General features: G+C 33.4%; 6 protein-coding genes and 2 long non-coding RNA genes across 14 annotated transcripts; 4 read left to right on the top strand and 4 right to left on the bottom strand.

Annotated features, from left to right (window-relative positions):
• Positions 1 to 384: 384 nt before the first annotated feature.
• On the bottom strand, positions 385 to 3,974 carry LOC148614913 (ganglioside GM2 activator-like). Its single transcript, XM_088589425.1, has 4 exons — positions 3,814 to 3,974; positions 3,324 to 3,531; positions 1,689 to 1,866; positions 385 to 544 (listed from the first exon to the last, which is right to left on the bottom strand). The coding sequence occupies exons 1-4, from the start codon at positions 3,902 to 3,904 to the stop codon at positions 431 to 433; spliced, it is 591 nt and encodes a 196-aa protein (XP_088445551.1). The 5' UTR covers positions 3,905 to 3,974; the 3' UTR covers positions 385 to 430.
• A 4,932-nt stretch (positions 3,975 to 8,906) lies between these two features.
• Positions 8,907 to 15,734, bottom strand: LOC148614914 (uncharacterized). Its single transcript, XR_015923206.1, has 4 exons — positions 15,533 to 15,734; positions 13,255 to 13,371; positions 11,384 to 11,594; positions 8,907 to 9,061 (listed from the first exon to the last, which is right to left on the bottom strand). It is a non-coding gene; the product is annotated as an uncharacterized LOC148614914 (long non-coding RNA).
• A 5,754-nt stretch (positions 15,735 to 21,488) lies between these two features.
• LOC148614915 (uncharacterized) lies at positions 21,489 to 22,894 on the top strand. The gene is made up of 3 exons (XR_015923795.1): positions 21,489 to 21,548; positions 21,900 to 21,928; positions 22,805 to 22,894. It is a non-coding gene; the product is annotated as an uncharacterized LOC148614915 (long non-coding RNA).
• LOC148614916 (ganglioside GM2 activator-like) lies at positions 21,986 to 27,589 on the bottom strand. The gene is made up of 4 exons (XM_088589429.1): positions 27,430 to 27,589; positions 26,353 to 26,554; positions 22,876 to 23,059; positions 21,986 to 22,138 (listed from the first exon to the last, which is right to left on the bottom strand). Exons 1-4 carry the CDS (start codon positions 27,506 to 27,508, stop codon positions 22,019 to 22,021), a joined length of 585 nt encoding a protein of 194 aa, XP_088445555.1. The 5' UTR covers positions 27,509 to 27,589; the 3' UTR covers positions 21,986 to 22,018.
• A 148-nt stretch (positions 27,590 to 27,737) lies between these two features.
• LOC148614917 (E3 ubiquitin-protein ligase Mdm2-like) lies at positions 27,738 to 57,599 on the bottom strand. 2 transcript variants are annotated; one of them, XM_088589427.1, is made up of 15 exons: positions 57,405 to 57,599; positions 54,166 to 54,207; positions 51,270 to 51,404; positions 50,943 to 51,017; positions 50,292 to 50,425; positions 49,717 to 49,828; positions 48,844 to 48,937; positions 43,621 to 44,135; positions 42,488 to 42,610; positions 41,967 to 42,041; positions 36,710 to 40,303; positions 33,736 to 33,824; positions 32,792 to 32,990; positions 32,203 to 32,377; positions 27,738 to 28,018 (listed from the first exon to the last, which is right to left on the bottom strand). In XM_088589427.1, the coding sequence occupies exons 1-11, from the start codon at positions 57,471 to 57,473 to the stop codon at positions 39,581 to 39,583; spliced, it is 2,097 nt and encodes a 698-aa protein (XP_088445553.1). In that variant the 5' UTR covers positions 57,474 to 57,599; the 3' UTR covers positions 27,738 to 28,018; positions 32,203 to 32,377; positions 32,792 to 32,990; positions 33,736 to 33,824; positions 36,710 to 39,580. The 2 variants fall into 2 exon arrangements, with proteins under 2 accessions (XP_088445553.1, XP_088445554.1); XM_088589428.1 differs by lacking the exon at positions 57,405 to 57,599 and adding an exon at positions 54,810 to 54,907.
• A 6,987-nt stretch (positions 57,600 to 64,586) lies between these two features.
• LOC148614918 (uncharacterized) lies at positions 64,587 to 92,929 on the top strand. Of its 6 annotated transcripts, none has more exons than XM_088589436.1 (9): positions 64,587 to 64,789; positions 70,813 to 70,976; positions 74,024 to 74,139; positions 75,023 to 75,089; positions 75,806 to 75,919; positions 76,374 to 76,473; positions 82,162 to 82,250; positions 91,261 to 91,371; positions 92,501 to 92,929. In XM_088589436.1, exons 2-9 carry the CDS (start codon positions 70,830 to 70,832, stop codon positions 92,672 to 92,674), a joined length of 918 nt encoding a protein of 305 aa, XP_088445562.1. In that variant the 5' UTR covers positions 64,587 to 64,789; positions 70,813 to 70,829; the 3' UTR covers positions 92,675 to 92,929. The 6 variants fall into 6 exon arrangements, 4 of the variants coding, with proteins under 4 accessions (XP_088445562.1, XP_088445564.1, XP_088445563.1 ...); XR_015923796.1 differs by lacking the exon at positions 64,587 to 64,789 and adding an exon at positions 64,792 to 64,848 and having other exon boundaries at positions 91,261 to 91,449; positions 92,501 to 92,638; XM_088589438.1 differs by lacking the exon at positions 64,587 to 64,789 and adding an exon at positions 67,375 to 67,396.
• A 5,922-nt stretch (positions 92,930 to 98,851) lies between these two features.
• On the top strand, positions 98,852 to 108,284 carry LOC148614919 (uncharacterized). Its single transcript, XM_088586210.1, has 5 exons — positions 98,852 to 100,581; positions 100,844 to 100,952; positions 101,444 to 101,543; positions 106,870 to 106,958; positions 107,988 to 108,284. Exons 2-5 carry the CDS (start codon positions 100,929 to 100,931, stop codon positions 108,054 to 108,056), a joined length of 282 nt encoding a protein of 93 aa, XP_088442336.1. The 5' UTR covers positions 98,852 to 100,581; positions 100,844 to 100,928; the 3' UTR covers positions 108,057 to 108,284.
• Positions 108,285 to 112,673: 4,389 nt separating this feature from the next.
• LOC148614920 (adenosine receptor A1-like) lies at positions 112,674 to 117,091 on the top strand. Its single transcript, XM_088586211.1, has 2 exons — positions 112,674 to 113,856; positions 116,613 to 117,091. The coding sequence occupies exons 1-2, from the start codon at positions 113,109 to 113,111 to the stop codon at positions 116,897 to 116,899; spliced, it is 1,035 nt and encodes a 344-aa protein (XP_088442337.1). The 5' UTR covers positions 112,674 to 113,108; the 3' UTR covers positions 116,900 to 117,091.
• Positions 117,092 to 134,289: the final 17,198 nt, after the last annotated feature.

Genomic DNA, 134,289 nt, shown 5'->3' on the forward strand with positions numbered 1-134,289 from the left:
CTGAGAGTAAATGTATAACGAAATGCACGGAACTGGTGAATAATTTATTAGAATCAAGTGTATGCTGTGGCCCACTTACCAATTGTACTGTATATAAGACATCAATTCATATTGATTTCCAATTTCATGTCATAATTTTCTAAAATAACATAAATAAGGGATGTGACCCAAAACAAACAGGCACACAAAAACAAAAAAGCAACAGAAATTCTCACACTAAAACGATTTTTTCAATAATATCTACAATTTGCCTATTAACAACGTTGCCCTAGTGTATAGTATAAAATAGATTTACCTAGATATATAGAGTATAAAATAGATTTACCTAGGCATATAGAGTATAAAATAGATTTACCTAGGCATATAGAGTATAAAATGAACCCATACGTTTAATGTTTTATTAAGATGTAGTCACCCGACCAATAAGTGTTCATCGTCGTCCACATAGAAATCCTGTGCATTTTGTTTTAATAGACAATTCAGCTGTGAAACAGCCAATCATTGCAGCTCCATCAAGTACTTCAACCCTGGCTCTAAAATCGCCCTAAAAGTAAATGAATCGTTATAAACTTTTCCATACCTTCAATTAAAAGAAGACAACACCGTATTGCATAAAACCATTATCAATAGATGATGAAGTTCCATATTTTTTTCCAGATTTTCAGTTTATTATATACTTTTATATTGTATTGAAGTTAACCCAGTAATATGTCAGTATAATACATATTTTCCCTCTGTTTTATTTAATTTGTAACTGTCAGATATTTATAATTGTATGTAAATGTTATGTAGAAGTATGTGGATTTGAATAAAACATATTCTATTGCAGATGGTTTGAAGTGAAATCGAACAACATATCATTCATCGTAATTAAAAGATTTTAACGCCATTGACTTCTTACCGGATTAACGACGATGTTTTTTTTTTTTGGTTATCGTTACATTATAAATAAAGGGATATAATAAGAATTGTTAATAATATGAGTATATATAGGTGGCATGAGGGTTTAACTGACTACCCATATGGGTCTCACATGGACGACTAAAATTTTGTGGGCTTTAAATAGACTACTACAGACATTATATTTATTATATATGGAAATGCGGAAAACAATTTAACGTCCTCAGGTCTCATGGACGGTTGTGTAAATAACGGACAGACGGTCCTTAGCGTCATTGACTACTCTTCAGGTATCGCACAAACGAATGTGGCTACTACTAATGGTTTTTAAACGCCCTTGACTACTCCAACGAGTCTCGCACGCATTGTGTGATATGATGATTGTTTGTTTTTTACGGTCTTGACTATCCTTACGAATCTCGCACGACCACCTCTTAAGGAGGTCCTGTTAGTAAATGTCTGTTAGTAGTTGGAGGTATCTGAGCCCAGCCTTCGGGATACCTGACCGAAGAACTCAGAGTATGTCCTACTAGGCTGCTCTGTTGACGCTCTGGCCTACTCCCAGACCCCACATTGATCAGAGAGCGTTTTCCCACTCTAACTATTTCAGAGTAGGTCAACGTGTGATTGCAACGGAATACACCTTAACACCAATAAAATAGTGATTGTTGAATTCGATGAAGAAACAGTTTAAGTATTTAACAAAGTCATACATTAATTCAACAGTCAATAGAGCCTTGTTTTTTCACAATAGGCCTTTCTATGTGACTGACCAATACAATACTTACAGTAGCCAAGAAACTCCAGGCATCAGGAATGGAATTAACTGTGATGTCAGAGGGTTTAACATTAAGGGACACTGGGTTAAATGGGCATGTACAAGACAGACCATTGTCGGCGAAGGCTTGGGGACAAGTGTGGTTACTGGCAAACTGCTGCAAAAACTCACATGGGTCGTCGTATATACTGTAAAAATAAGTTTTCCTAACTTGCTAATAAGTAATCGACCATATAAATGAATAATGATGCATTCAATTGTCTACGATTGATACATTCCTAGTCTCTTTATTTATTGTTAGAGGAGAAAACAGTAAAACTACGAAGTGGTTAACCTTTTAAAGACCTTTTCAGAATAATAATAGTATTGTTTGGATAATTTTTTTCTATTGTCGATCATGCAGTCCAGCATAAAATAAGGGTGGATCTAACGTAAGTCCCCCCTAAAACTGGAAAGCAATGATCTTTTTCATTGAATCTTGATTTTTCACACATTCTTCCAAAAAATATTGAATCGCCTCGCTTCGCTCGACCTTAGATTCTAAAAACACCCCTATCCTGAAATCCTGGATTCACCTTGTCATGCCTTACCTATACAATAAATAGTTTAATATGTGTTCGAAACATGATATTAAAAAGTGATGAATCAAATATGGAAGCTATCTTGTGTAAATTGCCATTTTTTTCATGTCGAAATCAATTTTAGTAGTCACTCAGGCTTTGTGGTGACCTCGTATGCAAGAATGTTAAGCAAACATGTATGTCTTCTTAATTTACACTAATATACAAACATCGTTTCCTATTAACAGTTATAACAAGTACTATCTTTTAAAAAAGATAGCCGACGCAGTAAAATTTTACTTCTAAGTTTCTACATTTCTTTCAAAAAAATAACACATGGCACGCAATTTCAAATTTTCGATACAGTTCTTTCGGACGAGATTTCCAATTTTCTATACATTTTTTTTAACGCCACTAAGTTATCAGTATTTGGCCAATCGGAAAACAGAATTGCTATCAGGTGACTTGCGTTTCCATAGAAGAGCGTCCTCAAGGTCAAAGGGTAAAAAGCAAAATTATACCGACTGCGTCGGAAAAATTACAAAGCTAATAGAAGACGATTGAGCACAAAACACAAGACCAACAAATTCATCAGTCAAATAGTTATCTATACGTATTCCAGATATCGTTTGGAACCATTACGAATGTTAAACAGTAAATCAAGCACATAGATCATTCTTTAGACCCCTACACTCCATAGAAATACCATACGTAGATTGAAGTTGTAATGACTGAATGAACCGAGTGGGCTTCACTGGTGTTCCAGCTTTGTCGTTTCGTTCACGACTTAAAAAGGATCCCTTATTATATTTTACTATGATAAAAACTAAGATTATAATGATGTGCTGAATCTAAAAATGTATTTATGATACATATCCTCAGAAATTTTAAACGCACTACCATGTAATATAATTTGATTTTTGAACAAATTGTAAATTTGAATGAAATCAGGTATCGTCCTGAATAAGCTTTGAAAAACCCAACACACCTTTACTTAGACCGTAAGTTGTAAAAGCTTTGAAATAGCGAATCTCTCGTAGTTCTGATTGAAGTTAAAAAATAAATACAAGAAAAACTTGAATTACCATGTTCCTACTTTCTTTGCACATGGAACGGCATGCCAATGACCAAGAAGTTTCTTGTCCATTGTGACATTCAATCTATAATGAGAGTTCACGGCCAGTTGATGGGCTATGTTTCCAATAATAGTGACGGTAGCTGTTCCCGGGAGTACCAAAGGTTTTGGAGAAACATCAAAAGTGGTCATTTCGATGACTCTGGTCTTTGGGTCGGCTACAAATTGAAGGTCTATACAGTTTTTTTTAATGAACTTCAAGAAATATAAAGGTTTGAATAAGGACAACTCCATAATCCACGTTACTATCTGTTTCAAGTAACAAAATACTTGAAACAATGAAATTACGATGGTATTTGAGACATGTTAAGATTCATAAAGTGTTAAGATATGATAAAGAATATGGAATCACCGAGAACAGTAAGAATAGAAAATATGAAAACATGTTTCTTAACGTCTCTCAATATAAAAATAGAAACTTTTACTAAAAGTATACATACAACAATCTGACCATTTCCATGTGTGTGCGTTCAAAAAACAGAGGCTAGGAGCTACTAAAGCCAGGCATAGAACGGTACAGAACGACTTCATTTTGGTTGATATGTGACCACGTCGGCTGCCACGAACGAAATAAAGTACTATTGTTATCTATGTCATGCCATAGACCGTACTGATTACACTTGCCAGCTAGAACCACGATGGTCATGCCATAATCGTTCTACATTGTATTCTTACTCCTTAAATCGAATTATAATTAATACTTCTCATTTAAGTAGTTATTTACACGCATTTCATTGAAAGTACTATTCTTAGAAACCACACATGTAAGACATGCACCATTTTAAATTTAGGATATGTCAAATTGGCAGTTATAGTACATTTATGGCTATCTTTCTAAGAATCAGTGGTATATGTTTGTGTAAAGTAGACCTAGTATTGTAAGTCACATCCGAGTATTTTCCTGGCATTCATTGAAATCGGCACGGAATGTGGATTGACATGGATAACCTATACAATTTTTATGGTCATTACAAACAATATACCTACACAATTTTTCCTGAGTTTACTTTGGTTTACAGAATGAATTAAATTATTTTGCGAATAATATTTCGCTCACACACAAAAATATCTGCGAAATTTTATACTATCATAAATAAAAATATAGCACAAGTTAAAAGTTAAACATTGTTAAAGGCTAAAATAGCCCCTCCTGGATCCGTTCCGCCCCTACATGACCACTAATGCAATCAAACGATCTTAGATAGCTTACAAGTGAAGGATCACAGAATGGCGCGACCAATGAAGAAAAAATTCAATGAGTTCAAAAGAGGATCTGCCATGGGATTAAAAAAGGATCTGTAGAGGGATTCAAAAGAGGATCTGTCAATGGATTCAAAAGAGGATCTGCAAAGGGATTCAAAAGAGGATCTGTCAAGGGATTCAAAGAAGGGTCTACCAAGACTTCAACTGAAGAATCTTGAAGAGATTCAAAAGACTATCTATTCAAGGATTATAAAGCGGATCTATCAAAAACCTAAAAGGGAGATAGCGAGGGTTTCTTTAAAAGATCTTCCAAAACAGCTAAGAGAGGATCGATCAAGGGTTTCAAGTGATTCTGAGATTGGTATATCAAAACATGTAAAAGTGAATTTACCTAAGAATAAAAAGAGTATCTATCAAGAGTTCCACTGTAGGATCTATCAATAGATTCAATGAAAAAAAACTTTCAAGTGATTCAAAAGATGATCTATCAAAGGATTCACAAGACGATTTATCGAAATAGTTCTAGCAAATATACATTATATCAAAGTATTCAAAGAGGGATCTATCAAGGAAATTCAAGAATAACCTACCGAAAAATTTAAAGAAGGGTCTATCAAGGCAAATCAAGAGATTTAAACGATGATCAAAAGGATTCAAAGATGCACATCCGTCAACAGCTTAAAAATTATTCATCGAAGTTTTCAAGCATAAATCAATCTAAATATCCAGGGATTTTTTTCGGAACTAAGAGAAGATCTAGTATAAGGAATTCATAGAAGAAACTATTTGGGGTTCTAAAACCTGATATATTAGTAGTACTGACGTCCATCATATGATTCAAACGAGAATATATCAAACGGTCTAAGACAGGATCGATCATGTGATTCAAAGAAGGATCTAGCAAGGCTCTATTATATTTTAAGTAGCAATTTTGTTTTAAATCAGACAAAAGGAGATTTATGCATGTTATAAACCCATCAAAATCAATTATATTTCTTGTTTAGAAACAGTTATAGACCACATTACCAGTCATATTTTTTCATTTGGGTGTTTTTTTCATTCATAAAATTTATATAGATTGTACATAAAATTAGCTTTTTACAACAGTTATCGTTCTTGATTTGATTGATTTTAGTGGGAGGTTAAAGTTTAGTTTTCTCAAAAGTACAGATCTAAATACAGAAAGGATTATTGTCACGTAAAATATAACATTTGAAGATCAAAAAAGCATTGTTTGTTCGATGGGTTTTCTAAACCATAAATCAGCTTACCATAGGCAGTATCTAAATTTTATATGGACTGGTACTTAAAGGATCTAAATGGGGTTCTACCAAAGGCATTTAGAGGATCTTCAATGTTTTTAAACAAGAATGAACATAAGATCTAAGACATGAAATACCAATGGGACTATGAAAGTATGAAAACAGTATGATCTACTAAGGGATTAAAAAAAGTATCAAAGAATTCAAGAACAAATAATATGATATATAATTATACAAAGGGATTGAAGAAAAAACCTACCTAAAGATCTACCAAGGTTTTCAAAGTACTTTATGTACTTTTCAATGGATGCAAATGAATAATCTGTGAAGGGATTAAAAATGGCATCTTTCAAATGATACGAAAGAAGATCTTCCAAAGTATCGGTATTTAAAGAAGGAACTGCCAAAGAACGCAACACAAGAGGATCTATCAAGGATTTATCAAGGGATTCAAATGATCTATCAAATCAGAATCTATTGATGAAATGAATAAATAATCTATCAAGAGGTCTATTGTGGATCTACCAATGGATTTATCAAGGGATTCAAATGATCTATCAAATCAGGATCTATTGATGAAATGAATAAATAATCTATCAAGAGGTCTATTGTGGATCTATCAAGGATTTATCAAGGGATTCAAATGATCTATCAAATCAGGATCTATTGATGAAATGAATAAATAATCTATCAAGAGGTCTATTGTGGATCTACCAATGGATTTATCAAGGGATTCAAATGACCTATCGAATCAGGATATATTGATGAAATGAATAAATAATCTATCAAGAGGTCTATTGTGGATCTACCAATGGATTTATCAAGGGATTCAAATGATCTATCGAATCAGGATCTATTGATGAAATGAATAAATAATCTATCAAGAGGTCTTTTGTGGATCTACCAATGGATTTATCAAGGGATTCAAATGACCTATCGAATCAGGATCTATTGATGAAATGAATAAATAATCTATCAAGAGGTCTTTTGTGGATCTACCAATGGATTTATCTAGGGATTCAAATGACCTATCAAATCAGGATCTATCGATGAAATGAATAAATAATCTATCAAGAGGTCTATTGTGGAACTACCAATGGATTTAAGGGGATTCAGAAGGCGATGAAACATCTACAAATTTAAGGGATCGAAAGAACGAAATACGAAGGGGTTCAAAGAACGATCTTTACATAATTTATCTTGGAAGCTGTAGCAAAGGATTAATATTGAATCTGTAATAGGATGCAGGCAAGAGAAAATATTTTTAGGTTTAAGCATAAATTGTATCCTTCAATAAAGTATTCTATATTAATATTTCATAAATGTTATGTCCAGTAACAAATCATTTGCGTTGAATTTATACATTGAAATTATGCCCTCATCACTTTCAACTTACGATACATTAAATGCCAAAAAAAAAAATCTAATCGGACATTTTTTTTTATCAAATGATATGACATACTATTTTACAGGAAGGAGCTTTTCGATGAATTTTTATCCTACCATTCTAAACCGTGGATGGGAGGATGAGAAAATAGTAAAACAACTTTAAAATAGTATTTCAAATTAGTAGAAGGAATACCCCTTCGGAATTAATAGAGAGAACTGATCTTATGACCTTGCCGTGTGGCCTGGTCATATAAAAGCCAATACCAGTCATTCGTTTATATTCCACTTTGTAGATGGGTCACTGCCGATAACTTTATGACAATTTGAGGAAATAAAGCTATATTGAGACTTAAACAAGTAAATCCAATGACTTTTTTCTGTAAAAAAGTGTATTTTTCAAAACCTTTTATTATGGAGATCCATGAAAAAAGATATATATTCTTTTCTATTTTAACATGAAAATCTGTAGCAATGGGAAAAATACAATAAAAAAAATATATCAGTTTTCATAACAAATTTTGGGTGCCTTCCCAAAATTAATTGTCAAAAAATAGGGTTTCTAAAATATAAATCAATATAAAACTGACAGGAAAATAAGCGGGCATGGTATAAATGTAAAAATAGAACACAAACAAAAAGTGTACCCTTTTGTGCTCATTTAATCATGATTTTAATTCTTAAAGTTCGTGCGAAATTTTGCATTTTTGTAAAACGGCCAGTTGGTGCAGGGAAGAGAACATAATCCGGCGAGGACCTGAATCTTTCCGGATAGATTAAAGCATGCATTTTACACCTCTTTATCTTCACAAGTATTGCATCTATTTATGTACGAATGCTCTACTACCCACAATCAACATTTCCACCAAGTTTCACCTTTTATTTTTAAGTTTAACAAAATTAGACCGGGTTAATTTTGTGCACGAAACAGTGCACCTCAATCCCATCTGTATAGTGCAACCTTACACTCTTCAGTTGGTGTACCTCAAAGACGGTTAAAGTGGGGAAATGCTCCCAAGCCGTTAGTAGGACATACTCTAACCGGGTTCTTTGGTCAGGTATCCCGAAGGCTGTTATCCTCTACCACCAACGACTAAAAACAGGTTTACAACAGAATGCCCATAAAAGGTGGCCATAAGAGACCTGAAAGTGTATTCAAAACCGTGTAAACCCCAATAGTAGTATCATCATCCTCCGAGTAGACAAGGGCGTGGAAAACATGTATTATTCATAAGTGGTGAAACGTTTTAAAGGGTTTTATGGTGTAGACACGTTGATTTTTATTAGTTTAATTATTAGGTTTTTCATTATATTTCATTTCTTTAAATTTGATCTGTTCCCTACAGTGGTCGCAGTTACTATATGCTTCATTGCATTTTGCATTTACTTCGCATTGTGCCTGAAATCTACTCATTCACTTTTATTTGTTAATATAAACGGAAGCCCGTTAGTACCATGTGAAGCTCTTTTTTTATCTTGTTATAACAACTTACTAACTTGTTATATCAACAAGTTATTATAACAACGAGTTTACCGAATGCCATTATTCCGTAAGGGCGAACAGGTCGTCGACCGCTCGATTCGTTCTCTTTATATCGCAATGAGTGTCCCTAGTATACTAACCAATCAATACCAAAAATATATATATATTTCGAAACAGTGTCTGTGATTTGTTACCGAAATTAAATAGCTCCAGATGCCAGATAAATTTATCATTTTGTTGAACTGGCACGTGTGGTCTGGTCTTGACGTAGTTGAAGAATTTCCCGCCAATTTGTCGACTTTATAACAACTGTTTCGAAACTGTTGGCTGAATGCACATACGTCATCGTATAAGCTAAAAAAAATATACGATCAAAAATCTTGCTAATAAATGACATAAATACAATTTAAAATGAATGAAAATGGCATATTAAGGAGTTCCAAACAGCAAATTACACAAATACAAATTGACATCATTTTTAAGTTACTTTGTTTTCTGATGTTGAATGTGATGTGTTGGTCAACTAAGGCAAGCCGTTGTGGAATTTATTCCCCATTTATTGATATTAATGAATATTTAATAACATGTTAATAAATATTTATCAACATGTGCATAAATGATTTATTGGTATCAATAACTAGATTAATTAGTAACATGTTGATAAATATTTATTAACTTGTTGATATATCGTACAATTTATTGATATCAATAAATAATTATTAACATGTTAATAAATATTTATTAACGTGTTGATAAATCATTTATTGAAATCAATATTTATTATTAACTTGTGAATAAATTATTTATTGATATCAATAATTAACCCTTAATATCAATAATTTATTTATTGAGATCAATAAATGATTTATTGATATTAAAAAAAAGGTATAAATTCCACAACGACTTGCCATAGTCAACGCTGTTTTTGAAATGTGCAATGTAATCACAATACGAATAACGTTTTTATTTACAATCATATTAAATGAAAGTGTCCATCGCCAAGGTCTATTGCATGGCGTTGTGGAATTTGATCCATTTTTATTGATAACAATAAGTTAATTATTGATATCGTCATTTATTTATATAATTAAATGTGACATATTTATCAAGACGTTAATAATAATTATTGATATCAATAAATGAATAATTAACACTTGTTAATAATTAATAATTGATATAAAAGAAATAAACAATATAATAATTAATACGATAATAAACTTTTACAATATATATGATAAATCATTTATTGACATCAATAAAAAGATGAATTATAAACGTTTGATAAAGAGGGTACCACAATAGGTGGTTAAATCCTTGTCACAGATACGTTTATACGTCATCATTTTCTTACAAATCAATGGAAAATAATTGATATACCTTAAGTTTTTAAATGTATTAACAAAATGCTTCACATTTAATTTACTAATAACAGTGTAAAGTCAACTGCCTGGTATGGGGTGTAATTTTGATTAACAATAGGGTTACTACCCCGTTGCGTGACGTAGAAGTGACGATGGTCCAAACGGGAGGTCCGTTTGACATCGAAACTGGATAGTGCACAATATTCTTGCTTTAGGCAGCGACCTTTTATTCGGTGGGAAGGGAGGTATTTTTATTGATAGTTCAGCAGCAACCGAAATCAACATTTTTATTTGAAAATCTGCCTTGTTAAGAAATGGGGAAAATATATGATAAACATTTTTATTTATTTCAAAGAATGAGTAAAAATTTTTTATCCCCAAAATTTGGAACAGTACGCCAACATTGGATGTTACCTAGCAACAGTCAAAGAAGTTTGCATTGAAATTCAATGAGTAATGGATATACCATCCTCCCTAGTCAGGGCTTTGAGTCCACCCTCGCTCCCTCAAACCCCTGACATCACTCATTCATATTTAGCGGGTATCGTCCAGCCAATTCCGATTGGTTGCTTCTCCGGCTGCGAAGCACCAATGAAAATCGATTTAACATAAAATGTCTGTGGAAAGGTAAACAATAATACGAGGTAATGGACCGATATAGTAACTGAAAGTTATAAGATGTCACAAATAATGCAATATGAGCAAAAATGATAACTGCAGATTCTGTTTAGAGTCTTTACTGAAAAAAAATGATGTTATGTGTAGCCATTGTGTAGGTTATATCGAAGAGTTTCTATTACGAGTGATTTGATTGGAATTTGGATCCGGGTTAAAGTTAAGTAACTCACTAGATGGCGCTGAACGATACCCGCTAAATATGAATGAGTGATGTCAGGGGTTTGAGTGAGCGAGGGTGGACTCAAAACCCTGACTTGGGAGGATGCGGATATATGGAAAGTGCTATCTTTTTCAACTTCTGTGTTATTTACAAATCAACCTGATAATAAATATTTATTCTCATGTCAGTAGATATCTACTCACTTGTTATTTAATATTGATATCAATAAATGAAGAATAAATTCTCAAACGATTTGTCATAAATTAGGTAATCCACATCACGATGCGTTATAAAGACAATTTACAGAAAGAAAATTCTTTAAAATTCGATTTTAATTATATATCTGATGAGTTAAAGATGACATGTATTTCAATTTTTACATATCTAATTCAGTACATGTAAACCTATCACATGTTTACACATACATGTATTTAAACAAATTTAACGATACATTATTATAAAAATAAATCCAATTACCATGTTCCTAATCCGTTTATACATGGTACTGCGTGCCAATTGCAAAGAAGTTTTTTCTCCATGGTAACATTGAATCTCAAGTGTGAACTACAAGGAGGTATTTGACGTACAACATCCCCGGTCATGTCGATAGTGACATTTTTACCAGTGATGGTGGGTTTAAGAGATATGCCAAGCTTGATCACAGAGAAAACACGCGTCCTTGGGTCGGCTGGAAATAAAATTAGTGGTATTTAAACCCAACTCATAATGAGGAATAATAATAATAAATGAATATAATGACGACATAATTTTTGCGTGATATCTTATTCAATATATTAAAAAAAATATTATTAAGACTGTGTAGAAAAGGGACTTTATATTTTATTGTAAAGGAGCATATTTTCAAAAAGTACCCAAATGTCATCCTCCCAAGTCAGGGTTTTGAGTCCACCCTCGCTCCCTCAAACCCCTGACATTACTCATTCATATTTAGCGGTATCGTTCAGCGCCATCTAGTGAGTTACTTAAATTTAACCCGGATCCAAATTCCAATCAAATCACTCGTAATAGAAACTCTTCGATATAACTTACAAAATGGCTACACATAACGTCATTTTTCAGTAAAGACTCTAAACAGAATCTACAGTTATCATTTATGCTCGTATTGTATCATTTGTGACATCATACAACTTTCAGTTACTATATCGGAATTACCTGGTATTATTGTTTATCTTTCCACTATAATTTTATGTTAAATCGACTTTCATTGGTGCTTCGCAGCCGGAGAAGCAACCAATCGGAATTGGCTGGACGATACCCGCTAAATATGAATGAGTGATGTCAGGGGTTTGAGGGAGCGAGGGTGGACTCAAAAACCGGACTTAGGAGGATGTGAAATGTTAGATTATAAAAAAGTTGGCAAATGTAACAAGAAAATTCGCAAATGTAACGCACCGCCCTGAGGTCATATTTAGACACCCAAATCACAATATTATTTGAAATTAGAAAAAGTGCAAAAGTGATTAAGAAGTGTCAAACAAAAATAATAAAATTGTGTGTTCTATAAGTAAAATAATTTTTTTCTGTTTTTAAAGTGACCAGTTTAAAGGAAAAAAATCATTTGCAATTTGATTTTGTGAATGATGTCTGCTAGACTGTTTAGGAATTTTTTGGTTTATTTGTCATATATTGTGGTTTTTCAAAACAAGAAGGATTGGAAATGTAATTAATTACATTTTCAAAAGTATTTGACAAAAATTCCAAAGTAATTGAAAGTATTTGATTACTTTTAAAAGCATTTGAACCCATCCCTGGTCAGAAAAGCTTCAGAAAAAAGGTTACTACGACAAAGAAATAAGAAAATGGCACTTATTGGGGGGAAATGAACGAAAATAGTTCAGCGTTAATTTTATTTTTGAAAATATCCACTAGTCTTCAACGCATTTTTTCCATTTTTTTCTTCTTCATCATTCAATTCGTGTTTGGTAAGGTTCGTGAAAATTCGGATGTTCTTACACATTTCCACGCGAGCATTTTTCTCCTGTTTAAGAATATGACCGGCCCTTGAAAAAAAAATATAGCTCCGATTGTATTACGCAAACTGATGCTAAGCTGTCATATGCGCCAGTTTGATGTGCATTTGTTTACCTCACATATTCCCGCCATTCCTGTTATATTTTTGGAATTGTACAGATTATGAAATATGACCCCATGGCAACAAAACATGAAAAAAATACTTAACCCTAAAAAGTTATAACCAGATATAGCTAGAGTTGAAATTATTTAAAGTGAGTATACATGTTATATTTGTTCGTCTGCTAACTGGTCGGTGTTTTTTTTATCATATCGTTTGAACCAATCAATTCAAAGAAAAATACTAGTATACTTACAACAATCAGACAAATTCCGTGCTGTATGAATATTCGAAAAGCAGTAGATCTGAACTGTAAAAATTGCCAAGTAGAAAACGTAAATGAACTTCATTTTCATCGGTTTGGATTCCAAAGCTGCGAAAAAATACTGTATGTCATAAAAAATAAGATATTATCGTCAGGCCATTCACTGGCCAAAGTAATAAATCTATAATTTTTTAAGCAAGTTTTATATATTGTGTGTTTCCTGTTTGTATCGATTGGTTGTGAACTTTGTTCCTACCATGGTATTTTGCTGGAAATCTGTTTTTCACAAGCGTCCATACAAATCTGGATATAGACGAACAGTGCAAATAGGCCAAAATTACACTGATGTTTGGTGTACCAGTACAAGTGCTCAGAAAAAAATATGATGTCAAGATATCTGTTCTTTCAACTCTAATGCATAGCAGTGGTATTGTACAATGTGCCACTTTTAAGATTCTTGTGTTTTTGTCTGATTCAAGTATCCAAATAGCAAATAAGCTACTTTTGCCGACGGCCATTATATGGCCGAGTGGTCTAGGGCGCTGGACTTAGTGCAGGCGGTGTTGCCATAGATGTCACAGCGGTATGAGCTCGAGTCCCGCGGAGGGAACGACAAAAATTTGCTTCGCAAATTTGACAGTTCTAACATCGTTGGGAATTTTTCAGACCCTTCTATATAATATACACGTTATATAAGAAAATAGAATGTCAGTAATTTGGTTATTTAAATCTTAGTAAGTTCAAATTTGGCCACAATATCTATAATGAATATCAACACTATTTTTCACTGTATAGAATGTCAGTTTCTTACTTCTGGCTACAGAAAATATTTAACAATGTCAACACATTATTTAACAAAATTGAATTCAGTAAGTATGTTAAAGCTTAAGTAAGCTGTTGTTGTAGAAATATGAAACAGACTTGATACATGTAAGTATATCAGTACATATAACTACAAACATATCTATAGTACAATACTTGTCAACTTTAGGTTCAACCAGGCGCGTAGCTGCCGTTAGGCAAAAAAGCTTTTGCCTGCACTTAATTTTGCCATTTTTTTTATAGATAAAATACATCCAGGAGAGGCATAAATGATGCTCTAAAACGCCATCTCCGCGGAGCTTCGGGGGGGGGGGGGGAGTTAGCCCCCTGGACCTGCTGGGGGTCTTAAGCGGCCCCAGACCCCCTGCCGTAATTTTGCCTACACTTCAATTTGGCCTCAGCTACGCGCCTGTCAACCGTTTGTATCTTCAATAGTTGTTAGACATGGTTGGGGTAATTGAAATAGGTAATTGCAATTAATTACAACTAAATACATTTTTGAAAGTAATTAATTATATACTTTGAAAGTATATATATTGTGGTCGGTCAAAAAATTAAGTATTTGAAAAGTAATTAATTACATTTTCATAAGTATTTGAAAAAAAATAAATACATTTTACCAATCAAAGTGATTGCCATGTAATGTATTTGACAAAAATTCCAAAATAATAGAAAGTATTCAATTACTTTTAAAAGTATTTGAACCCATTCCTGTTGTAGGATTAAGACAATGATACGTATTATGCAAATATTCACCATATATAAACACGAACCAATGTAGAACTGTGAAACCTGTCTAAACTTTAGTTCCCTGTGGACTTTGGATTTTAAATGGGTTCAGTTCAGACAGGTGTTCACCAAAATTCAAAATATAATTGTAAAGGTGTCCGATTTAGACGTGTTTCGGATTCTTCGGGTTTTGTTTTAAATTCTACTAAATACTAAGCCATACATATATTATAAGACGCAACGCCTTAAACGTTATATGAATTAGCTGCATCTTGTAAATACATGCAAATAGGACCCCGTTGCTATATGTCTAATTACTAAAAAAAAATGGCCAAATTACCCATCTTTCCTTTGGTTTTGTCTTCTAAGTTCTTAATTTGTTCATATTGTAATATCTCTTGGTCCAACTTTCACTATAGTAATGATACATTATTGCATGAAACCAAGGTGCTTGACATTTGTTTTATATATTAGCCACCTTATCCAAGGGAAAAGCATACTACATGTTGAAGACCTAACAATGTTATGATATTTACTATCTCGGATTTACATTATATGCCTGTGCATTTATTGCCTTTAACCATATCCGTTCTTTATTTTGTTGTATAAATGTGGTCTAGCTGGGACATTGTGACTTAGGGCACCAAGATACAATCTCAGTATAAAGAGTCCCTTAATTAGTATCTAAAATCGGATATAGGAGTAAAAAAAATCTTACCGTTTTCAATCTTCGGACCAGCACCGCAATTTGAAAGAAAACCGACGATTTTTGATAAAACAATTCACTGATGACGGTTGCTACGTTAGAGACCCTATAAGGAAATCACAGAAAAATGAATAATTATTGACTCAAAGTTGTAGCTATTGTGTATTGGTGTATTGGTGAATCACGTAAGTAGGCGTGTTCATACTTTCTTCTGTCTTCTTTATCAGTTAGTTTACTAGAAAGAACTACAAAATCAAAGTAGTTTCTAAATGTAAAGAATTTTGTGTACACGGAAAGCAAGACAATTACGTCAGATATCAACAATTTATTTGATGCACAAAAAAGACTTTTTGAATTACATAATCTGGGATCGATTTGTCACTCGCAAAAAAAGCATAATCGTTCTTTACTCTTTTTTTTCTCACCATAATAAAAAGAGAAAAACAAGTATAGGCTTTAGCTAAAATTAATTCAAATAACTGATTACTATTTTACTGTAAAACAAAAAAAGCGAAATAAAACAGAATAAAACAATGAACATATTCAAGTGTACACCCCGCCAAGAAATGAACATGAACATATCCATAATAAAAGTCAAGTACTACAGCTTGATCGAGAATGGAGCATGTTAACGATCGTGAACCATTAATTAGAAGCTTTTCGGTTCATTTTTGTAACTTTTTCAACAATTACAGCAAAACTGAAACTTTAACAAACAAAGCAAAGGTGTCTGTAAAAATTATTACCATTTACAAAGGATATGTAGTAATGTTTAATTGATTTTAATAAATAGTTTGTCAGAAAATGTCAAAGGCAACACCTCGCCTTATCCATTTCATCATGGAAGTGAACACATTTTATTAAGTTTCTTCAATTACCTTAAATATTTTCGGTATGTTGACGTCCGTTTCTCTCGCTGGACAATGTGACGGGGTTTTAGTATACGTATACTATCTCAGTCATAGAAAAGAACAGACTTTTACCACACCTATTCCTGGGTATACGTAGATCAGTCATAGAAAAGAACTGACTTTTACCTCACCTATTCCAGGGTATATGTAGATCAGTTATAGAAAAGAACAGATTTTTACCTCACCTATTCCAGGGTATACGTAGATCAATCATAGAAAAGAACTGACTTTACCACACCTATTCCAGGGTATATGTAGATCAGTCATAGAAAAGAACAGACTTTTACCTCACCTATTCCAGGGTATACGTAGATCAATCATAGAAATGAACTGACTTAACCAAACTTATTCCTGGGTATACGTAGATCAGTGTTAGAAAAAAAAAACTTAATTTGCCACGCCTATTCTAGGGTATAAGTAGATCAGTCATAGAAAAGAGCTGACTCTACCACACCTATTCCTGGATATAAGTAGATCAGTCATAGAAAAGAAATGACTTTTACCTCACCTATTCCAGGGTATACGTAGATCAATCATAGAAATGAACTGACTTAACCAAACTTATTCCTGGGTATACGTAGATCAGTGTTAGAAAAAAAAAACTTAATTTGCCACGCCTATTCTAGGGTATAAGTAGATCAGTCATAGAAAAGAGCTGACTCTACCACACCTATTCCTGGATATAAGTAGATCAGTCATAGAAAAGAAATGACTTTACAACTCTTATTTCAGGGTAGGGTATATTTAGATGAAACATATAGAAGAACTGACTTTACCACGCTTATTCCTGGCTGTAAGTAGATCAGTCATAGAAAAGAAATGACTTTACAACTCTTATTTCAGGGTAGGGTATATTTGGATGAAACATATAGAAGAACTGACTTTACCACGCTTATTCCTGGCTATAAGTAGATCAGTTATAGAAAAGAAATGACTTTACAACTCTTATTCCGGGGCAGGTTATATTTAGATAAATTATATAGAAGAACTGACTCTAACACACCTATTCCAGAGTATACTTGATCTGTCATAGAAAAGGACTGACTTTACCACGCTATTCCGGGGTATATTTGGATGAATCATACAGAACTGACTTTACCATTCCTATTCCAGGGTATATAAAGATCAGTCATAGAAAAGAACTGACTTTACCACGCCTATTTCAGGGTATATTTGGATGAATTATACAGAAGAACTGACTTTACCATACCTATTTCTGGGTATACGTAGATCAGTCATAGAAAAGAACTGACTTTACAACTCTTATTCCTGGGTAGGGTATATTTAGATGAAACATATAGAAGAACTGACTTTACTACGCCTATTCTAGGGTAAATGTAGATCAGTCATAGAAAAGAACTGACTTTATTACGCCTATTCTAGGGTAAATGTAGATCAGTCATAGAAAAGAACTGACTTTATTACGCCTATCCCACCGTATATTTAGGTGAATCATATAGAAGAACCGACTTTAACACATTTATTCCGTGGTATACGTAGACCAGTCATAGTGAAATATTGACTTAACACACCGATTCCTGTGTTTTCGTAGATCAGTCATAGAAAAGAAATGATTTCACTATATTTGTCATGGGAATACATAGATAAAAAAACGAACTGACTTTACCACACCTATTTAGGAGTATACGTCAATCAGCCATATAGAAGTACCGACTTCACAGCGCTTATTCCGAGGTATTAGTAGATCAGCCACAAAGAAGAACTGACTTTACTACACTTGTTCAAGGGTGTAAGGAGATCAGACGTAATAACGAACTGACTTAACCACACTTATTTCGGAGAATACGTAGATCAGCCACAGAGAAGAACTGACTTTTGTTTGTCACGTCTACTTATGTGGTTGTTTATGTCTACACATTAAATAAAATGATTCAATGATGACGGTTGCTACGTTAGAGACCCTATAAGGAAATCACAGAAAAATGAATAATCATTGACTCAAAGTTGTAGCTATTGTGTATTGGTGTATTGGTGAATCACGTAAGTAGGCGTGTTCATACTTTTTTCTGTCTTCTTTATCAGTTAGTTTAATAGAAAGAACTATAAAATTAAAGTAGTTTCTAAATGTAAAGAATTTTGTGTACACGGAAAGCAAGAAAACTACGTCAGATATCAACAAAATAATTATTTGATACACAAAAAAGACTTTTTGAATTACATAATCTGGGATCGAAAATCAACAAAGTTTGTCACTCGTAGAAAAAGCATAATCTTTATTTTTTTTTTCTCACCATAATAAAAAGAGAAAAACAAGTATAGGCTTTAGCTAAAATTAATTCAAATAACTGATTACTATTTTATTGTAAAACAAAAAAAAGCGAAATAAAACAGAATAAAACAATGAACATATTCAAGTGTACACCCCGCCAAGAAATGAACATGAACATATCCATAATAAAAGTCAAGTACTACAGCTTGATCGTGAATGGAGCATGTTAACGATCGTGAACCATTAATTAGAAGCTTTTCGGTTCATTTTTGTAACTTTTTCAACAATTACAGCAAAACTGAAACAAACAAAGCATAGGTGTCTGTAAAAATTATTACCATTTACAAAGGATATGTAGTAATGTTTCATTGATTTTAATAAATAGTTTGTCAGAAAATGTCAAAGGCAACACCTCGCCTTATCCATTTCATCATGGAAGTGAACACATTTTATTAAGATTCTTCAATTTTCTTAAATATTTTCGGTATGTTGACGTCCGTTTCTCTCGCTGGACAATGTGACGGGGTTTTAGTATACGTATACTATCTCAGTCATAGAAAAGAACAGACTTTTACCTCACCTATTCCAGGGTATACGTAGATCAATCATAGAATAGAACTGACTTTACCGCACTCTATTCCAGGGTATATGTAGATCAGTCATAGAAAAGAACAGACTTTTATCTCACCTATTCCAGGGTATACGTAGACCAATCATAGAAAAGAACTGACTTTACCACGCCTATTCCAGGGTATATGCAGATCAGTCATAGAAATGAACTGACTTAACCGAACTTATTCCTGTGAATGCGTAGATCAGTGTTAGAAAAAAAAACTTAATTTACCACGCCTATTCTAGGGTATAAGTAGATCAGTCATAGAAAAGAACTGACTTTATTACGCCTATCCCACCGTATATTTAGGTGAATCATATAGAAGAACTGACTTTAACACATTTATTCCGGGGTATACGTAGACCAGTCATAGTGAAATAATGACTTAACACACCGATTCCAGTGTTTTCGTAGATCAGTCATAGAAAAGAAATGATTTCACTATATTTGTCATGTGAATACATAGATAAAAAAAAACGAACTGACTTTACCACACCTATTTAGGAGTATACGTCAATCAGCCATATAGAAGAACCGACTTCACAGCGCTTATTCCGAGGTATTAGTAGATCAGCCACAAAGAAGAACTGACTTTACTACACTTGTTCAAGGGTATAAGTAGATCAGACGTAATAACGAACTGACTTAACCACACTTATTTCGGAGTATACGTAGATCAGCCACAGAGAAGAACTGACTTTACCACGCCTATTCCTGGGTATACGTTTACTCTTAACCTGAACTGATAATCGGAGAATATATTTTATTATTCATTTACCCATATATCATTTGTCGAGTTCGATGGACAGGTTCGTTTCGTTTTGCAGGATTTATTATCCAATTTGCTCCTCATTTTAGGCAGATTGTCTGCGTTCTTTTTCTGTTGAAACAGTATGTATGTTCACCCACGGCAGTTCATATCGATTAATTCCATTGGAGAATAATAATAGGAATGTTTTCCCCAGAAAACAAAGAAACTTCGGGTTCAGTTTATAAAAAAAATCAAAACCTAAAATAAGAAATTATTTACAATCGAATTTCTTTCACAACATCAATTTCTTGGTTCCCGGTCTGTTACACCGATAACAAAACTCACACAGACCCAATATGCCCCACAAAAGAACACTGCAAATAATGACAACACAACTCTGGAACACATTCCTGACATGACAGGTCCATGATGTCTCAAAATATTTGGTGATGATCCTATGTATGATACTGCATGACTACATGTCCAGAAAGATGACGAGGAAGTAAAACAATTTCATTGCTTTAAGCAGAGATAAAATTAGTTCTTTTATAAGTTATTCTCCTTGGGTAGTTTTGGATTGGATACATTTGTATACATAAAGAATAAAGGGAGTGACAATGCGTGGCTAGGGTTATCAAAGCACCAAGGGTACATACAGCTTTATATCAGTTTCATTTTTCAGGCGAATCTTTAGTTCATTGACACTTTTTAGACTTTAAAGACACTATCCAATTGTTATATATCATTATTTTTCTTGTAAGGAATAATGCTATATCAATGATCCTGTTTGATGCATGTACCTTGTTGTAAGAATCAGAGTTCAGGTATACTATACGTTTGGATAAACAAAAACAAAATTCGTTTGTCACGTCTACCTATGCGTATATTTAGGTCTACTGTACGTTTGGATGAACAAAAGCAAAATTCGTTTGTCACGTCTACTTATGTGTATGTTTAGGTCTGCTGTACGTTTGGATGAACAAAAAACAAAATTCGTTTGTCACGTCTACTTATGTGTATGTTTAGGTCTGCTGTACGTTTGGATGAACAAAAAACAAAATTCGTTTGTCACGTCTACTTATGTGTATGTTTAGGTCTGCTGTACGTTTGGATAAACAAAAACAAAATTCGTTTGTCACGTCTACTTATGTGCTTGTTTAGGTCTACTGTGCGTTTGGATAAACAAAAACAAAATTGAGAACGTCTGCTTATGTGTATATTATTAACTTCATTTCCATTTTTGTTAAAGTTTTTAAGTTGTGCAAATTGTTTCCCCCCTTTTTGCTATTTTTTGTCTTCTTTTCGTTATATTTTTTTTTTTATCTTTTTGGTCACGGATTTAGTAGATTAGTTGCATCGTTTATTTTTTGGATAGACAATTCCTTCTGCTATCAACCAATTAAATTGATTGTAACTATTTTTCTTATCGCGCATGGTTTTCTTGTCCTTGTTTTTCCGTATTTCTACGTGGAGTGGCATGATAGAAGATCAATAAACAAGTTATGTGGATGGGTTTTCTTGATGTATGTATTATCTTCCTCGTTCCACTGTCGGACGGAAAGTGTGCTTGTCGTGTTTTTCTCCGTACCTCTTATTCAAGAAATAATTCAGTATATTTGTATTTCACTTGATACCCAGTAATCTATGTACAAGTGTGTAAAGACTAAGAATATCAATATCTAAGTAATATATTCATTAAATTGAATTAAAGTAAAACAATGGTCATATTGTTAGTATTTGCGTTTCATTTCATTTGTGTCGAATTTAAGTCCATATGCCCTAGGCGCCCAAGGGCCGTAAGGTTTATCCCGTAGCGTGGCATACCGCGGATTGTCAGTGGGGCCTAATGTAAATATGTATGTATTTAATTTCAGTTTGGTATATTCACTGAAAGACAAGAACAGTAAGGCTATTAAAAAAATCTGATTAAAACCGGGCAAATAGCAAATAAAAAGCTCAATCCCTTTACATCGTATGTATTTCAGAAAAGTGATTAACCGAATATGCATCCAAATCCACTACACGGATGAGCAAATGTTATTTCTACATGGTAGCAGCCAACTTGTTCCCCTGTAGCCTTGTCTGTCAGTGTAACGTCAACTTTATAGTCACCCTAAAAAACGGATAAATATTAAATAACATATATATATATATTTGTTATTGACATAACGGTTCTAACCAATCGCCAAAAAAATTACATTTATGACAAAAAAAATGAAAATAGAAAAATATGGATAGTTACATCCAACATCTTCAGATGAATTCAAGCAAATAATCACTATTCTAAGTTTTCTGGGAAAGTGGACGAAATGCCAGCTTCTATACATGTACGTGGATAGATCTCCTGTGAAGTGGGTATATTCACACTCAGTGCTTAACACAACCCCTTTATACAAATTAGTACAGTACATCGGAAACAGCTTCGCGGGTGCTCATGTCCTGTGATTTTTTTCACATCCTGTATAGCAGAGCCTATAAATTGCGGAATTATACGTATAGAATCCACGTAAGCGGTTATAGGTCTGTGGAGGTACTAACTGATGATAACCAATCAACGAGGCAAACTACTTTTAAAACATGACAGGAACAATGATAAGTTCTTACTAATATGAAAATGATGTAGCTAGTTGTTTCGAAATTATGTTAATACAACTATAACACGTGGAGAATCTGATCTTTTCCGGAACATTACATGAACAAAAAAAGGTATATCAAACCTAATACACAAAGCTTTTTATGTGATCTTGCAATAAAGCTTGCCATTTCTGACTCATTTCAGATAATAATGAAAAGTCAAGCCATGAATCTTTCCATTTCTGAATCATGTCGGAAAGTAAAAGATATACATACCGAAGACAACCAAGCCATGAAGCTAGCCATTTCTGGGATGTGCCAGCTTGATGCCTGGAGGGTGTAGGGTCCTGCAGCAAACGGGCATGTGCATCCTATGTTTTGTTTGGCCATCTGTGGGGGACAGTTCTCCTGCCCGTTTTTAGCGAAGTTATCTCTCAACAGAGTACAGAGGTCGTAGGTACTAGAAATTAAAACAGATAAAACTAATCGTTTTTTTCTTATACTAATACTGTATTTTTTCTATTTGGTAGGAAGTCTTTATCAGTGACCTTTTATTCAGTAATGCAATTTTAAGCGGCCATGATGTATAAAGGACCTGTGCCATTTTCCCAAGAATTCTCACCACTAGTAGGGCCAATATAAAAAAAAATAATGAAATAGCCCAAATTTTCATATGGATCTATAGAAAAAAAAATAGTTACGAAAAATGCAAATTTGTAAAAAAAAAAAAAAAAAAAGATAGTTGAAAAATAAAAAAAATAGTAACAAAAACCTTTGAAAATGCATTTTCGACATATTTGCTCGAAATTGGACTCTTTAACCCGGGAGTTTTCAAAGAAGCACCTTTAGAACTAAAACAGCGTAAGGTTTTAAGCGTTTTCCTTGGTGTTTTCAACAAAAAAAGTAACATATTCACCCAAAACCACATTATCAACCATCTTACACTATCAGAAGATGTATTCTTCTTTCATGCTAGAAACGACTCAGGAAAAGCCTTTCTTTTTGATTTATGGGAGAGATGCTCGCTTACCAATTGATGTTACTTTATCAGAGCCAACGGTTACTTACAATGATTCTATTGACTACAAAGCAGAGGTTTTACAAAGATTTCAGGAAACTTTTACCTTGGCAAATGATAATATACAGGTTGCACAACAAAAACAGAAAACTTATGCTGATAGGAATGCCAAAGATCCTGATAACCAAATTGTTGAAAAAGTTTGGTTTTATACCCCTGTTACAAGACAGTCTCACAAACTTACACATCCATGGAGCGGGCCACATAAAATTATTTCTCAGACATCTCCAGTGAACTTGAAGATAGAAAGTTGTGATAACAGGAAAAAAAACAGCAGATGATTCATGTTAACAGAATGAAGCTGTTCATTGACCCTGATGATAGACCAGACTACCCAAATTTGTTTCATGCAGAGATTGATAACACACAGTGGCAAAATGGCAGTAACGAAAATTATTATGATAGAGAAGAGGAATAAGAGGGAAATAGACATACAGTTACTGAAAGAGTAATCAAGGGAACAAAGGTTATAGCGGTAATCAAAAGAATGTGATCCAGGGACAAAGACCAGACATGGAAAATAGACATACACAACAAAGAACATAAAGTAACTAAAATCATACTTACAAAATAACAAATGCGAATGAGCAACTCAGACTCCACTAAAAACTGGGAGCATGGACCAGGTGCACCGGTAGGGTAAGCGTCCCCTGCTTTTCTAGAAACATTGCCGAGTTGCTCATAAAAAGTCAAGTCCGGGGTAGACAAACGAGGAAAGGAAAAATATGACCCGTTGAATAAATCAGTTTTCATGGAGCAGATGGATACACCATAACGATCCACGAGTTCATGATGACGACCATAAAGCTTCTGTAGTGATGACTTCATCTTGTAGCAACATAACCCTGTTCCAGAAGCGTATTTGTTGGAGTTCTAGCGCGATACAAAAAGTCTGCGTAGTCTCGGCAAGCTCTGGCATAACGTATGACTTGTGATATGAACACTCCATACGCATGTGCTGACGGGATGTTGCCACAGATGAAAGGAAAGTTGACAATTCTGAGTGAAATGTCACCACGTTTGTCGTAAAGTTTGGTCAATAGTTTTCCTTTACCATCGATTTCTAAGTGTAGGTCAAGATATGAGGCCGACTTCACAGTGTCTGTAGTATCCTTTATCTCAAGTTCTTTGGGGGTAGATTCGATTATCAAATCCCCGAAATTAGGATTGTTTAAAGATAATACGTCATCTATAAAGCAGAAACTGAAATTAAAGGATCTAGCCAAAAGATATTCTTTTTTTTGGATCAGATCGGCTATAAAGTCAGCCTCATAAGAGTTAAGGAATAGGTCAGCAATTAAAGGAGCACAATTTGTTCCCATTGGAATGCCGACCGTTTGTTGAAAAACACTTCCACCACACTGGAAATATGTTGTCGATTAAAAATTCCAGCATTTTGTAAACAACTTTCTCTGTATATTTGGAAGATGATTTTGAATTATTTCTTACAAAGTATGAGGAATATCTACCAAGAACTATATATTTGTATCTAGGTGTACCATCTTCTTTGGAAAAAACAACGATGTATAATGTTTTTTAGTTGGGATTTTAACTGAGTATGGGGAATAGAAGTATACAGTGTTGAAAAATCATAGATTTAATGCTATTATATTCTGAGAATAGTCTTGAACTGATCGTCTCCAAAAGATCTTTCGAATTTTTCAGGATCCGTATTGAATTAATACCACTACGGGAGTAACAAGTGTTGTGGTAGGACTGCAGACCCTCTTTGACAGTTGTGAGTATAGAAGTTAAAAGTTTTGAAAGAGGTTTGGTGGTTCATTTTGCAGATCCAGCTATGAAACCTTGTTTGTATGGATTCTTGTGGAGTTTACGAATCCAGTACATAGACGGTAAATCACAATCATCGTCCTTGGTAGAGAGACCAAAAGAGGATAGCACAGATTTATGGTTTTCCACAATCTCTTCTTTGGAGAGTGTGGTAGCAGTACAGGTCTTATGACTGCTATTATGTTCTACGTCTATCTCTGATAATAAACATTGGATGTAAAACGTTTTGCAGGCAAAAACAATGTTGTTTTGGCCTTTGTCTGCTGGTATGACAACATACTTGTCATGTATAGTAGACAATGTTTTTGCTACATCGGGGTCTTTGAAAACTGATGTAGCCTTGGCACTCATTGACCTACTTAAAACTTTCATTCGTTTCAAAATTAAAGACTTCACGGCCTTTAACCACTCTGACAAAGAATCAATGTCTTCTTGTTCTCGTTTTATCCATTTTCTTGCATAGTCTTGATAAATTGTGAACAAGGAATAATGATGGCAGATTAGAACCATTAGAAGTGCTTTGTGAAGAGCCTAATATTATTGTTTAAAAGTACTTCTCCATACAAGAATTATAAAAATATGTAAAAGGTATGGTCCATATGGGTCACAGATGCGTCAGTATAAATTCAAATACATGTAGCTTTACGGTTGTTTTCTAGATGTACTGAATAAATATTAGACAAAAAATACTAAATGGGGAAAATGATGCGACATCAATTGCCTGATTCTTACAGAGTAGTACTTTACGCGTGAATACATGTACTTTAAATCACGGGAAAATGCTCTAACCAAAGACTCGAGAGTTTATGGTCAGGAGCTCATGGCATAAACCTTGTAATAATTCAGTCCACCTGGTGTTTTTGTTGTCCGAAGCCTTGACTCACCAACTTCCGTAATTAGCTACACATGGTATAGGTGCCCATATAAATCCCAGTGTCTTTTTGTGAATATTGACCTTCAGTGAGTAACTTCCTGTCAAGTTTTTGCCCAATATACCAGAACCACTGACAGTTAGGTCACCTGGGATATTGACAGGATATGGACTAAGGGACACAGTGTTAACATGCATCATCCTTTGATTGGCATCTGAAAAAAAATAACAGTATAAGAATTTAGTTTTTACTGACTTATTTGCATTTATGCCAGTTTTTTCGGCATACTGGCAAAAAAAAAAAACATTTACATAATAATTTGAATAGTTCAGTTTGATACGACCACAGAGGACTAACCAAGCATTTGGATTTTGATTACCTGTTTGACACAGTGAAAGACTCTAACCTACAGAGATGACCACATATTGCATTGCTCCTAATTTCTAAAGGTTCAAGTCACAAGCTAAAAAAAAACAGAACCATAAACGGTTCCAATTACAACCCCAAAATTGGGTCCCCGCGCCTCCGTTTCGTGCTGTGACACTTTTATTAAAGTAATAATTTTACGGCCATCAGAAAAATGTTAGTTTATAGTCTAATTTTAATGTTGCCGAAACACGTGTACAGCGGGTCAAAATTAGCAATATCATATGATTGGTACATTTTTACTTTCAGTATAAACGGTTTAAGCCACAACCCCAAAATCAACCCAAGACTTCTTTTGTGGTATCGTGCATAGAGATCTTATTTTCAAATAATTATTCTGACACTGACATTATAAAACCGATTTTTTCAGATCGTAAGTATGAATCTGAAAGAAATTTTTATAATAGAGTTCTTCACCGAAAAAAAATTTTGTGTACACTATATTGAAAAGTGACATGATGTGACATAAAACTACATAAATTACTGACGTCATGGCGTCTTGTCAATGGCAATATTTAAGACTTTATTGTCTCTTAATGGACAAGCATATGTTTGTTTTCTATCAATATTAAGAGGGACTAAGCGTCAAGGTTTTTGGTCAATGCCTGTATATGATACCAAAAAGATGCCTTTTCTTCAATAAAGAAAGAAATAAGTACTTACTACAGTCGTTGTAAACAACGTGAGTGTTTCCAAAGCAGCCGGAAATCGACAAAAATAGAAAACACACAATTTTCTCCATGTTACTTACTCGACTTTAAATCGTAAGTAAACCTGTACAGCGAGAATGGTGCCATATGAAGATTAGATATACAAGGTCCAGGCACGCATACTATTGGAAGATAACAAGAAAGGTCTCTGCAAATCTGGCCTACAATATTTTGGACAGAAAATGGCTGTACATATTACGGAAGAATAATATGGGCTCACGAATATTTTAATTCGAAAATTGGACTTTAAAAACTCGGTTTTGAGATTAAAAAAATAACGAATTTTTAAAAACTTGACATTTTGCATCTTTTCTAATCTCAATTTTCGATTTTTTTTTAAACTTTGAGGAATAGCATCAGAGAGAAAGAAAACTAATCTATGCACATTTAACACATTTTAACAAAAAAAAAAAAAAAAATCAAAGACAGTCAAAGAATCCAGAACATTGTCTCGTTCTAGATAAGAATAAGTTAACTGTATAGCATCCAAGAACTTTGTCCAAGGTCATGTCACGAAGCTTCAATTCCACTTTGTAATCTCCCTGTGAAAATAATACAATATTTCTTTTCCTTTTTTTTTTTAGAATGGCTACGATATAAAGGTACAATTTTTCTTATATTGAATACTGAATTTTGTTCTAAACATGAGACAAGGTGATCTCTTTTGATGATTATTCTGACCTTTACTTCGAAACTCCTTGAAAAGTACGTAAGCTTATCGCAACGATCAAAATCTTCATAGAATATAGTTTTGACATTTCAACATAGAATGGGTATTTGTTCTTTAATTACACCCCGTCCCACTGTCAAGCGAGAGAAAAGAACGTGACCGATAGTACAATTCAAGTATTGCAGCCTGATCGTGAATATTAATCGATGGGTCACACGGAAGATCAATCATATTTTACTAATATTGTTTTTTTTTAAAGTTATGTTATTAAAAAAAGGAAAATGTCTGTCAAAATGATATTATATACCATTAATTTCCCAATAATAGCCGAAACCGCACAGTTTTTACATATTCGCTAGGTGGTACCCCTGCTAAAACATGAAAACGATGTAAACAAATCACGTATCTTTTAAAAATGCAAGCGAAATGGGCATTTATGGTAAACAGGACGTTACATATCCATTCTCTTGACTGTCATTTCAGTTTTGAAGTTTCAAATGTCCGTTTATTAAATCCAATTTTCATTAAATAACAGTTTTATGATCGTGAAGGAGAAGGCGAAGAAAATTGATCGTGAATGTGATCGTGAAAAAATTTTAAAACATTTTCTCAGTATCAAAAAATACACGTTTTACTTATCGACAAAACCTGATCACATTTAGTAAATGGATATAAAATGAATGTAGAATTCTTACTGATTTAAGTTTTTGAATATTTGATTTTGTATGTTTTAACATCTTTCTGTTTTCCTTTTTTTCACTACGTGTTTATCTCAAACTTGGACTGGTTGTGTTGGACACTCCCTTTGCAATGGGAGCTCCAAAAATCAGTTCCCACGTCTCCATGATTTCGATTTTTGTTGTTTATTAATTTAAAAAATCAACCGATGGCCACCTTGGTATTGCGACCATTTGTCAAATATTCTGATCAAAGGTCTTTTTTTCTATTTTATTATTTTTTTGTCTTCATACGACGGCCATGTTGGATTCTTACAATGACCACGCACAATGGCAAATATTGCCCGATTTATGTGCCAAATGTGGTTTCATTCTATTCAATCGTATCTGAGATCCTTCCCGAAGAAGGTACAATTATAGTAGTAATAATAATCCAAGTACTTGTGTACTGAATGAACTTTTTTCGATCGTTTGAATTTCACGCCTCGAATAATCGTCAAATTGGAAAAATATGGGATAAAAAGAAAGCACGGTGATCGAATTCAAATGCATCTATGCACAAGCTTGTTGTTGTAAATGATGAATATTGAACTCTTTGTTTATTTTTCTTTTAATTCACCCAATCTGATTATGGACATTTAATAAATACAACGAAAACCGTTTACTTTATATTCAGGTTTAATAATAGTGTAATGGAAATAACTATATGAATGAACACAAAACTCACCATTCCTGCATCATTGAACTACAAAGTACTAGTTGGCCTATCTCGGTTTCTAAATATTCAAGTCTAAATTCAATTTGAAGATCTCAAGGTCGAAACTCTCCGTCAAATCATTCAAACTTAAGCCACAATCATTGAAATAAAGTATGTCCTTAGATACACGTCCGTCTGAACAAGTTACATTTTTCAGTTGATATGCTATGTAGCTTAAGTCACATAGGCATCTATGTGTCATGTAAAAGCGCTTAGTTTCTGGGTACCTAGTTCCAGAGACACGTCCATTAACATAAACGCCGAAGTCTTAGAATTAAATTTCAACAATTATGTATGGTGCAGGAAACACTAGCCATCCACTTTTAAGGCCCCGAAGCACCTACAGCTCTATCATTATAACACATGACCAAATAGCAAAATAGAATGATAATTATAAGAAGCAATATCACCAGATCACAGCCTGACACAATTCCAGAGAAATGCATTAATGAAATCCCAATGCCATTTACAAGCCAAGTTTCATTTTTACTTGTCAGCTCCGGGCTTCCGACGCCACAGGGCGGTAACCATAATAGAAATATAAGATACAGTGGGTGATATATCAGAATGGTTTCAGGGGTTATATGCTACCTTTTTGTAAAAAATCAGCGGCAAATAGGAATGTAGTACCTGTCGGGAATCTTTTTCTTTATATACGTTTCTTGATTGGAACCACTGCCCCTTTTCATGGATCCACCAGGGCCTTCATGACATATCTGAAGACAGCTCTTTCAATCAGCATTCCTCTTTACATTTCATTTTTATGAACGACGGCTAATTGTAATCTCGCAGGGTTTCATTTCTAGCTAAACAGCAGATGGGTTTTTAAAGCATTTGTATACAACTTGAATATATCGACGTATTGAATATAATAGAGTGAACGATCGGTGAAGTGAAGAAAGAGTAATCAAGAGAACTAATGTCTAGCGCTAATTAAAATAATGTAATCCATGGACAAAGTCCAGATATGGAAAACAGATATACACAACAAAGAATATAAAGTAAATAAAATAATATATACAAAGTAACAAAAGCAAATGAGCAACCCGGACTCCACTAAAAACTGGGAGTATGGATCAGGTGCACCGGCAAGGTAAGCGTCCTCTGCTTTTCTAGAAACGCCCACCGAGTTGCTCAAAAAAGTCAAGTCCGGGGTAGACGAAAGAGAAAAGGAAAACTATGACACGATGAACAAATCAGTTTTCAGTGCGCCGATGGACACACCGTAACGATCCATGATGGCGACCATAAAACTGTTGTGATGACTTCAATCTTGTAGCAACATAACCCTGTTCCAGACGCCTACTTGTTAGAATTATAGCGCAATACAAGTCAGCGTAGTTTCAGGAAACTCTTGCATAACGTATGCGTTGTGATAATTATGAACACTCCATACGCAGGTGCTGACGGGATGTTGCCACAGATGAAAGGAAAGATGACAATTCTGAATAAGAAGTCATCACGTTTGTCGTAAAGTTTGGTAAATATTTTTCCCTTACCATCAATCTCTAAGTGTAGGTCAAGATATGAGGCTGACTTCGCAGTGTCTGTAGTATCCTTTATTTCAAGTTTTTCGGCGTATCAAATCCCCGAAATTAGGATTGTTTAAAGATAATACGTCATCTATATAGCGGAAATTGAGATTAAAGGATCTAGCTAAACGATATTCTTTCCACAAAAGCAAATGTTTCTTTTGTAGGCACACTAAATCTAGTAAACAGTTCATGATTAAAACATTGTTAGCAGCCTCTATAATCATTGCAGGTATAATTCAGTCATTTTTACACAGATTATCAAAATAAATACCACTACCACTCTCCCAAAAAATGATATTAGATACAATATTTCAAATGTTATTCTTCGATAAGAAATAACACTGTTATTATTTAATTGCCTACAAAATTCAGAGAAATTGTAGAAATCTTAATGAAGTATATTCATGCATATTGCAACGTTTTGTCATTTCAAACTGTTAATCAAAATCAATGAAACATTACTACATATCCTTTAAAAATAGTACTAATTTTTACAGACGTCTTTGCTTGCAGCTTTGCTGTACTTGTTGAAAAAGTAACAAAAATGAACTAAAAAACTCCTAATAAGTGGTCCCCGATCCTCAACTGTAATAACACCCCCCCCATTTATAATCAAGTTATAGTACTTGTACTGTGATTAATTATCGATATGTTCACGTTCATTTCTCTCGCTTGACAGTGTGACGGGGGGATCTAACTGAGATAAAAGTTTAAAGTTGACTTTTAGAGCTTCTTCTAAAAATGTCCTTCTATTACTCGTAGAATATTAATTTCGTTATTGATATATAATAGTTAAAAACGGTACGAGTATCCTTTATACATTTTTTCCCAGCAACTCGGCGGGTGTTTCTAGAAAAAAAACAGAGGACGCTTACATTACCGGTGCACCTGGTCCATGCTCCCAGTTTTTAGTGGAGTCCGAGTTGCTCATTTGCTTTTGTTACTTTGTATGTATGATTTTAGTTACTTTATGTTCTTTGTTATATATGTCTGTTTTCCATGTCTGGTTTTTGTCCTTAGGTTACATTCTTTTGATTACCACTATGACCTTGGTTACAGTATTGGTAAAATATCAGCTTTTACTTACTAGAAGAAATGAATGTAGATCGGGTATATGAAACTTGATCGGGGGAAGATGGTATGTTCCCGTTTTAATAGGACAAGTGCATCCCATGTTCATCATCGTGAATGGTTCCGGGCAGAGTGTTGTGCCGTAATACACAAATGCGTTTTTCAAACGACCACAAATATCATCGTATGAACTAGAAAATACGAAGGGAAGCTGTATAACTTATGAAAGAAATGTTTGTATTCTGAAAGTATCAGACATATATTTAGACAAAAAATAAACTTGAAATATGGTTATGAAATACTTGTAGCTTTATACATTTATCGAATTAAGCACTGAAGTCCACTGCATTGATTAACAATGCAACAGAGCGACGGCAGTGGTTCGAGTTTCAGCACCGGATTGCATTTAATCGAATTACAGCACCGGAGTGCATTTAATTGAATTACAGCACCGGAGTGCAGTGGATCGATTTACAGAGAATCGGAGACGCAGCAGTGGTTTGAGTTTCAGCACCGTAGTGTAGTTGATAGAATTACAGCACGAGAGTACAGTGGATACAATTACAGCACCGGAGTGCAGTGTATTTAATATATGACCAACTTACCAGCTTCCGTAGCTTGCTATACATGGGGCTTTCAACCAAAAAAAGAACATTTTCTTCCTCACAACTAGAGAAACTTGTAGATCGCCTGTTACAACCGTCTTCAGTATAACTTGTCCACTAACTGTCAGGTTTCCAGGGGAAACGATAGGGGATGGGCTAACTGACAGATCTTTGATTTGCACTAATCCAGTAGAATCATCTGTTGAGAAAAAAAACTTAATAACTATTTTCGAAACTTTGGAATATAGAGCGGGACGGAAATTTGGTATTTTGGTATCAACCTGAAACGTAGTTGAGGGCTTGTATCAAGGCGATTTGGAAAATGTCATGTTATATCATATTCATGGTTTTAAATTTGAAATGCATGGTAATCAACAGTTAAAAAAACATAAATATGAACATCAGCAAAACAAGGAAGAAAAATAATGTTGGTTAAACTGGTTGTAAGGGGAGATAATCAAGTAAATGTGAAAATGAGTTCTCTGTATCATCATTAAAACTTTTTCACTTGCAGAGTTACTAGATATAACTATAAGTATTAATTGTCTCATTTCCAACAGAAGCATCTAAGACAATTTGGATTTGAGACATTTGTATTTATGTCATTCTTATCACATGTCTCATCCATGGTAAACTCAAACAGTAGAATTATGCACATGCTTATTCAATAACCGGAACCAAGAAAAAAAAACGGTTATCAGCCACGGCCTGATAACCAGTTATTGGTCCGGACTAACAACTTCTTTAAAAACCGATATTATCATATATGCATAAATGCGGTCTTTATATTCACATTATGGGATATTTTAGACGGACATGGAGATTAATAGTACAGGTATTACAACTTTTATACCAAAACGAGAAAACTGATCTATGTATACGTTCTGGTATTTGCAATGTTTGCTGGAAAGACACATTGCTAGACAAACAAACTGTGAACTTACCACATTCTTTGTAGCTAAATGAATGCGTCGAAAAGACGGATAACAGACAGAATAACAAGACTGTCAATGTCACCATATCTAAAATGTCACTGTGGAAAAATATGAAGAAAAAACCATAAACAATAGAAACACAGGGTGCTAGAGGAAATGCGTGTATGAAACGCGCTTGATAGAATTGGCTTTTGTTTCTTATGTAAACAAATTCATGTATATAAAACACGAAACCCGTACAATGATTGAAGACAAAACTGGGGCGAATCAGATAATAGCGCAAAAAAGTCTAATGAGGACTCAAATGATGAGTTTGAAGCTTTAGTATGTTCCGGCATTTATATCGATTACATAACACTTAGGAGTCTGAATCTTGATGTAAGTTGATTGTAATTCCTTTTAAGTGGAGCATGGAGTAATTAAATGAAAAGAAAGTTAATTAAGTTCAAGTATCCCTAACAGAATTTCAATTGTCACTTTGAAAAAAAAATACATAGCTTTCTACATAAACGCCAGCTAACGCAAAAAAGACGTCAAAATATATTGTTTGTAGACTCGATGCTATCTTACTGTTATGTACCAACATACGAAGAATGTAAATAATGAAATACGAATGAAACATTGGAATTTTGAATATAAATATTACCTGTTAGTTCACCATACAAAATCCTTCATAGTTTATTACATTTATTACCACACATAATATTTCTTACATTTTATATGGAAGAAAAGCTGTTGCCTAAATACCACACCAGGATTAAACCAAATGTCTCTTATGTGTATTATAATTATATTCCAGAAGTTATCCGATATTATACACATTAAATGTGACGACCATTCCATTCTCTTCCAAAGATGGTGAAAGACTTAAAATTCATGAGAATAAAATGTTTCACAGGGCGCAACTTGATACGATCGTCGTAGTTGAACCCTGAACAGCTGAGGCAATTTCACATCATTCAAGCTTGATGCAGTTTTGAGTTTTGATTGTTACAAAAATGGACACATGAAAGAATTTGGCCAGAGTTGTTGTGGCCCCTTTTTTCGTGGTCCCTCATTCCTAAATAGTTCCAGTAACAACGTCAAAAATCAATCAAACCTTCCTTTGCGGTCATGACACCTTGTGAGACACTTCCAAAGAGATCCATTCCGATTTACACATATTATCATCCAGATATTAGGGAGTGATGCTTGTCCGTTTTGATCCCTTATTTCTAAATAAATCAAGTCACGACAAAAAAAAAAGCTTCGCGGAGTGCAACATGATAAGACCGAAGTAGTTAAACTAAACCCAGTTCAGTTGGGGGAAGTGTGGACACAATATTGGTTTTTGACACACTTAAGAATATGGACTTACAATTCATTATGGACACAGCGACTGGTTTGGACACAATATATCTGAAAACTTGAAATTCAAAATCAGACCAAAAATGAAAAAGTTAATTTTTTGGGGTGTGGCCCCTTTGGTCCCTTATAACTCAAAAACCGTATGAGATATCTAAAATCTGATTGAGAAATATAGACAAGGATTTTCATAAAGTATCCAATTCAAAAATGATTTGAAAATTTTTTGAATTTGGACCAAAAGTAAATAATAGTCAAGCTATTGTCTGGACATCAGGAAAATATGTTTATATCTCACTTTTTTGCTTTTAATTCTTGTAAAGTTGAAGTCTTTTCCCAAAAATCAAGCCAAGTCTGACCATATTGTGGTCTAGACTATTGTAGAACTATATCATGAATTAAAACATTCCTAAGCTTTTACTCGTGTTATATAGTTGAATTCTATGAAATGCTTGTACAATGCCCCCTTTCAGATCCCAATTCTGAAACGATTGGGGCTGTCACCCTAAAATTAATACCAACCTTCCTTTTGTAGTTTGTGACTTTGTTATAAAACTTTATATTGATTAACTAGCTAATACTCAAGTAATCGCAAGAAAACCCTAATGACGAAATTTACAACGACGACGGTGCCACGCCAATATACGATCCCAGATTTTTTTTGCAGCTGTATAAAAAAACTGAATAATCAATTTCAATCTTTTTTTTTTTGTGTGTGTTAAAAAAGATCTATATATATATATATGAACAGATGATAGTACTCTCATAAGACATCTGTAGTGATGATAGTTATTAACCTGAAGTGATAGCAAAAATTAATCTGACTACAATATAAGTGCTTTAATAAACATAGGTTGGTGTAATATCTAAATATGCATAAATATTGTCTTCAGGAAGTTTAGTGACAAAAATGTGACGAGATGGAAATCATATGACTGCCTTTATTCCCCAAACAAAACATTACCAAAGGTGGAGAATCCTTTGTTCCCCAAACAAAACATAACCAGAAGTGGAGAATCCTATGTTCCCCAATCAAAATATTACCAGACGTGGAGAATCATTTATTCCCTGAACAAAACATTACCAAAAGTTGATAATCCTTTGTTACACAACAAACATTACCTAAAGTGGGGAATCCTTTCTTTCCCGAAAAAAAACATTACTAGATGTGTAGAATCCTTTTTTGCCCAAACAAAACAGTACCAAAAGTGGAGAATCCTTTGTTGCTTAAACAAAACATTACCAGATGTGGAGAATCCTTTGTTGCCCAAACAAAAAATTGGCGAAAGTGGAGGATACTATTTCCCCCCCCCCCCCAAAAAAAAAAAACATTACCAAAAGTGGATAAATGTTTATTATAGTAATCTGAAGATTAACAGATTTATTCCATGGCATTCAATAAGACAATCTGTTGAACACGGCCTATATAAAAAAAAATGGCCAAAGTGTAGTCAAAATTGTTCAGAAACATTTGTCAGCAATATACATATCAATGTTGTATCAAGTATCTGAAAAGTCTCACTGGTCATTGATTTGTGAAATAAAACAGCCAACACAAATTAGAAATAAAAAATGCTGCCTTTTTATTTCATTTCATAAAGAATATGACAAAAATAAGCAAGTAACAAGATCAACATACCAATAAGCTTGTCATACTACATCTTTTTAACAGTAATGTAATACAAATAATTATTTCGTTACTTGGCGTGATGATTGTTGTTTGACAGCAGGTATTGATTTTAATATAAAACCACTACTCCAAGAAATATTACAGCAAAAATAACATATATACAATTGATATTATTTCTCCTTTGATACAATCATGGACCATTACCAATGAATAAAAACAAGACTGTGTCTACCTTGCAGTGAAGTATGCTTCCAGTAAAATATTGAGAAAATAAAAAAAGAAGTTAAAGAAATAATTTACATTTAATAAAAAAAAAAAAAATTTTTGACCTTATCCTAAATATGATTTGCATGTAGGAAGACAGCAATATTGCTAAATAAAGAACTCTGCTAAACAGCTTGAAACAACCCTAACATGCCTAACTCAATATCAGTTTTTGACACACCTAAATATAAGGGGTTACAGTTGATTATGGAACAACAATTGGTTTGGACACAATATTGCCCAATATTTTGTATTTCAAGTCAAGTTTAAAGATGTAAATCTTTCAAGGTTCTTATCACACCCACTTGCCTTTGACCCCAATATCTAAAAGATCATTCAATTAAAATGTACAATTAAATATTTCCATTGATATAAATTATAAATTAATGAAACAGAGGCAAGAATTTTCATATGAAATCTAATAAAAAAATTTAAATTGGTGTTAATAAATTTATAATTGAGGCATTTATGAATACACAATTCAAGCTTTACACAGCTCTGAATTTCTAGTGTGATTAAACATTTGACACAGAATAAGACTGGCAAAAATCAAAGTGGCCCCTTTTCATGAATGGTTCCAAACTAACTCAAAATAAATCCCGGCCTTTTTGGAGTTTATGACACATGTGACATACTTTCAAAGATATCACTCACTTATAGTTACTGACTGAACATAATGAAAATACTTGTTTCTGGCCCCATTATCTCCCAAACCAGGTCATGTAAAAACCACCAAAACCAACATTCATCTTTTATAAACATTACATATATTTAAAAAAAAAACAAAAAAAACCAAATTCCTCAGCTAGATAAAATTTACATATTAACTGTAATAACAAGTTGTCACTGTATCATACACTGATACAGAATATGGGAAACATTAAAAATGACATATTCATACTCCAACAGAAACTGTTATATGTTTCAGACTAAGGGCAACATGGAAATTGCTTAAAGGCTTTAAAATGGGGACTAGGACATCAATAACAGAATTTTCTTACTGTAGGTTTTGCAGTTGTATGAAGTAATACCTGTACCGATCCAACAAGTAATATGTCCAGCTACTTTACTACTTACCATAAGAAATAAATTACATATATGATATTTACATCAAAACTAAACTTATTTCATCCACTCGTAATAAGTTTATAGAAATACAATGCACTATTTTACATAAAAATGTGATCACGTCCGTTAATGAATACCCCTGTTCCCCACTCCAATAACCTTTGATAAATATATCACAACTCAGAAATTATATGGAAACAAAGTGGTCAAACAGGAAGTAGATGTAACTTGAGTCTGAAATCAAATGCTATAAGGCATACCTATATACTGCCATCAAAATACCATGGGCTGTGATAAGTTTTTGCAGAGAAAACTGGAACAAAATAGATGTGGACTGACAGACACCACGATCACTATATATCTCAAAGCAGGAGATAAATCTTATAAAAAACATTGACATGTTAACTTTAATGCTGATACCTAGACCTCCATGTTGAATATATAGCCCATACAATGATGATGTTGGACTACTCTTGATTAGACCATAATCACCTGATGAAATACAACCTATTTTAACCATGATAATTCAACATACATTGTCATACAAAAGATAGGGATCTGCAGACAAAATGTTTGATTAATTTATTCACTGACCATTTGAACTATACTGGACTACTTGCTGTGATTGGCTAGCTTACCCATGACAGACATGGTTGTGTGCACCTGCCTATTATAGGCTGTCTGTTATAGAAAAAAAAACAACAAACAACCAAAAACGGAATAATCAAACTTTCTATCAGACATATATCTATCACCTAAATGATTATCATATTAATTCTATACCCTGAAAATCATCATTGTATGTGCTCTAATACAAATAACAAATACACATAAATATAGTAAGTGTGTAGCAACTTAAAGGAGGGATGCTGATACACTAGCTGCCTAATATTGCACCACAAAATTTAAGACAAAAATTTGCTGCGTAGATACAATTCAATCAGTATCTTAGGATTTCCATTCCTTAAATGTTATATGACTACAAATAGTTTAATATAAATTCTCCCATTGGAAAACAGTGATAATAGTTTGATTGGTTGCTAGTAAAGCATTTTTTTACATTACTATCATATACAGTACTTGCATATGATTGAAGTGAATATAATTAGACTATTAACTTAAAACAAATAATTCATAATAACATCTGTCAATTAAATGAAATGTAAAATTTTGTAAAAAGTGCAATTATTCAAAGTTTTCTAACAAATACTTTTAGTCAAGCTTAGAGAAGCCATTTGAAAATTGAAAAAAATAATAGTAACACTCAAGACTTAAAATTCAATATCAAAAAGCACCTTTTAAAACAGCTAACAAACAAGAAAATGATATTTTATATCGTAACCACACAAAAGGGATTCAATAATAATAATACATACTCTATAATGCCACTAATTAGTTTTTGCTTATTTAACTTACTTGTTTTAATTCAGAGTATGTTAATAAAAGCATAAGAAATCATCAATATTTTCTATAGTTTAACTGAACAACTAAGTCGTTTCTGTATTAATCTTATATCTTCTATTACAGAAGTTACTGATTTGGTTTAGACTACTGTGCAATAAAGTTCCGAATGATCTTCTGAATAGGTCTCCGACAGATTGGACAAGGCTTACTAAATCTCTTCAATTTCTTGGCACACCTATAACAGCACGCCTGGTGCCCTGTACAACCATGTATAATGCTGGCATTTTTTGGACGATCAAAACATATTATACACTTGCCAACTATCTGCTCCTGAGTTTTTGATTCAGACTTAGATGATATGGAGTAGTTAGGCTTGTTGACATCATGGATTTCAGCAGGTTTTCCCAGATCTTTATCAATTTTAGATTGACACTGACCAAGTTCTATTCCATCTATGGAAATATCTGATTGGTAGTTTAGAAGACTTCTGTACGTTCCTAAATCACCTGATTGGACAGTTAATGGCAAATCTAACCTGGCCTCTGATACAGTTAAATTAGATTTGCTTGTCGCTTTAACAGATTCTTGACTAGATGGTAGAGTGCCTATTCCAGAGTCATCATTATCATGAATGTCTGAATCTATGATGTGTGAAGTCAAATAATTATCTTTACATTGGCGTTTATTTGGTACCTCTAAATCTTCACACTCTGACGATGAAATCAGAGCCCTGTCTCTAGATGACCTTTCTAAACGTCTACGCTTACTACTTTCAGAAAGCCAACCAGGACGTTCTTGAGAACAACCAGAGCATCGTCCGATCAAAGGGAGATTATCTGCCCCACATTCTGTACAAATCCATTTGTCCTGAAAATGAAATAAAAGTTCAGTAATTCTTCATTCACTTTTACACCCTTCTATTCATTATTCATATCTTTTTTTAACTGCTGTATTTTCCGTTAAGCATGCTATGCAACTTCAAGTATGGTTGCATTTTTATTTTACGCAGATGTTTTTATTTAGCTATATACATGTCTCAATATGAAATAATATTTACATGGTTTTCGCCAGAGTTCTTAGTAACACACCTAGATACATCCCTGACACACATTTTTATTCGCAGATGCAAGTGTTTGTTTCAGTGTGCATCCCATAAATGCACACATTATTCTCAGTTGCCTACTATTAATTACACATTCTGATTAACAATCAATGTCAAATATGTCACGGCTTGTTGAGTTTAACAAGATTGGCAGTAATTATCAATTAACAAGCCTGATACTTGCACGAGCTAATACCATGTAAACTGCAGCTTATGGGCCAAAAATGTACAGTTTTTGACTCTGGTACCATGTGGGATATCTACAACATTGACCAAAATATGCTTCAAAGAATTTTGTTTAATAAAAAAAAATATGAAAAAAAAAACACTTCTTTCACATGGAAATTTGAAATTCATAAAAATTGTTTAAATATTTATTTATTAAATGCATTCCACTACAAAAAGACAAATATAAGTTTAAATGCTGTATGGAAGTTTTTGAAATGACATGAGAATGACTACTTTTATTACAATATTTGTGAAAATTTAATCTTAATAGTTCAGATATTTAAAAATCACTAGAGATATATAATTGGACTTTAAAAAAAGAATGTTCATTATGGTATAATTTTGATTAAGATAACATCAGTTTTGCATGAAAAAATATAATTTTCATTGAAATATATCAAAGTGTTTTAGGGGCATTAACGTCATTACCCAATCAAGTTTCAAAATATTGGCACCTGTGGTTTTAGAGAAGTCAATGTTTTAAATTGACCAATCAGAAGCTTAAATTGTCTCTTTCTCTGCCATCTTTTTAAATCAAGCAGAAACACAAATGCATCTTTTGTAGACTCTCCGACATACATCATTACTGCCAAGTTTGGTTGAATTTGGTCAATGAATTTCCAAGTAGTTAAGAAAAATGTGATAAGTTTACCAATGTTGGACAACAGACGATGGATACAAAGTACTGGCAAAAGCTCACTGGGACCTTTGGTCCAGGTGAGCTAAAACTGTAAACAAAGCTCACTTGTTGAAACCCCACTCCTCTACCTAGAGATCATATAGGAATACCCATAAGTCATTCAGATGGAATGAAACAGGAGGTGCTCAAATGAATCATGTGATGAAGAATGTGCAATAGTTTCTTCAAGTTCCATTCAGTGGTTTTACAGGAACTGTGGATTAGAAGATGATCCCCCCCAGTCAACCATGACAAAATCCATTTTTGGCATCAGGAAACTCCAAGTCATACAGATGGAAAACCAAAAAGACTGTGTACAACCACCTCATGTGCTAAAGAATATGTAAAAGTTTCATCAAATTCATATTCAGCAGTTTAAGAGAAGTTGTGTATCAGAACTAGGGAGGGATGAAGGGTAGATGGAAAGCATGATCACTAAGACTTTCTCTATATGTACCAACAAGCCTCTATGTCTTCACTTTTCTGTCTCATTTTCATTCACTGATATATTGATAACTTACTTCCTCAATCATTTCGTTTTCACTAGAATCAGCCCAGAATTCCATATCACTGTCGCCACAAATAATCACAACATTCTGTAAAATAAATCAAGTCATTTTCCATTCAATAATTATAAATCTTCAAAACAGGAAGAAGACATCTGAGAATACAAATATTCTTTACTTTGCAAACCATCAGTCTCATACTTCTTAATTCAATGTCTTTTTTTGCTCCAAATGACCTTCAAAGTAAAAGGAAAAATGCAGCTTTAAATTGTGACCAATATCCTCTTTCTATTTAGGATGACTCTTAATAGGCCTATATGCAATATAAAGGTCAGGCTCCAATTTAAATAATGAAAAGAAATGTTGGACCACAAAAAAAAAAAAGAAAAAAAAAACAAGACTTATTTCGTTAATTGGTTCAAGATAGCCTTTTTTCTTAATGCTTAATGAATATAACTTTATTTACTTATCATCACTTCCCACCATTTATCCACAAGAAGTAAACATATGATATCATTACTTAACTCAATACCTACACTTTCTGAGATTCCTGAGACACTAGCAGTACTGGATATAATATCATCATCATCCGACACTACCTCATATTCCAGCTGGAATCGGTCAGCGTCAACATCAAATGACACCACTTCTTCGTCACCCTAAATATAAATGATCCTTGTAAGACATGCAGGAATTGACAGTTTATAAAAATTTTGCAAGGTTAAAAATGTTGCTGTCAATGTATTTAAAAGAACAATTTTATAACATTATCACAATGCTGTTTTGGGAGTTGATGAAATGTTGAATTTCCAGTTCGCTGAAATAGTTAGCTTTTTGCATATATAAAACATTTTGTAAATCATTAATACTGTTGAATCCATGATACTCATACTTTTTGAAAACAGTAGTAAAACTTTATACCTATGATGTGTATTGGAGGAAGTATAAAAATAATAATCTTTGGTATCTACTTTATTTGAGTGGAACAGGAGAATGCAAAAATGAGACATAAAAAAATTTATACTTCTAAAGCCCTTGGGGGTTTTGTTTGTTTGTTTGTTGGTATTTATCGTCCGAGCAGCAATATTTCAGCTATATTCAGATGATGAACATGAAATGGATGATAAAATGAACATGAAATGAAAAATGGGATGGGACACAAGGATGATAGGGTCAACAAATTTTGATTGCCACAAGTTAAAAGGGAGGGATGGGTAGGGTCTGGCAATTTAGCCTCCCGTGGCAGAGCGCAAAGGTTCCTACTCCTATCGAATACCACAGCAGGGTTCTTTAACGTGCGAGGAACGTGGCATGGCATCTTTCCCAACACGGTGCACCACTATGGTTTGCGGTATTATAGCCTGGCAACCCCAGCATGTAACACGCCAGGGGTACCCCATTCCACCACCTGGGGCACACATCCCAGTTGCTCTGTGGGCAGAGCGCCTAGCCCCCGCCTAGGTTTCTGAGCACTATTTGGTCGCCTTTTACGACAAGCTTAGCGCTGCTGCAGGCCTATTCTTTTGACTTCCAGACCTGCACAGGGCCCCTTGGGGGTTATTTTATCTTGAATTATTTTCTTTAAATTTCACCAATTTAGAACTAAAACAGGGCAGAAAATATGAATTATTTTTTGTCATATCAGACATTAATAAGTCATCAGACTTACATCTTGTTCCTCATCACTGTTAGCTCCCTGTAACTCTAAGCTGACTTGGAATGGCCCATTCTCAGAGTCAGGATAGTTAATACTTAGTGATGCTTGTCTTTGTCTGCGAGGTTCTCTATATCCACCTTGACTTGTGTTCTGTCCTGAATTACTACTTCTGTGGGAACATTGTTCCGGGGGGTTTCTCCTACATCTAGATTGTCTCAAGTTATTTCTATTTTGATTTGATGACCCAAAATTACTTCCCCTTTGTGAAGATTGACCTAAGTTATTTCCAATACCTGATGTGTGCTGATGAATAGCATTTGAATGTGAACCAACTCGATTCTGTGGTCTGGAGTAAACATTTTTTATTTGATGTGAAGCAACTGAAGAGTTTCCTTGTGCGGTATTTGACACTCCTTCAGAAGAAGTCCTATTGGATGTATCTAATACATTTGAAGTGGCCGTTGTTGAGCCTGATGGTCTGGCTATTCTTAGAACACTTTGTCTAGGAGAAGTAGCACTATTAACATCTACAAAATCATTTCACATATCTGATTATAAACCTAGCTCAGTAAATGAAAAGCTGTTGAAACTGTAAATCAAATATCAATTTATATATGTATTCTACTAAACATTTTTAACTACAGTTGTCATAGTTACCACCTGTATTCAGAAGTAATCTGTCTTTCCATTGAAATACTCAGATGTAGTGCATTCTATGTAAAATTGACCTGTCAAATATAAGGTCAAAATATGCAATATATTTGATAGCTATTTTTATATTCAAGGTAGATAATACCTATTACAGAGAGCATTCGTCATCTTGCAAAAACACAGAGACATACACATTTTCAATTAACTACTAGTGTTTTATATGATAAAAAATAATATATTCAAAATATTTCTATGTTAAAATAATAGTATAAACTGTGAAAGCCCTTTTCAAAGAGAGATAATTGGCAAGAAAATTCTTTCAAAGGAGAGATAATTGGCAGGAAAATTCTTTCGAAGGAGAGATCATTGGCAGGAAAATTCTTTCAAAGGAGAGATTATTGGCAGGAAAATCTTCTATAGAAATTTAATGGGAATTTAATTCTTTTAATTAAATAACACTATAACAATTAAGTTGAATATAAGAATGTCAAAATTCCAATGTCCCCTGTGTAAAAAGATGGATTTCAAACTTTAAATTCACCAAAATTTTCTACCTACAAGACCATAACTTCTGTAAAAATCAATCAAGCATAACCAGAGTTGAACTTAATCTGTTACTTCTCATAGTAAGACTAAATACAAAAGATAAAATAAATGGGTAAAAGCATTACAAAAAAAGTGTGAGAAACATTAAATTCATTGAAATTTTCAAAGTTTAAAGGCCATAACTTCTGTAAAAATCAGAGTCAAACTTAATCTGTAACTTCTCATAGTAAGACTACATACAAAATATAAAATCAATTGTAAAAAGCATTACAAAAAAAAAGTGCAGAAAACCTTAAATTCATTGAAATTTTCTAAGTCCAAGTAACTTCTGTAAAAATCATTCAACCATAATCTAAGTTGAGCTTAATCTGTAACTCTTCAATATAAGGCAACATACCAAAACCAAAAATAAACTTAACTGGTAGGAGCAGTACAAAAAAAAGTGTGGAAAACCCGGACAGACGGGTGCCCAGCATTTAAATGTCCCCTAGCGACACGTCACAGTGGACAAAAAGATAGCACATTCCGTATATCAGTTAAAACATTCACTTTGTTTATTATAAAGCTGACAATGCAGCTTCAAGGATATAATTTGACTGTCTTTGTGGATATAAACGACAAAAATTCAAAAAAAAACTTTCGTATTGCAGTGTTAACCAATCAATCGCATGATGTGAAGGAAGCTGACAATAAGCTGACTGTTTCTGTCCATGGTTTAATTGCTGTTTTTGTACTAAAAATATATACTCAATTCTTTGCACTCATATACTAAGGGATTTTGTAACCTCATTGGCTATTATTTGTTCATGAAAATCATTTATGTATTTTAGAACATTTTTATATAATTATCACAGTAGCAACATTTTTAAAGAGTAATCAAAGGAACCAAGATTCTAGCAGAAATCAAAAGAATGCAATCCAGGGACAAAGACCAGACATGGAAAACAGACTAACACAACAAAGAAGATAAAGTAACTAAAATAATACATACAAAGTAACAAAAGTATGTGTGTAACTCAGACTCCACGCAAAACTGGGAGCATAGACCAGATGCACTGGTAGTGTACGCATCCTCTGCTTTTCTAGGAACACCTGCCGAGTTTCTCATAAAAAGTCAAGTCCCGGGGTAGAGTCCCATAACAAATATGGATGAAATGTAGCACCCCCCCCCAAGCAGTACTCTCTCTCTCAATGTTGTAAAGCATGCAGCATTTGGAAGTGAGGTAACTTTGATGGCAAAGTTCTGTTGTTTCCATACCTTAGTCGATAGTGTTCGCATGAAAATCATGTCTGTACTTTAAAAAGTAACCTTACATAATGATCACAGTTGCAATTTAAAAGTATGGATGAAATTTATGTACACCTCTTTGTTGTAGAGCAATATTCAGAAGAGAGTCTATGCAAGTAAATGGGGAATAAAAAGGTGACTTCCATATTTTTTTTATAATTGCACTTCAATACCTGAGTAGAAAATCATTTCGATGCGAATAGATAACTTTTAAGAGTAGTTGACAAGCTTTCAATGTTATACATCTGTGTACTATTTACGACATGTTAGTAAACATTTTTTCTATTAAAAGTTGGGACCTCGCAGTACTCCTGTCCATCTCATCCAGAAGTGGTTAAAACAATTCTGCGGAGGGGTAATTTAGGTTCACATTCTGTGTAAATATTTTTAAAGAAAGTTGAGTATTTATATTAATGTACATATCTTCTTAAATTTTGTGTGATGTACGATTTAAAGAGAGACATTGGATTTGTTAAATATAAATCTAATATAAACCTGCATATTAGAATATTCCAATTTAACATGTTCAGCAGTTGAATGTAGTTTCTCAGCATCAATACAGATGAGTCTAAAACAATTTTAATAGGGTGTATATCATTTCTTACCATCAAACTGATGGTCATTGTGTTTCTTTTCATTTCATCAAATTTAAAAAAAAAATAATTTAAAGATTTAATTAATAATAAAGTGTTCAAAGAAAAGTGCAAATGCAGTTTCGATTCGTAACCATTATAAGTCATCAGCCCCCTATATGTTAATGCGCAGTAAATTAGTATCACCACAGCATGAGAAGAAATACTAGTGAAATTCTTTTCTCCAAAGGAAATTTCAGTTTGAATTGAACCAAAATTACATGTAGGTAAAAAAAAAGCCACACTGAATAACATTCTCATCCCGTGTCAATGCAATCAAAGTTCAAAGCCGTATGATATCAATCTTAAATAATGTGTCTATACTTGCCCCTACTTTTTCAAGGTTCAACGCTGAAGTCATATGAAGCTGTCATACAGGATGTATGAGATTTTATATTTTTTATTTTTTAGAGTACGAAGATTTAACTGTATGACATACACTGTCTAGATGTGTATTTTTTGCAGGGTATTACAGTGTAGTTATCATTGTGTTACCAGATCATTTGAGTAGAAATTAATCCTGACATAGAGCCCTACAGAGGTACATGCATGTTTCTTCTTATACTAAGGCAGTTTTATATTCTCAATCAATTAAATAGAAGTAAATTTTGAACTAAACAAAACCATACAATCCAAATTATATTTTTAATTATATATCATGAATTACTTTCAAAATATTTGTAGCAATATTACTAGTCCTATTGGCACCTAGTCTTAAAATCTTAAAATTACAACATACTGACATTGATTGTGCGGACCCATCGATGGTCCCAATGTTTACACATTCATTTGTTATAAAACAATATGTCATCTTACACTAATTTCATTATTCATTTTGCAGCCACAGAAGAGCCGGTACTGATGAAATGCACAGAAAATTGTCTCTTGAAATAAATTATTGCTTGCAAGAAGTTTCTTTGTGTTCTTCCTCCTAAAGATACAAAATGTCCGGAAAATGGCACCACATTTAATGCTTTGACTTTTTTACAAAAGAACATAAGAGAAGTTATAATACATGTAACTTCATGTAATCTATAACAACTATGAAGCTTCTTTTCAGAGTTATAGGACTTGAAAAAAACTTCAGTACAGAAATATTCTTATTCAATGTAACTGATACATGTAGATACCACACTATTAGTTTCTGTTAAACTAAAAAATCTTAGATTCCAGATTTTGAGCTACAAACATACAGAAAACGATATGGTCAATCCTTAACATGACATAGCAAAGTTCAACACATCCATGCAAGTACACCCTCAGGTATGAAGCAGTGTAATGTAATAATGTAAATAAATATAAAGTGTCTTATAATATATGAATCTAAGCCTTAATTTCTGAGTTCCCATATCTTAATTTTACTCCTCCTATACCACTAAACGGAATTTAATGAAACTTTCATAGAATCTTTTCGTTGCAAAAATTGAATATTTTGCATTTGAATAAGGTGGGGTTAAAAATCACAGTGGCACCACCTATAAAAAAAGTATTGAGTGCCCTGGCATCAGTTGAGGTTTAATACCACAACATTTTGTTTTCTAGCCAATACAAACACATCCAAGACAAAACTAATTTGTTCTTCAAGCAATACCAGTCTGCATCCATACTTGCCCCTCAGGCAATACCAGTATGTGTCCACACTTGTATTACAAGAAAAAGAGTTCAGTGACCCCAAATTTTCTTTTTAAAAATGTGAAAGAGTATCAGTTAATTGTTCTTTATATAAATTTATAAGAAATCTTATCTACCAGTTTTTAATAGTACTCGAAAAAATAAAAATTCCCAATAGAATCCATATAAAATGTAAAAAAATTGTCTTTATCTAGACTCAATTGTCTCAAAATCAAGGTGACCTATGTGTTTAACATTAAAATTCTGAAGTATGTTCATTCAGATCACCTTTAAGAAAACTTGGAAATTCTATCTACTAGAAATATTAGGTGTGATCTACCTTAAGACAGGTGTGACTGTTTCCTTATCATTGTTGTTGTTTTTGAAGTGCATTGTATAGATTACAGCTGTAACATCCTGAAATGCAGCTAGATGCTAATTTGTAGTTCTTACAAGGCAGAGAGTACTCAATACGCTGAAAGCAAGGACTTTATGTTAGATACTTACTTTGGTTTGAAGCATCTGACTGTACTGAAGACCCTAATAGTTCTGGTGAGTACACCTTCATGTCCAGGTATTTAGGACAAGATATAGTTATGAACTACAATGCAAAAGAAAAAATCATTTTAAAATACCATTACACGGAACATTGTTTAAACTTTTTTTCATATTTAAAATTGGAAGTTATTTCATTTTGTAAGTGGCAAGAAATGCATGATCGATTCTCTTCCTACAGAATATATACATGTTTATATTCAAAGCTTAGGCTGACAATAACACAATTTTAGAAACTCAATCATGCCAACCCCCAATAATAAAACCCTAACTCTTCAATTTCAGTATAAGGTCAAAATATAAACCAACCATCAAACGAGATGCCTAAAAATTTTTTTTTATATGACACACCTACCTGTGACATTGTTGACCTTTTTCTTAACTACCTCCTCCTTTTTTATTCAGAAATGTGAGTCATGTTTTTTAAAATTAGGAAATTTCGGAAAAATTGTACAAAACCTTGAATTTAAAGATAATTTAATAGAGGATGTCAAGAAAAAGACCAGATAAAAACATTTAATCAGGGAACAGATACACCATATTCTACCCTTCAAATCCCAATTGGGAAACTGTTCACCTTAGTTAATTTTGAGTCATTTTTTGGGCAAATCAGGAAACTCTGGGATGATTTTACAAGGTCTACAAACAAAGCAGAAATTGGCAAAATCAGAAGTAAATATACAGTAAAAAAAATATCGTAACAGTAAAATCTGGATTTGAAATAGCAGAACTCTGCTAAAAAGCTAAATAAATCATCCCTGGAAACTTTCATCAAGGGAACCAGCCTTATTTCAGAGATAATTTAAGGCAAACAAAATCACTGACCTGCATTATTTTACTGTTTGTGGTTTCCATGGTTTTTGGCCTAGCCACAAGTTGCTGACGTTTAGTGGTTTTGAAATCTGGCAATGGGTAACAATTCATTTCTATCAATTTTCTGAAAGATAAAATCTCTCAATTGAATTGTACTGAATTGTGTAATGCCTTCAACTTTTAATAGATCACTCCATTTATATTTGATTTTCACTACGTTGTTATCAATAACAAGAGAAGTGGGAGCAGGAGACTAATCACATGTACTTCTAAATTTAATTTTGGGTAAAAATTTCACTTCAAGTTTTAAGTAAGCTCTGCTGAAACATTAATTTTACATAATTCTCAAATATATGAGACTAGATTCTTATCATTATGTCCCAACTTTAAAGTAAGAAAATGCATTGGAGAAAAATTGAGGATGCTATGCAGAACTGGATTACTTCTTCATCTTGTACTACCAAAACATTATTGAGAACTGTGTAAGCCTAGGACAATTACTCTATATTTTAAGTCATAAAAAGACTCAAACTATACTGAACAGAAATAGATAATGTCAAGCCTGATCAAATACAAAGGGAACTTACTTAGCATCAAATAGTGTGAACTTTTTGACCCCAAGTGCCTTACTAAGTGGATCTTTATCACAGCTGACTATCCGTGGATCCTCTGGACTGTATAGATTCTGTTTAATGATGTAGTCCTTTAGAAGGCTTGTCACCTTGTTATATACATAAGAATATCATTATACATTGTAATATTTTTTAACTGGAAGAAAACTAAAACTGAAAAGTCAGTTCTCCAAATCTATATGTAAACTGTAAAAGAAAATCATGTTGATCAAGTTGTTACAATATTGGACCATAGTTTTCTTAGATGGAATAATAAAGTCAAACCATTACCTGACCACAAAATGTTTATAAAGTTGTACATAATTTTTTATAAATATATATATACATATAACATATGATAATTAAATATCATATGTTAATATACTCATATCAAGTTACATTTATAAAATGCAAGCAAAAGTTCAAGTACCAGTACGGGGCCTTATTTAGATATCAATGACATCTAACTATATTTGAAAAATAACAATATTGAAATTTTTGTCTATGTAATCTATTACAAAAACTTCTCCCTCTCAAAGACAAATGGGAGAAGTGAACACAAACAAGGAGAAATTTTTGCTAATTTCTCCCTGCAGATAAGATCCTGCCAGTATTTACCATTCTTACCTCCTTCACAGTAAATATCTCCCATTCCGTTCCCATCTCCTTTAATATAGCCAGTAAATCAGGGCTTGGTTTGATCTGGAAATACATATTTAATTCAAAATCACAGTATCAAAATATTAAAATGAATACATTTTCAAAATTTAAAGAGTTATAAATTACTTTCAAAAATAGACTTTTCAAAGTTTAAAACCTATGGTCCTTCGAAAAAAAGTCCTCAATAAGTATAAAGAATTGAAGGTCCAGGACCAAGGTAAATGAAAATAAAGGTCAAAGGTCAGGACCATGAAAAATGTGACATAAGATACATTTTTAATAGTAGCATTTTACCATAGGTACATTAACAGAAACTTCCTCCATAGCTATAATGTGAGACTTTCCAAGCTCATACAGGCTCACAATGTTCCCTGCCAGAAGATTCTGTACATGTGTGTCTAGTGATACTGAATGTTGACCTGTTCCAGCCTGAAAGTATAATGATGTACAATAAAAATGCTAACGAAAATCGTTTACTGACAGTGATCAAAGAATTCTTTTTTAAATTTAGGTTTCAACACGAAAATTCGAAATAAATAATTTTCCTGCAATTGAAGTCTGCTTTTTGAAATTAACAAATACTTATGAAATTCTTCAATTTTTCCACAAATCAAATGGAAAGTGGTGTACCGGTAAAGAAGTATTTTTCACCAGCAAGTCATTCTCACTAACTGATTTTTCCTCCTCTCCTGTGAAACAAGTCCACATAAAAAATTTAATAAAAAAAATGTAAAACAGATTGCTGATTTTTGCTCTCAAAATGAGCTATCATACAATGATTTTCATTGATGAATAAATTATGGATGAGCATATTGGCGAGAATTGCTTCTGTTTTGAAAACGGTGAGATCTACTCTCTGACCAGTATAAAAAATAACTTTCCACACCAAAAATGTACCTGCACAAGATGAAAGGAATGTTGAGCCCTAGAACTCTGACTGACCTTTCGCCAACTCTAGAAAACTACAAATAAATGGATCTGAATAATGCTTGAAGCAATATTAAACCTCAAACTTTAATTTCCTGTCACATAAAATATTTGTTTTTTTTATTCATCCTATTGTAAAAAAAAACCCAAAAACCACTGATGTGCTATGTACTTTTAAAGAAAAATGGGATTACAATTGTGATCATTTAAATTAAGTTTTCCAGTGTTATAATTAAATGCTGTTTTTGTGTTGGGAGTGAAGCATTTTAGTTAAGTTTAATCTCATGCACTTGTAAAGAGTTCAAAAACACTAAAAATTTTGTTCCGCATTTCTTTCAACTTCATCCATCAAGGTAAAATCTGCTAAGGCAAAAACAAAATAATTGTGTTAAATTCTGAATTAAAAAAATAGTGTAAGTAGGTAAGGACTTTCCATTTACATAGAGTCTTTGGGAAACACATTCTGACTTTGACAATGCTTATTGAAAAATAGGGCATTAATGGACATTAAGTGATACCCCGCCACATATTGGTGAAAAAATGTTCAAAATGAACAAAATCAAGAAATGTATTTTGGATTTTGTTGAAAATTAAACTTAACCTGTAAAGGTATGTAAGTCTCGTCATGTGATTTTATGAGAATGGGTCTTCGTCTACCATTCAAATGCATGGAGATACGTCATCAACACATCAATTTTTTTGTGTGTATAATGCTGATAAAAAATGAGAAATATCTATTTCTACATAATAAAAATGTTAAGAAAAGCATAAAATAGAAGATTTTGCATTGTGATTGCAGTGTTTCGATTTCCTGAAAGTAAACAATAAAATGCAGATCGGTCTTCGGATTTCAATACGTTCAACATCAGAAATTCCAGAAGGGAAACTGAAACCAGAACAAGACTTACAAACCCTATTGATTGTGCAAATTAAAAAAAAAATCATTGACCTTTTCTCAAGTTATCATCTTGAGAAATCGTTGGAGAACAGATGAACAGTAGGATAATTGGAAACAGACATCCCCCCCCCTGATACAGTCCGTATAGTTTTGTTTTTTACCCTTAAAAAAAATGTATCAAAAATTTGTAATTGTGTACCATGTGTTATTTTCTTGAAAGAAATGTAGATACTTAGAAATAAAAAAGAAGAAAATTTTACTGTTTCGGCTATCTTTTTTAAAGACAGTACTTATTTTATTTGGCCTAATAAAAATATATAAAGTTATTTTTAAAAAATGGAACTACCATCCAACAGAAACTCAGAGATTCTGAATGTTTAGTACAGGCTTATGTACAATTTTTTTTGCAAGAATTTGCAATTAGACATTAATCTTATGAATGTAATATCCACCAATCAAAATTTAAATTCTGGAGAATATAGAGAAATTTAAAAGTTAATTCATCAATGCTGGTGCATGAACTTTTTTCATTTTTGAAAGAAGAAATTAGTTCTTAATCTAACAACACCACCACCATATTATATTCTGCAGCCTCGTTTAAAAACAAATAAAATATAGTGAACATTTTATATTACAAAGTTTAGTTTATATAAATTTCCATTTTTTTTAAGAAATACATCAAATATTTGCTATGTGATGTAATTTCCTTACAAAATCTCTATAAGTTTCACAAATTCATAATTTACTAAGAATTGCAACAAGACATTATAGTTCAATCTCAAATATAATTTTATTTGTGATATCAGTTATGTTTTAAGGTGAAAGTTTACATAGAATGTCAATGCTAAAATGCTTGGAAGTCATTTATAATTCAACAGAAATTGTCGTATTTTAACCAAAACCCAAACAAGATATATGCTTTTCACCACTAAAATAGTTCATCTTATTTCAATATTTTATTTCAATTTGTTTTTTATTAGAAGTAATATATATATATAGTTATCCTTAACACTTAATATATTTTGTACATTTTGAATGTTACAGGACTTAAAAAGTTTTGCAGCATGCAAATATTTGGATGTTTTTAAGACCACTATTACTATTACTATTAGTAATCATACCTCTATCAGCAAATGTTGCCTTCTGCTTGAAAATAATTCCATTTTAAATCCACTATGCTATTTTGCTGAGGTAAAACTACTATTTTGGCGCAATTTGTGAAATTCGCATGCGTACAACCTGCATTTTGCATTTAATTGTTTACCTGATATTTCATCATAACTATTAATAGGTAGATAACTCTGTCTACAACATATGTCCCTTACCCCATACAAGATTAATCAAGTGTGTAAATATAATAATCACCTGTTCGAATGTACTTGTTCTATCAGGACTGGACATTCTTTCCTGTAAAAAAAAACAAGTCTCACATTACTCACAATCATCATTTTAATATTGACTGTTATGGAGGATTTTGATGTTATTTAATAATAATGATAAAAAACTATAATTGTTTCTTTTCTGTCATAACCAAAATATAACTACAAAAATATATAATACATGTTGCACAGCTATGATCATATTATGAATATAATATTATGAAACAGAAAAAACTTGCAAGCCATGAATACAACAAATTCAAATATGTGAACTGCAAAACACATGACTGGAAAGCTTAACATTCTTGTAATTACTTTATAGTTATCCTCAAAATATTAAAATGTACTTGTTTACTTATCAAAATCAAATAACTAGGCAAATATACTTTTTTCCTTCAAATTTTGACCAACTACGTTACTGAAAATAATAAAGACATCGGAAAGTCGAGGATGTTATAAACACCAATATACACGTCCTGTTAAAAAAAAAAGAAACATGGAAATGACATGTCTGAACAAGTCTGGACGGGGACAGGACGTTGAAATATAATATTAATAATGACCTAAAATTGGACATAAAACAAATAGATAGCCAAACATTTTAACGTGCAAATGTAGCAGAAAACTTGCGGTTTAAAGTTGACACGGAGTTAAGTGGGACAAAACATTTGTCTGGTCAGTACAAGACAAGTCTGAACATGTTTTGATTTTTTCCGACATGTGCTTCCGGTTTAATTATTTTTAGAAGCTTCAAAACGAGGTTTTATTTTCATTTTCCAGTTTCTCTCTAGGGACTCCAAATAAATAGAAAGGGTAGTTCTTTCTGAAACACGTACTCTCTCTGGGGTTTTAACGAGTTCTGTGTCACAGGGCCGATCATCGGCCCAAAGTAGTACTCCTTTCAGTGCCAAAGGGCCGATGCATCGGCCTTTTCAAAAACCTGTCGTTTTATTAGCGTCACAGTAGCAAGGCCTTTGTGTCGCCGGAACGTGACATTGAGAGGCAAAAAGGGGAGGGTCCATAAAGGAAAGTTTTGGTAGTTCACCAGTCATTTTATTTAATCAATTATATATATTTTTAATTACCTTGGCTGGATGACCTGGGGGAGGGGTCTAACGTTTATCATACGAATTAAAACATTTACGGTTACATATTACCTTAATGAAATGCTTATATACAATTTAGTGCTAGACAAGATATTACATGAATTCAATAAACAGTGTACAAGCATTCATTTAAATATATGAGCCTTTGCTAACCTGAACCTCATTTCCCCAATTAATTGTTTGTCTTTTAAGATGGCAATTGAACTGTTTGATATATGTCAGTTGCTAGAAAAAAAATTTTGATTTTTGATTTTTGTTCTATTTTTTCTATTATCACCTTTTTCTATGGATCCGAAGGCCACAAGTCACACCAAATTTTGAAACAAACCCATCCATTTGGAGCCGAGATAATCGGACGGAATGACGTACAAACAAGGTGGTTTCAATGTCGTTTAGTGGGGGGTTAAAGTGATAAAATAAAGTAAAAAATAATACCAAAGAATACACAGATACAGAGGCCGATATCGGCCGCTCTTTTTTATCTTGTATCTTGAATTTTCAACTTATTATCTTGAAGTTTATTTAATTAAAAAAGAGTGGCCGATATAGGTTTTCATACAAAGATCATAATTTACTTCACATAAGTCGATAAAATTAACAACGTAGATAAATTCTATATCCTAAAAAATAACACAAAGTGATAGCAATAGAAATGATAAGTTTTTTAACCATTGTACATTCATTTTTGTCAAACTTAACCGCCTATATTCCAACAATCACACTAACAAAAAAGTGAAGTGTCCCCCGAAAAAAAAAATCACAATCGGTATTGCCTTTGTCCGTATATCAAATGGATTGGAAATTTAATCAATTGTAAAATAGTATGAATTTTAAATCTGTCAAAAGCTTTCTTAATTTGTTAGCTATCCCCCCCCCAAAAAAAGGAGTGATGGGTATGACTCGCCATGCATGTTTCTTGTCTGTCTTCCAATGTTTTGTTTGAATGTATGTACGATGCAGTAAAATTATGACCACGTACGCCTGCGAAAGGGAGATCTTTCGATAAAAGTGTTCATATATTTTGAGGCTCAAAGGTTAAACTCCTCTTGAACTTTTTATTGATTGGAAAGAGAATTGAATGCAAACTAAACAAACTATTATTTTTTACATGTATCGTTTGAATAGCATTTTACATGAAATCATTTTTGTCTGATAGTACTCACTGCCCTTTTTATGTTATTTTTTGCGGGAAAATTTTTTATATGTACAATTTAAGATAAAAGCCTACAAAAAATGTAGGTAAAGTGGGGTAGCATCTTTTTTTTTGCATTTATTTTATTTCCTTCAAAAGGTCATTCCCTGTCGACAGTGTCGTTTGCTTTTTGTTCATTTACGTTCACATTTTGTACTTGTTTTTTAAAGTTTAATGTTTAGCTTAGCTGCCCTGTCAATATTTTCAGACTTTCAATCAAGGAAAAGCATTTTTTTTTAAATGGTAATTGGGAAACAAGTGCGTGGTATTCATTCCACCCACTTGATGCTTCTTGCACGACGAAACGTCACAGAACAACAGCTCGGAAAACATTTTTGAAAATACGTCTGGCACTCTCTTTGAGAAAATTCTGGCAGTCAAAGGGTTAAGTATTTTATGATTGTTAACTGAGCATAGTGTAGGAAATCTGAAAGCAGAAATTCATCTCGACGGGGGCCAGGATTTTTTGTTGCATAAGAAAAACATATTTGTTTTTCCTGCAGCAGCCAAAGCAAAGCTATACATTTTTTGAAAATCTACATTGTTAAATAATGAGGGAATTATTGAATCACATTTTTTGTGTCCATGGCTTATTATAAAAAGTTTTTGGCTCAAATTTGGAATAATTTTTTTTTCAAGATAACCCCTCTTTCAGTATGAAAATGGTAGATGCTTTAAGTGAGGGTCTGGCTATTCCATTTGAAAAGAATAAGTAACAAGTTTGAAATTAAGGGACAAATTCATCAGTGACATTATATTTGGTTTAAGTTTGATAAACATTTTTGTTTCATTTTAAAAAAAAGACATATATATATGTTAATTCCTGATGTAATATGGAGTGGGGATTCATGCCTATATGTAAAAGCGAGCACCATTGAGTTTCACCATACTATTCAGCCTCATCAGCAATATCCATTTTAAGCTCACCTTGCCAAAGGTCATGTGGGCTATTGCCATCACTTGGCGTCTGCTGTTGTTGTCTGCTGTTGTTGTCATTCGTTAACAATTTTTCAAAACTCTCCTCCTCTGTTAATACTTGACCAATTGAAACTAAACTTCGTACGAATGTTCCTTGGGGTATCTTGCAAAGAACTAAACTGCCATTACTAACAGAAAAACATAGGGGTCAGACAGTAGTTCTTCACATGTAACTCCAAAACTGTTAGGTTCAGCAAATTCTGATACGGGATAAAACTGTTCAGCATGATGAGATCTATCTCATGAACCAAGTTTGGTATGAATGTTCCTTTGGGTATCTTGCAAGGAAGTGATGTGGGGATTTTTGATCCGTCAAAAAAAATGGCTGCGGTTACTAAAATTAGAACATAGGGGTCAGACAGTAGTTTTTCTCATATATCTCCAAAACCGTAAGGTTTAGCCAAATTCTGATTCTTTAATTTACACTGCAGATCAAATGTTTTGTAAGAGTTAACAATGAACGTGTCAATTAATTGTCACATCAAATCACTTTTCTTTTCTGTTGTTTGAGTTTTTGTTACTTTGTATGTATGATTTTAGTTACTTTATGTTCTTTGTTGTGTATGTCTGTTTTCCATGTCTGGTCTTTGTCCCTGGATTACATTCTTTTGATTACAGCTATAACCTTGGTTCCCTTGATTACTCTTTTATACTAATGTATTGTCTAGTGCTTTATCATAGGCCACACAGATCCCCCATCAGTTAGACCTTAACTAAAGTAGTTTATCACAAATGATAGGAAAGAGTCTATTTTTTTGTTTGGCTGCAATCAGATTTTGATTTTTTTAGGCGCGTCAGGGCCAGAAAATATGACTCCTCCATTTTCAGTATTTTCAATAGGGGGTTCATAATCGTGTCCAGCTGCCAAGTTAGTTTCTACAATTGCAGTTATATTCTGGTTACCATATAAATATATTTTTTAGGCTTTGAAATAGATGATTTCTTCTGTTTTGGGTCTAGCTTAAAAATGTCATTGGTGGCATTTTCAATTTCAAATTGGACCGCCAGTCCATGCTTTTCTGAAATTATCAAATTATTTTTATTCTTTAAAACAATGTTCATTGTTCTTTCAAACGCGTAATATAAGTGATCAAGAATATGTTATCTAAAAAATCGACAAAGTAGCCGGTCTTCAAATCCTCTCAGAAACGTGGCGATCTAAACATCCGCCCGCAGCTAAAAAAAAATATTGTTAAAAGACACGTTCATGCCTTTTGTACTGTCACAAGTAGTGGACAACACTCCACCATCAATAACTTAATGCGTGCACATGACATGACATGACACAAGTCACTCAATGAGCCATTCTAAGAGGAAATGCGACATACAGCCGAAAAGCGAAGTACCTCCGTGACCCCGAATTCCTTTGATCCGATCTGCACTCAACAATGGGAAGATAACTCCGATTAGGGGCGCTTTAAATACAGCGCGATTTTTTTTTCAGTCTTGTATGCCTCAGAAAAAAGTATTAATTATTAAATAACTTAAACAGTTATTTCAAGTAAAATTCATGAAAAGAATGGTTGATGTTTGTTTACATTCATTTTTGGAGTGAATTCATTGGACCAATGAGAGATGAGATTGAAATAAAATCGCTCTCTCGGAAAACGAGGTTTCCCTTGTTTACTTTATTACCCAATCAAAAAGCTGACAGAATCGCATTTAACACGTCATAATTAAAGATAGAGGGGTTTTCTTTGTAGATTGACCAATGATCTTTGACCATCTAAGGGGATTAACTGTTCCAAAGTCGGGTCTCACTAACCACTTCCGGGTCAAATGGCCATCCCCTCCTATGTAGTACCAAAAACACACTGAACCTAGACCTATGCATTGTAAGTGCATTATTTGTCTGTATTATGATTAAAAGTAGTCAAAATAAAGCTGAGAATGTGTACTTTAAAATCATATATGTAATTAACTACAAAAGTATATGAATATTGTTTACATGTGTGAGTAATATGCCTCCATGCTGTCAGTTAGCAGAACAGGTAAAAATGTGGATTTTCAGTATTATTTATTCAAGTAAATTTTGTGAAGAATTTCTACTATCATCGTACCATTAGCATAATGATTTTGGAAGCCTTATTTTCCAAGCTTCGCAACGGTATGCAGCTTTAAGATGTCATTTGTCCTGGGAATTCACAGTGAGACTTTGAAAATTACTTTTTTAACATGTAAAGTAATGGAAACGTTAGAAGTGGTTAGTGAGACCTCGGGATCACCGTTTATTTGCAAACTTTTGAAACCACCGAAATGGCATGTGCACGTCGCTGTCAGTGACAAAATCAAGGGCTATCTCGCCAAAAATACGTGTCAAAGTCAATAAAATGGCGATGCCTAATCGGAGTTATCTTTCCCTTGTTCAGTGCAGATTGGATCAAAGGAATTCGGGGTCACGGAGGTACTTTGCTGTTCGGCTGTAATATGACCCGATTGAAAGACGAACAGACAGACATTTATTAACTGATGACTTAAAATACAATGCAAATTGCCCCTTTAATACAACAGGAGGTTTTAGCAACCATAATTTATACAGGGCAATTGCCCTGTATTAATTTAATACAGGGCACATGCCCTGTATTAATTCTTGACCAATATGATAGACCTCAAACCTATAACAGAAAGGTATATGTAGGTTTGTACAGATAACTCCTGTTATTTTAAGTCATCAGTTAATAAAGGGATCATAAAATGGTTATTTTCATATTAATCTACTGAAAAACACATTAACACACAAAAAATCAAAACTGTATAATGATCTCCACATTAATAAAATTCGTAAATTCGTGGGAAAAGCTAAAGAATGCATTAAAAACCTAATTTGAGAAGGTATCAGCAAACTTGGTATATTAATATAGATCTATATAGAAAAGAACAGTTGGGGTGAATAAATGCATCAAGAGATCTGGAGTGTTACAGTCTTCACTAGGAAACATGTCATACTGAGCTGTATTTAAAGGTTTGTACAGATAACTCCTGTTATTTTAAGTCATCAGTTAATAAAGGGATCATAAAATGGTTATTTTCATATTAATCCTGTATTATGTCCTCGTACAGTCGTATCGGGTTTCGACCACTTGTATTGGCCCTCGGGCCAATACAAGTGATCTCAACCCAATACGACTGTACTTGGACATAATACAGGATTAATATGAAAATAACCATTTAATAACCCTATATTATAAACTGTATTATTGGGTTATGTTCGAATATTGGCATGCATATGATCGCAATAAGGGATATAGCCACCCAGTATGGGATTTAGCTGTCGAATATGGCCTTTAACCGTCCAATACATCATATTGGACTGGTTAAAATCAGAACTGTCCTAGGGTATTAGACTAGTTAGTCAATAAAGGTATAATTGCATAAGGTCCTTATGCAATTATACCTTTATTGACCAATTAGTCACTTTTGCGTAAAGCACGAACGACATATCATGGGCAGCAGAATTTTGTAAATAGTCAATAGTGTCATAAACTAAAGACATAAACAAACACTCTTAATATATTCATTTTAAGTTTACAGATACAAACATAACAATAAATACAATAAACTGCTGGGTGGTAATTTTTAGTGACCTTTGACCCTGGATCATGATTAGAATTGAAGACGTTCGTAATCATTGTGATTTCGTTGCAAGGAGAAAAGAGAATCGTAAAATAAATATTTATCGTTGATAAATACTTCCTGACTGTTCGTTATTGCGTTAAAATTAATGTAAATCCATGAGATAACCAGTCACACATCAGAGACTTTGTTTTTGTGTGCATTTAAATTTTTAAAAATAGCGGTATCAGCAGAACACTTGTATCAAAGTAGAAAGGCTATATTTCATGAAGAATATGAATTAGATGATATATTAAGAAATGCTCCAACAGCAAATATCGCTAAAAGACTGTCCAAAGACATAAGAACAACAAACACGTGGGAAGAACTGAGACCCATTATCATGGCAGAAAAAATTTTTGCAATGTGAAGAATTTCGAAAGGCACTACAAGAAAGTCAAGGGTTTATACATCACAATGTTAGCGACAGCTTCTGGGGCACCGGTCGTGACGGGAAAGGACTTAATGTGTTCGGCTTATTGTTAGCTGGTTTACGTAATGGTGTGACTCAATAATAAGAACTCTCAGTTATTTTACTTAACGGTTTAATAAACATTTTGTATTTTCAAGATATCCAAAGAATGCTACATGTATATAAAATACGTACTTCATTCTTTTCACGTGTTTGTTTTCTTGTGATGATAATTTGAATGTTTTATTTTTGTTTGTTTTGCTCTTTGTCTCTGGTTATGAAGTAATTTATCCATTTCCTTAGAGAGTAAGGTCTCTGGAATAAATGTACACTTTAATAATAATGTGTCATAATCAGAATCCACCTTCCCATTCTGTAAAGTTGAGGTTTAGTGACAACGTCCTAAAAACGAACAAATAAGAAGAAAAAAAAAAATAAAAATAAAAAAACTAACACACTTTAATTTGGATAAAAAAAACCTACACTAAATAAAGAAAAAATAAACTATAAGACCAGTCATATTTTATCCAAGACACAAATCCAAACAAAGGTAAGAATATTGCAATCTTCTTGTCCGTCCGAAAAAAAACTTTCGTAACAGATATCTCAGCTTCTACTGAAGGAATTGATTTCAAATATGGTATGTACACCTTCATAACGATGAGCTGTACCGTGCCTCCCCTTTCCAGGTTTGTCGGATATCTACTTCCTGTTTCCCGAGCCCACTTGAGTGGGGGTATACTTAGTATGACAACGCATGCAATTTCTTATTTTTTACTTTCACACATTTCCCTGGGTGTGAGAGGTGTAAAAACTTGATTGATTGATTGATTGATTGTTGGTGTTTTACGCCCTATCAACACTATATAGGTTATATCAGGGCGATGAACATGCAAGGGCGATAAAAATAAACATGAAATGATGATGAATGAAATGGGATGGGATTGAATGGGACACATGGAAATATAATTTCGATTGCCACTGGAAAAAGGGGAAGATGGGTAGGGGCGGAAAATTTAGCCTTTGTGGAGCGGTCCACAAAGGGATATTTTACGTGCCTGAATTGTGGCACTCCTCAGACACGTTGGCCCTCTATGGTCTGCGGTCTTATGACCATAGTATTATGACCCGACAACCCCCGCGCACGAGGGCTACCCTATTTAACCACCTAGGGTACACACCTTGACCTATATGGGCGGAGCACTGACACCGCGCCAGAGTCTCAAGTAACTCTAAGTCGCCTTCTACGACAATCTACACCCGGGCCCGCACGGGGATATGTCTGTTAAAAAAGATCACTGCTGTTTTTTTCCTGTAAATTCGTTTACACATCGCCACAGACCTTGCGAGTTTCAGCACCTGCGGTGCTTTGATTTAGATATCGAGAACAAATATGTTCTTATGCACGGACCATTTGATTTTCGTGGGATGTTGGATGTTGAGGTGGGATTTACACCCGAACCGGAAATTTTGTTTAACTAGATTAATTTTATTTCCCGCCCATGTAAGTGGTCGGGAAATATAGTGTTACCCTTGTCCGTCCGTCCGTAACATTTTGGTTAAGTTCTTGGTTATTTAAGGTCCATATCTCAGGTACTACTAGTAGTACATCTATGATATTTGTTCAGTAGATGTATCATTGATAGTAGGTCATAACCCACTATAAATTAGGTCACCGTTAGTACATTTATGCATGCACTACTTTGTTATAATTTCAAATTTCAGGTTTGGAGCTGCTATTGGTCAGGCTCCAAGGGATATCCGTGCAGTTACCCGTTCCGAGTCGTTCTTACTGGAGACGTACCAACAGCTACCGGAGGCTCTTCATGACATCGGTCCTATGGATATTGACAGACCTTTCAAGAGAATTTTAGAGATGTTTCGCCCTGCAATTTTAGCAGACATGTATCCAGCACAAACATACGGAGATGGAAATTGTTTTTACAGAGCCGTTTCCAGAACCCTCACATGATCTGAAGTTTTCCATATATTACTCCGTGTCTTTGCCTTATTGGAAGTACTTACATATCCGATGTTTTACGATTCCACCCACAAGAAATTTACCGATCTAGTGAAGGATAACCGTATTGTCACAGTGAAGTACGACCAGTTATCCAAGGATATAGCCGATTTAGCACGATATGCCGATATGATGCATCTGTATGATCCAAGTGCTGCTATGAAGACCGCCATACGCTCGTACTACCCCCCCCTCAGCTGAACATGGAATTTGTATCCGAACCCTTTTCTAGGAAAGTTTGTGGTCGAGGGGTAAGTGTCTCCTGTTCACCTATTTGTACCGTCATGTGGACCTCTGGTGCTGTCCCAACTGGATCATCATTCATACCGAATCATTTCGTTCCGCTCATTAGAAGACAACCATTAGAAACACCAGATGTGATCGACGTAGACAACAGCACAGACGACCTTATTAAAACCACCGAGGAGAGTACAGATAACATTAAACAAAACGCGAGTATTCAGCCTACCCACGAGACAGAAGAAGACAACACTGTAAAGGAAGGAGATTATTGTCAAAAAATTTTGCATCGCAAATTTGACAGTTCTAACATCGTTGGGAACTTTTCAGACCTTTCTATACGTTTATGTATCTTCCCTGTATCAATTTGATCCGATGGAGCAGCGTAGCGAATAGAGTCGTCACATTCTGAGACGTTTATATAAATATATATATATATATATATATATATATATATGTATAAGGGTCTGAAAAATTCCCAACGATGTTAGAACTGTCAAATTTTTGGTCGTTCCCTCCGCGGGACTCGATCTCGTACCGCTGTGACATCTATGGCAACACCGTCTGCACTTAATCCAGCGCCCTAGACCACTCGGCCAGCTATATATATATATATATATATCGTTAAAACTTTCACTTATGTAGCATTTCTAAGGACATGTGAAAAAATAATTTCCCGCGAAGAAAATAGGGTGAATCCACGAAGATTGGACAGAAAAGTAGTCTTGAACTATAAATAGCCATTTTCCCTACTTTCACTTTCGTTTTGCACTCACCAAACCAACCTTTACAGTGGAACATTTTTATGATATTATGTTAGATTTTCTTTTAAAGTTCTTCATCTTACAGTGTGATGTTTGCTCTATTTTCTAAGTCATTGTTCATATCTTTTGACAAAATATTAGTTTGTAGAGCGGCAAAAAGAAAATGCACTATATTTTTATAGCATCCCTGTTTTGACGTACACCCGCTCAGGGATATGCAATACGATACTGGTACCTATTACGTCAGCTGTCATTGGAACTACTTTCAGAAATCTTCTATGTAGAGGTATTTAATGTTCATTTAAAGATGGATGCGCCCAAAATATGGATTTGAAATTGGAAAATGTGTGCTTATAAATATAAACATGTCGTTTTCTAAGATAATTAACTTAACTTTTTTAATTCTATTTTACGGATATGTACGTCTTATTGATAGAGCGTATCGTACACCCTATGGCTAGGTCAAGCGAGCCATATTTCTAATGGTCATAAGTGACAGGGTCAACTTCCGGCGAATAAATGTAGCGCGTAGATTTAGGTTACAGACCACCAATTCAACCAATGAGCATTTGGAACGTACGCAAAAATAGTCCTACGCAGAAATTACCCCTGTTCCTCATAGTGCTGTGAAAAAAGTTCTCATCTTATTTAAAAAAATTAAACAGTTTCTGACAGGAAAAACATTTCTGTACATTTTATAGGTGCATTTTGCTTCTTGTGATGTGAAGCCTAATCTCCATAATGATTTTTAAATATACCCTTATCTTGTGAAAACACTGGGATTTCACTTCCGGTGACCAGTACTGCACTGCAAGTCTGCTAACCCCACATGCCATTCTGAGGATTGTGAGCTGACATATGTAGAATCATGCTGATATATAGTCCTCTGCAGGTTAAAGTTAAGGTAGAGTCCAGAGAAGTCATTGAATATTGTGAAATTAGCATAGAAGCCTATGGAAAGTGGAATTAGTGGTTTTTAGCCTAGACACATATCAAATCCCGTATCACATCCGAGGGATTGAGGTAGAGTAGCGGAGTCATCCGAGGTTTGCCGATTGACGAAACCACAATTATTTTCCCACTATCTTCTTTATAGCCTTTCTGTAATTTAAAAAAAATCCACCGGCGCAATTCAATTCAGATTTTCAGGGATGTTAATTTGAACCTTCCAACAACTTATATAAAAAATATAAAAAAAAAATTTACCATTATTTTTTTCAATTATTATGCATAAACACAGAGATACCCTAAAAAATGACCCGAAATGGCTTCCGGATGTCACAAACTTGACCTTTTTTTTTACCTCGCCAAATCACAACCTAAATGTCAAATTTCTCATTTCAACACATGTACTAAAATAATTTCATTATTCCTCTTCCATTTGAGCACAAAAAGTATGAGAAATTCTGAAACGAAATGTTTCTAATTTTTTTTGTTGAAAAATCCCCTATTATTATAGGAACTATAAGCTAAGGGCAGATAATTGTGGTCTCGTACCATAAACTAAGTTCTTTTTTTTAGTGTGTTTCTTCCTGATTTTTTTTCTTTGCTGTCATAAACTTTATTGCTTAGTATTAACAGCAGAAATGTAGGGCAAGGATCAAATTTACAAGGGATTTTTTTCATTCCGTAATTTTATGTAGAAGTTGTGATTTGGTCCTATGAAATAAGGTCAGAATTTAGGACATTGGGCAGTGGTCACTTTTCATGTCTACGGGTTCTCCGAAGCAAAGTTGCTAAAAATAAAAAAAATGATGGTGAATTTTCTGGTACTCTTATAGAAATCTGCTTTTATACATGTTTCCATGTTGGTGAAGTTTGAATGAGTTTGAAGCGGTGGAATTTTTTTTATATCATATATGTCAAGATGGGTCTGTTGAAATGCAAAACGAAATTGTGTCCTCGTACCGCCACAGTTTAGTTTAGTTTCGCACTTTTGAAAATGACATAAATGGAAACCGGTGGTTGCTATAGTGATTAAAAATGAAGAATCTATTGTTGATAAAACATTTTCTGAAAAAAACTTAAAGGGACTTTTAAAAGTATTTTGCAATGTTTTATATATTCACCAATAAAGGGCCCATAAAAGGCATAATTACAATACAATTTTTTTTAACATACAACAGTTTTGATTGAACATATATAATAACATATAATATCAACAGTTAATTTACAAACTATACTCGGCGTCACATAAATAACATACTGTTAAAATTTGAATAAAAATATTTTCTACGACTTTATTGACACCAACCGTCGTTTAAATTGTCTTAAATGACTTGCTCATTCGTTTAGCCATACAGCTTCTCAAAAACAAGTCGCTTATTAGCTTAAATCATGCGTAACAAATCCTTACGGGAAAATCCCATACTAATATCCGCCATGTTGGTTTTTACGGGACGATTTGTTTACAAACGAAGTTCGTAAGTTCCCGTCGAACTCCAGTGACAATCGTCTGCTTGATCAACTTCTCGGTATTGTACGTTGTTCGCGTAAAATAAATCCGAGATATCCGAAATAACGCCGAAGTGCATTCTGGGTTCTTCGGTTTTTGGACAAACCATTTAAACGTAAACAACATCTCCTAGCAACCCGATCACTGTAAACATGGCCGACTTTTTACAATGTAAATATTGGCACCTAGAATTAAAATCTGACCGGAATTTAACGATTCAATGTGTAGGGAGAAGCCGTTTGGCTAAACGAATGAGCAAGTCATTTAAGACAATTTAAACGATGGTAGGTGTCAATAAAGTCGTAGAAAATATTTTTATTCAAATTTTAACAGTATGTTATTTATGTGACGCCGAGTATAAAGAATTGTCACATTTTTATTTTCAATGTTGAAGGGGCTTTTTTTCAATGACAATTTGACTTCATTGTGAAGGTGAAAGTAAGCCAATTTTTTACCATGCTATATTTGATAAGTGGATTACAAAGTGAAATAGCTCAAAATCTAACCGGCGATGCCCATATGAGGATGGGGTTTTCAAAGGAAAAGGTTTGGACAGTTTCAGGGGATGAAATAAAAATTTAAGATATTTTGCGGGAAATTTGATATTTTCAAACCTGATTTTATGAACCTTTTTGCAAATTTTCGCATATTTTTGCATGGTTTCTATGATAACCTAATTTGCCGTGGGTGATTTTTTTTCAGAAAATTTTTACTGCATCCTGAAGGCCTTGGCTTGAGCTATTTCTAGATATATAGATTTACAGATGCTTGACAATTTTTTAAAGTGATACGTGTAAAAAGCATCAGATTACAAGATCAAAATTAGGCAGTTCTACAATACTGTGGCGTGCTGGCTTTGTATGGGGTGAATGATACAATAATACAAAACATTAAATAATTTCATCAAATTATATTTTTACGGTGAAAAGTGAAGATATATTAAATAACCTACTTGTATTTATGTCATATTTCATGAGGGATTTCCCTATTCCAGCGGGGATTTCGGATATATTTTTGGGGTTTTCGCAGTATTAGGGGGATTTCAGACATTAGTAATACCCTAAAAATAGATAGAGGTTCGTGGAGGGTTTCTATTTTTATGGGAGTAAATATCGGTCGGTATCCATTTAAGATCAAAATCGTTTAACACGACTAATACTTAAAATAAGGATATATATAAGTTATATTTTAAACGTACTTAAAATTAGAAATGTCTCAAGTCAACTCGAAGCTTTTTTCGGTGGTCGAAAACGACCGGCTGAAGTTGAACCCTGGGATTATCTTTTGTGATCCTAATGATCAAACGATTGATAAATTGTTATTACTTTAAAGGATTATTAACGATGCACATATGAGGGATGCCAGGTTAACAACAAAATAATGTATTTCACACCTGGTTGACCAGGTAATTACCAAGCTTGGGGTCATGAACTTGTCAGAGCGTGAGGCCAGATATGTAACTTTCGATTGACAGTTTTTAACAACATTTATATTTAAGGTGACGGAAATTTATCTGAAATACTTTTTGAATGGATTTTTTTATACACTTTTTTAATTTAAGTGACGAAAACGATCTAAAACATTTTCGTCATTTATGAAATATTTATTTCGTCGTTTTAAACGGGTGTACAAAAATATAGATGACTTGTAAATTCTTAATCCTCCTCCTCTTTTCAAATAAAGTCTCATAAATCAGATTCTGCAACTAGAAATTTCTCCAAAAAGAAAATGTTTTACCGAGAGTACCTGTGTGGTTAAAAGTAAATTTTTAAGTCGATTTACCTAAAAAGTCTTACCTTGGCTATAACACGGTCATTGCATGCCTGATTATATTTGCCATTAGATCAGAAGTCAAGTCAAGTAAACTTTATTTAAAGTGGATATATATCAAACAATAAACATAAGCTCTGTAGAGCTTTTAAAATCAACATAAATAAAACACAAGACATACATATTAACTGAAATCAACATGACATACAAATTATAAATAACATGCAATGGAAACTATAATTCAAAGCAGATTTTACTAGCAGCTAAAAGGATTAAAATTATCATGCCAGCAAGATTAAAATAATAAATTGAAAAATTTTAAGGAGATGATGTTGCATCTGTCAGTTGGGTAAGCCAAGCTATTGGCAAAAGGAACAAGAACATCCCTTCCCCTCCCACTTATTTATCAAACTTTTAAATTGATCAAGGCCCATGTCCCCTCATAATTCATTTGGAAGTTGGTTCCACAGTTTAGCTGCCCCATAGCTGACAGAGTACAGGCCATACCTGGTTGTGTTTACTCTTGGTATGTTCACCAAGTTTGTAGACCTAAAAGAGTAAGAAATTTCTTTAACAGTTATCATATCATGTAAGTATACAGGAGTCAGTTTGTTTATTATTTTATATACATGTATAGCTAACACTTAAGGATGGCATCTTAGACTTGATTAACAACTCTTCATATGTACTTTTATCATCATTATAAATAAAACGTAAAGCCCTTTCTTGAATCTTTTCTAACATTTTTGTACAGCTTTCATTACAAAAGTGCCATACTAATGGACAATAGTTGAAATTTGCCAGTATAAGAGAATAATATATTGTAAGTTTACCAAATTTACGTAGACGATTTCCAATTCTTTTTAATACATTTAATTGTTGTGATGCTTTTTTACATATAATAGAGATATGGCTATTAAAATTCAATTTAAAATCAAATGTTATACCAAGTAGATTTACTTCATCCTCACAGAGGATATCATTACCATCTAAATTAAAAAATAATGTTCTCTTTTTGAGTCTTACTGCCAATCGCTATAGCCTGAAACTTGTCAGGATTGGCTTTCATATGATTATCTGAGAACCATTTGATTAAAATACTACTCTCCTGTTCCAGAGTATTTACAATATCTTTTAGATCATTGCTGCTATATGATAAAGTATTGTCATCAGCATAGTTATATAAGTCACTTTTCGAAATAAAGTGAAATATATCATTAATAAAGATATTAAAAAGGACCGGTCCCAAGATTGACCCCTGTGGAACCCCTTTATAGATGTCCAAACAAGGACTGCATATGGAACCAATTTTAACACACTGCTTCCTGTTTTTAAGGTAGCTATTTGATGAAGATAGGGCATTTTCAGACAAACCATAACTTTTCAATTTCAGCAGGAGCAGATCATATGGTAGATTTTTTTATGATTTATTTTGTTAAACTGTTTTTGTGTGAAAGCTTCTGTAATAGGTTTTAAGTGTAGTTCATTTGCATTTTCTTTGATGGATGTTTCTTTGATTTTGGTAATGCTGGGGTGGTTGTTATCTATTTGAATTGTACCAGTTCCTATGTCTTTGGCTACATTTATAAAAAAAAATCATTAAATACACAGCTAATATCTTTCTGATTTGTTAACAGTTGATCATTTTCTCCAATTACAATATCTGATTCGAAATGGCTACCTTTGATAGTCAAAAAAGGTTTTATGTTGGGCCGAAAGTCTTTGCTTTTGGGACCACCTACACATCGTTCTATAAAATACTTTTTCACAGATTCACGCTTGATCTTACTTACCAAATTTCTGTGTACTCTATAATTTTCCCACGACTTAGAGTCTTAGAGTCTTTGTTGCTTTTAAAAACATTATGAAGCATTCTTTTCATCATTTACATTTGTATAATCTAAATTGTCTACATCTGACTGCTGAAGGTCTCTTAAAAAATGCTCACTATCAAAAGTTTTGAAACTTCTATAAAATTTATAACTTCTATAAAGATAAAAGGAAAGACGTGGCCAGCCAATCCAGCACACTATTCTATTGTGAATTTATTTAGTTGCTCAACTATAAAGTCTTTTTTTTTTCAGCTAAAGATAGATTTGTGATGATCCCAATCATAGATTTTCAGAAGTATGCCATTGGTACAGATTTTAATCTTGATGATGTTGATGCACTTGGAAAGGAGATTTGTATTGCGTTAGAAAATATTGGATTTTGCTACTTGAAAAACCATGGAATTTCTGATGACATTGTAAGTAACTGTAAATTAAAATTTTCTATTTCCACTTTTAAGTACTGTAAAGTACTTCATGGTTCTTACTAATTTTTAGCTCATCTGGCCATAGGCCATGTTCTTGTACTTCTACAATCTCCTGACCAACTCTCAACACGCTGAAGATAATGTCACTTTTCTCTGCGCATGCTATTTACAAATTCCAAACTAAATTAAACTAGTGAATTTAAACATTAACGATAGGAGTGAATTAAAAAAATAACAATAAGAGTGAATTTAAAACTATATACATTGGTGGATGTTTAATGACTGTAGGTGTAAGTTGAGATGGCTGTTTTGAACGACTCGACTGAGTCTCTCATAACAATGTTCATTGGTATGCTGTTCCATGGTTTGATGGTTCTTGGAAAGAAAGATTGCTGTCTGACTTGTAACTGACACTGAGGAATTTGGAAGGATAATGAGTGTATGTATTGGGAATGTCTGAGAGGTAGAATTAACCGGTCTGTCTTTGTGATGGCAACTATGGAATGCATTGTAATTGATTTTGTGTCTGATCTTCTATGAGCTAGGCTTCTCCATTTTAAATGTTGTACATGTACCATGTTGGAGACACTAAATGTATTGTGATACCTGTTTGTCACAAACCTAGCTGCATGCCTTTGAATCATTTCTATTTTATTTATGTCATCTATAGTGTATGGATCCCAGATAGAGCAAGCATATTCCAGTGATGGTCTGACTAGCGATTTATATGCCTGCTCCTTTACCTTGGTGGAACTGATGTTCAGATTTCTTTTTAGGAAGCTTGATGTATTGGTGGCTTTATTGCATATGTTGTTTACGTGCCATTTAAGGTCAGATTGGATTGTAATGTTAGCTATTGCCATTGCTTTGAGTCTGTCATTGTTGTCGTCATTAACAATTCTCCTCTGAAACTACTGATTGTTCCTTAGAGTATCCTGCACAAAATGAACTTTTGGAATTTTGATTGGTTAAAAAACATGGCCACTGTTACTAAAAATAGAACATAGTGGTCAGACAACAGATTTTTGCATATATTTCAAAAACCGTTAAGTTTAACTAAATTCTAACTGAGTAAAAGTATTCAGCATGATGAGATCAATCTGTGGTCAAATTTTGGTGAAAACCCGTTAACCCATGTTGGAGTTACTGCCCTTTTTGGATGTTTTTTGTTGTTTTTGATGTTATTACTTTCAAAAATGTTCTCTTCAGAAATTACTAATACAGAATTCAATGACAGTTGGTATGCTTGTTTTTAGAGTATTCTGCACAAAATGAATATTTGGATTGTTGATTGGTTAAAAAACATGGCCATCATTACTTAAAATAGAACATATGGGTCAGACAGTAGTATGTTGCATAAATTTCCAAAACCATTAGGTTTAACTAAATTTTGACATGGATAACAGTATTCAGCATGATGAGATCTATCTGTGGTCAAATTTTGGTGAAAATCTGTTGAACCATTTTGGAGTTATTGCCCTTTTTGGAAAATTTGCTGTTTTTGGTGTTGTTACTTTCAAAAATTTTGTCTTCAGAAAATACTAATACAGAATTCAATAAAAGTTTATATTCTTATTTTTTAGAGTATCCTGTACAAAATGATTGTTTGGATTTTTGATTGGTTAAAAAATATGGCCATCCTTACTAAAAGTATAACATAGGGGTCAGACAGTAGTTTTTTGCATATATCTCCAAAACCTTTAGTTTGAGCTAATATCTTTAAGTTGCTGAAATGATCCTTATTATAATGCCTACAAAAGTCTCTAAGGGATCAAAGTTGTCAGACAACTCCATGTATATTGCCCTTGAGAGGAGAAAAATGACAGGGTTTTTTTTTTACAGTGTTCAACTAATACATTTATATTGAAAAGTATGATAGATAGAATGAAACTTTGAATTGCTGAAAAGATTCTTATTATAAGGCCTACAAAAGTCTCCAAGGATCAAAGTTGTCAGATGACTCCATGTAAGAGTTATTGCCCTTGAGTGGCAAAAAATTATGTCTTAGCAGTTTTAAGCCAATATCTTGAAAACTGTAATAAATAGAAAGAAACTTTCAAATGATGAAGTGGTCCTTATCATAAGTTCTTCCAAAGTCTTCATGGAGTCAGAATTGTTGGACAACGGTCTCACTAACCACTTCTAAGGTTTCCATTACTTTACATGTTAAAAAAGTAATTTTCAAAGTTTCACTGAATTCCCAGGACAGATGCCATCTTAAAGTTGCATACCGTTGCAAAGCTTGGAAAATAAGGCTTCCAAAATCATTCTGCTAATGGTACGATGATTGTAGAAATTCTTCACAAAATTTACTTGAATAAATAATACTGAAAATCCACATTTTTACCTGTTCTGCTAACTGACAGCATGGATCCAAATTACTCACACATGTAAACAATACTCATACACTTTTGTAGTTAATTACATATATGATTTTAAAGTACACATTCTCAGCTTAATTTTGACTATTTTTAATCTTAATACACACAAATAATGCACTTACAATGCACATGTCTAGGTTCAGTGTGTTTTTGGTACTATGTAGTGGGGTGGCCATTTGACCCGGAAGTGGTTAGTGAGACCAACTCCTTGTTAGAGTTATTGCCCTTGAAAGGCAAAAATTTAACATGGTGAGCGATTCAGGTTCCTCTTGTAAGGATTTTCATAGTTTGGTAAAAAAAAAGTGTGAGCAATACTATTTGTTGAGTCTCTAAAATTCTAATATTCGCTTCATTTTGTAGGGCTGTGTTCACAAGGATATTTGTCTTTTAATTCCTACTCTATGTAATTTTTTTTTTATTGAGACCAAGTAGTCTTAATTATTTTTTTTTTATTCTTAGCCCTTGAACTTAAAAAAAGTAAACACCTATGAAATAAGAACCTTCATGGCTTAAAACTCTCCATTTCAATGGTTTATATGTACAGTATATATGTTGCATATAGTTTAAAAAAATCTGTAGAACAGTTTGGGAACTGCTTTCCCAGAAGTTTTATTTAAAGTTAAGGAAAGATAACTCAAATGTTCCTATTTATTTCAGATAAAATCAGCTTTTAGTTCATCAAGAGAATTTTTCCTAGAACCAGTAGAAGAAAAATCTAAATTTTCAAGATGTTTGAACTATAACTTTGGTTGGGTTGGAGTTGAAGGAGAAAAGTAAGTCATATTTCGTCATACTTGTACTATAAAATATAATTCTTTTAACATGAGTAGAATTCTGACTACAACAGAATGTATAACATAATTTTATTTTAAACACTGTATGTTGTTTATTAATTTAACAAGATGCAATTACATGAAAAGTCAAAATTTAAGATGTTAAATTACTGCATACAAAGTAAGTGGGTTTGTAGGAACCAATCAGGCGCGTAGCTGAGGCCAAATTGAAGTGAAGAGCATCATTTATGCCTCCCCTGGATGTATTTCATCTCAAAAAAAAAAAAAAAAAAAATTGGCAAAATTAAGTGCAGGCAAAAGCTTTTTTGCCTAACGGCAGCTACGCGCCTGCCAATCCATATATCTTGTCCATATAACTCTTCAGAATTGTTCAATAGATTTTGATGGAACTTGATATCTGAATCATGTGAAGATGTGCATGAATTAAGACAGATCCCTAAAAAAGGTGTATGGATTGAAAGATAAATAGTCAAGATTAAATGTTTACATATTATAATATTATATCATTTGTGTGTTCAGTCATAATTGAACTTATAGTCTGTAGAGGTAAGCCATTTAATTTACATGATGCAAGGTGAACCCATCTTAAAGGACCATTTCAAATTTTAAAGTTTGCTATAATATGTTCCATGTAAGTACAGTATTCTTATGCTGTGTAACAAATTTTACCATGGACACTTTAAATAACTGGTAGACTTTATATAAAACCATATAAGTCTGTCCCCTAATTTTCTATTTGATATTGTTGGAGCATTTAGAGAAAAGCTTTGAATTTTAAATATATATTTTATTGGTTTATCTTACATCAATAGCATGCATGCTCATCTCTAATTTTTAAAATTTTAACTTACATGTAACTTAGATTAAATCCTGAGAGGCCTGGTGATTATAAAGAATCATGGAATGTTACTCCAGAGGACCATCCTGTGGTAGGTGTTATTTGATTTTTGTGAAACATTTAAAATTCTATTTTTTATTTCATGCTATTTTAACTTGTTCTCAAGAAAAACAAGATAATGATAATAGCAAAAACAAACTATTGAACTTACCTGATCAAGCAGCACCTTGCAAAGCATTTTATTAAAATAAGAATTATTAAAAATGGAAAGACTATGTGATAACTGATTTGGAGTGGTCATTCAGAGATTTTATGAGCAAATTGAGTCTACAAATGACATCTTTTCTTTTCAGTTTCAAAGATAATTAATTGTCCAAATAAAAGCCTGAAAATAATTATATATTAGGCTCTTGTCCAGAAATTTGAAAAAAATAGCTGTTTTATTATAGATTATTACCAGATTTTGCTTGCAATAAGATGGTGCCACTGAGGGAACAGAACATGCTTACCCTTCCGTAACACCTGATGCCACTACCGTCTTTTTTTTTTGTGGGAGTCCATATTGCTAGTGGTTTAGTTTTTTGTGTGACTTTTTGTTTTCCTTATCTTAAGTTTTTATTTGTATTATGCTGCTTTGTGTATGTAGATTGTCTCTGTTTTATGTGTTCACATTTAGGCCATGCTTTTGGGATTTTTAAGTATTTGAATCATCCCACTGCTGATGCTTCAGTATTTTTTTTTTGCTGATATGCAGATGAAAATGATTGTCTAGATCTGTTTTGTATTGTTTCACACCTGTATTTTCAGAAATGGCCATCCAAACCTGACTCTTTTGAATTGTCAATCAAACAGTTATTTGATCAATGCACTGATCTTTCCAAAAGAATATTTGATGTAATGTCGGTTGGTCTAAACTTGGAGGTAAGGGAAATAACTCATTAACAAAAATAATCTTGGTATCTTGTTTAAGATATGAGCGAAAAAAAGCAGTCAGGGGGTATAATAAGAAATCTTAATAATTTTGTAATTAGAGTGAAATTTTATTTATATTTTATGATCTACCGGTGAGCAACAAATCAAAGTCATGCAGTACCATACTAATTTTTGTTAATAATTCTAATCATACTACCTGGGTTTTTTTTCAAAGTAAAGGATAAAAATTTAATTCTGTTAAAATAACTGACTCCCAATGCTGTTAGCTGTTGTTATTTGTCAAAAAAGTGATACACAACATACTGAAGGTGATAAATAGTTCATGTTTAAATTGCTTCATACCATTTTTTTTACCAATATATACTGGTAATTGTACATGTAACAAATTTAGTCTATAATTCATGTGGTGTAGATTCTTCCATCTCTTATTATGATGTAACAGGATAAGAAGTTCCTCCAAAGCTGTCATAGGTTGATTGGTTCATCAAACAACAAGACAACTGTGCGATCATTGTTTTACCCTGCTCTTCCAAAGGACTTTGGTAAGGTCAATTCAAATGTTTTGTGTAACAGGTCTACTTATCATGCTTTTTTGACCACAAAATGTGATGATTGTAAAACTTAAAGATTTACTTTCAGTTTTGAATCAGAGTCAACTTTTTCATTTAGGTATAAATAAAAAAAATCATTGTTTTAAAAGACCGTCCATAAGGAAACCAGTCAGGTCCTATGATATGGGGGTCACAAGGTTAATTTTATCCCACCAAATTTTTGTTTCAACTTAATGTTAAATTCATAATGATGAGAGAAAAATCAGATCTTTCTGTATCAGTTTCTGGATGACCCAAAATACATGTTTAAAATTCCCAAACAAATCAAATAATTATGAACAAATCAAAGATTTATTTCCCCTTTTTAGCTCACCTTGCCAAAGGAAAGTGAGCTGTTGCCGTCACTTTGTGTTAGTTGTGGTTGTCTTCTGTTGTTATTAATTTTTCAAAACTCTTCTCCTCTGACACTACTTGACCAGTTGGAACATGGTATGAATGTTCCTTGGGGTATCTTGCATAGAATGATATGGGGATTTACTGAAAATAGAACATAGGGTCAGTCAGTAGTTTTTCACATATACTCTTCAAAACCATTAGGTGTAGCAAAATTTTGACAGGGTAAAGGTGTTCAGCATGATGAGCTTTATCTGTGGTAAAGTTTTCATTGTAATCTGTTTGGTCTCACTAACCACTTCTAACGTTTCCATTACTTTACATGTTAAAAAAGTAATTTTCAAAGTTTCACTGTGAATTCCCAGGATAAATGACATCTTAAAGTTGCATACCATTGCAAAGCTTGGAAAATAAGGCTTCCAAAATCATTCTGCTAATGGTACGATGATTGTAGAAATTCAGTGTAAATGATACTGAAAATCTGACAGCATGGAGGCAAATTACTCACACATGTAAACAATATTCATACACTTTTGTAGTTAATTACATATATGATTTTAAAGTACACCTTTTCGGTCTTATTTTGACTACTTTTAATCAAAATACACACAAATAATGCACTTACAATGCATATGTCTAGGTTCAGTGTTTATGGTAGTACATAGGGGGAAGTGGTTAGTGAGACCTTTAGCAATGTTGGAGTTATTGCCCTTTTTAGACGTTTATTTGCTATTTTTTAATGCTGTTTCTTTCCAAAATCTTCTTGTCTGACACTGCTTGATCAATTGGAACCAAACTTAGTATGAATGTTCCTTGGGGTATCCTGCGTAGAACTGATGTGGGGATTTTTGACCTGTTGAAAAACATGGCAACTGTTACTAAAAATAGAACGTAGGGGTCAGACAGTAGTTATTAGCATGTTATATCTCCAAAACTGTTAGGTTTAGCCAAATTCTTTCAATTTCTGAAATGATCTTTATTATTAGGCCTACAAAAGTCCCTAGGGATGAAAGTTGTCAGGCAATTCCTTGTAAGAGTTTTTGCCCTAAAAAAGATGAAAATATTTTGAAAACAAAATTTTGCATGTGCCTCCCACTTTCCCAGTCTTCTATGGACACTCTCTTAAACAATACTTGTTTTTCACTTCAACCTGTCAAACCTATTAACTCAGTAGAACACTAGTATCATTATTTTGTATTCTTTAATTTACCAGTTCATTGTTATAATCTGTATTTCTATGATAAAGCAGGGATAACAAAGGGTCAGTATCTGTAAGAATTAGGCAGTGGGTGATGCATGGAATCTAAAAATCAACCATGTTGAAAGCTTAATTTGACCATTTAGTATCACCAGAAGCATGGAAAACTGACAGGATTTTCCATAGCATTTTGATAGATTAAGTTATAATTTCATTGAAATCTGCTGAAAATGAACATTTTAATGGCAGATAACTCTGTCAGAAACCTTGTTTTTTCTAAAATTCCATCGAAAAATTTCTGAAACAAGTCCAGTGGTGCTGAGTTCAAATAGTGGTCTTTTCAAATAAAGATATGCATCTTTGAGAGAAATTATTTTGTCAGATTGGTGGGTTTTTTACATGCATGTTCCTGATTTTTTTCACATTTTGCCTGATTCTTACAGAAACTTACACTTAATAGTACATGTATGTCAAAGCACATCCAGCACTAATATGATTCAATTAAATATTGCACAATAGAAGTGTGATCCAAAATAGCATATATAGATAACTGTATTCAAGACATTGAAAAAAGAAATGTGTTCCGTTTTCTACAATGTTTATACACATTTGTAAAGTCTTGCAGTAGCAAGGATAATGATCTGTAAGGCAAGCCATTGTGGAATTTATTCCCCATTTATTGATATTAATGATCTGTAAGGCAAGCCGTTGTGGAATTTATTCCCCATTTATTGATATTAATGATCTGTAAGGCAAGCCGTTGTGGAATTTATTCCCCATTTATTGATATTAATGATCTGTAAGGCAAGCCGTTGTGGAATTTATTCCCCATTTATTGATATTAATGATCTGTAAGGCAAGCCGTTGTGGAATTTATTCCCCATTTATTGATATTAATGAATAGTTAATAACATGTTAATAGATATTTATCAACATGTGCATAAATGATTTATTGATATCAATAAATAGGTGAATTAGTAACATGTTGATGTATCATTTATTGATATTAATAATTAACCGTTAATATCAATAATTCATTTATTGATATTGATAAATAGGTAATAAATTCCACAACGGCTTGCCATAGATTTGCCAATTACTGTATTTTTAATTTAATTTCTGGTCATTGGTTAAAACAGGATTTTTTATGGACAAACTGGCTCTCTTGGTTTCATTTTTATAACGGAAGTCAAGAAAAACTACCTAAAAAATTTCTTTTTTGAGTACTCAAAAATTTTAGAATTGAGATTTTTTTTTAGAAAATTATCCAGTTTGTACACTTTTTAGCATTCAAGACCATAGTAATTAGATTTGGCAAACTTATGTAGGGGAAAACATACTTATCTATAAAAGTTTACCATGAACTACTAGTATTCCAAATTTAGAAATATTTTATTTACTTTAAAGCTGCATCAGCTGTCATTTTCGTAAATTTTTGTTTCTGTTGAAATATACCTTGACTTTGAATTATTCTACTAAATTGTACTTTTCCTGTATAAATTCATTTGATATCCACAAATAAAATGCATTAAATACATGAAATGGGTATCTATATATTTATTGTCTTGCAAGACAAAAAATTGACCTAGATAAGAGTCACCTCTTTAATAACAAATATGATTGCAAAGCGAAAGTGGTTATTCAGCAGTGAGGAAGACCAATGGACTCAAGCAGTAAAAGAAAAAGTTCGAATTTAACGCAAGGATCCTTTTGAAATTTACCTATTGTGACATAATATGGCTGAAATATGGTCATTATTTATTTGAAAACTAATCAAGAAGTAGATGAAATGAAATGAAAACAAGACACGTGCTTACCTGTGTATCCCTTATTGTTATTTTTTTTACAAAGTATTTTTAACGCAGGTGAATGTCCTGTCGACGATCCTTGGAAGTAATGGCAAAAAATATAGATCAGAGCTATCGATCTTCTTTGATTTAAAAAAACATTGTTTTCGCAATATTCTGTAGGTATTATGGACATTTATTGCTTCAGTTGCATTACTGCTAACTTATTTCATTGAATCAGCAAAATTCAGTTGAATCAAAACTGAACAAATTTGGCAGCTAATGCAGCTTTAAAGAAAAACAGGGTATACATTATTATATAAATAACATAGAGTTAAGAGGGTGATAGAGCAGTTTGTTACCGTGAGAAAATTGTTGTCACCCTGAGGTGTAGCTGAGAGTGACAATGTATTTTCAAGAGGTAACAAACTCTCTATCACCCTCAAAGCTATGTGTTATTTATTTTATTATACTGAATATTTCATTGTCATTGTTTTTCAAAGTAAGTCCTAACAGTCAGTTTTGTATGTTTCTCTTTAGTCTTTATTTTCTTCATTAAAATTGTCTTATTTTCTTTCAAGTTTGCATTCATTTGAAACTGTAAATGTAAACTGTTTATCACATCCCTTATTGGAACCTTTATTCAATGTGTCGGTAGGCGACCTTTTTCTCACAAACTCAAATGTCAATTAGATTTTTTTTGGCTCACCTGGGTGGAGGTGGGGATTTTTGATTTGTCAAAAAACATGGCCGCCATTACTAAAAATACAGTCGAACTGCGATGTGTCAAACTCAGAAGAGTCAAAGTCTCGGATAACTTGAATTAATTTCAAAGTCCCAGCAAAACTCACCTTACTCCAATACAATTTTATCATGGATGACTCGAATTCGGATGAATCGAACATTTTTGCCTGATCTCTTCGACTTCAACTTAATGAAGTTCGACTGTAGAACATTGGGGTCAGACAGTAGTTTGCACATATATCTCCAAACACTTTTGATTGCTGAAATTATCCTTATTATAAGGCCTTCAGAAGTCCTCAGGGATCTAAGTTGTCTGGCAACTCCTTGTAAGAGTTATTGCCCTTGAAAGATGAAAATTGACGTTTTCTTGTATATAGTTTTTTAATCCAAATGTTACCATAGGTCTTTACAGAATTAACAACAACAACTAAATCAAACATACAAACAAATACAGAAAAAGGTCAAGAATGCAGTGAATGGACATTTAACAACAATGACATAAATTCTCATTTTAACACTTTCTTTTCCAATTCCAATCTCAGTCACTTTTTAATTTGACAATACAATTAGAAATGTTTAGGTACAGAATAGTAGTGAATTTGGCATCTTAAGTAAAGAAAAATAAACACATCTATTAATTAATGTTATATTAACCTTGTACGTATTGATTCTCCACCAAGCACAAAACTGACTAATATTGAACTGGTACCTATTTTATACCAGAACCAGTTTAGTTTTTCATGAGAGGGTAATATACAAAAAACTATCACCCTCTGAGCCATGTGAGAGAGAGAGAGAGAGAGAGAGAGAGAAAATCAAGCAGTGCTGCAAAGCATTCATTGTCCAAAATTGTTTGTCTTACTATAGAGTTACTGCCCTTTGAGCAAATAAATCAAACTTCATAAATTTGGCAAATGGATTATTAGTTATGTATAGGAGAGTTTGCCAATCTCATTAGTGATGTCATATTCACTAATTTGCATATCATTAAGTGTCAAATTGGTTGACAAATGAACAAATGAATAAATAATTGAAAAGTTCATGATTAGAGTCCCAATTTTCAAAACTTCATAACTTTGTTATTTTATATCCAATTTTGGTTCTGTGAAATGTTTCATTTAGATAAAATAATTCATATTTTGTTTGTGAATCTATAAATCTTTTACTTGAAAAATAAATTTGTAATGATATTTATTTGTAAACCTCTATTTTCATATAAATTTATAATTCAAATCTCATGCACATTAAGTCTAATTACTGAATATTTAATTAAAAATGGATAAAAAAAATTTTATTTGCGATTTTGGGAACCAAAAGAATTTTTCAATTATTTAAAAAAAATGAAAAAGTTATCATGATTTCAAGTTGATGCCCCATGCCACTCAATGGATTTTTTGCCAACCAAAACCAAATCACAGATAAGTGATGACATCATGAAGAACTCTCCTATATCTTTCAGTTTTTAAAACTAGATAATGTGCATTTATTTTAGTCTTACTTTGTTTATTCTTTCAGTTTTAGAATTTTGAAATATGATATAAATGTTCATGATTGTAGATGCTAAAGAAGGTCAAGTTCGTTGTGGAGAACATTCTGATTATGGGACACTTACACTGCTGTTTCAGGACCAAATTGGAGGGTTGGAGGTAAGATGGGACACTTTTTCTTCTGATTCAGGACCTAGTTGATGGGTTGGAGGTAAGATTGGACACTTTAACTGCTGTTTTAGCATCAAGTTAATTGGTGGTTTAAGGTAAAATAAGACACTCATACTGCTATTTTAACATCAAGTTAATTGGTTGGAGGTTAGATGGGACACTCACACTACTATTTAAACTTTACATTGAATGGATGGAGGTAAGGAGGGACATCCACATCAAGCTGGTGGGTTTTAGGTAAAATAGGACACTGACACTGCTGTTTCAGGATCAAAATGGTTGATTATATGTAAGATGTTACACTCACATTGCTGTTTTTGAATCAAGTTTGTTGATTGGATTTGAGATGTTGAACTTCACATTGCTGTTTTGGAATCCAATTGGTTGATTGAATGTGAGATGTTACACTCACATTGCTGTTTTGGGATCAAATTGGTTGGTTAGAACTGACATGTTACACTCACACTCCTATTTCAGGATCAAGTTAATTGGTTATTTAGAGGTAAAATGTGACACTCACTTGGCTGTTTTGGAATTAAGTTGGTTGGTTGGTTTGAGATTGCACTTTACACTCACCTGCTGCTTTAGCATTAAGCTGGATGGTTGTAGGTAAGATGGGGCACTCCCTCAGCTGTTTCATCATCAGGTTGGTTGGTTGGAGGTAGGATTGGACACTCCCTTAGCTGTTTCAAGATCAAGTTGGTTGGTTGGAGGTTAAATGGGACACTCAAACTTCTGTTCCAGGATCCAGTTGGTTTGTTGGAGGTAAGATGGGGCACACACACTGTTGTTTCAACATCAAAATAGTGGATTGGAAGTATGATGTGACACACAAACTGCTGTTTCAGGATCAAGTTGATTGGTTGGAGGTAAGATTGGACACTCACAGTGCTGTTGCAGGGTCAATTTTTGTTGGAGGTAAGATATGAGATACTCACACTGTTGTTTCAGCATCAAGTTGGTGGGTTTTAGGTAAGATGGGTCACTCACTTAGCTGTTTCAGGATCAAGTTGGTTTGTTTATGGTGAGATGGGACAGTCAAACTGCTGTTTAAGGATCAATTTAGTTGGTTGGAGGTCAGATAGGACACTTACACTGCTGTTTCAGGATTACGTTGGGGGATTGGAGGTAAAATATGACATCCATACTACTATTTTGGAATCAAGTTGGTGGTTTGAAGGTTAGATGTAACATACACACTGCTGTTTTGGAATCATGTTGGTGGTTTGAAAGTTAGATGAAAAATACTGGTACATACTGCTGTTTTGGAACCAGGATGGTGGTTTGAAGGTTAGATGGAACATCTACACTGCTGTTTTGGAATCAAGTTGGTGGTTTGAAGGTTAGATGATACATACACATAGCTGTTTTGGAATCAAGTTGGTGATTTGAATGTTAGATGAAACATACACACTTCTGTTGGAGATAATGTGACATCCACACTGCTGTTTATGCATTAGGTTGGTTGGTTATAGGAAAGAACTCTTTCATTGTATGAAAAATCATCAACTCGTAGTCATTTCATATAAGTCAGATAAGTCAAATACAAGGTCAGTTAAGAAATGCTATTCAAGTATGATATGTGTATCAAGTTCTTCTATTCATGATGTTTCTGTGGTTTTCTATGTCAGTATGTGGGAAGAAGTAAGTATGAAGTTTCTTCATATCAAGGGCTGTAGAAGGAGTTGTATAAGGAGCAATATGCAGTGCAATGCTTAGAAAGGGAAATGTTATACTGTAATCCCATTATCTAACCATTTACCGGTATGTGTGTACTTTTTTTTTTCAGCTTCTACATATTTAGGATAATGTGGTGTATGACATGTCGTGTTTCCACTTCTGTCTTTTGAGACATTTTTTTGAAGTACCATTCTGTGTAAGAATCAGGCAATGGGTGGCACATTAAAACAAGAGGCTTCTTGGAGCCTGGATCGCTCACCTGGTTCAAATTTGCCTTTCAAGGACAATAAATTGAACAAGAAATTGTCCAACTAATATGACTCAAGAAGACTTTGGTAGGACTTATCATAAGGATCATTTCAGCAATTGAAAGTTTCTTTCTGTCCATCATAGTTTTCAAGATATTGGTTGAGAGCAGTAAAAAAAAACGTCATTTTTCCCCTTTCAAGAGCAATAACTCTTACAAGGAGTCATCTGACAACTTTTTTCACTGAAAACTTTGTAGTCCAAATAAAGATCATTTCAGTTATTGAAAGAATTTGGCTAAACGTGACAGTTTTGGAGATGTATGCCAAAAACTACTGTCTAACCCCTGTCTTCTATTTTTAGTAAAGGAAGCCATGTTTTTCGACAAATAAAAAATTTCCACATCAGTTCAATGCAGGAAACACTAATGAACATTCATACCAAGTTTGGTTTCAATTGTTCCAGTAGTGTCAGAGAAGAAGATTTTTGAAGGAAACAACATTAAAATAGCAAAAAAATATGAAAGAGGGCAATAACTCCAACATGGCTTAATGGGTTAAAACGAAAATACTGCAGACAGATCTCATCATGCAGAACACTTTTACCCAATGTCAGAATTTAGCTTAACCTAACTGTTTTGGAGTAATATGCGAAAAACTACTCTGACCCCAGTATTCTATTTTTAGTAACAACAGCCATGTTTTTCGACGGATCAATAATCCCAATATCTGTTGTATGCAAGATACCCCAAGGAACATTCATACCAAGTTTGGTTCCAATTGGTCAAGTAGTGTCTGAGGAGAAAAATTTTGAAAAATTGTTAACGACGACGACGGACGCCCAGTCGTGGCAATAGCTCACATGGCCTTTGACATGGTGAGCTAAAGAGGGGATCAAGCACTTGTGCTTAAAGGAGACATGACACAAAAAAATCATTTTTTAAACGTTTATATTTATAAAAAATATAGTATGTTTAGATACGAGTATAACAAACGTTTTTTTTTAGCGCTAAATAAAGTTACATCACTATGACATAATTAATATGCATAAATGACAACCGGAAGTATCACCCACTTACCACATATCGAATTGCTACGACATTGGTTCTCAATCTCCTTTTGGTTGCATTGAAAATGTATAAAAAAATAAATCTTCAAAAATAGCTTGTATATATAATGCAGAGTGGTCCAATGATCTGTGTATGAGTCCAATAATCGTGTTTAGAAAGTGAAAAGACTTCTCGTTTTCTCGTTTCCTGTCAGCTTTTCATTTTCATTAGGCATACATCCCTGCGTGGAGAAAACACAACTACTTTGCACACTATTTATAGGACTTCAACAGGAGGGTGCAAATAAATATTAACACTCTGTGTATCGTTCTTTCTTTGCCTGGGTATATCAATTAACAAGCCGGGTAGACTTAATTATAGCCAATTCAAGAGAAAGCGTGTGCGGCACGACGTTCGGCGCCTCGTGAGGCGGTGAACCCTCGTGACGCAGGTGTATGACTTCGATAATTGAAATATAATTGCATTTCTTTTGTCTTTCGAATTTTGAAATAAAACAATTCACATGGAGAATTTGATACAATACACAATTTATGATAGGCGACCCTAGGTGTGTTTAAGGGAGCTTTTCTGGTACGAACAATACTTTTTATAGGTCACTTAAAATATTTAATTTTAGCAAAAAAGATTTAGAACACGAGGAAGCTTTAGCAGGAAATCTTTATGGGTTCTCAAATAAAATTATCAAAAACCAGTAAAACGTAAACATGTTAGTATTATCCTATAGCTGTACTTTCAGGGTACTGGTACACTTATCCTATAGCTGTACTTACAGGGTACTGGTACACTTATCCCATAGCTGTACTTACGGGATACCGGTACACTTAAACTATAGCTGTACTTACGGGATACCGGTACACTTAAACTATAGCTGTACTTGTGGGATATCGGTACACTTAAACTATAACTGTACTTGTGGGATACCGGTACACTTATCCGGAGTAACGTTCCGTAAAAAGGGATGAAATCAGTGTTTTCATAGAAGATCGAGATCGGAACAGTTTAAATCTAAGAATGAGAATTTAATTTACTTAATGTAAAAAGTTCAGTAGAACATGACAGAACGTAATAATATTTTTAATCTTCGAAAGAGAAGTGGTGTCCATGCCCGTAGCCAGAAATGGTCAAAAAGAGGCGGTGTATTTGTGCAATATCCTACAATCTAGCCATTTCCTGGCACTGTTTTTGTATTTGAGAAACTCCTGTTTTTTAACCATTTTTTTTTAAAGACAGACATAATTTTCCATTTCCTTTACATCTGTATACTTTTACTTCAAAGTTTTAAGCAAATCAACATAGCAAAAAAGTCAAAATTTTCAAATGTGTAAGGCATTAATGATATACTATCAAACATGGATTAAAAAAAACCAATAATACAACAATATAAATTTTTGTAACATAATTTATTATTCAAAATGTAATGCAGATGAGTAAATACAGTATATTTGATTCCAACACCATCTTCAAAGCTTATGAATTAGGGATTACTTGAGATTTCCTTTAATGTGTATAAAATGTGTTAGAATTAGAGAATTGTCTGTTCACCATAAACTAATATGATTTAAAAATCTGGTGAGGGGAGTTTAAATAATTTTACTTCAATATTTTAAGGCGTGATGGGGTTAAAACTCCATACACTTGCTTTTTTACAAGCTTAAAAGTGAACCTCAACTATAACAAACCATAATCATGTTAAACTAAAATTTTACTGTTATAATATAAGCAATCTATACAAGAAAAATGTTTTGGGTACATTGAGATACATAAATAGTTTTCCATTATCACTGAAAATGGTCAATTCTCATTTTAAAGTTTAAACAGTATTCTATAATAACCCCTAATATAGTTCTTTAATGCAAAAGTTACTTAATTACCCTTTTTTAACATATACAGACAAATGAGAGTAATACTAATGAAAGCTATGAAAAAATCACTGACATATGTACCTTCAAATGTATTATGTAATGCTTGTGTGTTTCAGTATGCTATGTACTCATAGCTTACATATTTAACTTTATTTTTGATTAAAAGCTTTAAAGAACCTATAAAATATATGTTATAATTATTCTACACTGGTCTTAGTGATATTGTTTGCCTTAAATTACTACCGAATAAGGCTTTTTCCCCTGGAGGTAGTTCCCAATTTGATATTAAAGTACTCATGTACTGAATCAATTTATATCATTCTTTTGAATTTTTACGCCGCAAATAACAGTCAAATTGCAAAAATTGGGCGTGATGAAAGGAAATACGGACCGAATTCAAATGTATCTAAACATTAGCTTATTGTTGTAAATGGTTAATATAGAACTCTTTGATTAATTCTTAAATTCGCCATTCAGATTACGAAGGTCATTACTAGAAACACACACCAAATCTATATTGCATCGTAGCAGTGCGCCAGTTTATGTGATATTCAGGTTTGATGTTGGTTTACATGGAACACTTAAATGAATGAACATAACACTCCGACATACTGGGTAATTGAACAACAAACTACTGTTTTGGCTTTTTCCAGTTTCTAAATTTTCAAAACAAAATTCAATTAATCGACCTCCAGGTCGAAACTGTCTGACAAATTATTCAAACTTCAGCCGCCACAATCATTGAAATAATTAATCTCTTTTGATACATGCCCCACTCAACTAGCTACATTACTCAGTTGAAAAGCTTTAGAGCTCAGGTGCAACAAGTTACCGCATAGACACCTATGTGTCATTTAAAGTGCTTAGTGTCTTAGGCGCCTAGTCCAAGACACACGCTAGGACATTTGGCAGTGGTCACTTTTCATGTCTACGGGGTCTCCGAAGCAAAGTTGCTAAAAACAAAAAATGATGGCGAATTTTTCTGGCACTCTTATAGAAATCTGCTATTATACATGTTTCCATATTGGTGAAGTTTGAATGAGTTTAAAGCGGTGGATTTTTTTATATGTCAAGATGGGTCTGTTGAAATGCACTACGAAATTAATTGTGTCCTCGTACCTTCGGCAATCTATCAGAAATCGTAATGTATTGTATAAAAGAAAATCAATGCCGGACGAAATCCGCACCGGGAATAATCGCTATTAGGTTACAGACCACCAATTCAACCAATGAGCATTTGGAACGTACGCAAAAATAGTCCTACGCAGAAATTACCCCTGTTCCTCATAGTGCTGTGAAAAAAGTTCTCATCTTATTTTAAAAATTTAAACAGTTTCTGAAAGGAAAAACATTTCTGTACATTTTATAGGTGCATTTTGCTTCTTGTGATGTGAAGCCTAATCTCCATAATGATTTTTAAATATACCCCTATCTTGTGAAAACACTGGGATTTCCCATGCTATTTATAGACCCTTCACTTCCGGTGACCAGTACTGCACTGCAAGTCTGCTAACCCCACATGCCATTCTGAGGATTGTGAGCTGACATATGTAGAATCATGCTGATATATAGTCATCTGCAGGTTAAAGTTAAGGTAAAGTCCAGAGAAGCCATTGAATATTGTGAAATTAGCATAGAAGCCTATGGGAAGTGGAATTAGTGGTTTTTAGCCTTAAGCTGAAGCCATGGCAAAATGAAAAGTTTCTTGAAATAGCTTTAAACTACTTGAAGATCTTGTTAACTTTGCCATGAGAGGAATACACTACAAAAATCCTTCAAAATATGCATTTTTTTAAGTTATAGGTCCAAATTATGGAAAATTGGTCTTTTTGGCTGATTTTTATGTCCTATCTTGTAAAAAGTGTAGAAAATTTAGTAAAAATATCAAATATTAAACTTTGAGGGCTATATTTACCTAAATATGGTAGTAATAAGCACTTGAAATCAAGTTTTGTGTAGATTTGAGCAAAAATTAGGTTAGAAATGAGGAAAAACTCACTTTCATTACTGCGGTTAAGGCCATATAAGCATTCCCCTATGGCAACATGGAAAATCCATTATTGAGCACTTTTTTTGCTTTAGGTGCCCTTTACTGGTCATGTTTTAATGTGAAAACACTGTATTTACAAATTTAAAGCCAAATATATCACCTCTTGTGAAAATTTAAAGATTTAGGATTTTTGACATGTGATCAAGAAAAAGGGGGAGGCATGTCAGAAATAAATTTTTAAAAATAGACCAATTTCTCAGAAAATGATTACTTTTAAAACTATTTCTTCATTAATATTGTTAAAAAACAAGTTGTGATTGATATTTTTTATTTGAAAAGTCAGAAAAAGTTCTTTGCAAATATTTAATGCATTTCAGTATGGTAGAATATTTTCACTTTTTTGCTCGCACAACTTGGTTACCCTATATTTAAAAATAAAATATTTAAAAAAGTGCTTGTCACATTTCACTGAAACTTTGCAAATGCATTCAGTATGTGTGTAGGAAGATACCTGTATAGTAATTTATTTTTTCTAAGACAAAAAGTGACTCTTTAGGTTACAGACCACCAATTCAACCAATGAGCATTTGGAACGTACGCAAAAATAGTCCTACGCAGAAATTACCCCTGTTCCTCATAGTGCTGTGAAAAAAGTTCTCATCTTATTTTAAAAATTTAAACAGTTTCTGAAAGGAAAAACATTTCTGTACATTTTATAGGTGCATTTTGCTTCTTGTGATGTGAAGCCTAATCTCCATAATGATTTTTAAATATACCCCTATCTTGTGAAAACACTGGGATTTCCCATGCTATTTATAGACCCTTCACTTCCGGTGACCAGTACTGCACTGCAAGTCTGCTAACCCCACATGCCATTCTGAGGATTGTGAGCTGACATATGTAGAATCATGCTGATATATAGTCATCTGCAGGTTAAAGTTAAGGTAAAGTCCAGAGAAGCCATTGAATATTGTGAAATTAGCATAGAAGCCTATGGGAAGTGGAATTAGTGGTTTTTAGCCTATTACTAAATCATTTTACCGATATGACCGAGCCTGGTTAACACACTATCTGACATGAACTTCAATAAAACGTGGGCAGTGAGTAACAGTTCAAACACTAATGGATCAACTCAATTAAAATCTTGACTTCAATAGTCGGACTTCAATCTGAATTGCGAGTTTAATTGTGCTTATTGGTCTTCAAAGGGGGGTGTTCGTTCGGACCCCCTGCCTACGGGCATGGTGTCGTCTCCCTGTGGATTCTAGTCTTCACGCATGTACTGGTTAAACATTTCTGTTATTGTTTATCATTATCTTCTCGAAGTTGTTTACATTGATACAACTGTAAGTATATATTTGCTAGCAAACCAAAACTTTCAACATTTTCACTCTCATTTGTAGAAGTCATGTAAAAAGTGCAGAAGCACCACGCATTTCAACCACTCGATCTATGACTTGAGAACCAATGACGTATCTCGGTCACGTGACCACATGGCTAATTAAAATTCGTACGGCTTGGGTCATCGTCGATTTTGAATTGATTTATCTTCAATTAAACGCCGTAAGTGACTACAAGGGGCGTTTTTCCGACGCAGTCGGTATAATTTCACTTTTTACCCTTTGACCTTGAGGACGCTTTTCTATGGAAACGGAAGTCACCTGATCGCAATTCTGTTTCCCGATCGGCCAAATACTGCTAACTTAGTGGCGTTCCGAAAAATGTATCGAAAAATTGAAATTGCGTTCGAAAAATTGTATCGAAATTTTGAAATTACGTGCAATGTGTTATTTTCTTGAAAGAAATGTAGAAACTTAGAAGTAAAAAGAACAAAATTTTACTGCGTCGGCTATCTTTTTTTAAAGATTGTAGTTTTTATATTTTTATATTAGGTGTAATAAATCAAATAAACCAAAAAATTGAAAAAAAATTGTGTCATGTTTCCTGTAACAAGACATTACAAAAACCTTGCATTTTCTCTATTTATTATTTAAAGTATTTTTGTTAATGATTATTATGTTATTGTTATGTTGTCATGGTTGTTCAAATTTAATTTGAAGTAATTGGTGATTTCTGTTATTATTATACAATCAATTGTTTTGGCTTTTAATAAATATTAGCGATTTAGAAGTTTAATATGTTGTGAAATAGGTGAAGAACACTGATGGTCAGTACATACCAGCGCCACCTATACCTGGTACCATTGTGGTAAACATTGGAGATCTCATGCAGAGATGGACAGCAGACAGACTGAAAGCCACGGTAAACTGTCATTAATAACTAAACAAATACAGTGTCATTGACGTGAGAGTGAAGGGAAACCAGTAATGTGTGAAATAGGTAACAATTCAATCCTGCTTGAAAACAGACAATAACAGGCCTTTAATAAATGATGGGAAAATATCTAAAACCCCGATTCAGAATTCGACTTGGCCCATTAAAAACAAACATTGGTAGTAATCAGGGGAATCAAGATTTTCGCGGAAATCAATAGAATGTAACACAGGACAAAGACAAGACGGGGAAAACAGACATACACAACAAAGAACATTAAGTAACCAAAATAATATGTACATAACAACAAAAGTTAATGAGCGACTCAGACTCCACTAAAAACTTGGACTAGAGACAATGTATACTGGTAGGGTAAGCGTCCTCTGCTTTTCTAGAAACAACCACCCAGATGCTCATAAAAATCAAGTCAGGGTAGACGGAGGAGGAAAGGAAAATATTACATGCTGAACAAATATACTCTCATGGTGCGGAAAAATGAACATCACTTTTAAATCACACAAATGCTTGGTTTTGTTTTTACCTGTTCAGTCTTTTGGGAGTTCAGAGGAGCAACAGCTGTCAGTTTATAAACTATATTTTTTATACCCAACTTGCAAAGTGATAAGAGTATCTGTCCATTCTTCCATCCGCCCTTCTTTCAGTTACACAGGGACGGATCTCTTATCCGTTATTTCTCCTACACCACTGAATGAAATTGATTGAAACTTTCACAGAATCTTTATTATAGGTTCCCATCACGAACCTCCTATTATAGATTTTAATTAGAATAAATTGGGGTGTTTTACATAGCAAACCGTGGACTTGGGGGAATTCATCTCTTGTGTGGTACTCCTCCTATACCACTGAATGGAATTGAATAATACTTCTCTTTTTATCCAAATCAATATGGACGGCAAAAAGTGCGTGCAATCAAATGGTGGAATGGGGGTACATGTATCAAGTGAGGGCTAGCATTGCTCACAGATTTTCTAATTTTAGACAGGTGTTTTGGCTATACAAGGTTTGGTTAAACAAGCATCCCTATGGAATTCCTTAACATAGGATCTATGTAATATTTGTAAGACAATAACAATGGTTTATTTTGACTTTTACGCAGAAACACAGAGTGATGTTACCAACGAAGTCGATCCAGAACATGGATAGACAGAGTGTTGTGTTCTTTGTCCATCCTGATGATAATGTTATGATTGAATGTCTGGACAAATCAAATAAATATCAACCCATAAGTAGCCTGGACTACCTCAATGATCGATATAGTGTAACGTATTAACAAATCAAATAAATATCAATCCATTGGTAGCATTAGTGTAACTTACGGGAAAAATGTAAACCCTTTAGTAGCCTGGGCTACCTCGATGAATGAAATTATTGACCATTAAGAATTTCATTTTTACCAATGTGTACCTAGTACAATAGCATTTTTGATGGTCAAGACAAGATTGTATCACAGTGATCCAAGAACTACAAGTATGTTGTACTTTCTATCAAGAACTTTTATATCAAATAAAAAAACCTGGTCATATGATTTTGTTGCATTGACTGTTGTTTTTTATATGTATTGTAAACCTTCATGAAAACGAAAAACCTATTTATTACCAAAATGAATTCCTTAGTGTCATACAGAGCAGATGGTAATTTGGTACTGAGGTACTTTTGCTGATGTGTGTGTGTGTGAGAGAGAGAGAGAGAGAGAGAGAGAGAGAGAGAGAGAGAGAGAGAGAGAGAGTCGATGGAAGTTTATTGGCCTTTAAAAGATGATGGAAATTTCCAAAACTCCTGATTCTGCATTAGACTGGCCCATAAAAAACAACCATACTTGTTCAGTGTAATCAAGGGAATTAAGATTCTAGCGAAAATCAAAAGAATGTATACCAGGGATAAAGACAAGACAGGGAAAACAGACATACACAACAAAGAACATTAAGTAACCAATATAATATGTACGTAGCAACAAAAGTAAATGAGCAACTGAAACTACACCAAAAACTGGGACCAGCGACAATGAATACTGGTAGGGTAAGCGTCATCTGCTTCTCTAGAAATACCCGTCGAGTTGCTCATAAAAGATCAAGTCTAGGGTAGACATAAGAGGGAAGGAAAATATTACATGTTGAACAAATCGACTCTCATGGTTCAGACAAATGAACATCACCTTTAAATCACACAAATGTTTGGGTTCGAAGGCCAGGTGAGCTATTGCCATCACTTGGCGTCCGTCGTCGTCGTTAATTTTTCAAAACTCTTCTCCTCTGACATTACTTGACCAATTGAATCCAAACTTGGTATGAATGTTCCATGGGGTATCCTGCATAGAACTGATCTGGGGATTTTTGATCCGTCGAAAAACATGACCGCTGTTACTAAAAAGAGAACATAGGGGTGAGACAGTAGTTTCTCGCATATATCTCCAAAACCGTTAGATTTAGCTAAATTCTGACATAGGGTAAAAGTGTTCAGCATGATGAGATCTGTCTGGTCAAATTTTCGTTCTAATCGGTTAAGCCATGTTGGAGTTATTTCCCCTTTTCAACATTTTTTCTATTTGTTATTTCTTTGAAAAATCTTCTCCTCTGACATTATTTGACCAATTGGAATCTAAGTTGGTATGAATGTTCCTTTGGGTATCCTGCATAGAACTGGTGGGGGAATATTTGATCCGTAGAAAAACATGGCCGGTGTTACTAAAAATATAACAGGGTTCAGAGAGTAGTTTTTGGCATATATCTTCAAAACCGTTAGGTGTAGCCAAATTCTTTCAATAGCTGAAATGATCATTATTATTAGGACTACAAAAGTCTTCAGTGATGAAAGTTGTCAGAGGACTCCTTTAAGAGTTATTGCCCTTGAAAGAAAAAATTTTTTTTTTTTTTTTTACAGTTTTCAGCCAATATCTTGAAAACTATAATAGATAGAAACTTTCAATCACTGAAATGATCCCTATGGTAAGTCCTACCAAAGTCTTCTTGAGTCATATTAGTTGGACAACGTCTTGCTAAGTTTATTGCCCTTGAAAGGCAAAATTCAACCAGGTGCGCGATTCAGGCTCCTGGGAGCCTATTGTTTACCTGTTCAGTATTTTGGGATATGTAATACTCAAGTTCAAAAGAGCCCTAGCTTTCAGTATATTAATGTTATACCTAACTTGCATAGTGGGGGTGTATAGTGATAAGGATATCTGTCCATTCGTTCATCTGTCCTTCTTTCAGTTATACGGAGGATCTTTTATCCGTTATTTTTCCTACATCACTGATTGAAATTGATTGAAACCTTCACAGAATCTTTATTACATGTTCCCATCATGAACCTCCTATTTTTAATTTTTTTTTATATTAGAATCATTTGAGGTGCTTTATATAGCAAACCGTGGACTTGGGGGAATTCATTTTTCGTCTGGTACTCCTATACCACTGAATGGAATTGAATAATACTTTCTCCTATATTAGTTTGACCCAAATCAATATGGACGGCAAAAAGCGTATGTTATCAAGTGAGGGCTAGCATTGCTCACAGACTTTCTGATTTTAGGTGTTTTGGCTATACAAGGTTTGGTTAAAGAAGCATCCCTATGAAATCCCTTAACATAGGATCTATGTAATATTTGTAAGACAATAACAATGGTTTATTTTGACTTTTACGCAGAAACGCAGAGTGATGTTACCAACGAAGTCGATCCAGAACATGGATAGACAGAGTGTTGTGTTCTTTGTCCATTCTGATGATAATGTTATGATTGAATGTCTGGACAAATCAAATAAATATCAACCCATAAATAGCCTGGACTACCTCAATCAATGAAATTTACCGATCATCAAAGGATTTCATTTGTACATTTGGCTACCAAGGGAAACAGTCACATACAACAAAGAACATAAAATAACCAAAATTATACGTACAAAACAAAAAAGTAAATGAGAAACTTAAACTCTACTAAAACTAGGATCATGGACCATGTGTACCGGTAGGCGTCCTCTGTTTTTTTTTAATCTCGCAGAGTTGCTCATAAAAAAGTGAAGTCAGGTAGATAAAAGAGGGAGGGACATATTGAACAAATTGGTTCTTATGGTGCAAGAAATGAACATCACCTTAAAATCGCACAAGAATAACAAATGCTTTGGGTTTTTGATCTTGATAAACGATTTAGTGTATTGTATTAACAAATCAAATAAATATCAACCCATTGGTAGGAATAGTGTAACGTACGGAAGTATCAAAAATATCAACCCATTAGTAGCCTGGGCTACCTCAATCAATGAAATAAACTGACCATTTAAGGATTTAATTTTTAACAAATGTGCACCTAGTATAACAAACGTTTCGAAGGTCAAGACAAGATTGTTGTTCAATAAAATCTGTAGTGTCATACAAAGCAAATTATAATTTTGTACTTACTAACTATTCTACGGGTTGTTAAACTATCACTTTGAATGTATCTTTTAGAATATATGATGAACATGTCAGAATTTCAAATCCATTAATATTATAGCTAGGGGTATTTTTGGAAATTATTGTTGTTTCTCTTAACGTTCATCTAAGACCAAAGCCTAAAACAACATTGTCTTTGTCTGCAAAACGTATTACATCCAATTTTTATTATCAGAGGTAGACGTAGAAAATAACAGCAGTAATAAGACCTATACTACCACTACATTCTCCGAAAACGAGATAGTGGAAAATCATAAATCTGTGTTATCCTCTTTTGGTCTCTCTACCAAGGATGATGGTGATTTACCGTTTATGTACTGGATTCCTAAACTCCACAAGAATCCATACAAACTACGTTACATAGCTGGATGTGCAAAATGTACCACCAAACCTCTTTCAAAACTTTTAACTTCTATACTCACAACTATCAAATAGGATCTGCAGTCCATCCACAACCTTTGTTACTACCATAGTGGTATTAATTCATTGTGGATCCTGAAAAATTCGAAAGATCTTCTGGAAACCCTCAATTCAAGATTATTATCAGAATATAGCATTATAACCTATGATACTTCTATTCCCCATACTCAGTTAAAATGCCGACTTAAAAACATTATTCATTGCTGTTTCTAAAAATAAAATATGGTACACCTAGATACAAATATACAGTTCTAAGTAGAGATTCCTCATACTTTGAAAAAAATAAGTCCCAGCAAAACTCCCCTTACTCCAATACAATTTTACCTTGGATGACTCGATCTCCGACGAATCAAAATCTTGGATGAATTTTCAAGCAGTCCCCTCGATAGGATTTCAAAGTTATTTAACCTTGATGTCTCGAAATGAATTAATTAGTCTGTTATTTGCTTTATTACAAATCATGACCGAAGTGTGTTGTCACAACAATTAGCGTGGCTTTTGAAAGTATTGACACTTTCAATATAGCTTGATTTTTGTATTTAATTAATCTAAAATAGCGCGTGTAGTGAAAAGAAGCAACTTTTATTAATCAAACATCATAATTCACACTAACAGTGATGTAAGATATTTTGATAAAATAAAATAGATTACAGATGAATTGTAATTGTGTCTGAAAATTTATTAAAAAATCAAACAGACGGTAGTAGGTGTATTTCTACAACTACATTCGATCCGTTAGTGAATCTGCAATTTTATCGTAGTATTATATAGCACATAGATTGACGATACTCCTGATTGTGAGTCATACAAAGCAGCATGCCATGAACATCTGACGTTTGCAGAAAAAAATAAAAAGGAAATATTCCTGAATCACTCGGTGCCGTTCATTATTAAAACATGATATACAGCACAGAAAAAAATCTCTTCCGATACGAAACGCAAGACATCCCTAAGTTCCCTGTAAAGTGAAGTACATATACATGTACAAGCACAACAAAGTATGTAAATGCAGTAACAATCACCAACCAAACTATTTCCGAGTAATACTTGGATGACTCGAACCTCGGATTACTCGATTACTTTTGCCTGGTCCCTTCGAGTTTGACTTAACGAGGTTCGACTGTATATAGAAGATGCTTTCAAAATGCTGGAATATTTGTCCAGTGTGGTTGACGCGTTTTTCAACAAATGGTCGGCAGTCCAATGGGAACAAATTGTGCTCCTCCACTTCCTGACTTATTCCTTCACTCTTGTGAGGCTGTCTTAATAGATCATCTAATCCGAAAGAAAGAATATCGTTTATTTAGATCCTTTGATCTTAGTTTCTGCTATAAAGATGACGTATTATCCTAGTTTCGGGGATTTAATACATCGAATCTACCCCAAAGAACTTGAAATAAATACTACAAGACACTGTGAAGTCAGCCTTTTATATTGACCTACACTTAGAGATCTATGGTAAGGGAAACTATTGACCGAACTTTACGACAAAAGTAATGACTTTTCATTCAGAATTGTCAACTTTCCTTTCATCTGTGGTAACATTCCTTCAGCACCTGCGTATGGAGTGTTCGTATCACAACTCATGCGTTATGTCAGAATTTGCAGAAACTATGCTAACTTTTTGGCCCTTTACCGCTGTTGTTACACTGCTTTGCAATTTTCGGTCGGGGCCGTTGGTTTGAAAGAGTAATCAAGGGAACCAAGGCTATATCGGTAATCAAAAGAATGTAATCCAGGGACAAAGACCAGACATAGAAAACAGACAAACACAACAAAGAACATAAAGTAACTAAAATCATACATACAAAGTAAATAAGTTTTCCTTCTCTTAAATGAGCTGCCATTCCAAACTCAAAAGCCTCATCTGCCTGAAGCAACGGTTATAAGGCGCCAGTATGTCGACCTCGCCATCGCCCCTTCTCCTGTATCGTTGACAACAGTTCCACTACGGGAACTAGACTTTAGTTGTCAGAAACTTTATGTTACGCTTGCCCTAGGGATTGATTATTTGATTATGGGAGCTTATCACCAGCACCACTCCTAGTCATATTAACCTTCTTGGTAACTATGCTTGAATGAATTATGTTTTACGGCAATTTATTCATATTTTAGATACAAAATGCCTTCACTACATCAAAAGACTTCTTTCAGCTACCAATAGAAGAGAAGAAAACATTTTCCAGATCCACAAAATATAACTTCGGATGGACAGCTTTGGAAGAAGAAAGGTCAAACTTATCGTAAAATTAATACATTTTTTTTTATAAATTTCACTTGAACAGTAGTATTAGCACAATATAAATTTCAACTGAAGATGTTGTTCATATCTTTTTTGCAGTTGTCGAAAAAAAAAATACTGTTCCTGTTTTTTTCTGCCCCCATAAGCTTCACGCATATAGCATTTTAGTAGTTATTCATGTACTAAAAGTAAACATTTTCCCTCAATTCTTATAAACTATCTGTAGCATTTTTTTGACATAATCTCAGTATCATGTGAATTATAATGCAATAAGTGTTGATGATTTTAATGTTTATAAATGTTAATAAATGTTATGAATTAGAATATTTGCCTGCTCTGACAATAAATTACTGGTTTGTAATGAATAAACACTAATATTTCAAGTGCGATTTTGAAATTTATTTATAATAATTTAAACATATGATGATTTAGTTCTGGTCGAAAAAAAGGAACCCAAAACGGCATTTCTTCTTCATTGTAAACACATTTATAACTTTATCAACGTCGATTGGTCAACTTTCATATGCATGGAGAATACAATAGATAGTCTTTTGGTCAACAGTGTTGATCTCACATCACATATGTCCACCTTCCTCATTACGATGACATTTTTATCAGTTGTGGCCACCGGCATCGAAATAAAATTAGAAGACAAGTGTAAATATTTGGATACAGCTCGCTGTTGGTTACCGAGAGAGTTTCAGTGAGAGTTGTTAGTATTGGACTCATGGCCATATCCCATCTAACAATCCATCTTTGAACTTCTTCGCAAAATAGTCCAACTTCGTCAACAAGATAATTTTTGTAAACATCTAATATAGTGTTGATGGCCTACTGGTTTATACCATTTAGCTTTGATTGAAGAAGACACTTGGTAGAATGACGTTCTTTGTTAGACTCCAATCTACGTGTGAGTTCTTGGATCAGGTGGTCAACGGTAAGAACACTACTCGCTTCCAGTTCTGACTTGACAGGCACATTGACTCGATAGTGCTGTCTACCAGTCCCTCTAGTCATAGTAGAAAAATCAACAGAATCTTCTACCTCTACAGCTTTATTAAATAGCTCGTCCCAAACTTCCATAAGCCTGCGCACGCATCTGATCAACGTTTACCCCTTTCACTTCAAGCTGTTCTGAGAATAATTCCGCAAATACTTCCTCCGTTGCATGGGATGCTTTGGTGAAACCGAAAATTTGGCTGGGACTGATTGTTGCGCCTTGTCGTAAAAAACTGACACAGATAAACGCCTGTTCTTTCGTTGAACAGTCCGTCGACTCGTCTGAAAGTAATCAGAAAAATTATTGCAATCCTTGACAATTGCGGAAACAATCTGAATGGCGCACAACCCGATAATTTCGTTTTGTATATCTGATGATCTGCATGTGCCAGATGACCAGCAAGTATGGGCTTTTTCATATGTCCTCATGTGGGGGATGGCAACAAAATTGCTGTTATTTTCTTGGTTGCTCCGGATAGCAAGATTTTGCTTGCCACAAATTGAGATTTTCCTCAAATCCTCCCTCAAATCAAATTTCAATTAAGCAATACACTTGCAATTGAAGATTTGTAGACAAACTCAAGGATTTGAGGAAAATCTCAATTTGAGATTTTTTTATGAACCCGGACCCAAATAGTGTCAATTATACACGACAGAATTTGGCGACTTCTCATGATCCGACCATTGAAACGTTCCGACATTGATTCTAATATATCGGAATTTTCCTAAGATATAATGCGAAGAAACTCGGGGCTGTTTTTCTTCTTGTATCATGGTCTCCGTGGGCCAAACAACTCACAGCGTCCTTCTCTACAGAATATCTCATACATGGATGTATTTCAAGCAAAGTCCATTGCAGCCCTCTTTTGACATTTCTAATTGTCCTGAATGTTTGAATAAAGAAAGGAATCTTTAATATGGTACATGTTTTAAAAGTTTAGTGAACAATGATCCCTGACCACGCTCCTATTGTAACAAAATGTTTTTTTTGTCATTGGGTACCTCTAATTTTAGTATTTGTTTTTTAGGCTAAATTCAAGCCGTGGATTTGACTATAAAAATGTTGGAATATTACTCCAGAAGATCATAGCGTGGTATTTATGTATACTAAATAATTTTGAAGAGAACTGAATCTAATTGAAAGTTATAGTTAAGACTGAGACACTGTGTCTAATAACAATCGCTGCAATTTTGGAAATATGAAATTCAAAGTGAGTTCTGTTGTACTCCTAGGAAAGCACAAGTTGTTGCTTTTTAATACGTTTTAGTTCATTAACTAAGAAAGTCCTTTTCTGTTATCAGATAAATTTTGCGTCTAAAGTTTTGACTTTGAAGTTTTGTTTTTTCATTCTTTAGGAATGGCCAAAAAATCCACCAGAATTTGAATCTTCACTGATTGAATTAAGAGAAAAATGTACAACACTTTCATGGCGAATATTCGATGATCTCTCCATTGAAGCTAGAGGTGTGTGTATAGTTACAAGGGAACCAAGAAATCAAAAGAATGCAATCCAGGGACAAAGACCAGAAAACATGCACATACAACAAAGAACATTAAACAACCAGGGTAAGCATCCTCTGCTTTATATTAGAAACACCTGTCGAGTTGTCCATACAAAAGTGTAGGGGAGACAAAAGAGGAAAGGAAAACTATGACACGTTGGACAAATCAGTTCCCGTGGTGCTCGAATTCATGATGATTACCATAAAACTTGTACAATTGTGAGTTGAAAAATGCCATTTGGCCTTTACAAGAAAGGATAAGCTAACGGAAGGACAAAATGAGAAAAAAAAAGAGAAAAGTAACAGTCCATACTAACTCATATTTCAAAAAAAATATTATTAAATTAAAACATTTCAAAGCTTTTCTTTTCTTTTTAAAAAGAAGACATTAACGATTTGTATTTTAATAACCATCCTTGTGTTATGTTTAATTTGCAATGTCTGTTTTTCTAGGGCGGGAAATATCTTCAGAACTGTCACCGGCACATGAACACTACAGGAAATAAAACAACATTACGATCTCTGTATTATCCTCCTATTCCAGAGAAAACTGGTAGGTTCATACTGGTCCTGTTGATATTGTTTTAAACAGAATTTGGAAAGAAAGGCCTTTAACCATCACCTTCATAATTGTTCTTGTCATCCGATTGAATCGTTTACTAAGTGAAGGAATCCATCATGATTTTCCACTCTGATTATGATATTACCTTTTTTCGACAAGGCAGGATATTTTTTTACAATAACTATTTTGTTCATGTGTTCCCGCAACAAATTGTTGCGGGGTTATTCTTTGTTATTGGTCTCAAAGAGGAGTGTTAGTTCCATTGCCATTCAATTTTTAATTTCTATATATTTACCTATTGATAATTCCGCTTACCCTACCGGTGCACCTGGTCCATGTTCCGAGTTTTTAGTGGAGCCCAAGTTGCTCAATTACTTTTGTTACTTTGTATGTATAATTTTGGTTATTTTATGTTCTTTGTTGTGTCCTGTGTTCTATATCCATTTTGGTCTTTATCCCTGGCTAACATTCTTTTGATTTCCGCTAGAATCTTGTTTCCCTTGATTACTCTTTCATATCAGAGTAATTTACTTCCGGTAGCCACTTTTGTTCTCAGAAAATGACTGTAGATTACCTAACACCGACGTTAGAAAAACCGTGAATCCGGCGTTGAAACCGTAAAACCAAGGTTATCCATTGATTGTACTTTTTGGATAATCAAGGATGGTTGTTTTTTAGATTACTGATTTACTGATCGACTCAAAAGTGTCAAAACACATATACAAGATGACTGCCCAGATGATTTCTTCTGCGGTACATATTAGTTATCCAAGATAGAAAATGAAGCATTCATATTACGATATAGGTTATCCTTACCATTGATAGAACTTGCCAAAACAACCTTCTTGTACTGTATTTTTCTGCAAAGTAAATTTTATGTGTAAAAGTTGTAACTTTGTATACAAATCTTATACAGATTGTAATTTGTATTTTCAATTTATGGTATGCAAAATCAGTAAAAAATCACTTATAACTTGTACAAATTCAAATGTTAAGTTTTTTAAACAAGGTTAACCAACCATCAATTTATCAACCTATAAATGAAATGAAAGCCATACATAAGGTAGTAGAGAACGAAGAAAAACATGGCCGCCGTTACTAAAAATAGAACATGGGGGTCAGACAATAGTTTTTCGCATATATCTCCAAAACCGATAGTTTAAGCCAAAATCTTTCAATTGCTAAAATGATCCTTATTATAAGGCGTTCAAAAGTCTTTATGGATCAAAGTTGTCAGGCGACTCCTTGTACGAGTTATTGCCCTTGAAAGATGAAAAATGACTTTTTTAAGTTTTCAGTCAATATCTTGAAAACTATAATAGATAGAAAAAAAACTTTTAATTTCTGAAATAATCCTTTTGATAAGTCCTACCAAAGTCTTCTTGGGTCAACCTTGTTGAACAACTCCACTGCTAAATTTACTGACAATGAAAGACAAACTTCAACCAGATGAGCGATTCAGGCCCTTGGGAACCTGTTGTTTCGTCTCCGACATGCCATACGAAAACTAAGCTATAATACTGGTCTCACCAATTACCGACAAGAGGTGTCAAGAAATGGCCAAAAACATCAAGATTTCTAGAAATAAGCGACAAGAAGATTTTTAAATATATTTTTTGACAGTTCTAACATCGTTGGGAATTTTTCAGACCTTTCTATACGTTTACGTATCTTCTTTGTATCAATTTGATCCGATGGAGCTGTGTAGCAAATAGAGTCGTCACATTCTGAGACGTTTGTATAATATTGATTTGTTGTGACATGCATCATTAATTTGATCCTCTATCCTACATAAAACACCTAAATGAACTGTCCCGTACTATCATACATCGTGTACTAAGTTACAGCCCTAGATTAATCCTACGAGGAGGAATGACCCGGCCAGCGAAAGCTATATTTTTATATAGCGTAGCTGGCCGAGTGGTCTAGGGCGCTGGACTTTGTGCAGGCGGTGTTGCCATATATATCACGGCGGTACGAGTTCGAATTTGACAGTTCTAACATCGTTGGGAATATTTCAAATCTTCCTATACGTTTACATAACTTCCCTGTATCAATATGATCCGATGGAGCAGTGTAGCGAAGAGTCGTCACATTCTGAGACGTATATATATATATATATATATATTCAACTACGTCCTCTTACAGATTACACCTGCCTCATTTTATTATTTTGGTGATTTTCAATTCACTTCAATGTATGATTTTAGCGCGGACATTCGTTTTGTTAGTGAGTAATTCTTAAAAAAAAGTCACGTATACATGACATTTTCCCCCGATTATACAGGTTTTGTTGATCAGCAAGATAAATTTTACCAAATGTTAGAGCTAACTGTAAGTAATAATTTTAACAACTTAACATCTTTAGCTAGGCTAGTGACTTAGGCATGAATTCAATTGACGCTGTAAATTGCGTTGTCTTTTTTTCCAGAACACAACAGTTTTCTGCTAATCTGAGTTACATGACCGTGCTACAAGAGACATTGACATGAAACATATATAACATACCATTAAGAATATGACATAATAGCAGCTTCAGTAGCTTTTCCAGTCTACGAAGAAAACAACATAAACATGTAATAAGTCTTAATGTGGCCTCGATTCCATCTCTACAGATTTCTTCGTAAGGTTACTTAATTTGCAAGTGTAAAGGTGGTTGTGAAACTTCAAAATGCAAGTACAAAATGACATGTGTAATTCTCGTTGTCACGGTTCATTGACATGCTGTAATAAGTAGCTTTCAAAAGTCAAAATTAATTGAGCCAAAGTTGGAATCATGTGATATAACAGTGCAAATATTTCTTTTCCATAAATCTGTGTTCATACTGGCATGTTGAATTTTTTTTATTTCATTTTAAACAATGACAAATGGATAAAAATTTGTACAGTTATGAGTGATTTTTTTTTGCTGATTTTGTACAAGTTTTAATTTGTATTCACTAATATTATAGAAATTATGATTGGCATAAATTGAAAATACAAATTAAGATTAAAACAAAATTTTCATAGTAATGTGTACAAAATTACAATTTGTACACAATATAAACATTTCACGTAAAAAAAATCAGGTGTTACCTACGGGGACCTCAATTAATCGTGAAACGGTCGACGCTGATTAAAAAACCTCGAGCGGACGTAAAGCGCGACGCGTAACACAACATCAGGATTGTCAATGCAAACTATGAGGGAAAAACGTTTTTAGCTAGTGTGACAATGTTGCAAGATTCCGAAAAAATGACAATGCTGTAATATTTTACAACGGAAAAGGATAAGATATGGATTTTATTGAAATTGAGAAAAATAACATTCTGAAAATTCATTATACTAAACCCGTACAAGAGCATTACTAAAGAAACCATAGCTGCTAACTACATTTATCCTCGTATTTCGGACCAAATTGGAAGTGTAACAATCCTATAAGCCTCAGTAAAATAGCTCATATTTCAAAACTGCGTTTTGAGGGTAATTTTGCTAATTATATAAGCAATTATTTATTTTGAGTAAAATATAATTTATTTAGTAATAAAATCATAACCTTTTCTTAATTATAAATCTTCGTCATTTGCTTCTACAGTCAGTTTTCCCATTTCCTCTCTCCATATGGGACGAATTATTTTTCCAACACATCATAAGAACATCATAGAGTAATACCAATATGACTACCAGAACCTCCTTGTTTGATAAGGCAATGATAAGTTTTACAATTAATTGGTATTACTTACAAATAGTAGTTTTGTATATTTATATGATTAATAAAAAAATGATACCTGGGACAAGCTGAAAAAGTCGAATTAAAAAAAAAATTATACCTGTTAAAAGCGTCCCTAAAAAATGACCTATGCCTAATGTTTTGGTATTTTTATCAAATGCCCTTATATTCAAAATTAAATAAGAAGAAAGTGGTTCTTTCGCGCGAAAATGGAAATTATTGGGCATTTTTCTATATCCATATAGGCTGAATATTCAGTGGAGTATGAACAGTACGCGTAACGTCTCGTAATCGTAGTAATGTTGAAGATCTAGAACGCCATGATTTACATGATTAAATAACATTTGAATTTCCTTGGTTCAAATGTTTATGTTGTAATATGTTTCAATATTTTCTGTTTTAAAAGTAAATGAAATTATATTTAAAACTTTGTTAGGTATTGCTGAGTTTCGACCTTTTTTTAAATTATAAACAGCAGTCGTTTGTCTAAAATAAACAGCATACAGAATCATGCTGAAGCATCGAACGATATCAGAGAGTGCCACGTTACAATCGATTTTGTCCTTTGTTGCAATTAACCAGTAAGGCAAGCCTATGTATATGTGTAAATCCGTTTCGCTTAAGATCTCCGTCCCCTTTGGCCACTGATTCTCCATCCCCAGAAACGTTGGTGGACACGAGTTTCGCGGAACAATACATGCAGTACTCATGTGTTGTAATTAAACAATGTTTGTTTGTTTTGTTTGTTGGGGTTTAACGTCCGAGCAGCAATATTTCAGCTATATTCAGACGATGAACATGAAATTGGTGATAAAATGAACATGAAATGATGATGAAATGAAAAAGGGATGGACACAAGGACAATGGGGTTGAGAAATTTTGATTGCCACTGGAAATAGGGAGAGGTGGGTAGGGTCGGGCAATTTAGCCGCCTGTGGCGGAGCCCTATGGTTCCTACTCTGGGAGAATACCACAATAGGGTTCTTTAACGTGCGAGGAACGTGGCATCTTTCCCAACACGGTGCACCACTATGGTTTGCGTTCAGGTTTTCCGTATTATAGCCTGAAACCCCAGCATGTAACACGCCAGGGGTACCCCATTCCACCACCTGGGGCACACATCTCAGTTGCTATGTGGGCAGAGCGCCCTAGCCCCTGGCTAGGGTTCTGAGCACTATTTAGTCGCTTTTTACGACATGCTTAGCGCTGTTGCAGGCCTATTATTTTAACACCCGGACCTGCACGGGGCTGTAATTAAACAAAACGGTCAGAATGTCAGCAAAAATACATATGGTCATATTTATGCATGACCGAGGCATTCCTTTTTAGGGGCTGGTTAATATTATGACTAGAACCTATTTTTTCGAAATAATCGCTCAAACCCAGAAATTCAAATGATCCGTGTCTACTACATTGTTGCAGAATCCCTTTTCAGACGAATTCTGCCAATGAACACGCAACAACTTGTTAGCATACATGTAATTTGTTTATAGGTACATACAGAGGACACACAAAATAATATGTATAAATATAACCTTCAAAAAATAAAAGACATTGCTGCAAAAAAATATTAAAGATAATAGAGATGTACACATTGAACGGTTTCAGGTTTGGCTGATAACCAGCTGAGATGTGGGGAACATTCTGATTATGGCAGTCTGACTACGCTCTTCCAAAATCACGTTGGAGGATTAGAGGTAAAAACATTTGTTGTAGGTTTGATGTTTTGTTTACTGGTATGGATATATCCATATATAGTATTAGTTCTTGTAAGTACACAATGTCATTTCTGAGCACAGGCACTAACAGCAGTCAATTTCATGAATACTATACTTAATTGTTTTACATAGATGGATATTCATAACCATCTCCATACCCAATCCAAAGAATGTGTCACGTTACATGAACATGTAATAGAGAAAACGGTTCTACGTTTCAACATAGTTCGAATTCAACAAAAGTTCAGAAGAAAACAGCTTATCTATGTATTGTGTTATTGTTTATTGTTCACAATAATCTTAACCTTATAAAACAAGAACAAAGTACATGTGAAGGGTGAGAATTAAAATTCAACTAATACTCCCATAAATACATCTGTGTGTTTGTCTTATAAAGAAATAACTCACTGTATCTATACGTCAACCATAGTCATTATCGTTTTTCATTCTATAAGCTTGAGTGTCATAACTATTTTTTACCGTTATATCTTAAATAAAAAAATTAATGTCGAAATAGAATTGCTTCCTATACTTTTCCGAGAATAGGTGGCCTTTGATGGGAATTGACCTATAAGAAATGAAGTAATTTTGTTTTAAAGACCTCTCTGTATTCTTTATTACATCCTGTATCTCGCCTCCATTTCCCCACTATATGGAAGGGTAATCAAGGGAACCAAGATTCATTCTAGCCTCGTCTTTGACAAGTCATCAGAGAAAAATACTTTGGTGGTGAAATGCGCTGACGTCCTGTAAATTTCTTAATAGCTATTCGACAGTTGCATTAAAATGTAAAACGGATGATTTGTCGTAATCAATCGGTTGGAAATAACCGTTTACTTACTCAAATATATTTTGCGACTGTCATTCAATAATGCATGTAACAGAATCTTCTTCTGTAAAATTAATCACATGCTGTGTAGTATATTTCAATGTCTTCTTGTTTCAGATGACGACAAGAAAATCAATTAAATAATGTCTTCTTTGTCATAAATGTTTATTTGACGACAGGTATTGAATACTTCTGGCGAGTACATCCCTGTTCCACCCAAACCAGGAACAATTGTGATTCATTGGTGACCTAATGCAGAGGTGGACCTCAGACAGGCTTAAGGCAACGGCAAGTTGATAGATTTATTTTCATGACGACAGGAAGTGTCTTAACGGCTGTGTTCAACATTGATTATAATGGTCAGGAAAATGCTATTTATTTTATTTTATGATTTTCCCAAGTAATAAGAGACTTCAGTAGACATCATATGTCTTCCAACAATCTTGCAAGGAAATAAACAAACATATAAGGACAGTCTTACAATATCATTTGGTTTAATAAATGTTTTTTTTCAGGGATTCTTTAAATTAACATTGACTAGAACAAAAGATTATAATCTTTTTGCAGCTGAGCTAACCTAAACTTTCAATATATGTTTACACTTTCCGTCCGCCCTTCTGTCCACACTCCGTACTAGCCCGAAGAACGCTTTGAGAGATCAAAATAATATTTTGTTAGAATCTAAATACATTTGTAATTAGGTCCTGGTTTTTCTGGTAATGTAAGTGAATATACCGACATAGGATGGGGATGGTAAAACAATGCTGGCTTCTGCAACAGGAATGTTTAGATAGTTTTGGTAGCTGTTGATATATTTGTATAAAAAACAAAACCTTTTAATGGCATGGCCTAACGAATATCGACCTTATGCTCAAAGAATTGTAGTGTGTAATTATTATGTAAATAAAAAAACCCTTCTCCGTCTTATCTTATGATTACCATAATTCTTAATCAGTATCTATAGTGTAATGAAATGGTATTTTTAAGTTTTGAATTCGTTCCAGACTTCCTTTCGTTTCTTTCTTTAATCAAATTAAAACATCTTCTTTTTTTCAGAAGCATCGAGTCTGCATTCCCGAGGGTACACAGTCCCTTACTCGGCAGTCAATAGCTGTTCCCCGACGACGACACCATGATAGAATGTTTAGATAAATCCGGAAAATACACACCATTACGGGCATTGGACTATTGAACGGATAAACTCAGTGCATATACAGTTAATTACTTAATTTTCGCCAAATATCGTTTTCTGTGATAAATTATCGATAAAATATTGTTTGAATCTATTTTAGTTATTAATATGAAGAATTTAATCACAACGGTATTATGGAGTTACATTTATAGATGTTGTTTCTGATATCACGTTGGAAATAATCCTTGTTGACATCCTCGTAACGGTAATCAATACGGCCCCGTGCAGGTCCGGGTGTTAAAATAATAGGCCTGCAGCAGCGCTAAGCATGTCGTAAAAGGCGACTAAATAGTGCTCAGAACCCTAGCCAGGGGCTAGGGCGCTCTGCCCACATAGCAACTCGGTTGTGTGCCCCAGGTGGTGGAATGGGGTACCCCTGGCGTGTTACATGCTGGGGTTGTCAGGCCATAATACGGAAAACCTGAACGCAAACCATAGTGGTGCACCGTGTTGGGAAAGATGCCACGTTCCTCGCACGTTAAAGAACCCTACTGTGGTATTCTCCCAGAGTAGGAACCATAGGGCTCCGCTACAGGCGGCTAAATTGCCCGACCCTACCCACCTCTCCCTATTTCCAGTGGCAATCAAAATTTTTCGACCCCATTGTCCTTGTGTCCCATCCCTTTTTCATTTCATGTTCATTTTATCATCAATTTCATGTTCATCGTCTGAATATAGTGAAATATTGCTGCTCGGACGTTAAACCCCAACAAACAAAAAAGTAATCAATACGATTTCACCTTTGACCTTTCAAGCACTGAGAGCGCGATTTTAGTCTGACAGGAAGTTGTTTCGAAAAACCGAATAAGGATCTTGACTAGTTTCGAATTTTTAACAAAAAACAAAACTTAATTAATATTGCTCACATCTAAAAGGAACGGTTGTTTTGTAAAATAACACTATTTTCACCTTCGTCCTCTTGCAGGTAATACCTGCCTCATCTTATAATGAAACATTTTATTACAAGGTAAATTTCAGACCGAATGCTGAATTGTAGGTTTTCGTACGAATCGGGAAGAAAATGGAAAAATCGGAAACATGCATGCCAAACCCCAGATCTGACAGTGCATTTTCGCTCAAAGATGATTTCTGTATTTGAAAAGACCACTATTTGATATCTGCATCACTGCATTTGTGCAGAAAGATTTTCAATAGACTGTTAGAAAAATGAGGGTTTTGACCGAGTTGTCTGCCCTTGGAATGTTTATTTTCAGCGCATTTCAAATATATTATACCTCAATTTACCAGACTGATAAGGAAAATCTTGTCCTTTTTCCCTTAATTTTTGTAGTGCGAATAGAAAAATTAAACTTCAAAATGTTGTTTTTTCATGTCATATTTCACTCACTGCCTGATTCTTACACTGGCAATCAACTGTTTCAAAAGAAGAAGTTACTTGTCCGAGACTCTATTATGAACTTACTACCGAATTAGATTCAGTGTCAGAATATCAGTGATACTTTTAGTTTTTACAGTTATTCAGGAAAGATTTAGAAAAAATCCGTGATAAAAGATGATGATATAGTCACATAATATATCAAGTAACGTGCTTTTGTTTTGTGCTATATTTTTTTTTAAAAAGAATTCGCTAGAACTTCTACTTTAGTTATGTCTGATAGAGGTGAATGCACTTAGCTGAAAGACGTTGGTTTAGATTAAGATAAAATAACTGGATTTCGACGACAAATGGCCCCTTCCAATGAAATTCACCATTTACAAAATGGTTACGGAAAAAAATGCAATCTTAAGTTTCTCACGAGGTTCTGCACTAAAATCTACATCTAGTTAACAAAATCACTTTCGAACGGTATTATATGGTTCTCTCAGATATAAAGTATCTGCTTTGTCTTTGTCAAAAATATCTTTCTTTAACATTCACCAATACTTCCCTGTACAGGAAATTAATCAAAATTTCAAAATGCGGTCAAATTTTATTTTTTGATAGAACCGGCATTAGTTTCAGAAGATTTTCCGATTGTTTACATTGAGAGCATAAATAATTTCTTCTTTTAGTCAGAAACCGGGTGCTCGGTCTATGAATGAATCATTATAAATTCCTCAATTTCCAATCCTCATCTATCAAACGTGTCACATTAATCTCACACCGACTTACTTTGTACTAAAGGATGGAATGGTCAAAGCAGTATTTTTTTTTATTAACTTTGACACATAGCAAATTTTCTAGGAATGATAATGAACCAGGGGTGGATGGTATAATCCACACTGTTGAGTAAATCGTTGTATAATTTACGTAAAAGTGCAGATTATACCACATCCCTCTCTTCAGATTAACTAGTACCGATAGGTCATTTTTCTATTTAACAGTTAGAAACTGGAATCAGATAAGTGTAAAAAAAACAAGCATTTTTAAAAGAATCATTAAAGGACAACGGGAAAAAACTCCTGAGTACTTCAATTTTGGTGAAAGGAAAGTTAATGTTATACAAACAAGGCTAAGAAACATTTACAATTCCCTAAATGCTGATTTGTTTCGTATAAATGTAGTGCCATACTTTTCTTGTAGTTGTGGACATTCTTTCGAAGATTGCATCCATTATTTCACGGAATGCAATTTGTATAATAAACATAGAAATTCCCTGCTGGCACGGGTTGGCGGTTTTAGCGTAACGATAGAATTTGTTGGCTGATGAAAGTCTTGCATATAATGAAAACAGATGTTTTTGCTTGTGTTCATCATTTTATCAAACGAACTAAAAGGTTGAATAATACTTCATGTAAATATGAAATAACTATATCTCACGTTACCCCCACCCCGCCATTTTTGCCAGACCCCATTTTTATTCCATTTTATATTGTTCAGGTTAATTTTCATTGCCTGTTCCTATTATCTGTTATTGTTAATTTAAGTTATATTTAATTGCCGTCATTATGCATTCTTACGCCGGATTTGCCTCCATGAATCCGGGCCTGCGAACACCATTTACATCAAGGAAATATTTTATTCCAATTTCTATTTCTATTCACCTTACACACATTATGCCTGATTCTTAAACAGAGAGGTTTTTAAAAATATTGTCATACAATATAATAGCTCTAAGCAGAGTGATATATCATTTTAATAACATTTCTCTTTCTAGAGTTATGTCTTCTAAAAGTAATTGTCTTAAAAACCTTGTCCAAACTTAAAATTTGTTGTCTTGACAAAATTATCATTTTATAATTTTAAAGTTATCCTTTTTTCAATGTAACGGCATTTAAGTACAAAAATGTATATACCTCCTCGAAAGGAGCGAGAAAAGTCATATTCATTTTTTCAAGAGCAAAACTTACTGCTGCAAGGAATTGTCATATAGCATTTGGTCATTGCACTCATCTCGTACAATTGAACAGTTAGAATATTTCATCAGATAATCTATCATTTACGGTTTTAGATTGTAACAAATACAAGAATCGGGGTATCTAATTAATTGCAATTAATAGAAATAATAATTGGAAGTAGGAATCGACGCATCATTTTCACCCAATGGAGACTCTAACAGCACTGATATACCCTATGTTCTTTATTATGGCACAATGACAATTATTTTTCAGAAGAATAAACTGTATTTTATTTAAATCTCTGAGAGATCGATCATTTAGTCAAATGGTTCCGAAGAATAATTATAGGAAAAAAAAATAAATGCTGTAGACCAGGACAGATCAAACTTGTTAGTGATGACTTAACAACCATTTTTATGTACATAAAATACGCGTTTAAAAATATACTTAAATAAAACAAAACAATAAACAACTCCTAGATTTAAAAATATCTCTATGGACGAAGACTGATATATCATCACGTGGTATGTAGATGGAAGGAGGGTTTATAACAGCTTTGTTTATCAATATTAACTGACATTTACTATAGCGTTATTGACAACAGTTTCTTGACAAAAATATTAACGGTGAAAATCTCTAGTTTTCACGTTATATCATAGAGTAAAATTAATGTTGAAAGTAGTGTTTTCAAAACTCTGTAAAGATGGTTATAAGAGCTTCATCCGATTTACAACCCGAAAGAAGCTATGGAACGGAAACAGATTCTAACTTGAACTGAACAGAAAATTTATTTCAATAACAGGGACAGAAGTTACGAGAACAAACTAAAATGGTCGACAATACAACCGGAAGTTACGTCCTTTACTATGGGATGAACGGTTACGGAATAACTCTGTTCTACCTCGGTATCAACATTTTAGTTTTCTTCATTGCTATCGCTGCTGCTTTATTGAATGGTATTATAATATTTATTTTATTCAAACGTGACTTCAGAGAAGACGTATCGTGCATATTTATCAGCCATCTTGCCTTGTCGGATTTCCTCAGTGGAATTTTATTGCTTTATAACACTATTTACAATCTTATCCACTATAAACTCTTCTACGAGTGTGCTGTTAGATTTGGACTGGTAAATGGAGTCTTCCTGAACTCTTCAATAGCACTCCTTTTCTTGACCATAGAGCGATATGCTAAAATAATTCTTCCGTACCGATATGCCAACATGATCACACCATCAAGAGCAAAGCTTGTCATGAAACTCTCGTGGTTGATTTGCGTCACCGTGTGCCAAGCGCCACTTTTTGGATGGAACCAAGATACTTCAGAAGAATTTTGTCGCTTTTTTGGAGTGTTTACCAAAACTTTCCTAAAATTGTATTCGGCAGTCATGTCAATAATAACTTACATAATACTGTTAATGTACTTCCATATCTTGTTCATAGCACTGAAACAGAACAAGAAAATACGAGAAGATAGGCAAGAAGAGATAAAAAAGAGCCATACACATATTTGGTGGAAACCGACGAAAACTGCATTAATTATTGTCGGAATTCATCTCTTCAGTTGGCTTCCTACAGGTACATATTTTCAACTTCTTCTGATATGTAAGTTATATTCACATGACTGTATTCCGGTGAGGGGAGCAAACAGGAGAAAATTGGAATAGGGATAATTGTTTTAGGAATTTGCAAAAAATCCATTGTCACGATTAATCGTTTCTTTCATCCGTAAATCTATAATTAAAAACTTAAAACAAGCAATGCAGTACACTGAGAAAAAATGGTGAGAAATAACATCTATTGTATCGCTCTACTTTTTTTTGTTTTCATTCGAAATCAAATTTTAAAAAAAGTTATAAATATAAAACTAATTAATTCTTGATATTTGGTTTAAAATAGGTAATCACAGGGGTTTCTGGTCGGCTATATTGAAATTTAAAAAATGACCGTCGTTCGAAAATAAAAAAAAATATATAAAAAATTCGAAAAAAAATCATGAACCCATAGAAACTGATTTTGGTGCCTCCTGTATGTCAAGCCGTTGTGGAATTTATTGACATCAATAAATATTTAATTAGATGTTAATAAACATTTATCAATATGTGCATACATGATTTATTGATATCAATTAATAGATGAATTATTAACATGTTGATAAATATTAATCAACGTTTTAATAAATCATTTATTAATTAAACGCACGATAAACGAACGCTCTTCTATCGTGCGTTTAAACGAACGCTCCTATCACGTGCGTCTAAACGCATGATAGACGAACGCTCACACCCCTGTGACAATGGTAACGTTTAAGTGGCGGATACAGAGGGAATGCAGGGGATTGGCACCTCCCTTTTTATCGGACAATTTGTCATTTTCATGTGTAAAATTGACAAAAATGGCAAATAATGCTCTAGCAACCCCTTTTTCTGAGGAACCTCGGCTGGCACCACCCTTTTCAATGTATCTGGATCCGGTCCTGCGTTTGGGGAACATCTGTGTTGGTGTCCGACACAATTAGTACTAGTTGAATTAGATGTACACGTGTATTGTTAGATGACTGTAATCAGATAAATAACTCGTGAATAATAAATGATCTAATATACTGAGTGATTTAAAATTCTATCAATTTCACTAAAAAATGTGTGGGCAATTGAACATAGATGAAATATGTAACATCAAACAATCGTTAAAAATGTTTTATGTAGCACTTATAGCTAATTAATCGGACATTGGAAATTTTCCGATTTGGAACGGGTTATTGCCTGAAATCTCATTACATTGCTTATAACAAGCTTTGAAAGATTTATTTCTAAACTCACAATGGATAAGATGTTTGCAAATCTGTCTGTCTGTTTGTTACACTTATGGTAACAGTGTAATCCGAAACTCTTTTCATAACTTTATGAAGAAAATGTCAAGATGAAACTTCACAGTTATTGAATTTAAGGATATGTTAATAACACGTGTCGAAAAGTGACCATGTTTTTAAACAAAATTTACAATGAGCGTAGGATAAAGTAATTGTTCATGGGGAAGCTGAATGATTGCAAAAAGGTTAAAACTATAAGTTATTTGTACACATTAATAAAAAGGATACAGTACAATCTATTTTTTTAAACTACTTGTAAGCCCTCCTGGCAAAAAATTAGAATCAAGACCTTTCGATTTGACCAAACTTGGTAAAAATTTGTAACTAAGGAAAATATACTTAATTATTATCAATTTAGATCGAAAATCAGAATTGGTATAACAGTAGCCAGAGCCTGTATAATGCTTGATCGCATCTACAGCTATCTCTTACACCGGCACCGGCAATAGTAGACATACCCCGTTATGGTACACTAGTTTAATTCCTTGTTGCCAATAAACAAAACTATCACTCCGAACTTATGTAGAATGATGATTAATTTGGTTTGTATAAACAAAGTTAACCTCTCATCAGTACATGCTGTTCATTTATATGCATTTACCCGAATAAACCTATACTTTCGGAATTCTGGTTGTCTACAAATGTTAGACACATGATAGCTAGGAAGAAAACCCCTATAAGATAACCTAGAAAGGAATATATAAAGAGGTGTGCCGAGTACCAGACGAAAGAGGTTGTCTTCACATTTCATCCAGATATTTAGCCCCCCCCCAAAAAAAAAACAAAAAAACAAAAAAACAAAAAAAAACAAAAAACAAAAACAAAACAAAAAAAAAAAAAAAGAAAAAAAAAAAAAAAGGGCAGTCATTCCGATAAAGAACGGATTTCCAGGGTATTATTTGCTCATTTCGACCAATTTTTAGACAAATCCATAAGCAAAATTTTTAATGCTGTTATCGCCTCTTGAAATCGGAATTATGTGACTAATGAAAATACAACTTTGCCTAGACGGTGGCTTAATAATTATGTTACGACAGTTTTCCTGATAATGGCGTAAGTCAGCGGACTGGTGTTATTGATGTTTCTATATAGGTGTCTATGCAGCAATTTGTAGCACTTGTGCTATAGATTAGTTGTAACTAGATGAGAGGTACATGTATCTTACATTATGCCAAGACAAAACAACGTTGACTATTAAGGGCCTAATGTATAATTCTAATTTTTAACATAGATTGACATGCTGTTTACTCGTCATTTCTGCTCAACCTGTACTTTCCTACACTATTTTTAAAGCCATCTTGTAGAAGGAAATGCCTTAAAATTCATTTTGGTTGTCATAGAAATATCATCGATATGCTATAAAATCTATTCATTTTTTTTTCATTTCCGACCTTTAGAAAATTTATTGAAGATATAAACACATTTTAATTGTCTTTACACCAATTCACTTGTTTTTTAATTGCAGGGATATACGTCGCCTTAGCATCAACAGATAAACTGGAGTACTTAAACCTAGCTGAGAAGGGAACAATCTTGACGTATGTGACCTCCATTGTGTATCTTAATTGCATCGCTAACCCCTTGATTTATGCCTGCAAGATAAAAAAAGTTAGTCGTGTATTGCGGAGGGCTTTTAATATGAAAGAGAATGTAGCTTTTGTTACCGACTTTGGAAATAAGCGCGATGCATGGTCGTCACATGATAAGCCCCAACACGAGTCACACAGTTCTCAAGATAATGGAGTAAAATAACTTAACATTATTTCTAAACGCGGAATTCACAATGCCACATCTTCGGAATGTTTTAACCACTGTGTCTTATTTGAAACTTGGAACGTGATTTGAGCATACATTCCGAAAATGTCTACAGGTTTGGATAAACGGAAGAAAAGAAATTACATAGACATCGAACGTAAATAAAACAAGCTAAATGTTAAGAAAATTCCAGATAAAATCATGGAAATAAATAAGTTTAGCGTACTTGTATCCAACTCCTTAAAATAAGTTTTAACAACATTCAAAAGGCTAAAAATATCATTGTGCTTTGTATATACAAAACCCGTGATCGTCCATGACTACATGTCCAAGATTTGTCATTCAGTTCTGGTCGTCCATGACTACATGTCCAAGATTTGTCATTCAGTTCTGGTCGTCCATGACTACATGTCCAAGATTTGTCAACCAGTACTGGTCGCCCATGACCACATGTTCAAGATTTGTCATTCAGTTCTTGCAAACAAACTCATGAAAACTATTTTTAAGACGCTAATATTGTTAGCGACTTCTGCATTCGTAATTTCAGAACTTTATATTGGCATATGATTTGCATAATTATATATTACTACTCCAACTTATGCTGCAGATCTGCGCCGTGTTTACCAACATAACGTCATAGTTCTAGCTTCATACGAGATAAAAATGTATCTCTTAATTATCATACACGTGTGTTCTAAGTGTGTTTCTTGCTTGTATGAGAACGGGAAATTTACATGAAATGATCGGTTAGCATTGAACATTACCCACTTTTCGATTCAGACACAGGGGCTCGTTACAAGACTATATAGGTCATATACAAAAGCAGGGCACGATATCTATAAATATTCATTGTCAGTTGTTTTATCTGGTTACTATTCTGGTTCCCTGATCAATATCATAAACGATTCAAAGATCTTAAAATATGTCTCCTCTCTTAAAAATATCATACACATGTCTATGTTTTTTTGCTTGTATGAGAACTGGAAGTTTACATTAAAAGATGAAATGATCGATTAGCATCGAATTTATGTACCCAGTTTCCGAATCAAACACAGGGGGCTCGTTCAATCGACTATATAGGTCATTTACATTATCAGGGCCCGATATCTATTTATATATATAACCATTGCCAGTTGTTTTATCTAGTTCCTGTTAACCAGTTGTTTTGATTGAAATCATTCGAATCATCACGGTTACGACTGAAAGAGTAATCATATCAAGGAAACCAAGATTCTAGCCCAGTCACCCGATTTTAGAGCATTTCGTATTCGTGCCATTTCGGATGTTGAAAATCAATGGCAGAGAATATTTGATATTAGCGACTTTAAAGACTTCAGGCTTTGATTTATGTTGTAAATCGAAGTTTAAATTGTGATTCTTTGAAGAATTTATATATTGAAGTTGTCATCAAAGTAAGGATAAAAACATCATCACATTATCAAAAAGTTAAACGCAGATGTGCAGTTTAATGTAAATAATTGTAATAATGTCACTGAGCAAGTCTTAATTAAGTATAATTAACTATGAGTATTTGTGTGCACTTCAAGCAGGAATGACCATTTGTAACATCAGCGTTTTAAATGTTCAACAATACCAAAATATAACAGAAATCCAAAAAGGAATACAGGAACAAGAGGTATCTGCGATCAGTAAGTATTTGACTACTTCAAACATGCGGCTAATTCTGAAGTCAAGGCACAACAAAAATAAACATAAAAAAATAACAAAAAGTCTTAAAAATGTATTATGAAATAAATGCAAGACACATCCAAATCGTACAAAATGAAATTATGCACTGTGTGATCTTAGTATAGAGTAATGATTACAAAATCGTAAGGTGAGATTCCCTGGTTTCAGCCCGTGACACGTTGGAGGCTTAACATGGTCCTAAAATCTAAAATATCTATTTATGTGCATTTCAACTTCAGAAAGACAGACAGTACGTTTCATTACTTAAATATCATATTGTTATGTCTCAAGCCATTCCATTGAACATTAATATTTTTCAAAGAAAATATAACATTGCTTCTCGATGCATGACTCATGATTTTTTTCTGTTTTTGTGTTGTTGATTTATCAAAATACCATATGTCGCCGGTTCGCACCTGGAACTACAGAACACTACACAAAAATGTAGTCCAATTTTAATTCCTTTTATATCATTCAATACAGCTTTTATAACCTGTAAATATGTTTCTGGCAATTATCCATCTCAATAATATTCCAATATTTCTGCAAATGAAATTAAGATATAGTTTTCAAATGAACTGTAGATATGAGGGACTTTTTTGGTGTTTGGCAATGAATAAGCATGTAGATAAGGAATGAAGTTCTTGCATTAATGTGCCAAGTAGCATTAAATAAATTTCACTTAAATAAAAAAATATCAGCACTGAACTTATTGTCCCAATTTTCGATAATTTACCCCCCTACCCCCAAATAATAATAAAACAATAATTAAACGTTTTTATATATTGTTTGACAAATGTAATCCAGAACAACCTAAACTACAAACTCTATAATTACAATTGATAATCATCATCTTTCTTGTATGTCTACTTACAAAAATAGGCATAGAAAGGAAAATGGTTCTTCATCACTAAAAGGCAAATAGCGAAAGTGCTAATCATTTGTATACATCGTCCGTCATGTTTATACAATTGAAAACTGTAACAAAACAATTAACAAAGACATTATCACCCTTCCTGTTATTTAACGTACCCCGCTCTATCTGCCCAGAACAATACAGAAATATTCCAGAAACGATTGTTATAACTACTATAAAATGATCATGATAAGCCTCTAAAAGCTGGTTAGTAAATATATTTATATTTACACAAATATATTTAGTGTAATGACTGTGTATAATGTTTTGTTGATATATGCCAAGCTGCACTTCTATCTATTTAGTATTGTATTTGTCAATTAAATTTTGCAGTCCACATTGTGGTTTTGAAGGATTGTTCTGTCTATCAAACATACTGCATGGTACAATAATACTCATAAACGGATCCCAAAGGAGGATGGATGTAACGTCATTTATGCTCGCAAAGTTTGGTGGGTTAAACAGAAAAAGACGAGGACAAAACTGGAAATCAGCGAAGCGTCCCGCCCAATATATTTCAGTGCCCCCTTTTGTATTTATCTGGATCTTCAAGTGGCGCTGGTGAATTTACAATATGCAAGCCTTTGTTGGTTGAAGATGGCATATTTCCATCTAATGCAATTGTTTTTTTTAAATATTTGTCTGATCTATGGGTGAGTGTTTTTGGTATATGCGATAAAATGTTGTAAACTTTGTCACCATTGTCGATAAACCGTGGCCAACTGAAAGGTTTTGATAAAGAGATATAATTGATGTGCTTTGATAAAAAGATCTAAATCATGTGCTTGATGAAAAAATCGAAATAGTGTGCTTTGATAAAAAGATCTAAATTATGTGCTTGATGAAAAAATCTATATAGTGTGCTTTGATAAAAAGATCTAAATTAAACAATTGTCAACAAATGGACTTAAATAAATGAAAATCTACATTTTTATCTTTTCTAATGCTTACTGGGACAAACCTGTCACATATGTTGACAAAACTGTGATAAAAAATAAACACATTTTAAAAGCACACTTTCTCGGTTCTCATGTTTGTAGTGTTCTCTGTGTTGGTAGTGCTATAGTCTTTTCCATTAATTGGCAATAAATCTGTATCTAAAGTACAACAAAAAAGGCAAAATGATAATCAATAATTTAAAAAAAAATGTATTAACTAATGTACAAAAAATAATGTATAATAATTTATTTTTGTTATTTAAAAAAACTTACTATATATATCAAAATAAAAAAAAATATTACATAAACAAATATTATAAGATATTATATATATATGATCAAAAGTTCTAAAAAATATAAATAAATAAAAAGAAAATGTTGCTAACTTATTTACTTAATCATCATAACTTATTGAATCTTATAATCATCATAATTAAGCACATCTTCAAGTAAGTTGTCATTATAATGAGCTTGGTATATCACTTTAGCTTAATTCTCTTAAGTTTGGTAATAGTTGAAAATTATTTTAATATTCTTAATGAGCTTGGCCTTTTTCATTCATATTAGTAAGTAATGTTCACATGATTATCTTATTAGCATGGCTTTGAATACTGTTCAGTATATGTATATAAGCATAGAGAAAATTGGAAAATTCATCAGTCAAAATGGCTAATGCTCAGTTAAACGTTGAATTCGTAGAGAACACCAAGGGTGGACAAAGTCTTGTCTACAACAACTACCGTTTCCAGATAAAATCACGACGTGAAGAGAGAGTCTACTGGCGATGTGCTGTTAGAACTTGTCCAGCAACTATAAACAATGCCTTGAACGAGCTAGACAATGCCGATGTGAACATGGACACAGTTCCGTTTACCGACTATGTAACCACACAATGGGTAGAGTCAGACCGCCACATTTGGAACCACTTCAGTCATGATGGACCAAGAACAACAAATCACTTGGAAGGATGGCACTCAAAGATAAAGAAACAGATACAAACTGCTCATACAAACATCTACTCGTTCATTAAACACATCAAATAGATTCAAGCTGTCAATGAAGTAAACATTATTCAGATTACCACCGGAGGACTACCAGCACGAAAACGCAGAAAGTACCGCAATATAGACACCAGACTGCAACAACTCAAACAAAGACTTCACAACAATGAGATGACAGTAGTGCAGTATGCTGACGCCGCCTCTCATCTGATACATCTTGGTTAGGTGATGATGAACATTTTGTGTGACAATGAACATTTTATGAAAACAATGTGATGTATTAGTGCTTATAAATGATATTTGTAGTGCAAATGTAAACATTTGTTATTTTCATTGTTATATTTATTGTACAATTAATTGGGTCAATCATTCAAACAGTAACGCGGGTAATCTGGACATAGCAAATATCTATGTCAAAATGAAAAGAGGTTGAATGTTGTTTTTAGGAAAATCTCAGTTTGAGATTATTTATGAAACCGGGTACTGGTATATTCCAAAAAACAGCAATGTCAAGTTTTGCCTTTATGTAAATTGAGATAAAAGGTGTTCAAATAGACTTTTAATTAATTCCACACAATGCAGCTATAATATCATGTAGTTTACATTCTATATAAACAACAAAATACATTTTTTTTTTCAAAAAGTGTTGAGGTCATCCGATTGTATAATTTCGTTTCAGAAGATAGTAACTTGTCTTTTTCAGATGTATATTACTTGCACAGTCAAATGATCATAACTTCATGTTTTATGCATATTTTGATAGTTCTTTTACTTGAATTTCTGTAATTGATTTATTTGTTTTTTTTATCACTGTGCATCACGTCTCTTTAGAAAAATATTCTTGAACCTGAAGGCAAAGTTATGTCACTAGATTATGATTTAGAATCTACGACAGAGAGAAAGCCCTACACTTATATCACATGTACTTACACAGAACCACGAATTTAGGTTTTTATTTGATAAACAATTTTCTTCATTTTTCTTGTTTAAATTTTATTTTTTTTCATATATTTTACTGGTTACCAAGGTAACACAGTTGCTGTCAGTTTTTATTGGAGTCCTTGTCGCTCGTGTACTTGTGTTGTTTTGTATGTATTTTTTGGTTATTTTATGTTCTTTGTTGTGTGTTTTTGTCTTCCTTGTCTGGTTTTTGTTCCTGGATTACATTCTTTTGATTTTCGCAAGAATCTTGGTTCCTTTGATTAATCTTTTACCATACTTTACCAATGTATTTACGTTTCAATCAATACTCTATAAACATTGTATTTTATCATTTTAAGATATAAGGATCACGGTGAGATAGACCGTGAAATATTTCGATACTCAGGATTTATTATAATAAAGTTGACATGTCAGCAACGAGTTCCAAACTCAATTTTACTAATTTAACTGTTCACATATATTTTTGTAAAATCTTTAAAATTAAAACCTGAAATAACGACCCTTATCTATGCTTAGATTTAATTTTGTGGAGGTTCTTCGTTTAGTCTACATGTATTGATTTAAAAGGTTGACCGTTCTTTATTCAACCAATTTGGGCTCTAGGTATATATCAACTAAGGTATACATACACCGGTGCACATATATAGTCTTGTATTGTGTGTGACATGCTTAAACCTTGTATTTGTGTTATTGGTACTTGTTAACTCTAAAAATGGATCCTAGTAATGACTAAAATTCGCTTACAAAGGGCCATCTTCAATAAAATGAACTGCCTGGATGTTAAATAAAAGCACGGACCCTATTCAAACAGTAAAGTCGATTAATATTACAATTTTAATTTTTAGATATCGCTTAAAAGTTACCAAAGCGTGAAAAGTGAGAAGATTCAGAATCCTAAAAATGGCATAAACGTGAAAACATGAAACAGAGACGATCTATATACACCATGTAGCGAACCGAATAAAAAAGAATACGCATGAAAACTTAAGATAAGGGAAACAGGACGTCAAACAAAAAAAAAAAAAAAACGTAAGCACTAACAATAAGAACTCCAACGGCATCGGGTGCTCCGGCAGGGAAAGTATGTCCTGCTCTGCCAGTGGCATCCATCATATTTTAAGTGATAATTTAGTTACAATACGATTCCGCGAGACGTGTCAAACACTATAATATTAGGGAGTTATCATTATATTTTTACATAAGTATCATCTTGTAAACGTAGTGCATAACTTTTAAATAGCAGACAAATGATGTCCGGAATTGAAACAATATCTCAGTCTTTGCAAAGCTAAATACTTTTGGAAGTGTAAAACGTTTTCTTAAGGTCACCTATTAGACACAATATGCTTTAAACGCAAAAATGGCTAGACTTGCGAATGTTCTGATAAAACTAACATTGGCAAAATTTACTACCAAAAAAAAAAAAAAAAAAAAAAAAACCTATTGAATAAGACAATGTGTACTCTGAGGTTATATTGATGTATTTGCCATATCTGACGGTTTCTGTTTTTTTTTCTCTCTCGGCCATATTATTTGTTTTTTCGTTCAGAAATTGACCTGGAGATCAATTTTGCTGTCCCAAACTTTGAAAAAACATGCAGTTTGAAAGAACGTATGCTTGATCAGTGTATGCAAACTTTAGTTGATATACACATAGAGCCCTAATAGGATAATTACAGAACTGTCAACGAATTCAAGTATAATTTTTTAAATAAAAACGAAGAACCTCCACAAATATAAATCTCGTTAAGCTAACATACATGTAATTAAAAATATTATCCGATTTATAAGGTCTGTCATTTTAGGTTTTATTTTTTTTTTTTTAGATTTTACAAAAATATAGTGAGTTTGTAAATAAGTGTTTAAGTATAGCTTTTGGAACTCGTTGCTGATTTGTCAATTCTTAATGACATAAATATACATCCTTGTAGACATATGTTTGATAAATTTTGTTTACAATTTTATCATGATTGATCAGTGTTTTTTATTACAAAATATCGCATAACTACCCACAGAATAGCAATTAAATCCTGAAGATATTACAAGGTATTACAATATTGAACGAAGTGCAAAATGTGTTAACTGTGTAACTATAATGTAGAAGATAAATATCACTTCATATTGACATATTCAAATATTTGATATATTCGTTTTAAATTTATTAAGCCATATTAAAATGATTTCAGGCTATGCCTATGATGGACGGAGCTCACTCTTTATCAAAATAGACATTAAAGCGTGCATACTTTTGGTCTGTTCTGGTCTTTATTTCTCATTCGGCGAGAAGAATGTGTGAGACTTTCTTCTGGGAAAGCTTAATACATTTCTATACAGCCAATAATTTCCGAATAAATATTTAATAAAAGATGAAATATAAAAACGTAACAACGTATCCATCGATGTATTAAGTGCCAGTCCACATAACTGACACTGACAATGGTAAAGTGATTCATGGTGCAGGAAAACCCACCAAACAAACGATATGCTTTTTCAGTCTACATATGCTATACTTTCAAAATGACAATTTTCTCTGCATTCAAATCCGCACTTTTTAGAAAAGCAATCATACATTTATTTCCCATTAAAATCAACCGAATGAAACCATATCCAGAACGATAACTCTTACAAAATATCAAGAATGATAACTCTTGCAAAATTTCAAGAATGATAACTCTTGCAAAAAATCAAAATCTTGCAAAGTGTCAATTTTATGTACTATTTGTCTATATATATTTTATTTTATCTCAAAAGCACAACAAACGAATGAAAAAACTAAGACTGATAAGGCGATCAGTAACGGTTTCTGAACAAGAAATAAAACTGAATTCGGTGGAGTTTTGATATATATGAATCAATGAATCGAACAACTTGAAAATATTTGTACCAGACAGTTCATGTTTGTAGATAAAGTATTATTTTGTCACGCTCTGCATATTTGATAAAGTATTTGACATAGTATATTGTGTTTAAAATGATCTCATGTGTTGTTATAGTACTTTTTAATTGATGATGTAAATCTTTTTATGGAATAAAGTTATGATTGTATAACTATCTCAAGTTTTTTCCCCTCCAAAATAAGATATTCCTTTTTGAAACCACAGTTATTGTCAGTATGCAACAGTAGCATCTGTTCAGAGTGCAATGAATTCAATGAATATTCTAGACAGGAAAAAAAGGTTTTCGTCTTTTTTAAATATTGAATCTTGAGTATTGAAATATTTCACGTCCAGAAGTTTTATGGTCGTCATCGTGAACTCGTGGATCGTTATGGTGTATCCATCTGCACCATGAAAACTGATTTATTCAACGGGTCATAGTTCTCCTTTCCTCGTTTGTCTACCCCGGACTTGACTTTTTATGAGCAATGGCGGGTGTTTCTAGAAAAGCAGAGGACGTTTACCCTACCGGTGCACTTGGTTCATGCTCCCAGTTTTTAGTGGAGTCTGAGTTGCTTATTTGTTTTTGTTATTTTTGTATGTATAATTTAAGTCACTTTATGTTGTGTACGTCTGCATATGTGTGCATGTGTGCATAATCCATTTAAAGTATTCCCAGCAAAGTTAACTATTTAATATGGCAGAAGTAATGAATGAATAAATGAATGGATAAATGGATGAGTGGATGAATAGATAAATGGATGAGTGGATGAATGGATGGATGGATGATATGTATATGTATGAATGAATGAACGATTGAATAAATCTATCATGCAAATCAACCCGGTGACACATAATCTTTGTAGAATATTGATTGAAATGTATATGCATTGTTATAGAGTGGCGAAACTGTGTCTCTTTTAAAACCAGTAACATACATGAAAAAAAATTACAATTTGTATATGAAAAATGAAGAATATCGTTTATCAAATTAAAGCCTAAATTCGCTTGGCGTGGATCTGTTCAAGTCCTCCAAATTGCTTCCGAAGAAATCAAATAAGTACTAATACATGCAAAATTTAAAAGGTGTGAATAAATTGAAAACCCATTGGACTGCAAGACAAGTACATGTGATATAAGTGCAGAGCTTTCTTTTTGTAAAAGAGATTCAGACTAGTGACACAATTGTACCATCAAGTTTAAGAACATTTTACCAAGGAGACATGTTACATAGTTATAAAACAGAATATCTTAAATTACATTTGAGGCATATACAACTGAACAAGACAAGTTACTATCTTCTGAAAAGAAAGCAGGTTCGTAGCTCTATTTAAAAATATCTTGTTATTTACAATTGAGTGTAAAACTGTATGGTAGAATAGTTGCATTATGTGAGATTGAATGAGAAATTGAAAGTATATGATCAATTGCTATCAGATGACGACAATGCTTGTCATTGCCTTTTTTTTGGAATATACTTGGTAATAAAACACACAAAAATGTTCTTGAAAGGTTTTTGACATGTTTGTGTGTTTTTATTGTAGCATCTGAATCATATGCCGTTTTAACATCATAGACTGACAAACGTATCAGATAGGAAGCGGGTTCATTGTTGTAGTGGGTGAAATATATCTGAGCTATTTCAAGGTGTTCAATCCAAAAAGGCGGTTTACAAGTTTTTTCTTGTTAGTAAGCTTTAATCAAATGTAGGTGTTCTAATGAAAAAGTGTCTTTTTAAAATTTTCATATTGTATGCAAATTCTCTTTTTTATCTAAACATGATAAAAGATCAACTAAACCAGTCGTTAAAATATCAAGAAAAATTAAAAGAACTTGTGTCACTGTTGGAGTTCTGAAGTACATACACGTTTCTATACCTGTTTATCAAGTAAATATGAATATCAATATAACTCATCATCCTTGTTATTTTAGAAGTGTAGGTTTAGATTCAATTAAATTGACATTTGTGCATTTCCATTCAAATATTGAAACTGCGCTAATAGAACGCTGGTTCTAAATTTCAAACAGTTTCAATCGATTCTTTTAAAAGGTAAAGTAAAGTGATCGAATGTAAGCAAACCAAACATGAAAGCCGAGAAGGTAAACTTATAAAATGTGTGTTTTTTTTATCACAGTTTGGTTAACATATGTGAAAGGTTTAGCGAGTAAGCAGCAGAAAAGACAAAAAATTGTGCATTTTAATTTATTCACATTCATCTATTCGGTGACAATTGTTTTACGATTATATAAAATTAAAAAAAAAAAGGTTATGAAATCCTAATTTTCCAAGCTTCAGAATTGGTGATGAACATTTAAACTTGTCGTCTATACATTATTGGGAAAGGAATATCAACCCTGTAGATAAAAAACTACTTCTAAACCAATGCTACTTATATTGGAAAATTGGAAAAGCACATTATTCAACTATTTATATCATAGCACATTATTTAATGCTTTTTTTCTGATTCAGATCTTCATCAAAGCACATTATTTTCTTCATTTGGTTTTATTATCACACTGCTGACACTCGGTTTCTTTTGTATGGATATTTAATCAAAGCACATTATTTAATTTTTTTTTATCAAAGCACATTATTTATTTATTTTTTTTATCAAAGCCCGATATTAATATTTCTTGATCAAAACCCATCAAATGAGAACAGATAAAGATTAGAACAATTAATCGCACATACACATTTTTCCGACTCAAAAATGACTTATTTTACACAGCTACCACTGTTAATGGTGATAGCCTATCGGATCTCGACCTTCATACTTCACCAGCGATAGCTACAAATATATTTTCAATAGACACCAGTAAATAAATTCATTTGTGCCAGTGGAAGATCAAGAAATTCAGAAAGGAGACACTGAAAGACATTAGGCGGTACGCTCCAGTGATTTCCAATCCCTCTGTTTATCTATTAAATCAACCGAACTTAACGAGCATAAAGGGGCGTCCCATCCCACCTTTTTTTATGGATGCATGTATAAGAGGGAGCATAACCATTCAAAGACATAATGTGGTTATCGTAGTAACTACACTGGGCACTACAGCTTCCGCTAAACCGCAATCTGATGGTGATAACAAGGATAATCACTACAGATTCCATCTTCCCAACATAGACTGCAATATAATTACCAGACAAAAATAATACTAGGATATCTCTGGATAGATCTGGACAGGTAGAGCTAAGTACTTTAAATAACAGAAAGGGTGATAATGTCTTTGTTATTTGTTTTGTCACAGTCTTCAATTGTATAAACGTGACGGACGATGTGTACAAATTATTAGCACTTTCGCCATTGGCCATTTAGTGATGATTTTTGTTTGATCTTGAATTGAATTTAATTTGGCAAATAAATTAACTTTTATCTACTGTTTTCTTGAATTATTGAGGTTAACTTGCCCACAACCCTACAGTGAACACTAAAATTTGTGGCAGCCGTACCAGTGTGATAAAAAACAGGTTCTTGGATAGAGCGGTCAAAAGTTACAACAATCCAGCATGTGTAAAAATAAACACTTACTATTATCGTCCATAAAAACATCCACAATACATCAAACAGTTAGAAAACGTTACAAAACATCAAAACATATGAGCTTAGAATCATCTCTATTGCTGTGCCTTTTTCTACAACTCCCTTGACGACATCACATCAGCAGTGCATCCAAAAAACGGGAAACAGCATCAATGATGCTGGCGTAAATATAGAGCATAATGGCACGAGCGAAAGACCCAGATTTACAACACTGCTTCCCTTTTAAAAAAATATTTCGTCCTCGAAATAAATGTTTCTTCACTTGTCACAATAAAATATCAATAACAGCAGATTCATAGTTACATATTAGTATGCAATATTCTACTTAAAGGATGATATAAATGAATCGTCACAGGTTAAATTATCGACAAATTTTGATTTCAAAACTTTGAGTAATGACATATTATTTTTTTCTTATAATAAACATTTGCACCAACACTCTCGTCTGTATTCATATTAGGATAACAAGTATTGCTTATTAGTGTGCATGTAGTTTTAGTTTTTGTAACCCTGAAATCCATGATCTCGGGTCCAACACAGAACGAATTTTCCAAAGCAGTTTCCTTTGGAATAATTTGACATTTTCCGCTTTCTCTTTTCAACCTATTAATTGTTGATATGTTTGATTTCTGGCTTCGCTGTCTTTCAGGACATTTTCTTCTCATGTGGCTTTTGCTTTTTCAAATGAACATTTCATATCACGTCTGAGAGATTGCACTTCATCTCTTGTCAATTTACTTTTATATCCAGAAGACTTAGTATTCGAATCTGTTACGAACTCATTTTCTTTGTGCTGTTCACTTGTATATTTAAGCACTATGCTCTTGCAATGCTCCTGCCATAGTAATTCCTTAATCAGCTGGTCAAGGGAAGACGGTTTAAAAGCTAAAACTGTATAGACAATATCGCTATCACAATAACCTTTAATTGAATGTTCTGTGGTAAGTTGAACTATCAAATTGTCAGTTGCGCCCGGGAAAGATTTTCGAACGTCTTTCTCAACACGACAAACATGTCCTTGAATATTATCATGGCTAAACATATGGGTATCTGTTAATTTCATTCTGCATATCTGGGGACTTTCCATACCTCTGAAACGGCGTTTTAATGCGGCATATTAAAGTGAAATATCCTGACATGTCTCTGGCGATAAGTAAGAGACATACTCTAAAGCTTTACCTCTCAGTGAGGTTATCAAATAAAACATTTGATCATTGGGAGACCAGTTGTTGCGTTTTGCATTAATGTCAAATTGCATCCAGAAACCTTCAAATAGTACATCTCCGCTAAATTTTGGCAAATCACAACCACACCTTAGGTTAAAATTTATCTTTGATGCGTTCAAATACTAGTAGGTTCTACTATACACCAAACAGTTAGAAAACGTTACAAAACATCACAACACATGGGCTTAGAATCATCTCCATTGCTGTGCTTTTTTCCACAACTTCCTTGACGACGTCACAACATCAGTGCATCCAAAATACGGTAAACAACGTCAAGACGTTGGTGTAAATATAAAGCATAATGGCACGAGGGAAAGACCCAGATTTGCAATGTATGCAATGAAAATTGGTAAATAAACATGTTATCTGTGTTAGTTTTTAGTTATTGAATTCGCAATTTTAGGTTATACCGGATCACATGGATTATATTTTTCAAAAAAATGTATGAAAAGAGAATTTTTGTTAAGGTATCAAAAATTAGGAAAATAAAGGCATGTCTAATACTAATGTTTGCAGTCTTTTATCCGATCTCCTATGATGTTTTGTAATTTTTGTGATGGTACAGCCATATGCGAAAAAAAATTTGTTTCAGTTGAACAAAAAAAAAAAGAAATTTTCAACAGTGATAGTGGAAGTGAAGACTTATTTTAGAAAGTTTAATATTAGAATTGCTACAATATTTCAGATGTAACACTCAGTCTGATTGGATAAAAAAAAGTTGTATTTCATTTCATAAACCAAATTTTGTTCTGTGATTGTGACATCATCAACCTTTTCAACTAGATAAATCTTAATACTTGGAATGGCTGTCTTTTTTTCTCTGTTTATTTGAAATTAAACCAATACCGGTTGTTACACAATTGAATAGTTTTATTCACGTTTCTCCAACATCTCATTTTTTTCAATCCTCAGACTTAAACAACAATAGACCCTTTCGTGGAAAGTTGATGAGCGTGCTCAATATACAGTTCCGCGAGGTAGGGCTTGGGTAGAATTTTCCTCCCGGGAGTGTATATTGGGCATGCTCTACACATGATCATTGACTATCTAAAAGTTACCACAAAAAGCGTCTTTGAAGAGGTGGTTCATCTGGTATTCAAGCATAAATTATTTGGTATTGCTTTTAGCATCAGGTTTTTAAGAATTTTTGTGACAAAGTTTAACATGCTGTTTTATTAAGTTTTTTTTACCTTCAATCTTTTTCTTTCCTTTTTCCCCAAAACCTTAGATTATTTCAAAATAATTGCTGTTGTTATTCTTATTTGTTTGTTTTTAACTTTATAAAATATTTTCTTGATCTTTGTTTTGTTATTGATTACAGTAATGTTGTTTATTTTCTTCGGTTCTAGTTTTTGTGTCTGACTTTCTACTAATTGTTCATGTTGAAAGAAGGCAAATATATATACTCTGAATATTTTAGTAAAAATATATCACAGTTATTGCAGATAACATTTGAAAAATCACACAATTGTTTTATAAAAAAAGTAATTCAATCTTTTTTCTTTAAATTTTGCTTCAAATTTGTTTCCTCTTTCCATGGTATGCAAAAATACAAGTACATGATACACGTGGACAACATGTAAAAACTAATAAAAAAAATCCAGAACAAACTGTATGGTAAAAACTAATTTGCAACCATCAAAGCAAACTTTTATTTCCATTGTCATTTTCTTCCGATTTCAATTTTGTTTTCCTTTTAAATGGATATAAGATAAAAATGTCTCCTGTGGTCATTCATAATATAGTGTGCATTATTTGCATTACTGATCTTACAAAAGTATATTACTGATAATTATCATCACTTGTAATGTTAATATTACAATTAATATTTGCATTTGAACGTTAATAACGGGGTACTTCTTGTGGAACTAGTTTCCTGCGGTGGGTATAATTCATGATACAGGCTTTACACTTGCAGACTCTGACGACTGCCATATCAATTCCGATCTTCAAATATGTTGTCGATTAAAAATTCCAGCATTTTGTAAACATCTTCCTCTGTATATTTGGAAGATGATTTGGAATTTCAATTTCAATTAATAAAAATCGAATTGATAGGAAAAAGATTATCGTATCAAAAGAGGTGATATGAAAACTTCACTATTTATTATTTAGTTATGCTTTAACATCAACATAAAATAAACATGGGCTTAGTCCGAACTGGAGGCATGTGCTTTGGTTCAGTATCCAGGTGTCTCACATTTCTATACAGTAGGAAAGCCGGAAGTGCGTTTTAAGCCAAAAAGGTGATATGCCCTAATCAATGACCTTCCGTGATGTTTGGGCTATTTCGTGTGTGTTGGCCGTTCGAAAAATGACGTTGAAAATGACATGACATCTCATGTTTAAGCGATTACTGTGTTACATCCACTTGACGGAAAGCTATCATTTTTCGCCATGGAGAATTTAGATTTTTTGAAATTAGTCTTTCTACTTTTCTTGTTTAGATTAGAAAAAAAAAAACATAAGATTAATTTATTTTTTGTTCGTGCAAAAAAAATAACAGACACTTCCAAAGATGATCAGAAAATAATTTACGCGAAATAGGTACAAAAAAATGTTACATTCTGGATTTTCTTGAAAGTTGATATGAAAATTGAAATTCCTGGCAACATTTTCGTATAGGTCCGAAAAAAAAGTACCTAATTTTAAATGAGGGTTGTATGTTTTTGGTAGACTTTCCTATGAAATTTTATATTTCGGTATGATACTTTTTTGGCGGCACAGTGATAAAAAAATTACAAAACAAATTTACAAAACCCAGAATTGTCAATCTGTTAGGATGCAAATGTGAAAGATTTAGCTTAAGTTGGAAAGATCAAAGGAAAACGCATCCAAATCAACTTAAAAATGTGCGAGAGTAAAGGAAACACATGATGTACAAAATTGGTAAAATTTATCAATGCATTAACATTAACATTTATCCCTGTTTGACAAACTTTTACCCCTGTAAATAAATCTGTTTAGTGTCTACAAATACATCTACATATATACACTACTCGTGTCAAATTTGTGCAGTTGCAATCCAAATTAATGCAATGCATTAAAAATATTTACCACTAAATTTGGCGGCCATTAAGCTGAATACTTAAGCCAAGGATTTATATTTAACTCCTTGCTTAAACCCCAAAACTGATGGAGATTTTGTCCCGTAAGGAAGATACAAACGTTTACTGACAAAATGACAACTTTTAAGGAAAGTAAACCTTACGAGAAGATGGAAATAAATGTTACTTACATGACAGGGCCAAAATCCCGTATATGTGCGTAAAAAGACGATATTTTCAAATAAGGTACAAAAAAATGTTACCTCAGGGATTTAAGCGATTATAGGATCATTAAAATCTTTGAAATTAGAAGATTTCATTGCGAATACTTCCTCGATTTTTTCCAAATAAAAAAAAAACTACTAACTTTTTGCACGTAATTTTAGTCAGATATTAAAAGATTATTCTTATGCTGCTGAGAAACAGCAAAGACGGACAGGTCTAAATCACTAAAGTGGGAAATTGTGCATAATTCCAGGAATTGTCGATCCACTGTATTTTGTGGAAGTTTGAAATTTGAGATGTCATGAAGAATATTTAAGCGCATCTTCTTGAAAACTACTGCAGTGAATTTCATGAAACTGATAGTAGTTATTTTTTTCTTGTAGTTATGTCCTGAACACAACTTCTCTGAAACTACTAAACTAAATCTCGTGAAAATTGATAGAAAGCAAGGATGTAAACCATATGTATATGTAGTTGTGCATATTTTCAAAAATATTTTGATCCTTTATATTTTTTTGTGAGAGTATGCTCCTTTGAAGTTAAAATTTTGTCCCAAAATATGCAACTGCGGCAGCTTTTGATCACAACTTTTCTGAAACTACTCAACCATTATTATAACTCATGAAACTTTGTATGTAAGTACCTGAAGCCATGCCATAGGAGATTGACAGGAAAGGTGTTTTTTGTTACTTACTGAATTCCAATTTAATAACACTTTCTTAAAATTGTCATGACCATTTGTACATTGCATGGAATTGGGGAGATATATGTTGTGTACATTGCATGGAATTGGGGAGATGTATGTTGTGTACATGCTGTTATTTTGTACAAGCTATTACTTGTAAGAAAATATTGTAAACATAAGGATTTGTACAAGTAATTACCATACAATTTGTAAAATTTTCTGAACGAAAATAACGATAAATTAGAAAAGGACATCAATTCAGAGTTCCTTTCTTGAATTTTGCTTTCATACTTGTTTTGT

Source organism: Perna viridis, chromosome 6 (genome assembly GCF_037379345.1).
Source record: "Perna viridis isolate PV_CMFRI_1.1 ecotype Kerala chromosome 6, ASM3737934v1, whole genome shotgun sequence".
In the NCBI taxonomy this organism is placed as follows: domain Eukaryota; kingdom Metazoa; phylum Mollusca; class Bivalvia; order Mytilida; family Mytilidae; genus Perna; species Perna viridis.

What these genes read in the sequence shown, in the direction of transcription:
- LOC148614920 (XM_088586211.1), top strand. Translation starts at nt 113,109, where the DNA reads ATGGTCGACAATACAACCGGAAGTTACGTCCTTTACTATGGGATGAAC. An exon ending in CTTCAGTTGGCTTCCTACAG is followed by an intron (nt 113,857 to 116,612) that starts GTACATATTTTC and finishes TTTTAATTGCAG; the next exon opens with GGATATACGTCGCCTTAGCA.
- LOC148614918 (XM_088589436.1), top strand. Translation starts at nt 70,830, where the DNA reads ATGATCCCAATCATAGATTTTCAGAAGTATGCCATTGGTACAGATTTT. An exon ending in CTCCAGAGGACCATCCTGTG is followed by an intron (nt 75,090 to 75,805) that starts GTAGGTGTTATT and finishes CTGTATTTTCAG; the next exon opens with AAATGGCCATCCAAACCTGA. An exon ending in ACCAAATTGGAGGGTTGGAG is followed by an intron (nt 82,251 to 91,260) that starts GTAAGATGGGAC and finishes GTTGTGAAATAG; the next exon opens with GTGAAGAACACTGATGGTCA.
- LOC148614917 (XM_088589427.1), bottom strand. Translation starts at nt 57,473, where the DNA reads ATGACAACAACAGCAGACAACAACAGCAGACGCCAAGTGATGGCAATA. An exon ending in TTTCTGTTAATGTACCTATG is followed by an intron (nt 51,018 to 51,269) that starts GTAAAATGCTAC and finishes ATGTATTTCCAG; the next exon opens with ATCAAACCAAGCCCTGATTT. An exon ending in AGATATTTACTGTGAAGGAG is followed by an intron (nt 50,426 to 50,942) that starts GTAAGAATGGTA and finishes GTATATAACAAG; the next exon opens with GTGACAAGCCTTCTAAAGGA.
- LOC148614916 (XM_088589429.1), bottom strand. Translation starts at nt 27,508, where the DNA reads ATGGAGAAAATTGTGTGTTTTCTATTTTTGTCGATTTCCGGCTGCTTT. An exon ending in GTAGCTAATTACGGAAGTTG is followed by an intron (nt 23,060 to 26,352) that starts GTGAGTCAAGGC and finishes TTTAATTTCTAG; the next exon opens with TACCTACGACCTCTGTACTC. An exon ending in TCATGGCTTGGTTGTCTTCG is followed by an intron (nt 22,139 to 22,875) that starts GTATGTATATCT and finishes TCCGTTTTTTAG; the next exon opens with GGTGACTATAAAGTTGACGT.
- LOC148614919 (XM_088586210.1), top strand. Translation starts at nt 100,929, where the DNA reads ATGATCTCTCCATTGAAGCTAGAG. An exon ending in TCTCTCCATTGAAGCTAGAG is followed by an intron (nt 100,953 to 101,443) that starts GTGTGTGTATAG and finishes CTGTTTTTCTAG; the next exon opens with GGCGGGAAATATCTTCAGAA. An exon ending in TCCTATTCCAGAGAAAACTG is followed by an intron (nt 101,544 to 106,869) that starts GTAGGTTCATAC and finishes GAACGGTTTCAG; the next exon opens with GTTTGGCTGATAACCAGCTG.
- LOC148614913 (XM_088589425.1), bottom strand. Translation starts at nt 3,904, where the DNA reads ATGAAGTCGTTCTGTACCGTTCTATGCCTGGCTTTAGTAGCTCCTAGC. An exon ending in ATGGAAATGGTCAGATTGTT is followed by an intron (nt 3,532 to 3,813) that starts GTATGTATACTT and finishes TTCAATTTGTAG; the next exon opens with CCGACCCAAAGACCAGAGTC. An exon ending in GCAAAGAAAGTAGGAACATG is followed by an intron (nt 1,867 to 3,323) that starts GTAATTCAAGTT and finishes TTATTTTTACAG; the next exon opens with TATATACGACGACCCATGTG.